Source organism: Hyla sarda, chromosome 2 (assembly GCF_029499605.1).
Source record: "Hyla sarda isolate aHylSar1 chromosome 2, aHylSar1.hap1, whole genome shotgun sequence".
In the NCBI taxonomy this organism is placed as follows: Eukaryota; Metazoa; Chordata; class Amphibia; order Anura; family Hylidae; genus Hyla; species Hyla sarda.
In genome coordinates this window covers 494969384-495083011 of record NC_079190.1, presented here as the reverse complement: position 1 = coordinate 495083011, position 113628 = coordinate 494969384, and the positions used below count along the sequence as shown (strand labels likewise).

The following is a 113628-nucleotide window of genomic DNA, read 5'->3' as shown; positions in this document are numbered from 1 at the left end:
GCTATTCTGGATATTTGAATTGGAATCTCTGCGTCCAAAAGGACTCAATGTGGATTTTGCCATTACACCCTCCATCTGCAGAGCCTAAACCTGTGTCTATAATTGGAGAATAGTACACAGGAATGTATAACAATCCAATCTATACATTGTATATATAAGAATTGATGATACCCAAGTATTCTGATACTATTCTCTTGTTTTTTATAGATTTCAAGCAATATGATACCGAAGAGACAGATCCAATAATCTTCCTGCCCGGTTATTTTTCATGACTTATGGATATGTTTTATGTTGGCGATAATAAATAAATTTTTACTTACCGTATTTTTCGCTGTATAAGACGCACTTTTTCTTCCCCAAAACTGGGGGAAAAAGTCGGTGCGTCTTATACGGCGAATACGCCCCTATCGCGGCGGTCCCTGCGGCCATCAACGGCCGGGACCCGCGGCTGATACAGGACATCACCGATCGCGGTAATGCCCTGTATTAACCCTTCAGACGCGGCGATCAAAGCTGACCGCCGCGTCTGAAGGGAAAGTGACACTAACCCGACTGTTCAGTCGGGCTGTTCGGGACCGACACGATTTCACCGCGGCGGTCCCGAACAGCCCGACTGAATAGCCGGGTTAGTGCTTACAGGACACCGGGAGGGACCTTACCTGCCTCCTCGGTGTCTTCTCCGTTCAGGGATCCCCTGTATGGCCGGCGCTCTCCTTCCTCGTCATCACGTCGTCGCGTACGTGCGTCGGCGTGCGTAACGACGTGATGACGGCGACGGAGAGCGAGGATACCTGCCGGCAGCAGAGATGTTCCGAAGCGACGGGGACATTGCGACAGCGATGGAGCGACATCCAGGGCAGCGGTGACGGGTCCGGAGCGGCGGGGACACGTGAGTATTACCTCCTATGCAGTGGTCTTCAATCTGCGGACCTCCAGATGTTGCAAAACTACAACTCCCAGCATGCCCGGACAGCCAACGGCTGTCCGGGCATGCTGGGAGTTGTAGTTTTGCAACATCTGGAGGTCCGCAGGTTGAAGACCACTATTGGGTTCAAAATCTTAATTTTTTAAGATTTTGCCCCTATAAATTGGGTGCGTCTTATACGCTGGTGCGTCCTATAGGACGAAAAATACGGTAACTTATGAATTTTCTGATGAACAGCTAATATGAGTTGTTCGTCTGTATTCGGTGGAGAAATTTTTACAATTTTTTATAATACACTTGAGACACATAATTATAGTTATGAGTACACATATATATACACTGTTATTATTAACACTATGGGGGAGATTTATCAAAACCTGTGCAGAGGAAAAGCTGTCCAGTTGCCCATAGCAACCAATCAGATCGCTTCTTTCATTTCTCACAGGCCTTCATGAAAATGAAAGAAGCGAGCTGATTGGTTGCTATGGGCAACTGGGCAAGTTTTCCTCTGCACAGGTTTTGATAAATCTCCCCATGGCATTTCTTTAGTATTTTTTACTTATAATTTAGTTAGCATTAACTCTTCACACACCACTATGGTGTAGCACATTTTTCTTTCTTTTTTTCCCCCTTTATTCTCATTTCGATTCCTTTTTAATTTGAGTTTTACACATTTTTTCACATTTAGTTTCCAGTGCTTTTCTCCTATATTTTATTGGTGAGACGCGGTGAGAATCTATTTCTGTATACACACTACCAAAGGGCTATAATATATCCCCAAATAACTATCTCTAGTTTCACTTACTCCTGTTTTCATTCAGAATAAATGTACACTGTTCACATACGGATGCGTTTTCAATGCGTTTTTCTAGATATCTGGTGGGACGCATTGAGAGGTCATCCTCATGCATTTCATAACAGAACTAAGGCTGGGTCCACACTACGTTTTCTCCCATACGGGAGCGCATACGGCAGGAGGGAGCTAAAACCTCGCGCTCCCGTATGTGACCGTATGCGCTCCCGTATGCCATTCACTTCAATGAGCCGACCGGAGTGAAACGTTCGGTCCGGTCGGCTCATTTTTGCGCCGTATGCGCTTTTACAACCGGACCTAAAACCGTGGTTGACCACAGTTTTAGGTCCGGTTGTAAAAGCGCATACGGCGCAAAAATGAGCCGACCGGACCGAACGTTTCACTCCGGTCGGCTCATTGAAGTGAATGGCATACGGGAGCGCATATGGTCACATACGGGAGCGCGAGGTTTTAGCTCCCTCCTGCCGTATGCGCTCCCGTATGGGACAAAACGTAGTGTGGACCCAGCCTAACTCACTTTTTTTTATACTTGATAGGAATTTTTGTTTTTTATTAGTTTGTTTTGAGATATTTTTTTATATCCTGTTCACACTGTGTTTTGCGATTCTGGTACGTTCTCCACGAGTGTTGGAAGACATACGCAAGCTCTTAAGTACCCAATACACTGTAATGAGAGATATCCGTATACATTGTAGATAGAGCTGTACACATATGGTAGTCATTGAAAATATTATATACAGAGTTCTTATATTTATTCATTGATAACGCGCTCGATATCGAGTCGGCTGGCCGGAGCCGGCGAGGCCCATGCGACTTGTTTGATCACGTGACGGTCATGTGATCGCTGGATGCCGATGCGGAAGTGAGGAACGCCGATATGGCGTCTACGGGCACACAGGAGCATGTGGATCTGTCTCAAGGTAGACTTCATGTTTTTAATTTGCTTTTAACTCACAGATGATATGACACACCTGTGATTCTGGTTAAGGGAAACTATTGTATATATATTTTTTTTTGAGTATTTTGTTTACCTTATTTGGATCTTATGACTGCATGAGTTTGTAATATATGCACTTTATATATTGTATACACTCAAATTTTATGATTGTAATTTTGATCACTTTTATGATAATGTTTACACTTGATTGTTTGTTAATTACACACCTGATAGACATAGATAGATAGATATGAGATAGATAGATAGATAGATAGATATGAGATAGATATGAGATAGATAGATATGAGATAGATAGATATGAGATAGATAGATATGAGATAGATAGATAGATAGATAGATATGAGATAGATATGAGATAGATAGATAGATAGATGGATATGAGATAGATACATAGATATGAGATAGATAGGTATGAGATAGATAGATATGAGATAGATAAATAGATAGATATGAGATAGATAGATATGAGATAGATAGATATGAGATAGATAAATATGAGATAGATAGATATGAGATAGATAGATATGAGATAGATAGATATGAGATGGATAGATATGAGATAGATAGATAGATATGAGTTAGGCTTTTTTCACACTGCCGTTAGCACATGGCAGTGTGTCAGCCTTCAGGGGAGCCCAGGGAAATATCGCAAAAAAAATGACTGCAAGCGCCGTCTTTTTCTCCCGCTATTCCCGTCAAAAAACAATGGTGCCCGGCAACCCTCATAATAGCTATTGGAGCCGCCAGGACCCGTTGTTGCCCGTTGCTCCTCCTCATGAGAACGGCCTTAAAAGTCACAAAAAAAAGACAGACTTTAACGGGCATTTTCGATGGGGAGCAACGGCAGTGTGAAAAGGGCCATAGATAGACAGATAGATAGATAGCAACAGGAGAATGCAGCAGCACACTGCTAGCACAAAGATATAGATAAAACATGAGTATACATGAGTATTTAGATAGAACATGAAAAGCTATACAGCTGTAATGCAGTAAATGAAAATATGAAATTATGAGGTACTTAGCTTGCAAATTTGGCGGCCAAATAGCGTGGACTGTCCCATCACGGTAAGGTGACCTCATTCTGGGAAAGACCCTACACTGTGAATATGCCTCTGTGTGAACAGTACAGCAGGCATTGCAAGACCTGAAATGTACAAGGCACCTCATATACACCTAATAGAGGTGGGTGGGGTGCAAGAGCCAACATGGAGGTAGCCACTCCCCCGTATGTGTAATACAACCAAAGAATAAGTTGGCCAGCACTATTGATTCCAAACTATTATATAGACCTGGCTTACAGGTGCAGGCTGCTGGGCTAAATATACAGCAACAGGAGAATACAGCAGCACACTGCTAGCACAAAGATATAGATGAAACATGAGTATACTACATGAGTATATAGATAGAACATGAAAAGCTAGACAGCAGTAATGCAATAAATGAAAATATGAAATTATGAGGTTCTTAGCTTGCAAATTTGGCGGCCAAATAGCTATATTTGTATATAGGGGACCTATATACAAAGGTACCGGATAGGATGCAGTACCGGGACACCACAGATAGATATGAGATAGATAGATAGATACAATCCAAATTGAAGCAGCACCTCCGAATTCCTGCTCTGAATGGGTGCCAGCCATTAGACCTTGGTGCTCCGGTCCGTTTTTCAATAGGATAAATGTGGGCAGCACACCAAGAATTGTGTTAAATCAAAGTGCTTTTATTCCAAGGAACAAGACAACGTTTCGGCGATCTCACACTTGAAAATGGCGGTGTGAGATCGCCGAAACGTCTTGTTCCTTGGAATAAAAGCACTTTGATTTAGCACAATTCTTGGTGTGCTGCCTACATTTATCCTAGATAGATAGATAGATAGATAGATAGGAGATAGATAGATAGATAGATAGGAGATAGATAGATAGATAGATAGATAGATAGGAGATAGATAGATAGATAGGAGATAGATAGATAGATAGATAGGAGATAGATAGATAGATAGATAGATAGATAGGAGATAGATGTGAGATAGATAGATAGATATGTGGTAGCCCTTGGGGCGTGTTGGTAGTGGGGGTATTATTTCGGTAAATGAGGGGTTAATGTTAACCCTATAGTTCGTGACGCCAGGCTGAGGGCTAGTATGCTGAGGTAATTCTCCGGCCCGTCGCCGCCCTTCCCAGTAATGATAGGTGCATGAAATAATATGACTGAAGATCCACAAAGTAGTTGAACTTTAACTTGAAGAACTTTACTTAGATGCTTGCGGTACATCCAATGAACAATAACAGTCTCAGGCAAACAGTCTCTATATATCTCAATGACTGACAATTGTTGCGGACCTTGAAAGAGATTAAAGTCTCTGAATTTAGGGTAATTATTGCAGATCCGTCCGGATTTAGGGGATAGATAAGGTCCGGTGATCCTGCAGAGTGCTTAGGGATTGATACACTCGCGATCCTAAATATATCAGCCGTTGCCGCAAGGCTCAGGCCTAACTCACTGCGATAGACAGCTGCGCAGATCCTGCTTGTTTGACAGCCCGGGAACAAGAGGGAAATCAATGGCCGCCACTCCCTTATATGGGCAGGGGCGGGGCGACTCTGATTGGTCCGAACATCCGTCATTCACTGTTACACAGTGTGATGGGATTGACTACATCACAGGGAACTCCAAAGGTCCTTAAGCAGAAATACCATAGAGTTCACCTGATCACGTGACCCGCAGGTTCTGTTACGCTATATGCAGGTAATCAACCATTTATAGACATTGATATCATATTTACATACTTCCTAAATAAACTATTAGCGCAATAACTATCTGGATGAGAGGTGACCAGGGGTGAACTAGTTAAGAAGAACCCCGACGTCCTAGGGACTCTGGCTATGGGGACCTATATACAAAGGTACCGGATAGGATGCTGTACCGGGATACCACAGATAGATGTGAGATAGATAGATAGAGAGATAGATAGATATGAGATAGATAGATAGATATGAGATAGATAGATATGAGATAGATAGATAGATATGAGATAGATAGATGTGAGATATATAGATATGAGATAGATAGATAGATAGATAAATAGATACAACGAATAAGTTGGCCAGCACTATTGATTCCAAACTATTGTAAAGGCCTGGCTCACAGGTGCAGGCTGCTGGGCTAAATATACAGCAACAGGAGAATACAGCAGCACACTGCTAGCACAAAGATATAGATGAAACATGAGTATATAGATAAGACATGAGTATATAGATAGAACATGAAAGGCTATACAGCTGTAGTGCAACAAATGGAAATATGAAACTATGAAATTATGAGGTACTTAGCTTGCAAATTTGGCGCCAAATAGCGTGGACCATCCCACTACGGTAAGGTGACCTCAGAGGTCCCACCTCTATTAGGTGTATATAAGGTGACTTGGATGTTTCAGACCTTGCAATGCCTGCTGTACTGTTCACACAGAGGCATATTCATAGTGTAGGGTCCGTCCCAGAATGAGGTCACCTTACCGTGGTGGGACGGTCCACGCTATTTGTCGCCAAATTTGCAAGCTAAGTACCTCATAATTTCATAGTTTCATATTTTCATTTGTTGCAATACAGCTGTATAGCCTTTCATGTTCTATCTAAATTCTCATGTTTTATCTATATACTCATGTTTCATCTATATCTTTGTGCTAGCAGTGTGCTGCTGTATTCTCCTGTTGCTAAATAAATAGATAGATAGATCGATATGAGATAGATAGATAGACAGATAGATATGAGATAGATAGATAGATATGTGATATATAGATATGAGATAGATAGATATGAGATAGATAGATAGATAGATAGATAGATAGATAGAAAGATAGATAGATAGATAGATAGGAGATAGATATCTGTGTATCAGTATGTGCTGGCAAACTAATCCTTTTTTTGTATTGTACATATGGGGGAGTGGCTACCTCCATTTTGGTTTGTGCACCCCACCCATTTTATAAAGTGCTGGATGTTCCAGACCTTACAAGCCTGGTAACTGACTGCTCAGAGGCACATTCATAGTGTAGGGTCCATCACAATGAGGTCACCTTATCGTAGTGGGATGGTACATGCTATTTGGCCAAATTGTAAGCTAAGAACCTCAATTTTTCACTATAGCAATATAGCATTTCATATATATCTTTGTGCTAGCAGTGTGCTGCTGTATTCTCCTGCTTGTAGATAGATACAATAGATAGATAGATACAGTAGATAGATAGATAGATAGATAGATACAGTAGATAGATATATGGTGAGGGTGTGATGAGGGCAGATGTTGTTACCCTAGGGGCAGATGGCATTAACCCCTAGTGTTCATGATGCCAGGGCGTGGTTTAACCTCTTCACCACCGGAAGGAATACCACTGGATCCTAGGCTAGGCACAGGGAAAATAATGACTCCGACGCCAAGTTACGGAACAACGGCAGCTTCACTGAGTCAGACAGATGGAATAGTCTATACAGCTTGGCTAGGCCCAAGGAGGTGACCAGTGACTTCAGAGACCACAGGGCTCGCTGGGATTTATAGTGGACTTGGACAATTTGATGTAGGGCCACGCTGACTTGATATAGACTTGACTTGGACTGACTTGACTGAGACTGACTAGAGGGAATTCACCCCATTTGTAGCTTACCAGGTTTTGACTTTCACCTGTGGGGTAGTGGACTTGTGGATTCGTCGCTGCGGGGTAGACATTGGGACTTCTTAGGACATCAGACACTCTCTCAGGACTTGACCTCACTGTAGCTCAGCAAAGACTTAAAGAGAAAGAGGAAGCTCCACCCAGGGCTTATATGGGGGAGACTCTGTCATGTGTTGTCATGATTGGTTACAATCACATGACAACAGTACTTAAAGGTATATGACAAATTATGTACAATATATAACATGGGTGTTTAATACTAGACAGGGAATATAGGTACAGGGGCGCATCAATCCGTTCTGGCTTCACGTGCCCACTATAGGCCACACCTTGGTAGCAGATATTGAAGCCTTCTTGACAATTAATCATGGCTCAGCTTCCATAAGGGTAGTGTGAGATTCTCTGAAGGCTTTTGTCTGGGAGTGTTCATTAGAGACATTAAGTGAGGTAAGTGCACTTAAGTGATTATTTTGAGGTACTATGTGTGTAGTACTATGTGAAAGGTCAGTCTTGATACCTTAGGGGTAGTTGTCCCTGAGTGGACCTTTGAGAAGGTGTTAGTGATGGGTGACAGAAATGTTATCCTCAGGGGAGCTGAGAAAGCCACCTACTAGCAACTACTAGCAACTATGTACACGTGTACAAGGCTAATTTTTCTGTGTACAATAACCATTTACATTGAGTTACCTTAGCACAAATATTTATTAAACACTCCAACAGGGTTCAGGTATATTCACCTGATAAGTGCAATTTTAGCAAAGAATGTCATGTTACTATTGAGGTATATACATGTAAACAGACGTGCAAGGATCAGAAGTCCACCTGCGCTAAGAGTCCAAATTTCACGGCTAGAGCTAGTAGCCGGGCACAAACTTACGAATCTCCTACCTCTAGGAGTCTCTTGGTCTAAGGACCAGGCACAAAAGCTTGACGGTTACGGTTTCAACTTGAACAGTCTTAGCATAGTCCTGCTAGGCACATTTCTTAAACGTTGCAGAAAGTCTGTGAAGACAAAAAAAAACCTTAAGACAAGAATAGTGTCACAGTTCAGACGAAACTCTGGCAATAACGTCCTGCTCCTCGTCTAGAGCCTCTACCCCTCTCAGGATCACGAGCAGGCAAAGAGTGAATGTGGCTCTCCCACACCACATTAGTAAGGGCAGAGTGTGACACAGTAGGGTTGAGACTAACAGTTGGTGCTGGTTGATTAGGCCCCACCTCCTCGTCGGGAGTGGGCACTTCTGTTGGTACCTGGTGGGCAGGCCAAACGTCCGTGTCGGGAGTAGGCCTAGGTACATTGGTTGGTACCCGCTGGGTAGGCCAAATCTCCTTAATAGGAGTAGGCCTGGGAACTTTGTTGAAGGTAGAAGGAAGTGGCTGCTGCTGTAGAAATTCCTCCTTGGGTTCCTAGGTGGAGGCATCAGTAGCAGGCCATTTCGGCCTCAGCTGGAAGGGGTCCGCCTCCCAATCATTAGAAGGAAAGTACTTGAAAGGAAGCTGGGTTGGAGCGGCTGGCCTGGTGACTGCGGCTGCCCACTCTCCTCGCAGGCCCCGGACGGGGGGGGGGGGGGGGGGGTATTCCACTATCTCACCCACCTCCAAGGAATGGAATTTTTTGTGGAGAAATGACCTCTGTACAGCTCGCCGGTTTATGAGGATGGTATAGCCGGTGTGGCAATCAATGTGGGTACCATAACCTCTGACCTTGTCAAACTTGGCCAAGTCGGCTGTTTCGGCCTCCTGACGGGTCCTTTCCCTCTGTGCCTTAGGGACCGGTGGAAGAGACTTCCCAGGCAGGGGTTGAAGAACATCATGCATGTACTGGATCAAATCAGGTTCATCCCCAAAGACCCATTGGGGCAATTTTGGTGAACACAGTCGTGCACTCTGCAAAGCGGACAGGGGTATTTCTGGCTCGGGGCTGGTGGAGGAAGAAAAGGCAGCCTCTGATGGTGTACTTACAGAGGATTCCTCTGTCGGGATCTCAGCTTACGAACCCCATGTCCGGTGGTGAGGGGACAATCTCACCGGTGTGGGTGCTCCAGATGTCCCAGTGACTTCCCCTGGAGGGGTATCCGGACAGTCGTCGTCATCATCGGGCAGTGGGCGAAGATTGCAGGCCCCCCTCTTCATCCAGTGATAACCGCTGCAGACGATCGGCAAGATCGTGGAACAGTTGGGCTGCGACCGCCGCAACTTTCCTTTGTTCTGGTGCCAACTTGGTGCGCAAGCCATGTGGAACACTGCTCCCCACCATGTCTGTACCTTCCGGCTCTCCTTTGTGCAGACTGAAGAGGTCGCTGTGCAGGGCTCCTTTTATACTGGGCTTCTCCAAAATGGCTGCTGGCCGGAAGGACGTCATCGGTGCAGCCCCGACTTACGGTACCCCAGGAAACAACAGCAGTGAATTTTAGTTCCCTTTTGGCTGTGACACATTTACATGGTTGCCACGCCCAGGAGCGGGTCGTGGCGCAGCGCGGGCTTTCATCACACGCTTTTCCGGCAGTGGGTTAACTCTTGCATCGCTGACCGAACAGGGGATCGTAGCATACATTCACTTCTCACTTTACACATTGTCGCAGCAAATACATTTTCGCCTCCCCCCTTACTTTTCGCGTGTGCTCTCTGCACGCGGCACCATACACAAAATTCCGTACTCTTGGATGGTGCTTTGTAACACATTGATACCGTCTTTTACATAGGGGAGTACACTTTACTTGGTGGCAACAGCTGTAGGCACACACCCGTATCCTGTTCGTAGGATACCAAAAAGCTATGTGTTAGCCTGGGGGAGTAGGGTATGGGGAGTGTAGCTGTGCGGTGACTAAAGAGTGCTTGTTAACCCTTGCTATTTGTGACGCCAGGGTGAGGACTCCTCAGTAATTCTTGTCCTACCGCCACTCTTCCCAAGAGCGATAGGGAGGTAGATAATAATGGAATGTCCACAACCGGAGAGTTTGCTGAAACAGTTGTAACTTATACTGAAGATTTTATGCAAGCTTCATAACCGGAACAGTTGCTATACATGCAAGCTTTCTTTGGAGATTGACAAAGGTTGGGACTTTAGCAGTTTAGAGTCTTTAGGATAATATGCGCTGTTCCACTGGATTTAGGGGATTTAGTTGCGGTCCAGTAGTCACACTAGCTTTAGCGGGGGAAGTTTAGAACTCACGGTTTAAGTTCCGCTGAGACCGGTAGGTTTTCTGGCCTAGCATGTCTTTGCAAGCTGCCCAGATCCGTCCTGCTAGTCCGGCATCCACGAGAGCAGCAACCCAAGAGAGCGATAATTGGCTACAGCTCCCTTGCATGGGCAGGGGCTAGACTAGTGCTAATTGGTCCAATACTTGTGTCAATCACAATTACAAATGGGCAACACGTGACCCAAGGACCTCCAAAGGTCCTCCAACAAACCATAGAGGATATTAACATGGTCACATGACCGAAGGTCCTGCGACGGTAAACAAGGTAAGTACTATACATTGTATTAAATATACGTTATTATTAAATATATACATATATTAAGACTGCAGAATTAGAGTAGAGAAGAGGCGACGAGGGGCTGTCCCACCTGGGGGACCCTACCTGAGCGTAGTTACTCTGACTTTGGGGACCACCACACTAGGTACGGTATGCAACATCAGTACAGCATCCGGAAAAAAACGCACCGATTTACTGGTTGCCAAACATTTTTCAGATGCTGGCAACACTTAAAGGGATCTGAGATTCCCCCTTGTGGACCAAATTCCCCCCTTGAAGAGAGAGGGAGATCACGTCAGTATCCTTGAGCGTAGAGAACTCAAATGGATCTATGATTTACAGTCCTTAAAGGGAACCAATCATCAGATTTTACCCTATATAACGCTTGGTAAAGCGTTATATAGGGTAAAATCTTTATTTTCACCATTCCCGGGGGATGCTCCTGCCCCCAGGGATGGTGAAGATATGAAGTTATAAAGTAGTCACCGCCGCCGCCGAAAGTAGTCACCTGGGCAGGGAGCTCTTCTCACCTACTCCCATTCTTCGGCCGGCAGCGACGCCCCCCCTTCGCTTGATTGTTCAGTGAGCGGAACGATGACGCGGCCCATCAATCAAGCGGAGGGGGCGTCGCTCCCGGCCGAAGAACGGGAGTAGATGAGAAGAGCTCCCCGCCCAGGTGACTACTTACGGCGGCGGCGGTGACTAGTTTATAACTTCATATCTTCACCATCCCTGGGGGCAGGAGCGTCCCCCGGGAATGGTGAAAATAAAGATTTTACCCTATATAACGCTTTACCAAGCGTTATATAGGGTAAAATCTGATGATTGGTTCCCTTTAAGTGCTAAAGGCTTTAATATCGATTTCACTGTGACTAAATAATGCATAAGCTGTTGTTCGGTAATTTCTATATTGCTCCGGTATGACTAAGATTTCTGCATTGTGATCCTAACACTCACCTACGACTAATTTATTCTTGTTTTTCTTTATTCTCGTAGGGAGAAAAAAGGACCAGTGGCGAAACTGAACAGCCTGAGAATTTTCCATTCATTATAACCCTTTCCTTCATGAAGATGGAAACGTTTTTTTCCCCATTGGTGCTTTTCTTATGTTATCGATAAACTCATTATCTTCCACTGTGTTTTTCAAGTGAGCCAAATGTCATATTTATATTCTGATCAATAGATTTTACTCCTCTAATATATTTCTATTTCCACTCTATTTTCTTCTTTATATTTAATTGGATATCTAACTTTAACTTTATATACGTATATTTTATTATATTACTTTTTTTAATATATATATATATATATATATTAATTTCTTATAGATTTTTCTGATCTTTTTATTCCCCCCCCCCCCTTTTTTTCTCAATTTTTGGGCATTTACGAATAACATACTGGCATTCGTTGATGCGATTATTGTATGATCAATCTATTTCCTTTAGTGCGTCTACCACAGCTCAGCTTTTACTTTACATCGACCAGCGACCAATCACAGCTCAGCTTTCACTTTACCACAGACAGCGACCAATCACAGCTCAGCTTTCACTTTACCACAGACAGCGATCAATCACAGCTCAGCTTTCACATTATCAAAGCCAGCGACCAATCACAGCTCAGCTTTCACTTTACCACAGCCAGCGACCAATCACAGCTCAGCTTTCACTTTACCGCAGCCGCTTAAGAGATATACGTTGAGCTGTGATTGGTCACTGAGGGCAAAATCCCTCCAGTTTTTCTCTTACACAGTTTGATAAATCTGGGCCCTGGTGTCCCTTTTTCCCCCAATTCTTCTTAAAAAAAAAAATAGGGGGGGGATTTATAAAAACCTGTGTAGAGGAAGAGCAGGACAGTTGCCCATAGCAACCAATCAGATAGCTTCTTGCAGGTTTTGATAAATCTCCGCCATCTAGTGTGAAAATGCTGAAAACATGTGTGATAGCCTGGGGGGTGTAGGGTATGGGGAGTGTAGCTGTGCAGTAATTAAAGGGTGCTTGTTAACCCTTGCTATTCGTGACACCAGGGCGAGGGCTCCTCAATAATGCTTTTCCTAACACCACCCTTCCCAAGAGCTATAGGGAGGTAGATAATAAGAATAGATTGTCCACAACTGGAGAGTTTCTGAAACAGTATTAACTTTTACTGAAGGTTTTCTGCAAGCTTCAGCAAGATAAAGATAACAGTCTCTAAGCATAACAACAGCTTTCCTTGGAGATTGACAAAGGTTGGGACTTTAGCATTTAGAGTCTTTTAGTAGTATGCGTTGTTCCACTGGATTTAGGGGTAAGTTTCGGTCCAGTAGTCACGCTAGCATTAGCGGGGATTTAGATTTGAACTCACGGTTTTGGTTCCGCTGAGGCCGGCAGGTTTTTGAGGCCTAGCGTGTCTTTGAAAGTTGCGCAGATCCGTCCTGCTAGTCCGGCATCTACGAGAGCAGCAACCCAAGAGAGCGATAATTGGACGCAGCTCCCTTATATGGGCAGGGGCTGGACTAATGCTAATTGGTCCATACTGATGTCAATCACCATTACAGAGATTTGTGGGTAACACGTGACCCAAGGACCTCCTAAGGTCCTACAACATACCATAGAGGTTATTAGCATGGTCACATGACCGAAGGTCCTGCGATGCTGAACAAGGTAAGTACTATACATTACTATAGTATATATATATAATTATTAAATATATACATTTATTATTATTAACCCCTTAAGGACCGGAGGTTTTTCCGTTTTTGCATTTTCGTTTTTTGCTCCTTGCCTTTAAAAAATCATAACTCTTTCAAATTTACACCTAAAAATCCATATGATGGCTTATTTTTTGCGCCACCAATTCTACTTTGTAATGACGTCAGTCATTTTGCCCAAAAATCTATGGTGAAGCGGGAAAAAAAATCATTGTGCGACAAAATTGAAAAAAAAACGCTGTTTTGTAACTTTTGGGGGCTTCCGTTTCTACGTAGTACATTTTTCGGTAAAAATGACACCTGATATGTATTCTGTAGGTCCATACGATTAAAATGATACCCTACTTATATAGGTTTGATTTTGTCGGACTTCTGGAAAAAATCATAACTACATGCAGGAAAATTAATACGTTTAAAATTGTCATCTTCTGACCCCTATAACTTTTTTATTTTTCCGTGTATGGGGCGGTATGAGGGCTCATTTTTTGCGCCGTGATCTGAAGTTTTTAACGGTACCATTTTTGCATTGATAGGACTTATTGATCACTTTTTATTCATTTTTAAATGATATAAAAAGTGACCAAAAATGCACTATTTTGGACTTTGGAATTTTTTTGCGCGCACGCCATTGACCGAGCGGTTTAATTAATGATATATTTTTATAATTCGGACATTTCCGCACGCGGTGATACCACATATGTTTATTTTAATTTTTATTTACACTGTGTTTTTTTTTTTATTGGAAAAGGGGGGTGATTCAAACTTTTAATAGGGGAGGAGTTAAATGATCTTTATTCACTTTTTTTTTTCACTTTTTTTTTGCAGTGTTATAGGTCCCATAGGGACCTATAACACTGCACACACTGATCATTGTTATCCCATAGGGACCTATAACACTGCACACACTGATCTTCTATGTTGATCACTGGTTTCTCATAAGAAACCAGTGATCAACGATTCTGCCGCATGACTGCTCATGCCTGGATCTCAGGCACTGAGCAGTCATTCGGCGATCGGACAGCGAGGAGGCAGGTAGGGGCCCTCCCGCTGTCCTGTCAGCTGTTCGGGATGCCGCGATTAGCCGCGGCTATCCCGAACAGCCCGACTGAGCTAGCCGGGAACTTTCACTTTCACTTTTAGCCGCGCGGCTCAGCTTTGAGCGCGCGGCTAAAGGGTTAATAGCGCGCGGCGCCGCGATCGGCGCTGCGCGCTATTAGAGGCGGGTCCCGGCTTCACTATGACGCCGGGCCCGCCATGATATGACGCGGGGTTACTGTGTAACCCCGCGTTATATCAGAAGAGCAGGACCAAGGACGTACCGGTACGTCCTTGGTCCTTAAGGGGTTAAAGATAGACTTGAGGAGAGGCGACTAGGGGCTGTGCCACCTGAGGGACCCTACCTGAACGTAGTTACTCTGACTTTGGGGACCTCTACACTAGGTACGGTATGTAATACGGTACCTGGACACCACACATGCTCAAAAATGGAGAGCAAGGTGCTAATAAATAAAAAATCCTGTGTAAAATATGTAAGAGTGCTATAAACACGTGCTACATTTTATGCAAATGGGACCTGGGTTACAGGAAAAAAGTGGCTCAAAATGTTTTGACCTTTCACCCAAATAACAATTGTTGGAGAAATATTCCCTAACCAGGATGCCTCCAGTTAACGCAAAACTACAACTCCCAGCATGCCCGGACAGCCTTCGGCTGTCCGGGCATGCTGGGAGTTGTAGTTTTGAAACAGCTGGATGCACCTTGGTTGGGAAACTGCATCGGAGTTTCGTTTGTAGAAGCCATTCCCCCGAACAACCATCTCCTCAGAGACTGTGAAAGAAGGAAAGACAAATATTTAACGATCATCTGTCAACGGCTCTAGATGACGCAGAGTCCGTGTTTTTTTTGTTTTTTATTTTTCAATTGTTTAAAAAAACTTGCTTATCAGGTACCTAAAACAACTTCTGGATTTGTGTTTTCGGATTTTCCACACTGTATTTCACTACCATTGATTTCAGCAGGTTAGCAGAAAATCTGCAATGGCAGCAGATCTGCGGATTTTCTGCCAACCAGGGCCGTCTTTCATTTTGATTGGACCCTGGGCAAGCAATTTTTTTTGGGGTACTCTGGTAGAAAACAATTCAACTGGTGCCCGAAGGTTAAACAGATTTGTAAATTACTTCTATTAAGATATCTTAATCCTTCCAGTACTTATCAACTGCAGTATACTCAACAGGAAGTTGTGTAGTTCCTTTCTGTCTGACCACACTGCTCTCTGCTGACACCTCTGTCCATGTCAGGAACTGTCCAGAGCAGGAGAGGTTTGCTATGGGGATTTGCTCCTGCTCTGGACAGTTCCTGACATGGACAGAGGTGTCAGCAGAGAGCACTGTGGTCAGACAGAAAAGAAATTTCAAAAAGAAAAGAACTTCCTCTGTAGCATACAGCAGCTGATAAGTACTGGAAGGATTAAAGGGGTATTGCTGGCAAAAACGTTTTATCCCCTATCCTTAAGATGTCTGATTGCGGGGGGCCCGCCACTGGGACAACCCGCGATCTCCATGCAGCACCCACATTCTATGCGGGAGCTGCGTCTCCAGTTTCGGAAACCTCCGGATTTCCGGGACTGTGGACGTGACGTTGCGCCACGCCCCCTTCCTTCATGTCTATAGGAGGGGGCCTGATGGCCATCACGCCCCCTCCCATAGACATGATTGGAGGGGGCGTGGCATCACGTCCCCAGTCCCACAAACCCGGAGGTTTCCCGGAGGTTTCTGAAACTGGAAACGCAGCTCCCGCATATAAAGTGGGTGCTGCAGGGAGATCGCGGGGGGTTAAGATCAGACATCTTATCCCCTATCCTTTGGATAGGGGATAACATTTTTTGCCTGGAATACCCCTTTAAGATTTTTAATAGAAGTAATTTACAAATCTGTTTAACTTTCTGGCACCAATTGATTTAAAAAAAATTATTGTTTTCCACCGAGTACTCCCTAAGGCTGGGTTCGCACCACGTTTTTCAAATACGGTAACCGTATACGGTTTTCCGCAAAAAAACGTATACGACCGTATCCAAAACCGTATGCATAGAGAATGCATTGTAAACCGTATTCCAAATGTTGTGTACGGTTGCATCCGTTTTGCCTCGGATACGGTTTTGCCGATTTTTCAACCGTAGGCAAAAATGCTGTCGACCACGTTTTTCCTCCGGTTGGAAAACCGTATGCGAACCGTATGCGGTTCTTTTAACATTGTTGTCTATGAGAACCGTACACAGAATTTCAGAATACGGTTGCACACGGTTTTTCTAATCCGTTTTTGGAGTTGACACATGCGCAGATTGGAATTTCAATAGAACAATAGTAACTTTATTAAATTGCTAGAAAACTAATTCCAACAAAATAGCAAAACCGTTGGCAAAAACTGATGCAAACGGATAGAACCGTACGGGGAAAAACCGTATACGTTTTAATTTGGAGGCATACGGTTGCCTACGGATGCATACGGTTTTTGCCATACGTTTTTTAGCGGAAAACCGTATACGGTAACCGTATTTGAAAAACGTAGTGTGAACCCAGCCTTAAGTACCAGGGCACCAGGATGTACATTTACGTCCTATTTCGTTAAAGGGGTACTCCACTGGAAAACATTTTTTTTTAAATCAACTGGTGCCAGAAAATTTGTAAATGATATATTAAACAGGAACCAACCCCTCAAGACTAGTATCAGTTACCTGATACATGAATAAACTTTAATAATGATGGACTGGATCGTGCTTCAATTAAAAGATACAATTTGTAAAAATATTTTATTTAAAATATAAAATAACGCAATTTGACCTCATAGCACAGGACCCTTGTGCCGAGGAAAACAAATAAACATGGTTATAACATAATAATAAATTAAGAACATACACCGATATCTAGTATTAGTGAAATAATAGCAAATTAATCCGGCAACTTTCGATAATCCGGCAACTGATAGTCCAGAAATGGTCTAAAATCCCGTGAATTATATGAGATTCGGTAGGTAGGTAAGTGATCACTTACCTACTGGAAGATTCCGATCCAGCCTAGAATATCTTGCGCTAAACCTGTACAGTGGTCCCTCAACATACGATGGTAATCCGTTCCAAATGGACCATCGTTTGTTGAAACCATCGTATGTAGAGGGATCCGTGCAATGTAAAGTATAGGACAGTGGTCTACAACCTGCGGACCTCTAGATGTTGCAAAACTACAACACCCAGCATGCCCGGACAGCCAACGGCTGTCCGGGCATGCTGGGAGTTGTAGTTTTACAACATCTGAAGGGCCGCAGGTTGAAGACCACTGGTATTGGAGGTTATACTCACCTGTCCCCGCCGCTCTGGACCGTCACCGCTCGTCACCGCTGCCCTGGATGTCGCCGTCCATCGCTGTCGCCGCGTCCCCGGGGTGTCCCCGCCGCTCCAGCAAGGCCTCTGCTTCCCCGGCATCCTCGCTCTCCGTCGCCGCCATCACGTGCGCCAGAGCCCCGAGGACAGGTAAGTGATCGTCAGCGGACCACACGGGGCACAGTAAAGGCTGTCCGGTGGCAGCTGAAGCAGTCTGCGCTGCCGGATAGCCGTTTATGCGATGGCCCCGACATACAAAAGCATCGTATGTTGATGCTGCCTCTGAGAGGCCATCGTATGTTGAAATGATCGTATGTCGGGGCCATCGTAGGTCGGGGGGTCACTGTACTATTTTGAATCCAGCTTCCAGGCAGCATTTCCGATCGCCTGAGACGTCACACGCCATCAGGATACCACAAGCTCTGCAATAGTTCATCGCTTGATAACATCCACAGCAAAAAGATCTTGGGAGCGGCTTCTATTCTATCCGGTCTGTGGCAGGCAGACCGCCGCGGTGACGCATGCCAGCGTCTTTTACCATCCAAGACTTGCGGACCTCACCATCTATCCTCAGGGGACGATTTGCTGGGACTTTCATCAGGCTGGTAATTATAATCCATTCCCCTACATCAATTATATTGGAATCTCATATAATTCACGGGATTTTAGACCATTTCTGGACTATCAGTTGCCGGATTATCGAAAGTTGCCGGATGAATTTGCTATTATTTCACTAATACTAGATATCGGTGTATGTTCTTAATTTATTATTATGTTATAACCATGTTTATTTGTTTTCCTCGGCACAAGGGTCCTGTGCTATGAGGTCAAATTGCATTATTTTATATTTTAAATAAAATATTTTTACAAATTGTATCTTATCATTGAAGCACGATCCAGTCCATCATTATTAAAGTTTATTCATGTATCAGGTAACTGATACTCAGGGCCGGCCTTAGGGGTGTGCGAGCTGTACGGCCGCACAGGGCGCCATAGCAACAGGGGCGCCGGGCGGCCGACACAGCTCGCACCAGGAAAATGTAATTTGTATTGCCCGACGTGCAGTTCCGGTGTGAGGTGCCGGGCAGGTAACTTCTTCAGACATTCAGCGCTGCTTCGCGCGAAAAGCACTAAATGCCAGTGTAATGAAGAGAACTGTGCCCTGTAGTGGAATGTGACCCTCCTCACAGGGACACAGTTTTCTGCTTTGCAGGCCGTTCCCTCTCATTACATTCCCACTACTCTCCCTCAACTGTGTCCCTATGCGAAGGGTCACATTACACTTCAGGGCACAGTTTTCTTCATTACACAGGGAGGTTTCACTTACCCGGCCCTCCTCCCCATCTCTGGTTGGTTGGTTGGCCGGCCCGAGCCTGAAGAGGGACGTCACACATGTGACATCTCTCCACAGACCCGCACAGGAGGACGTCAGTGACGTCACTCGTCAGGCCACCGTCGGAGAGAAGCGCAGCGCAGGACAGGTAAGTGTGTCTATGTGTGTGTGCATGATATGTGTCTGCATGTTTGTGTGCATGTGTGTGTGCATGATGTGTGCATGATGTGTGTGTGTGTGTGTGTGTGTGCATGATGTGTGTGTGTGTGTGTGCATGTGTGGGTCTCTGTCTGTCTGTCTGTGCTTGTGGGTGTCTGTCTGAGTGTGTGTGTGTGTGTGTTTGAGTCCGGGGGGGGGGGGAGGGGGTGGACCTGCTTCTACATAATGTGGGGAACCTGCTACTACCTAATGTGGGGAGCCTGCTACTACCTAATGTGGGGAGCCTGCTACTACCTAATGTGGGGAACCTGCTACTACCTAATGTGGGGAACCTGCTACTACCTAATGTGGGGAACCTGCTACTACCTAATGTGGGGAGCCTGCTACTACCTAATGTGGGGAACCTGCTACTACCTAATGTGGGGAACCTGCTACTACCTAATGTGGGGAACCTGCTACTACCTAATGTGGGGAACCTGCTACTACCTAATGTGGGGAACCTGCTACTACCTAATGTGGGGAACCTGCTACTACCTAATGTGGGGAACCTGCTACTACCTAATGTGGGGAACCTGCTACTACTTAATGTGGGGAACCTGCTTCTACATAATGTGGGGAGCCTGCTACTACTAAATGTGGGGAACCTGCTACTACCTAATGTGGGGAGCCTGCTACTACCTAATGTGGGGAACCTGCTACTACTTAATGTGGGGAACCTGCTACTACATAATGTGGGGAACCTGCTACTACTTAATGTGGGGAACCTGCTACTACATAATGTGGGGAACCTGCTACTACCTAATGTGGGGAACCTGCTACTACCTAATGTGGGGAACCTGCTACTACCTAATGTGGGGAACCTGCTACTACTTAATGTGGGGAACCTGCTACTACTTAATGTGGGGAGCCTGCTACTACCTAATGTGGGGAACCTGCTACTACCTAATGTGGGGAACCTGCTACTACCTAATGTGGGGAACCTGCTACTACCTAATGTGGGGAACCTGCTACTACCTAATGTGGGGAACCTGCTTCTACCTAATGTGGGGAACCTGGTACTACCTAATGTGGGGGAACTATACTGCACCTAATGTGGGGAACTATACGGCACCTAATGTGGGGGAACTATACTGCACTTAATGTGGGGGAACTATACTGCACCTAATGTGGGGAACTGTACTGCACCTAATGTGGGGGAACTATACTGCACTTAATGTGGGGAACTATACTGCACCTAATGTGGGGGAGCTATACTGCACCTAATGTGGGGGAACTATACTGCATCTGATTAAGGGGGGCAGGGGACTGGTGAAGGGGTACATGGGACTGATTAAGGACGGCCCTGCTGATACTAGTCTTGAGGGGTTGGTTGCTGTTTAATATATCATTTCAAATCCCTAACACCAGTTGTAGGTGTATAACCTCCTTACCTCGACTAGTTAATTGTGAGCTGCACAACCCTTTGTTTTGTATAGATTTGTAAATTACTTCTATTAAAAAAGCTTAATCCTTCCATTACTTATCAGCTGCTGTATGATCCACAGGAATTTCTTTTCTTTTTAAAGGGGTTATCCAGGAAAAAACTTTATTTTATATATCAAGTGGCTCCAGAAAGTTAAACAGATTTGTAAATGACTTCTATTAAAAAATCTTAATCCTTTCAGTACTTATGAGCTGCTGAAGTTGAGTGGTTCTTTTTGGTCTAAGTGCTCTCTGATGACACGTGTCTCAGGAGCTGTCCAGAGTAGAAGCAAATCCCCATAGCAAACCTCTTCTCCTCTGTTCAGTTCCCGAGACAAGCAGAGATGTCCGCAGAGAGCACTGTTGTCAGACAAAAAACAACAACTCAACTTCAGCAGCTGATAATTATTGAAAGGATTAAGATTTTTTAATAGAAGTAATTTACAAATCTGTTTAACTTTCTGGAGCCAGTTGATATATATATATATATACCAAAGAACAAAGAGAGCGGCACTCCAGATACGTGTAACCCAGTGAGGGTGTATTTATTCACACATCTGTAGGAAAGCGCAACGTTTCGGCTCCTAAATAGAGCCTTTCTCAAGCACTTGCTTGAGAAAGGCTCTATTGAGGAGCCGAAACGTTGCGCTTTCCTACAGATGTGTGAATAAATACACCCTCACTGGATTACACGTTTCTGAAGTGCCGCTCTCTTTGTTCTTTGGTGAATTTTTTGGGGGCCTGAGTCGGACCCTGGAGCTGAGCACCCGACGGGATCTGGAATCCTTGGCAACAGCCACACATGGTGCTTCTTCATCTGGATTGTTTCTCATATATATATATATATATATATATATATATATATATATACACATAAAAAGTTTTTTCCTGGAATACCCCTTTAAATTTCCTTCCAGTCTGACCACAGTGCTCTCTGCTGACACCTCTGTCCATTTTAGGAACTGTCCAGAGTAGGAGCAAATTCCCATAAAAAAACCTCTCCTGCTCTGGACAGTTCCTGACATGGACAGAGGTATCAGCAGAGTGGTCAGGCAGAGAGGTAATTCAAAAAGAAAATAACTTCCTGTGGATCATAAGAGCAGCTGATAAGTACTGGAAGGATTAAGTAAAAGTAATTTACAAATATGTTTCTGGCACCAGTTGATTTAAAACAAAAATGTTTTCCAGTGGAGTACCCCTTTAAGGGTGTGCATAGCACCTGAAATGCATCATGTGACACCACTTGTTCCCTGATAAATTGTGGGGGATTTATAAAAACCTGTGTAGAGGAAGAGCAGGACAGTTGCCCATAGCAACCAATCAGATCGCTTCTTGCAGGTTTTGATAAATTTCTGCCATCTAGTGTGAAAATGCTGGAAACATGTGCAGTGTCCCGGTACAGGACCTCATCACATTTTAAGCTAATGTGACCCGAGTGACAGGAAAAAAATGCCTCAAAATGTTTTGACCTTTTACCCAAATAACATTTGTTGGAGAAATGTTCCCTAACCAGGGTGCCTTGACTGGGAAACTGCATCAGAGTTTCTTTTGTAGAAGTTATAACTTCGAACAAACTGTGGTGTCCCGGTACCGTATTGCATACCATACCTTGTATAGTGGTCCCCAAAGTCAGAGTTACTACATTCAGGTAGGGTCCCACAGCTGGGATAGCCCCTAGTCGCCTCTTTTGTAATGTCTAAATGTATATATTTAATATAATGTATATTAGTACTTACCTTGGTAGCGTCACAGGACCTTCAGTCATGTGACTATGTTAATTCCTCTATGGTATGTTGGAGGACCTTTGGAGGTCCTTGGGTCACATGATTACCCATAACTCCTTGTACAGAAGATTGACAGTTGTATGGACCAGTGAGCTTTAGTCCAGCCCCTGCCCATATAAGGGAGCTGTAGCCAATGATCGCTCTCTTGGGTTGCTGCTCACGTGGATGCCGGACTATTAGGACGGATCTGCGCAACTTTCAAAGAATCGCTAGGCCAGAAACCTGCCGGCCTCAGCCTGAAACTAAACTGTGAGTTAAAATCTCAATCTCCGCTAAAGCTAGCGTGATTACTGGACCGAATCTAAACCCCTAAATCCAGTGGATCACCGCAACAATTACCTCCCTAAGCTCAATAGACTCACGAGGTCCCAACCACATGTCAAGTTCTAATAGACTTTGTTATATGGACTGTTCCTGTTCATTATTGCCTAAAATCTTCAGTAAAAGTTCCGACAAGTTTCTGCAAATCTCCGGTTGTGGACAATCAATTATTTCCTATCTCCCTATCGCTTTTGGGAAGGGTGGCGGTAGGACAAGCATACAGAGAATAGCCCTCACCTTGGCATCACGAATAGAAAGGGGCAATTATCAGCCAAACAGATTTCCTTCTTGGTTTCTGCAGCCAGAATTAAGTTCTCTACAGGATGGGGGGTTAAGTAGCTGATCGCGGGGGTTCGACTGCTGGGGCCCCCTGAGATCACCGGGACCGTACCCCGTCCTACTCACTCATGCACATGGAGTGCATGCCGTCTAGAGGTAGACATCACGCACTCCTGACTGAGTGGGATGGCGTCCCATTCAGGAGAACATGGGGGGGCCCCAGCGGTCAGACACCCTGCGATCAGCTACTTAAAGGGGTACTCCACTGGAAAACACTTTCTTTACAATCAACTGGTGCCAGAAAGTTTAACAGATTTGTAAATCACTTCTATTAAAAAATACCAATACTTATAATACACAGGAAGTACTCCAGTACTACAGTTGATAATACACAGGAAGTTCTCATCTTTTTGAATTTGTTTTCTGTCTGACCACAGTGCTCTCTGCTGACACCTCTGTCACTTTTAGAAGCATACAGAAAGCAGGTATCCCAGCTCAATCCCTGGTCTGGATGCTGGGCACGGAGTGGGTGTAGACCTCACCTGGAATAATCACGAGGCAACCGGTACAGGAAGGAAGTGACGCGTTTCGGCCAGGTGCTGGCCTTAGGCCAGCACCTGGCCGAAACGCATCACTTCCTCCCTGTACCTGTTGCCTCGTTGATGTGAATAAAGCCGTATCTTCCTGAGCTGAGCTGGAGTTCTTCTCTTTCTTTCTGTCACTTTTAGGAACGCAAACCACTCTTGCTCTGGACAGTTCCTGACATGGACAGAGGTGTCAGCAGAGAGCACTGTGGTCAGACAGAAAGGAAATTCAAGAAGAAAAGAACTTCCTGTGGAGCATACAGCTGCTGATTGGGAATTTTTAATAGAAGTAATTTACAAATATGTTTAACTTTCTGGCACCAGTTGATTTAAAAAAAAAAATAATAATTTCCAGTGGAGTACCCCTTTAACCCCCCATCCTGTAGATAGGGGATAACTTAAAGGGGTAGTCCAGTTAAGTAAAATATAATTTTTTAATTCCCTCATGTAATGATAAATATATGTGGTGTCCCGGTACTGGACATGGTCCTGTACCTTGTGTCGTAAGTCCCCATAGTCAGAGTTCCTCCGTGCTGTTAGGATTCTCTTAGCGGGATAACCCTCAGTCACCACATAAAAATGTAATTTATTGTATATAAATAAGGTTACTTACAGGACCTTAGGTCATGTGATTTATAGTAAATGTGTTATGCTAAAGTTAAGGACCTTTCAGGTCATGTGATTTAGTCATGTGATGTACCACAATCCTTTGTAATAGGACTGACAGGTTTGGGGAACCAAGAAGCTTTGAGCCTGCCCCTTCAGATATAAGGGCACTGTTACCCAATGATCGCTCTCTTAGTTCTTGGTTGCTCAGCAAGCAACAGTTCTTTCCCCCGGGATATGACAGCGAGCGGAGCTCTGTGCAAATCTACAAGACTAATTAGGCCTGAAGCCGATCTCTTCAACTTCTTGATAACCGTGAGTCTACCTAACTCCAATTCAGCTAATTCTACGTGACTACTGAACCTAAAGCAAACCCCTAAATTCAGTGGAACAGCGTAAATCAAGCCTCAAAGCTTATTCCCTACAAAGTCCCAACCAATCTGTGAGGAGCCTAAATACCGGTCCTCTTGTATAGACTGTTTGCTGATTTCCTCCTGCATAAAATCTGCAGTAAAGTTATTTCCAGTTTACTACAATCCTGGTTGTGGACAATCCTTTATTCCTCCCTATCGTTCCTGGGACGGGTGGCGGTAGGATATATATGCAAAGGAACCCGCACCCTGGCGTCACGACAGTTAAGGGTTAATGCTGCACCCTTTCATCACTGCACAGCTACACTCTATTCACCCTACACCCCCCAAGCTACCACATATATCTTCCCAAGCAAGGATTTATAAGTAATGCACCGTTGCAGAGCTTTATAAAGCACAAATCAGAGCAAAATGCAGCAAAAGGATCTATCCTGCGTCCACTCTGTCTCGGCTTGGTTCCCCTAACTGCCTCTGAGACGGAGATCATGTGACTTTTATGCTGTCTAGGGGGCGTGGCTTGTAAGTTCTGTCTCTGAGTCTGTGTAAGCCACGCCCCCTAGAAGCATCTGCACAGAAGAAAGATCTGATAACTCTGAGGGAATAACGGAGTTAAGAGGCTTGACTGCAGAAATCTTTAGCTGAGCGGAGGAGAGAAAGAAGACGACGCTGTGTCAAATGTGGGGGAAGCAGGAGAGATCTTGATGTGTGATGAGACAAACTGTGTCTCTTATGACTGTTGAGACTTATTAACTCTTCAACCCTCTATAACCCCCCCCCCCCCTTTGTTTAAATAACTATATACAAATAACTCACACTGACACCTTTTAACTTTTTAAATGGGTGGGAATCGGCCACAGCTTATTTATTATAAATATATAAATAACCAAAAATTATAAAAACACGAACAAGGCACTCTTTGGCTTCTTGCCAACCCGCGAGGTACTGCCGCACCGTCCTGTGCGGAGGTCTACCCCGGGTTGACCCGCTTCTTCTATCTTCCTTCCGCCACGGAGGAGAACAGTTATACCTACACTGGGCTCCGACCCCCACCCAATAGGTATAACCCATGTTCAATCCCATCATGAAGTCCCGCCAGAAAGATATCGAGCCCGATATCGGAGAGATGGACACCATCCGCCCTGAGGAGATCCCTGTTGTCCCCTTCCAGCTGCGTATGTCGGACTACCACGCCGGAACGGAGACGCGCAAAACGAGACATCCGCGCTTTCAGCGTCCGGCGTGCTCTCTCCACCGCCGCGGGTCCCGCGCACCATGCCACACTGCACGTGGAACGATCTCGGACCACACCAGGAGGAGCTCCGAGAAGAAAGTGGGGAACCTCACACAATCTGCCCACATCATGGTGAGGAGCTCCGCCAAAGGTGTGGAACAGAGATCGTTTCCGCCAACATGTAACACGTGCAGCACCGGACCCCGGGCAGCCCGACTGATAGAAACCACCGCGGCTAGCACTTGGGGCCACCTCAACCCTCCGATACCACGCCAACAAAGCTCCACATCCCGAAAACCAAGGAAAAAACCGCCAGGATGCACCAAAGCCCTCTGACTCGCCCGGAAGACATAAGAATGTCCTAACACCCACACCACCGGCCGAGGGCCGTCTGGAAAAGAAACATCACAAATCAACCATCAAGTCAGGGCGAATATAACACGCATAACATGCAGAACGCCAGCGCCAAACTCGCTGCTCCTCAGCCTCCGGCAATCCCGCCTTGGCCGCCTCCGTTGCCGCCCCAATCCGAAAAGAGTGAGTCCCAAACTCACGAAAATTCAAACCCACCAAAGAAAGACAAAGCCGGAAAACTGACAAAAACTGAAATTGCGTGAGCGCAGAACCATCCGCATGCATCAAAAAGGCCTGGCCCTGCGGGCAAGCTTTGCCAGCCACCGCATACAGCACCAGCCAAGAGCCCCTCCCCGTCTGATCCATCTTCGACCGCCGAATGTGCAACCGAACAAAAGAGTCGCCCAAAAACACATCCGCCTCCCCCAGACCTCCAGGGCGGAGACGGGAAGGAGGGAGCAGCTTGCCAATCCGCATCGCCCCGAAAAAAGCAAGCGCAAAAGAAGCGGAAAACAAAACCGACTCGAAAGCGGACGAACAAACGCTGCGTGTCGCCGCCACCAGCCGACCCAAAAGAGGGTATGAAACAGGGCGCCGAACATCAAGGCGGACCCACTCCCGGGCCCAATCCTTAAGGGCCTGACGGACTACAAAATACTTGGTAACATCCGCCCAACCCAGGAGCTGAAAATAAAACGCAATCCCAGCAATACGCCGCGCAGCAACCGTGCCAGACACACCCTTGTCACGCAGTGACAGCAAGTAATCCAATGTAACCTCCAACCTGGCCGGTCCCACAGTGGAGACATCACAGCCACCCACCAACTCCAGCAACTCAGCCCACGCCTTACCGTGTGAAGACCACATTGCTGGCGCCACAGAGGAACGCACCAGGGACATCAAACTCCACACGATGCCCCACAGGCTGTCCAGGCTCGGGAAGCCCTCCAAATAAGCCTGCGGAAGCAACATACGAAAGTCCTGCCAAAGGAAGCGAGAAAGAGCGTCAGCCACTTTATTCTCAACACCTGGAACATGTTGGGCCCTGAAATAAATGTTAAACTCTAAACAGCGGAGCACCAAGTGACGCAACAAATCCAGCACCAGGGGAGAACCAGAAGACAGGCAGTTAATCGCAGTGACCACCCCCATATTATCAGACCAAAAACAAATTTGCCTGTCACTGAAATCATGTCCCCAGAGCTCCACTGCCACAACAATCGGAAACAGCTCCAACAGCACCAGGTTACGGCAAAACCCAGAGGACCGCCACGACTCCAGCCACTCGCTGGCACACCACCGAGACCCGAAAACAGCCCCAAAACCAGCCGAGCCCACCGCATCCGTGGATAGAGAAAGCTCGGCGTTCGTCACAACAGGGGACTGAAAACAAGTACGCCCATTGTACAAATCCAATAAGCTCAACCAAACCGAGACATCAGCTTTCAGCGATCTCGGAACTAGGATGCGGTGACTCGGCAACTTCACCCCCTTGGTAGCCAAGGACAACCTGCGAGAGAAAACCCTGCCCAATGGCATCCCCCTGCATGCAAAATTCAACAGACCAAGCAACAACTGAAATTGTACCAAAGACACCTTCCGCGCCCCATGGAAACCCAACAACAGCGAGCGCAACCGCTCCACTTTATCCGAGGGAAGACGGAAAACCATTGCCTGCGTGTCAATCTCTATACCCAGAAAGGACAACACATTACAAGGACCCACCTTCTTTTCCTCGGACAAAGGGACACCAAAGCGACCCATGAAAAAACGGAAAGAGTCAAGCAAAAATTGGTACACATCAGAACCTGCAGGGCCTACAAACAAGAAGTCATCCAAATAATGCGTCACCGCCGACGACCCGCACTCATACCTCACCACCCACTCCAGGAAAGAGCCGAAAAGCTCAAAATAGTGGCAAGATATGGAGCAGCCCATCGGGAGGCACGCATGATAGTAGTACTCCCCATCCAAAAAACAGCCCAACAAATGATGACAATCAGGGTGAACGGGCAGAAGGCGCAATGCAGCCTCCACATCAGATTTAGCCAGCAAAGCTCCCTCACCAGCCTTTGGCACCAACTCAACCGCCCGATCAAACGACACATATTGCACAGAGGAATCCTCCTCCGTAATACCGTCATTGACCAACATGCCAACTGGGTAGGATAAATGATGAATCAACCTGAACTTCCCCGCCTCCTTCTTAGGAACCAAACCCAAGGGTGAAACCCTCAGATTCGGGAAAGGAGGGGACGGGAAAGGACCCTCCATCCTACCCTTGCACACTTCCTCCGACATCTTGGCCCTCAAAACATCCGGGTGATCCCTCGCAGATTTGAGGTTAGGAGCAAAATGGGGGGAACTGTCAGACAAAAAAGGGATGGGAAAAAAAAAACGAAAACCCAAACGCAATTGCCCGGCCGCCTCCTTATTAGGATAAAGGTCGAGCCACGGCCCCATCGCGACCACGCTCACCAGGATCCTTCTGGTCACTTGGGGCAGGGGGCCTGCCGGGCAATTTGGAACCTGGACGGGGGCATTTAACAGCTGCATGGGCTCCACCGCAGGAAAAGCACTCATGCTTGTATTTGCACAGCCTAAAGATCCTGCAATGGCCCTCGTTAAAGAACCCAGGCCTGGAGCCCTATCCAGCTGCAGCAGCCCCGGCCTGAAAGGGCGCCTGTCTGGGGGACAACATCAAGCGAAGCCACACATCAGTTACTTTAACCCCCTAACCCATCTCTGGTTGAAGGGACAGACGCCGCCTGAATTCCTCGTCGTACTGCCACCACGCGGATCCCACGTGTAACTTGTACGAGGAGTGAATCAAGTCTTGATAAACAAACAACTCAGCGCACCTTTCAGGATGCCTCTGGCCCATAACACACCCAAAAACACTAAATGCCTGCAACCAATTAGACATAGTTTTAGCCACCCAAAGGTCTACGTTCCTTATCCACGGTATGTTGTTCCGCGGACACGAGAGACCAAATATCCACGTACCCATTCACCCAGATGTTTTCCTATACCTCACTAGGACAAATGAGCCCCCAAAGGGCTGACACCACAAAAGAACGTGTCCTTCAAATCAACAGCCTTAGGGGAAGGGGAGGGGGAACAACCACGGCTGACCCAACAGGGCAGGAACCAGAAGCAGCACCCGCCCCCGTACCCCATGCCCCAGAATAGCTACACTCACCAAGTCCAGAAGAAGGTGGAAGAACGACTCCGGAAGAATCCACGGAAGGAGGTACCACGGCAGGAGGTACCACTGGAGAAAGTACCACAGCAGGTGACACAATGGCTGGAGGCACCATGGCAGGCAGTATCACAGCAGGCGGGTACCACGGTGGGGATCACCACTGCAGGGACAGAAACTTCACCACCACCGGTGGCGTGGGACGCATGCGCCATAAGGCCCCCCCCCCCTCCTGGCCCTAGCTGGGGAGGGAACGCGGGAGCCCCCCTGGGAGCACTCCCTGCATTCTCTAGGGGCAGAGTAAACAGCTGCAGCAAGAGGTGCTGCAGCAGCTGAAGCAGCAGTGCTGGCAGCAGGGGCAGGCAAGGGAGGAGGAGGGGGCAGGGGCTGTAAGAAAAAGCAGGGGCCTGAACACCAGAAGCCTCGGTAGAGGCGGCGCTGTCCCCAGCAGTGGGAAAAAGCAGGGGGGAGAGTGGAGGAGGCAAAGCCTGCGCAGCAGCAAGGCTACCAGGGTCCATAGTCAGGGCAGGAGTCGGGGGGACCACCGACTCTGTAGAGGAGCCGGAACTGACATGTGCTCCCATTGCAGCCGCAGCGGAGGAATGAGAGCTTCCCGGTAAGGCAGGAGACGCCGAGCTCATCTGCGGCTGCGCAGAAGCAGCGGCGGCCGGGATACGTGACCGGGAGTGAGGTGAGGGGGAAGGGGAGCTGGGGCTAAGACGAGCAGGGGGGCGGGACTGGCAAGAGGACCGCCGGCCTTCCGTCACAGTCACTACAGGCGCCGGCATAACAGGAGGGGAAGAAAGCTCTGCTAACAAGCGAGCCAGCCATCCCTCACCCTCCTGCGCCACCCGGGCCCGAATCTGGGCATTAATATCCATCCGACTGGCAGTCAGGGGATCCAAAACTCCGGGTCCTGGGCAGATTGGAGGGGGGAAGGGAGCGCAGGGCTTATAAACCCCCAGGGAGAAGCCATAAAAGCCCAGGAAAAGAGGGCTATCTGAGAGGGCTCCTTCTCCCCCCCTTTGGGACCTACCACCTGCTGTAACCAGGCAGACTCTAGGGGAGGGTGACCCACTCTCTTTCTCTGTTAACCTCTACCGGCTTTCCAGTCAGGGGGCAAGCTAGTTTTGCACAGCTTTCCCCTCCAGAAGCAAAGATGTGGGCCTTCCTGTGTCTTGTCTTGTCTGAAGCAGAACTGTGTGTATGTGTCTCATGAAGCAGTGCTGTGTGTGTGTCTCATGAAGCAGAACTGTGTGTGTGTCTCATGAAGCAGAAATGTGTGTGTCTTATGAAGCAGAACTGTGTCTGTGTCTCATGAAGCAGTGCCAGGGCCGGATCATCATTGGTGCTAGTGGAACACCTGCTCCGGGCCCCGTGCCCGCAGGGGCCCCGTCACATTTGGTACATCCCTGCGGGCTGCTCAGTAGCTGATCGGGGGGGGGGGGGGGACTGTTTTAAAGTGGCCGCAGAGTAGCCCGTGGCCACTTTAAAACAGTGACCAGCGGCGGCTCCTGTGGGCCCAGACTCCTCCTGCTTTTTCTATTTTTCATATTTCCTTACCTGGCCACGCTCGGCAGGCTCAGGTAATGCGTTGGGTCTTGTGGGCTGTGACGAATGACGTCTTCTGCGGCTCCTCTGCACGGCGTCAGGGACGTCACTCATCATTTTCTGCAGCCGCTACAGGGCACCGTTTTCTTCATTACACCTGCCGCCGTGCAGAGGAGCCGCAGGAGACGTCACTCGTCACAGCCCACAAGACCCGACGCATCACCCGAGCGCGGCCAGGTAAGGAAATATGAAAAATAGAAAAAGCAGGAGGAGGGGGGAGCAATGAGCAAGGGAGGATTATGAGTGAGGGAGGATGATGAGGCAGAGGGGGGTAATGATTGGCAGGGGGTAATGATGAGCAAGGGGGGGTAATGATGAGCAAGGGGGGGTAATGATGAGCAAGGGGAGGGTAATGATGAGAAGGGGGGGGGTAATGATGAGCAGGGGGGGTAATGATGAGCAGGGGGGGAATGATGAGCAGGGGGGGAATGATGAGCAGGGGGGGTGGAACGATGAGCAGGGGGAATGATGAGCAGTGGGGGGGGGGGGAATGATGAGCAGGGGTGGAATGATGAGCAGGGGGGAATGATGAGCAGTGGGGGGGGGGGGGAAATGATGAGCAGGGGGGAAATGATGAGCAGGGGGGAATGATGAGCGGGGGGGGAATGATGAGCGGAGGGGAATGATGAGCGGGGGAGGAATGATGAGCGGGGGTGGAATGATGAGCAGGGGGGAGAATGATGAGCAGTGGGGGGAATGATGAGCAGTGGGGGGGAATGATGAGCAGGGGGGGGATGATGAGCAGTTTGGGGGAATGATGAGCAGGGGAGAAATGATGAGCAGTGGGGGGGGGGGGGGGGGAAATGATGAGCAGGGGGGAAATGATGAGCAGGGGGGAATGATGAGCAGGGGCAGAATGATGAGCGGGGGGAATGATGAGCGGGGGGAATGATGAGCGGGGGGGAATGATGAGCAGGGGCAGAATGATGAGCGGGGAGAATGATGAGCGGGGGGGAATGATGAGCGGGGGGGAATGATGAGCGGGGGGGGGGGATGATGAGCTGGGGGGGAATGATGAGCGGGGGGGGGAATGATGAGTGGGGGTGGAATGATGAGCAGGGGGGGATGATGAGCAGGGGGATGATGAGCTGGGGGGGATGATGAGCAGGGGGGAATGATGAGCAGGGGGGAATGATAAGCAGGGGGGAGAATGATAAGCAGGGGGGAGAATGATGAGCAGTGGGGGGAATGATGAGCAGTGTGGGGGGGGAATGATGAGCAGGGGGGAATGATGAGCGGGGGGGAATGATGAGCAGGGGGGAATGATGAGCAGGGGGGAATGATGAGCAGGGGGGAATGATGAGCAGGGGGGAATGATGAGCAGGGGGGAATGATGAGCGGGGGGGAATGATGAGCGGGGGGGGGGGAATGATGAGCAGCGGGGGGGAATGATGAGCAGCGGGGGGGAATGATGAGCGGGAGGAGGAATGATGAGCGGGGGGAATGATGAGCGGGGGGGAATGATGAGCGGGGGGAATGATGAGCGGGGAGGAATGATGAGCAGGGGTGGAATGATGAGCGGGGGGTAATGATGAGCAGGGGGGGAATGATGAGCAGGGGGGGAATGATGAGCAGCGGGGGGAATGATGAGCGGGAGGAGGAATGATGAGCGGGGGGGGAATGATGAGCGGGGGGGAATGATGAGCGGTAGGAATGATGAGCAGGGGTGGAATGATGAGCGGGGGGGATGATGAGCAGGGGGGGATGATGAGCAGGGGGGGATGATGAGCAGGGGGGGAGGAATGATGAGCAGTGGGGGGGGGGATGATGAGCAGTGGGGGGGGGATGATGAGCAGGGGGAAATGATGAGCAGGGGGGAGAATGTTGAGCAGGGAGGAATGATGAGCAGGGGCGTTGATGAACAGGGGAAAACATGGGAAAGGAGGGGGGGTAAATATGGCACAGGGGCTGATAAAAGGGGGAGGAAGGGGGGGGGGGCAAATTGAGGTTCAAGGGAATCAAAGTTGGGGGGAATGATGAGCAGTGGGGGGGGAATGATGAGCAGTGGGGGGGGGGGATGATGATCAGTGGGGGGGGGGGGATGATGAGCAGGGGGGGGGGGGATGATGAGCAGGGTGAAATGATGAGCAGGGGGGAGAATGTTGAGCAGGGAGGAATGATGAGCAGGGGGGGATGATGAACAGGGGAAAACATGGGAAAGAAGGGGGGGTAAATATGGCACAGGGGCTGATAAAAGGGGGAGGAAGGGGGGGGGGCAAATTGAGGTTCAAGGGAATCAAAGTTGGGGGGATGATGAGGCATATAGTTCAGAGCTATAGTCATTTATTTTTTCCCCTCAAATTTTCCTGTGAAAATGAGGGTATGTGTTATATGCCAGTGCGTGTTATATGCAGATAAATACTGTAATTTCCCCCCCCCCCCCCCCCCCCCCCACCCCACCTCACATTCAGCAGGACATCCCTGTGTCCTGAAAGATCATTTCGGGACACAGGGATGTCCAGGTTAGGCTGGGTTCACACTACGTTTTGTCCCATACGGGAGCGCATACGGCAGGGGGGAGCTAAAAGCTCGCGCTCCCGTATGTGACCGTATGCGCTCCCGTATGTCATTCATTTCAATGAGCCGACCGGAGTGAAACGATTTTTTCAGGTTCTCCGGTGGGCTGGAAAAGGAGGATACAGTCCTAGGAAAGAGTCTCCAGCCCACCGGAGAACCTGAAAGCTGAACTAATTTATTCAGGCTGAAGTCATCAACTGCCGAGCCGTGAAGTTCGTGACGAATCGAAATACTGTAAATTCGCTCATCTCTACTTAGCTGCTGTATGTTCCACAGGAAGTAGCAGATATTACTGTGGTCAGACTGGAAAGAACTTCACAACTTCCTCTGGAGCATACAGCAGCTGTAAAGATATAGAAGTAATTTAGACATCTGGATAGCTTTCTGGCTATATGGACTAAGGTATAGTAGCACTACCACTGGTGGCCACTTGGTTCAGTAATAATTGATGATGGGCTATGCTGGCAATATTTCCAGGCAAACACAACAGACTCTCAGGATAGGCCATCCATCGCTGAGGGGGTGCTGACACCTGGCACCCCATTAGCTGTTCGGCACAGCTGCGACACCCACACTACACAGTAAACAGGGAGAAGCAGTACCAGAAGCACTTCACTCCATTTACTGTGTAGTAGCTGGGCCTGGTTACTGCAGCTCAGCTCCCATACCCCTATATCCCTTGATAAAGCTGCAGGCCTGGTGAAACCTGTTGGGGGATTTGTACTCTTGTTGTACTCTAACTACTACATTAGCAGGCTGCAGCTGCAATGAGGCATCTGTACTATGACTAAGGATAGACTAGGAGAATAAGGCGGTTTAACACTTTATTGAACATTTTATCACTGCTGAGGGATAGTCCCCTGTATGTTGTTGTTAAACACATTTAGAATTTATTTTTTTAAATATATATATGAGTTGAGGAGACTGGGATGAGTTTATTGTCCGTAATAATTCGCTATATAGGAGGGACCACACATAAGTATAAACTATGGCTAATGTTATCTGAGGTTACGCGAATTGAAGAACTCCACTTAAAGGGGTACTCCGCCCCTAGACATCTTATCCCCTATCCAGGGAGCCCCGCAAACTAGGCTGTGGCACCCCAGACATCCGATTCACAGTGCGAACTTTGCTCCGTGCCGGATGACTGGCAATGCGGGGTGAAGGCTCGTGACGTCACAGTCACGCCCCGATCTTGACGTCACGGCAACATCTCCTCAATGCAAGTCTATGGGAGGGGGTGTGACAGTCTATCGGAGGGGGCATGGGAGCACGAGCCTCCGGTGCTGCACCTGACACTCTAAACGAACGCCGGGTGCAGCAGGAAGATTGCAGGGGGCCCCAGCGGCAGGACCCCCGCGATCAGACATCTCATCCCTTATCCTTTGGATAGGGGATAAGATGTTTAGGGGCAGAGTATCCCTTTAATTCTAGGGGTATAAACCAACATCAAATTCTGGTCCATGGTGGTCCCTGGTGATCAGGTTAGGTTGTATGAGCCAAGGAATTATTGTACCACTGTGATAAGTATGGAATCGGTGCAGCACAAGAGAAGTCCTGGAGACAGGTTTGGGAGGATGTAATAAGGGAAAGATGAACGTTGCAGGTCATTGGCCATTGAAGTGTTGGATTTACTGGACCAAAACTTCACTACAGCTTGAGTATAAAAACCCTTAAAAGATATCCTTGGCTTTATTCTGTCCACAGGTGGTGCCAACATCTTTCACAAGCAACAAATACACTCGTGATTGAAATAGACCCCATTGCCTAAGCCAATACTTGTTTTACAGTGGGATCAAAAGTTTAGGCACCCCAGGTAAAAAATGTTAAAGAAGCCAAGGAAAGATGGAAAAATCTCCAAAAGGCATCAAATTAAAGGGGTTCTCCCTTGTTTATACTGTTTTTTGTTATTATGTTTGTGTGTTATGTGTGTATAAGTATGTATATATGTATTTTCTTACCTTTTGTGAAGATCTGGAAGCTGGACCCTTTTTCTCCCAGCGGCTTGCTGTGTAACCTCGGCCTCCGCCATGTTGTGTTCGGTAAGTGGGATATGGGGGGGTGTGTTCTTGCTTCTGTCCTTCCTATCTTCTGACGTCCGAGGCGAATCTTTTCTTCCTGTTTCTTTCGTGGCTCAGCGACGAATCTGTGGCCTCTTCCAGCGCATGCGCAGGTAGTTTTTTTTTTTTTTTACCAATAATTTTTTTTTGTCTAATTGATAAACTGTCTGCGCTTGCGCGAAGCTACACTATTAGCGTAAACTTAACATACGCTACGCTGTTAGCGTACCACTTGCGTAATCGCGTATGCGCAGACAGTTTGTCAATTAGACAAAAAAAAACGTTATTGGTAAAAAAAAAAAAAAGAAACTACCTGTGCATGCGCCGGAAGAGGCCGCAGATTCGTCGCTGAGCCACGGAGGAAACAGGAAGAAAACATTTGCCTCGGACGTCAGAAGATAGGAAGGACAGAAGCAAGAACACACCCCCCGACATCCCACTTACCGAACACAACATGGCGGAGGCCGAGGTACACAGCAAGCCACTGGAAGAAAAAGGGGCCAGCTTCCGGATCTTCACAAAAGGTAAGAAAATACATATATACATAATCACAACACACATAAAAAAACACATACTTATACACACATAACACGCAAACATAATAACAAAAAACAGTATAAACAAGGGAGAACCCCTTTAAAGATTAGACATTCTTATAATAATATGTCAACAAAAGTTAGATTTTATTTCCATCATTTACACTTTAAAAATAACAGAAAACAAAAAAATGGCATCTGCAAAAGTTTGGGCACCCTGCAGAGTTAATATCTTGTACTGCCCCCTTTGGCAAGTATCACAGCTTGTAAACGCATTTTGTAGTCAGCCAAGAGTCTTTCAATTCTTGTTTGAGGTATCTTTGCCCATTCTTCCTTACAAAAGTCTTCCAGTTCTTTGAGATTTCTGGGCTGTCTGTCACGCACTGCTCTTTTAAATCTATCCATAGATTTTCAATTATGTTGAGGTCAGGAGATTGTGAAGGCCATGGCAAAACCTACAGTTTACGCCTCTTGATGTAATCTCCTGTGGATTTCGAGGTGTGTTTAGGATCATTGTCCATTTGTAGAAGCCATCCTCTCTTTAACTTCAGCTTTTTCACAGATAGCATCAAGTTAGCATCCAAAATTTGCTGAAATTTTATTAAATCCATTATTCCTTCTACTCGTGAGATGTTCCCTGTGCCACTGGCTGCAATACAACCCCAAAGCATGATTGAATCCACCCCATGCTTAACAGTTGGACAGAGGTTCTTTTCATTAAATTCTGTTACCCTTCTTCTCCAAATGTACATTTGCTCATTCCGGCCAAAAAGTTCAATTTTAACCTAATCAGTTCACAGATCTTGTTTCCAAAATACACCAGGCTTGTCTATATATTAATTTTTGTGGTGAGGACATAGAAGAGCTTTTTTTCTGATGACTCTTCCATGAAGACCATATTTGTACAAGTATCTCTTTATAGTGGAATAGTGTACCACAACTCCAGTGTCTGCCAGATCTTTCTGGAGGGATTGTGCAGTCAAACGTGGGGTTTGAATTGTTTTTCTCACAATCCTGCGGGCTGTTCTGTCTGATATTTTTCTTGGTCTTCCAGATCTTGCTTTAACTTCCACTGTCCCTGATGACTGCCATTTCTTAATTACATTCCGAACAGAGGAAATTGATATCTGAAAACGTTTTGCCATCTTCTTCTAGCCCTCTCCAGCTTTGTGAGTATCAACTATTTTCAGTTTCAGATTTCTAGACAACTGCTTAGAAGAACCCATGGTGCTGATTGTTGGGGCAAGGTCAGATGAGTCTGGGCATTTAAAACCTTTGAGATTGACATCACCTTGTCTTCCCAGATGATGGTTGAGAACAATCCAGGACACTGGCAGGTCTCAGCTTTGCAAAGGGGGCAGTGCATGCTATACATTCTGCAGGGTGCCCAAACTTTTGCAGATGCCATTTTTTTGTTTTCTGTTATTTTGAAAGTGTAAATGATGGAAATAAAATCTAAATTTTGTTGACATATAAGAATGTCTTATCTGTAATTTGATGCCTTTTGGAGATTTTTCCATCTTTCCTTCTTTATGCACATGAATACAAATTTTTACCTGGGGTGCCCAAACTTTTGATCCCCACTGTATACAATTCAATGTGATGAAGCCAAAGATCATTCAGGAGAGAAGTGATAAGGGCTGGAGAGTGAGCCATCAGGCAGTTCTTCTGATGCAGAACAGAGAGGCCTGCAATATTTGTGAAAATGTGCAGGCTGTTCAATAAAAACAATGCAAAATTTGAAATAGATTTTTGAAACACCAAAATAAATCCAATACAGTACTAAAATATACACTCAAAGGTGTCCATGGTCTTTATTATATAATATTCTATGGGACTATCCTAAATTATTGCAGTATAAGCACTGGACACTACACAACATACAGGGCCGACATTTCCTATATTCAACTTTGCTGTGTAGACTGGGACAAAACCAGCAGAGTTATTTCATTATCACTAAAGAATGAAACATTTATCCGGTAAACTTTGATAAGGCAGAACAGTAACAGTATACACTATATACACACTTAACTCTCCATTAATTCTCGTTCAATGAATCTGCCATTAGTCACACACACCCTGCTTTACTGTCTGTACATTTTGGACCTCCAAAATATCCGCCCCGAGGCATAAAAAAAAAAATATATATATATATATACACAATTATATCCAACAAATGAAACTAAAATTTAATGAAAGACACTCCTGTAAAACACAAACCTACACAGAAAAATACTTATGTTAGTCAAATAATAAATATACAGTATTCAAGTACAAAGGATTCTGGGTATAGTGGCTAAATGATGACTTTTTTGGGGGATGATTTATGATGTGTGTTCCATAGGAGGAATGTATGTATAACTGGAAGTGATTTAATAATAAAAAATAAAAAAATATGCTACTTTTAATTTTTTTTACATGTTAATGTGATGCCAACAAAGGGATAAAATAATAATAATACAAAATAATAATAATCACGTATAACTTTTGAGAAGCATTTTTAGCCCTCTCGGTCACTGGCACATGTAGCAACACTTCAGACCTGATATCTACAACTGATCACCTGATGCCAAGATAACATATTTATCTATTCTCCAAATTGTTCTTTATATTATAAAAATAGCTGTGTTCAAAAAGTTGATTTCTTTTTGTTTTTTCATAAAAAAAAAAAATAATATTCTCTCTGTCTTTTCTAGGTCATTCTTTCCAGGAATATTTGCGAACCAGAAAGCTAAAGTCTTAAAAAGTCTCTGTCTTTCTCTTAAAGGTTCTAGATTTTTTTCTCTAAAAAAAAACATTCCCGATGGTTCTTTAACTTGTTTTCGGAAAGCATCCGTCAATCTGGATTTCTGCCGGCCAGCCACTATATCGGTTATTGCCATCGGAGTGGATGATCTGTAAAAGACAAAAAAAAAAAAAAAAACTTAAGTCACTGAAACTTTCAATGCAAAGCCTAGAAAAAAAAAAAGTATTCACACCCTTCAAAATACTTATGCTTTATCAACAGGAATCACCATGGATTTATTTTGGCTTTTTAGGCCGCGATCAACAGTAATTCACTGTTCAAATGTAAATGAGCCTTTGGCTGTCCGAGCATGTTGGAGGTTGTAGGTTTGTAGGTTGAACAGGGTCGCCCTTTTAGGAGCGAGTGCTCCGCCAAGACATAAGGCCATTATTTCAGCATCAACTATAGGGTGAGTTATATCATGTTATCGAGTTTCGTGCTCGGTATGCTGGGGGTTGTAGTTTTGCAACAGCTGGAGGCACACTGGTTGGGAAACAATGCTTTACAGGGTCGCCCTTTTAGAAGCGAGTGCTCCAAGACCTCAGGCCATTATTTCAGCATCAACTATAGGGAGAGTTACCGTATTTTTCGCCGTATAAGACGCACTTTTTCTTCCCCAAAACTGGGGGGAAAAAGTCGGTGCGTCTTATACGGCGAATACACCCCTATCGCGGCGGTCCCTGCGGCCATCAACGGCCGGGACCCGCGGCTAATACAGGACATCACCGATCGCGGTGATGTCCTGTATTAACCCTTCAGACGCGGCGATCAAAGCTGACTGCCGTGTCTGAAGGGAAAGTGACACTAACCCGGCTGTTCAGTTGGGCTGTTCGGGACCGCCGCGATTTCACCGCGGCGGTCCCGAACAGCCCGACTGAATAGCCGGGTTAGTGCTTACAGGACACCGGTAGGGACCTTACCTGCCTCCTCGGTGTCTTCTCCGTTCAGGGATCCCCTGTATGGCCGGCGCTCTCCTTCCTCGTCATCACGTCGTCGCGTACGTGCGTCGGCGTGCGTAACGTCGTGATGGCGGCGGCGGAGAGTGAGGATACCCGGCCGGCAGCAGAGACGTTCCGGAGCGACGGGGACACGGTGACAGTGATGGAGCGACATCCGGGGCAGCGGTATCGGGTCCGGAGCGGCGGGAACACGTGAGTAATACCTCCTATGCAGTGGTCTTCAATCTGCAGACCTCCAGATGTTGCAAAACTAAAACTCCCAGCATGCCCGGACAGCCAACGGCTGTCGGGGCATGCTGGGAGTTGTAGTTTTGCAACATCTGGAGGTCCGCAGGTTGAAGACCACTATTGGGTTCAAAATCTTTATTTTTTTAGATTATGCACCTATAAATTAGGTAAGTCTTATATGCCGGTGCGTCCTATAGGACGAAAAATACGGTATATCAGGTCTGCTCATTCGAGTCTCACCAGACATGATGGGGGTTGTAGTTTAGCAACAGCTGGAGAGCCATAGGTTGAGGAACACTGATCTTGACAAATTCCCGAGCCCATGGCGCAAAGTTCTATGTTAACGTATGTGTTGAAATAATTTTCTTTTTTCCAAGTTACCTTTTCTCTTTCGATATTTTCAGGGACTGTGCCACCTTTAACCGCCAGGAACACCCACTGTGAGCGGAATTTTAGATTTCTAATTTCTTTACTGCCGAGCCCCTCAAAAACCTTCTTGGCCTCCTCGCTTAACCTGCAAATACAGAGAAAATCTAATAAACTCCTTGCTGCAGATCATCCTTAACGTGCGACTGTGATAGCCTGGGGGAGTAGGGTATATGGGGTGTAGCTGTGCGGTGACTAAAGGGTGTCTGGTTAACCCTTTCTATTCGTGATGCCAGGGTGAGGGCTCCTCTGTAATGCTTGTCCTATTGCCACCCTTCCCAAGAGCGATAGGGAGGTATAGAATAATTGAATGTCCACAACCGGAGAGTTTGCTGAAAACAGTCGGAAACTTTACTGAAGATTTTATGCAAGCTTTATAACCGGAACAGTCTCTATACATGTAAAGTCTCTTAGAGATTGACAGTGGTTGGGACCTTAAGCGTTTTAGAGTCCGTAGACTGATATGCGCTGTTCCACTGGATTTAAAGGATTTAGTTGCGGTCCAGTAGTCACGCTAGCTTTTGCGGGGATTAGTTTAGAACTCACGGTTTAGTTTAGGCTGAGGCCGGTAGGTTTTCTGGCCTAGCGTGTCTTTGTAAGTTGCGCAGATCCGTCCTGCTAGTCCGGCATCCACAAGAGCAGCAACCCAAGAGAGCGATAATCGGCTACAGCTCCCTTATATGGGCAGGGGCTGGACTAGTGCTAATTGGTCCAATACTTCTGTCAATGACCTTTACATACAGTTATGGGTAAACATGTGACCCAAGGACCTCCAAAGGTCCTCTAACATTCCATAGAGGAATTAACATAGTCACATGACCGAAGGTCCTGCGACGCTAACAAGGTAAGCATACTATACATTATATTAAATATACACATTATTAAATATCTACATATAAACGTTATAAAATTAGAAAAGAAGAGAGGCGACTAGGGGCTGTCCCACCTGGGGGACCTTACCTGAGCGTAGTAACTCTGACTTTGGGGACCACCATCCAAGGTACGGTATGCAATACGGTACCGGGACACCACACGACCTAACGATAGTGTCTCATGTACCCCCAGCTACAGCATGTACCCACTTCCTGCTACAGAAACTTCTAGAGGAAGTTTGTCTAATAACGATAATATCACAGAGAGCCCAATGAGGGACATTTTTTTTGGGGGGGGTGAAGGACATGTTTTTTTTCCTCCCCTTAAAGGGGTACTCTGGCCCCAAGACATCTTATCCCCTATCCAAAAGGATAGGGCATAAGATGTCTGATCGCGGGGGTCCCGCCACTGGGGACCCCCACAATCTAGCATGCAGCACCCACCTGTAAGCACTGCACGAAGCGCTGGAGGCTCTCAGTGTTATGCCTCCCGACCACGGGGACAGAGTATGGCGATGTCACGACTCCGCCCCTGTGTGACGTCACGCCCCGCCCCCTCAATGCAAGTCTATGGGAGGGGGCGTGACGGCCGTCACGCCCCCTCCCATAGATTGCATTGAAAAATAATGTTATCTTTGTACAGACATTTTTTTTTCTAATTGTACTATTTTGGGGTACATGTGACCTTTGGGGTACATGTACACCCCCAGCCTTTATTTTTTTATAATTTTTTAGTTTTCTACCTTGATATTGCTCTGTATTTTCTGATCAGTCAGATTCACAGACCCCCAGCAGGCGAGACATCATCTGAAGCCATACAGGGGAGAACTTCTGCCCTTGCTCTGCTACACACAGCCCAGAGCGGTTCAGTGTGAGATGAGCTATGATTGGTTAAGGCTGCACACACACCCTCAACATTTCCTGATTTTGGACTTCTGCCAGGCCAGCAGGAGTCCAAAGTCTGTGCAAGAGATGGGGGGGGACAAGAAGTTGTTTTTTAAACAAAGTACATTAGAAAGATTTTTTTATTTACCATAAGGAGCGCAATAGCAAAAATTTGTTTTAAAGTCTACCAAGAATCTAACCACCTAGATGATGTGAAATTCTGCTCAGAAAATACATAGTGTGAACGGGCCCTTATTGCTTCTCCCCTACAGAATCCTGATACATGTTGCCTGCACTAATTCACTGCAACAAAAGAGATATTTGTGCCGCTGATCCCACAGGGTAAGATACCATCGTAACAAGCACCAAGCTTTGAGAAGTATTCAGCCTATAAAAATTTCTGCAGTTCCTGTAGGTATACAAGAATGTTCCCATTCACTGACAGCAAGCGGCGAATTGGATTATCCAGGTGGATTATCCGGGATTAAAAGAAACAGAGAGGATTTCTTTTTTAATTTTTTTAAACAGTGCCACCTCTGTCCTCAGGTTGTGTACAGTATGGCAGCTCAGTTCTATTGACGTGAATGGAGCCAAGTTGTAATACCACACACAACCTGAGGACAGGGGTGGTGCTGTTTTTGAAAAAAAACAAAACAAAAATAATAATAAAATAAAATACAGCTCTGTTTTTCAATTCCTAAATTGTCCTTTGTATTGATCCGCCTTCTAGGATGCTCTCTAGTTCTCCACAATTCTTTAAAAATAACAATGATTTTCCTTACTTAGTAACCGCGTCGTCAAAACTGGCAATAAGGATGATGGAGCCGCTGGGGATCTTATTGATAAACTCGACCATTGGCTTTGAGTGCTCTGAAAAAGAAGAAAAAATGCAATAATCCCTAAGAATTATGCATCATAGCAGTGTTCTGCAACCTGTGAATACCCAGCTGTTGCAAAACTACAACTCCCAGCATGCCCTCACAGCCTTCGGCTGTGAGGGCATGCTGGGAGTTGTAGTTTTGCAACAGCTGGAGAACCATAACTGGGCCAAGGTGGACGTCCCTTTTGTAAAATTCAAATTTTTTTGAATGGTTGTAGTAACGTCTTCTAACCACTAGGTGTCACTGTACAGACACTATATCTAATCTGTGGGAGCCCAAACATAAGTATAAATGACAGAATGACAGCACAATAGAAGGCGGAGGAGTGATTTACACCCAGAGGATGAAGCTCGTACCTCCCTCGTACATGTCAAAGGACTGGGTGTCCGTGACCTTCATGGTCTCACCTGTAAGGAAACAAAAGAATTCTTAAAGTAAGAAAGTAATGAAATACACCAGTATTATACGCATCAAGTCATAGCAATTTGCATCTGTAGTAAAGGCTCTGCCCCAGATACTCCTTTAAGTCTCTTCCCAAGGTGCCTCCTCACATTTTAGTCCAGGTGTCTCCTTTAGTCCCTGCCACAGGTGTCCCCCCCCCCCCCCCCGTTGGTCCCTACCCCAGGTGTCCCCCCTCCCCTGTAGGTCTCTGCCCCAGGTGTCCCCCCCCCCCCCCGTTGGTCCCTGCCCCAGGTGTGTCCCCCCCCCCCTGTTGGTCCCTGCCCCAGGTGTGTCCCCCCCCCCCCTGTTGGTCCCTGCCCCAGGTGTGTCCCCCCCCCTGTTGGTCCCTGCCCCAGGTGTGTCCCCCCCCCTGTTGGTCCCTGCCCCAGGTGTGTCCCCCCCCCTGTTGGTCCCTGCCCCAGGTGTGTCCCCCCCCCTGTTGGTCCCTGCCCCAGGTGTGTCCCCCCCCCCCTGTTGGTCCCTGCCCCAGGTGTCCCCCCCCCCCCTGTTGGTCCCTGCCCCAGGTGTGTCCCCCCCCCCCCCCCCCTGTTGGTCCCTGCCCCAGGTGTGTCCCCCCCCTGTTGGTCCCTGCCCCAGGTGTGTCCCCCCCCTGTTGGTCCCTGCCCCAGGTGTGTCCCCCCCCCTGTTGGTCCCTGCCCCAGGTGTACCCCCCCCCCCCCGTTAGCCCCTGCCCCAGGTGTCCCCCCCCCTGTTGGTCCCTGCCCCAGGTGTCGTCCCCCCCCCCCAAGGTGTCCCCCGTTAGTCCCTGTCCAAGGTGTCCCCCGTTAGTCCCTGTCCAAGGTGTCCCCCGTTAGTCCCTGTCCAAGGTGTCCCCTTTAAGTCACTGAACAAGATGTCCTCTTTAGTCTATGTCCAAGGTGTCCCTTTTAGTTCCTTTTCCAGTTGCCCCCTTTAGTCCCTGTACCGGTTTCCCCTTTAGTCCCTGCCCTGGGTCCCCTACCTTATTGCCTGCCTGGGTGCCCCATTTAGTCTCTGAACAAGGAGCTCCTTTAGTCCTTTGCTCAGCTGCAACTTAAAGCCCTTGCCCCAGGTTACTGCAACTTCTATTTAAAAATCTTAACACTTCCTGTACTTACCAGTTGCTGTATGCTCCACAGGAAGTTCTTTTCTTTTTGCATTTATTTTCTGTCTGACCACAGTGCTCTCTGCTGACACCTCTGTCCATGTCAGGAAAACTGTCCAGAGCAGGATAGGTTTGCTATGGGGATTTGCTCCTACTCTGGACAGTTCCTAAAATGGACAGAGGTGTCAGTAGAGAGCACTGTGGTCAGACAGAAAGGAAATTCAAAGAGAAAAGGACTTCCTGTGGAGCATACAGCAGCTGATAAGTACTGGAGGGGTTAAGATCGTTTCTATATCGTTTTTGCACTTTAGTTTTTAACTCCTCCCCTTCTAAAAATCATAACGCTTTCAATTTTGCACCTACAGACTGTAATGACATCAACCATTTAATAACAAAATCTACTGCAAGACCCCAAAAATATATTTGTGGGGTAAAATAAAAATAAACACCATTTTGTAACTTTGGGGGACTTCCTTTTCTACACAGTGCAATTTTCGGTAAAAATGACACCTTATTTTATTCTGTAGGTCCATACGGTTACAAGGATACTACATTTATTTTATTTTATGTAGATTTTATTTTATTTCACTACTTTAAAAAAAATTTTTAACTACATGCCCCAAAATTAGTATGTTTAAAATTAACTTTTTTACTTTTCTTTACTATGTGAGGGCTCATTTTTTACGCCATGGACTGTGTGGTTTCGCTAACCTTAAATTTTAATAGTTCATATGCGCGTGGCGGTACGACATATGATTATTTTGATTTTTTATTACATAATTTTATTTAAAATAATTGGAAAAAGGGATTCAAACCTTTAATAGGGAAGGGGTTAATTCACTTTTATTCACTCACTTTTACAATTTTACACTTTATTCTATCTTCTGATTGCATACATTGATCATTGCTATGCCATAGTATAGCATAAATCTGTGTTATCGGCACTCTGCTGCTCTAGCCTGCATAGCAGGCTAGGAGCAGTAGAAGACCAATCGTATGGCGAGGAGGAAGGTAAGGGCCCTCCCGCCATCCACTCAGCTGATTGGGACCCGCGATGTCGCCGCGGATGTCCCGATCAGCTCCACTGAGCTACTGGCACCGTTAACCCCGCATTTTAGACACTGCAATGAACTTTGATCGCGGTGTCTATAGGGTTAATGCCAGGCATCGGCCCGATCGCTGGTGACCTGCATTAGCCGTGGGTCCTGGCTGCCCGTAGCAACCAGGACCCACTGGATTTAACCCGTTCTCCACTCGTCAGAACGGTTTAAACTCCGTTACTGGGACCAGGGCGTACAGGTACGCCCTCGATCCTTCATTCCCAGGACGTACCTGTACGCCCTGTGTCCTGGACAGGTTAATACATGTGCAACATATATGTTTTTTTCTGAACTTTATTTAAATTGGGTCGGCAATGACGGGAGAACCAGAGTAGTTGCACTAAAGGGAAATTAAGGCAAAGGCTAGAGGGGCTATTAGAAGCACTAAAGGGGGCACTTGGTAAGAAAGGACCACCTGAATGTAAAAGTTCACAAAATATGGAGATGCTAAAAGCTCTGTGGGCTATGGTTTAGTGACTTTTCATTTTAGACTGTATTGCATGATGACATCTTTACACCAGCAGGACGACAACTTACGATTGACTACACCGATGTTCATTCCTCTTCTCCCGTTTTTCTTAGTTCCACCTAATAATCTGAAAGAAAATAAGAGTCATTAATCCCTATCCCGGTGGGGCTGGAATGACAATCACTATACACTCAGGTTATGGCATGGATAAGACTAAACAGGATACTGGTGAACCCCCAAAATGTTAGGATTATAAGGAGGATTGTACCCAGACTAAAACCCATAAAAGAAAAACGTTAAAGAGCAGAAGGAAGAGAAGGAAAATGAGGGGCGTTATTATTTAGGTAGCCTTTTTTGTGTCTGCTGTATATGGGAATGCACTTAAAGGGGTAAGTCGCTGCTCAGCTTTTGGAACAGACTGTTCTGGACGCTGGAGCCGGGAGCTCATGAGGACATAATCCCGCCCCCTCATGGCGTCACACCCCGCCCCCTCAATGCAAGTCTATGGGAGGGGGCGTGACAGATGTCACGCCCCCTCCCATAGACTTGCATTGAGGGGGCTGGGCGGGGCGTAATTTCGTGAGGGGGCGGGGCTATGACGTCACAAGGTCCCGGCGCCGGCTCCAGCGTTCGGAACAGTTTGTACCAAATACTGAGCAGCAGAGTACCCCTTTAAGTGTAATTCAGTGAGAATGGGTCATTGGAGTTCATGTTACACTATTTAGGGGGAGAATTCATGTTATGGTACCCCATATTGAAATATTTTGGTTAGTCTGAGGTTCCATTGGCATTTGGAACTGGCGCTCCTGGTGGTTGGAGGTAAAAGTTGCATGTACCTGTAGTCTCATTGCTGTATGGCTGGGGGTTTGGGTATAATGTTGTTGGTCATGGAGGTTTGGGAGGTGATCTGTGAAGGGGGGGGGGGGGGGGTTCGGTAGTACCCTACCGAACCATACAACTCTTCACCCCTTAAGGACCAGGGGTTTTCGGTTTTTGCACTTAAATTTTTTCCTCCTTATCTGTAAACAATCATAACTCTCAATTTTGCACCTAAAAATCCATATGATGGCTTATTTTTTGCACCACCAATTCTACTTTGTAATGAGTAGAATCAGTAATTATACCCAAAAATCTACGACGAAACGGAAAAAAAAAAAAAATCATCGTGCGACAAAATTGAAGAAAAAACACCATTTTGTTACTTTTGGGGGCTTCCGTTTCTACGCAGTACATTTTACGGTAAAAATGACACCTTCTCTTTATTCTGTAGGTCCATACGATTAAAATGATCCCCTACTTATATAGGTTTGATTTTGTCGTCCTTCTGGAAAAAATCTAAAAACTACATGCAGGAAACTTTTTACGTTTAAAATTGTCATCTGCTGACCCCTATAACTTTTTGATTAACGATAATTTTTTATAATTTGGACATTTCTGCACGAGGCGATACCACATATGATTATTTAAATTTTTATTTACACTTTTTTTTTATTATGGGAAAAGGGGGGAGATTCTTACTTCTATTAGGGGAGGGGTTAAATGATCTTTATTAACTTTTCTTTTTTTTTTTTTTTTGCAATGTTAAAACTCCCATAGGGGGCTATAACACTGCGAACACTGATCTTTTACATTGATCATTGTTATCCTATAGGATAACATTGATCGATGATTCTACCGCTTGACTGCTCATGCCTGGATCTCAGGCACTAAGCAGTTATTCGCCGATCGGAACACACAGGAGGAAGGTAGGGGACCTCCTTATGTTGGGACGCCGCGGCTGTTCGGGACGCCGCGGCCCACTGAGCAAGCCGGGGGTAGTTTACCTTCACTTTAGACGCAGTGATCAACTTTGCATCATAGAAAGGGAGCAGACTCGGTGTACAGGTTTGCCCAGTGTCCTTAACGGGTTAAGTCATGTATTACAACCTGTTTTGGATGGGCCCAGCTATTATATTAACTCCAAAGCCTACAGTCTGATCCTGATGTTAGTGCTGTCATATGATACTAGGATACAGAATCAATGGCCCTTATTTACTAAGGCTCCTTTCACACACCGTTTTCGTCCGGTAGGTGACGTCCGTTAGGAAGATAGAGGGAGAAAAATTTGTGCACAACACGTCTTTTTCTCCCGCTAACTTCGGCCGCATTAACAGGACCTATAAAGGACGTTAGAGGAATCCCATTCAAGTGAATGGGATCCTCTTTTCCCGTTATAACTCCCGTTATGCTCCATTACAATAAAAGACCTTAATGGCAGCTAGGGATAGACCGATATCGTTTTTTTAGGGCCGATACCGATAATCGGTGGAGGTTAGGGCCGATAGCCGATAACTTATACCGGAATATCGGTATAAGTTATCGGCTATTTATCCCCCCCGCGACAACACTGCAGATCATTGATTTAAAGCGGGCGCTTTAAATCAATGCACTGCAGTGGCTTTTGCGGTGCCATAGACCGCCGCCGCCACCCGCTACTCTCCCCCTGCCTGTCCGGGGGTCCTGAGTCCTATCACCGCCACCCCCGCACCGCTCCCCCCACCGCTGCACTGCTCCCCCCACCGATACGCGCCCCCTACTGCCGCGCCGCGTCGCACCCCCCACCGCTCCGGTTCCATTGCCTCCCCCATCCCCGGTTTTATAATTACCTGTGCCTGGGGTCCACTCTACATCTGGCTCCGGCGCCGTCCTCCTGAGCTGTCACTGTGCGCACTGTCTGTGAAGTCACGTCGCGCACGTCACTCGTCATTGCGCACAGCGTAACGCAGGACGCAGCAGGAGCCAGAAGTAGCGTGAACCCCAGGAACTGGTAATAATAAAACCGGGGATGGGGGAGGCAATGGGGCCGGGGCCGGGGCGGGGCGGTGCGGTGGGGGGGTGCAACGCGGTGCGGGGGGGCGGTCGCGGTGCGGTGGGGGTGGTGCGGGGGGCGGGGCATTATCGGCTTATCAGCAAGGTAATTGCCGATACCGATAATGCCCAAAGTCGTGATTATCGGCTGATAATATCGGCCAAACCGATAATCGGTCGATCCCTAATGGCAGCCAAAGTAGAAAAGAAAAAAAGAAAAAAAAAAGAGCCATTAACGTCCGTTTGTAATGGAGCAACTTTACTGGTGTGAAAGAAGGCTAAGAGTGGAGTGTAGTTTTCTTTGTGGGTTTTAACCCCTTAAGGACTCATGACGTACTGCTACGTCATGAGTCCGCTCCCGATCTATAACGCGGGGCCACGGCGTGGCCCTGCATCATAGCGGGTCGGGCCCGGCCTCTAACAACAGCTGAGACCCGTGGCTAATAGCATACGGCACTGATCGCAATGCGGCACGCTATTAACCCTTCAGACGCGGCGATCAAAGTTGAAAACGAAAGTAAACCGTTCCCGGCAGCTCAGTCGGGCTGATCGGGACATTGCGATAAAATCGCGATGTTCCGATCAGCTGGGACGCAGGCGGAGGTCTCCTTACCTCTCTCCGCGGCGTCCGATCGTCGATTGATTGCTCCAAGCCTGAGCTACAGGCTTGAGCAATCGACCGCCTATCTGATTGATCCCTGCAAAGCTATGGCTTTGCAGGGATCAGCATAGGAGATCAGTGTGTGCAGTGTTATAGGTCCCTATGGGAGCTATAACAATGCAAAAAAAAGTGGAAAAAAAAAAGTTAACAAAGGTCATTTAACCCCTTTCCTATTAAAAGTTTGAATCACCCCCCTCTTCCCATTTAAAAAAAAACTGTGTAAATAAAAATAAACATATGTGGTATCGCCGCGTGCGAAAATGTCCAAACTATAAAAATATATTGTTAATTAAATTGCACAATGGCGTGTGCGCAAAAAAATTCCAAAGTCCAAAATAGTGTATTTTTGGTCACTTTTTATATCATGAAAAAATTAATAAAAAGCGATCAAAAAGTCCGATCAATACAAAAATCATACCGATAAAAACTTCAGAACACGGCGCAAAAAATGAGTCCTCATACCGGCCCATACGCGGAAAAAAAATAGTTATAGGGGTTAGAAGATGAGAATTTTTAACATATAAATTTTCCTGCATGTAGTTATGATTTTTTTCCGAAGTACGACAAAATCCAACCTACATAAGTAGGGGATCATTTTAACCGTATGAACCTACAGAATAAAGATAAGGTGTCATTTTTACCGAAAAATGCACTGCGTAGAGACGGAAGCCCCCAAAAGTTACAAAATGAAATTTTTTCTTCAATTTTGTCGCACAATGATTTTTTTTTCCGTTTCGCTGTGGATTTTTTACTAATATCACTGCAAAGTAGAATTGGTGGCGCAAAAAATAAGCCATAATATGGATTTTTAGGTGCAAAATTGAAAGCGTTATGATTTTTGGAAGGTGATGAGGAAAAAATGAAAATGCAAAAACGGAAAAACGCTGAGTCCTTAAAGGAGTAGTCCAGTGGTGACTCAGTGGTTTACAACTTATCCCCTATCTTAAGGATAGGGGATAAGTTGCAGATCGCGGGGGGTCCGACCCCTGGGGCCCCCCGCGATCTCCTGTACGGAGCCCCGACAGCCCACGGGAAGGGGGCGTGTCGACCTCCGCATGAAGCGGCGGCCGACACGCCCCCTCCATACAACTCTATGGCAGAGCCGAAGCGCTGCCTTCGGCAATCTCCGGCTCTGCCATTGAGATGTATTGAGGGGCGTGTCGGCCGTCGCCTCGTGCGGGGGTCGACACCCGCTATCTCGGGGGAGAGCCGGGGCCCCGTACAGAGAGATCGTGGGGGGCCCCAGCGGTCAGACCCCCCGCGATCTCAAACTTATCCCCTATCCTTAGGATAGGGGATACATTTTTCACCACTGGACTACCCCTTTAAGGGGTCAACTCCCTACAAATTATTTTTCCACTTTTCCACTCTTCCCTAAATTTATTTATTTATTTTTTACACATGCTCTGATCTGTCGGGTTTTCCTAAGCTCAAATCCCCTACATCTTCTGTGGAAACCTTAGTTAATCTGATGGGTTTTTGTGAAAATGTCGGGGGCATGCCCCCTTTTCCGAATGGCCACGCCCCTTTTTCGGGTTTTCTAAGTAAAATTGAGAGTTGGTCAGTTTTTTTTCAATTCTGGCGCAGACAGAATTTCTGGTGCACAACCCGAAAATACATGACGGGTTTACATTAGTAAATCAGGGCCAATGTATCACAAGTATCATGTGAGAACAATAAACTATGTGGTGCTACAATAATAGGGCAAAGTGCAACTGTAGTGGGGAATGTACTATCTGCTACTATGAACAGAAGGAAATACAGGATGTGGCTCTAGGGGCTGACAGGGCAATATGAATGACCATAGTGAGGGTATGATATACTAAGGTACACATGTTCAATTACAATAGAGAAAAACACATCTTTATGGTACTGCCATGGGTACAATTTTACCTCAAAATTATAAATAAAAAAACATTACCATGAAACAACATACACACACGTGGCTAATTCTACGGGGAGATGATGGAGCAATATGACCAGTGTGATGGTCTGATATACTATGGCACACGTGGTCAGTTACGGTGAAGGAAACAATCTTTGTGGCACTGCCATGGGTACAGTAACTTTACCTACAGTGTAAAAACCATTTCCATGATGTCATATCCACACATGCAGATTAGGTTACTAAAAATCACACAGTAAAAAGGTAACATGGACTTACATTTCATCCTCCAGACAGATGTCAGGTTGGATACCATTTCCGCCACCACTCCGTACCCGATACACAACCTCAGAGGAAGAACAGGTTCTCCATGATGCACACTTCTGTGGCTTGGGAGGTGGAGCTGCCATACAAACAAATGTTTAGTTAATGTACATGTCAGGATACTATAATCATCACAACCCTCTATAGTGTGGCAGCAGATTATTATGGTCCTGGAAGGACAAGCCCTTTATCCAGTGGTCTCAAACTGTGGCCCCCTTCAGATGTTGCAAAACCTCAACTCCCAGTATGCCCGGACAGCCAACGGCTGTCCGGGCATGCTGCGAGTTGACGTTTTGCAACATCTGAGGGGACACATATTAGGACCACTGCCTTTATCAGTCCCTAAAAAAATTTCCCTTCCTAAGAATACTACATATAAAATGCATATTAGACTCTGTGGCACCAGTGATGTTCCACACACCCAAAAATCGTTGGAGACCATTGGCAGGATCACAACATAATAAAAAATGAAGGAAATTATTAGAGATGTCCCGATACCGGTATTGGCACCGATACTGGACATTTGCACGAGTACTTTTACTAGTGCAAATGTCCCCGATACCTAATCCGATATTCACCGGCGGGACCCCCGCCAGAAAGGTATTACGGAAGTGCTGAACTATGCAGTGCGCCCAGAAGCTGAGCGTGTGTCATAGCCGGGACCTGTGGCTAATGCTGAACATCACCGATCGGTGATGTCTGGCATTAACCTTTTAGACGCTGCGATCAAAGTTGATTGCTGCGTCTAAAAGTCCTGAACTTAACTGCCGGTTATCTCAGGGATGCTGATCGGGATCGCCGCAATGAAATCGCAGTGTCTCGCTCAGCTGTGAAGATGGCCTGAGGTCCCTTACCATGCTCCGTGCCATCCAATCATCGCTCCTTTACTGCTGCTAGCCATGGCAGGCAGAAGTAAAGGAGCGCCGATAAAACTGATCAATATGTTATGGCATAGCATTGATCATTGTATGCAATTTACAGATTGCATGTATAGTGCCCTATGGGGAATAAAAAAAAGTGGGGAAAATGTGTTAAAATAAATAACTAAATGTGAATTAACCCCTTCCCTAAAGTTTGAATCCCCCCCCCCTTTTAAATTAATATTTTTTTTAATATAAAAAAGCCCTTCCTCTAATAAAAACTAAAAAAAAAAAATACACCCCTTTTTCCCATAAAAAAAAAAATAAATAAAAAATTTAAGTACCCTGTCACATGGCATAGAAAAAAGTATCTGTAATTGGTATCGGTGAGTACTTAAAAAAAGTATCGGTACTCGTACTCGGTTTTGAAAAAATCGTATTGGGACATCACACCCAGCGCACCCATATATGTGTAGGATCAAGATCTACAGAGAAAGCAAGTCTAACAGGTTAACAGAGGCAGAGATAAGAAACAATAAAAAACAATGGGAAGTTGGCAAAAACAATAAACCACTGACTGATCTAAGGTCAGAGAAGATCCTAAATCACCTCCTGCCTGGCAACCATGTGAGCAAGTGTTTTATTATTGGAAGAAGTCATTTATTTAAACCACCTACCTCGGAATCTCCGTTCGAGGTCTTAAAAGGGGTACTCCAGTGGGAAAAATGTTCTCAAAATAACTGGTGGCAGAAAGTTAAACAGATTTGAAAATGACTTCTATTTAAAAATCTTAATCCGTCCAATACTTATCAGCTGCTGTGTGCTTCAGAGGAAGTTGTGTAGTTCTTTCCAGTCTGAGCACAGTGCTCTCTGCTGACACCTCTGTCCATGTCAGGAACTGTCCGGAGCAGGAGAGGTTTACTATGGGGATTTGCCTCTGCTCTGGACAGTTCCTGACATGGACAGAGGTGTCAGCAGAGAGCACTGGGGTCAGACAGGAAAGAACTACACAACTACCTCTGGAGCATACAGCAGCTGATAAGTACTGGAAGGATTGAGATTTTTTAGTTAATTTACTAATTTGTTTAACTTGATTTGAAAAAAAAAAAAAATTCACCGGAGTACCCCTTTAAAACACAACAGGTTCAAATAACCGGATGAAAAAAAGCATAGTTAGCACTATTCCTTTCTCTTACTAGAATCCATTAAAATGATGAACACCAGCCAGAAACTGGAAGGACCCCACTAAAGTCAACGGGGGCCATCGGGCTCCACATGGGGCAGATACACTGAAAAGCAAATGGAGTCTCCATGGTCAGTTTTTTTTTTGGCTAAAAAATGTCCTGCATAGACTACCGTACTGAACACTTCACATCACCATGAAAGGAAGATAAGAAGTGAACTGAATATTGTTATCCATTAAAACTAATGATGAGATAGATAGATATGAGATAGATAGATAGATATGAGATAGATAGATAGCTATGAGATAGATAGATAGATAGATATGAGATAGATAGATATGAGATAGATATGAGATAGATAGATAGCTATGAGATAGATAGATAGATATGAGATAGATAGATATGAGATAGATAGATAGATATGAGATAGATAGATAGATAGCTATGAGATAGATAGATAGATAGATAGATAGATAGATATGAGATAGATAGATATGAGATAGATAGCTATGAGATAGATAGCTATGAGATAGATAGCTATGAGATAGATAGCTATGAGATAGATAGCTATGAGATAGATAGATATGAGATAGATAGATATGAGATAGATAGATATGAGATAGATAGATATGAGATAGATAGATATGAGATAGATAGATAGATAGCTATGAGATAGATAGATAGATAGCTATGAGATAGATAGATAGATAGCTATGAGATAGATAGATAGATAGCTATGAGATAGATAGCTATGAGATAGATAGCTATGAGATAGATAGCTATGAGATAGATAGCTATGAAATAGATAGCTATGAGATAGATAGCTATGAGATAGATAGATAGATAGATAGCTATGAGATAGATAGATAGATAGATAGCTATGAGATAGATAGATAGATAGATAGCTATGAGATAGATAGCTATGAGATAGATAGATATGAGATAGATAGATATGAGATAGATAGATATGAGATAGATAGATATGAGATAGATAGATATGAGATAGATAGATATGAGATAGATAGATATGAGATAGATAGATATGAGATAGATAGATATGAGATAGATAGATATGAGATAGATAGATATGAGATAGATAGATATGAGATAGATAGATATGAGATAGATAGATATGAGATAGATAGATATGAGATAGATAGATATGAGATAGATAGATATGAGATAGATAGATATGAGATAGATAGATATGAGATAGATAGATATGAGATAGATAGATAGATATGAGATAGATAGATAGATAGATATGAGATAGATAGATAGATAGATATGAGATAGATAGATATGAGAGATAGATAGATAGAAAGATAGATATGAGATAGAAAGATAGATATGAGATAGAAAGATAGATATGAGATAGAAAGATAGATATGAGATAGAAAGATAGATATGAGATAGAAAGATAGATATGAGATAGAAAGATAGATATGAGATAGAAAGATAGATATGAGATAGATAGATAGATATGAGATAGATAGATAGATATGAGATAGATAGATAGATATGAGATAGATAGATAGATATGAGATAGATAGATAGATATGAGATAGATAGATAGCTATGAGATAGATAGATAGATAGATAGCTATGAGATAGATAGATAGATAGATAGATAGATAGATAGCTATGAGATAGATAGATAGATAGATAGATAGCTATGAGATAGATAGATAGATAGATATGAGATAGATAGATATGAGATAGATAGATATGAGATAGATAGATATGAGATAGATAGATATGAGATAGATAGATAGATAGCTATGAGATAGATAGATAGATAGATAGATAGATAGATAGCTATGAGATAGATAGATAGCTATGAGATAGATAGATAGCTATGAGATAGATAGATAGATAGATAGCTATGAGATAGATAGATATGAGATAGATAGATATGAGATAGATATGAGATAGATAGATAGATAGATAGAAGATAGATATGAGATGGATAGATATGAGATAGATATGAGATAGATAGATATGAGATAGATATGAGATAGATATGAGATAGATATGAGATAGATATGAGATAGATAGATATGAGATAGATATGAGATAGATATGAGATAGATAGATATGAGATAGATAGATATGAGATAGATAGATATGAGATAGATAGATATGAGATAGATAGATATGAGATAGATAGATATGAGATAGATAGATATGAGATAGATAGATATGAGATAGATAGATATGAGATAGATAGATATGAGATAGATAGATATGAGATAGATAGATATGAGATAGATAGATATGAGATAGATAGATATGAGATAGATATGAGATAGATATGAGATAGATATGAGATAGATATGAGATAGATAGATATGAGATAGATAGATATGAGATAGATATGAGATAGATATGAGATAGATAGATATGAGATAGATAGATATGAGAGATAGATAGATATGAGAGATAGATAGATATGAGATAGATATGAGATAGATATGAGATAGATAGATATGAGAGATAGATAGATAGAAAGATAGATAGATAGAAAGATAGATATGAGATAGATAGATATGTTTTCACAGATCACTATTTTGGGGTATAGATATTCTATGACACATGGACTTTTTCAGACTTTATTCATGTGTTTTGCGTATACAAAATAATTTTTGACAACAATGTATGGTCACCAGCGTCCCATCCTAGAAGGCTACAGAGTTTTCCTTTAAATGCTTTATCAATTAGACCAATAGTCAAATCTTTATAACCTTGATTTATATGAGATAAATATAAATATAGGACTCACCTCTGATAACTGGTTTGATGCCCAATTTCTGCATGCTCCCAATGGCCGTCTGTAAGGAGTCTTCCGGTAATATCTCAGCGAACAGATATCCCATATACCAGGCACATAGTGAAGCACATATCAGGCCCACCGCCTTCAATGTATCTGGAAAACAGCGGGGACAACAGGTTTAGATTCATACATTGTAGCCATTCCTGCACATTAGATAGCAGCCCCTTGAAGGGTAACTCCAATCCTACCCCGGCAGCAGGGTATCGGTTTGAACCTCCCGGCAACTTTGTAGCCCGAGACTAAAGCGATCAGGATACAGATTTTTTGGGAGACCCATAGAGGAAAATCCCATTCAGCAAATCACTGCAGTTTTAGGCTACTATGTTGCTGGGAAATTTAAAGGGGTACTCCGCTGCTCAGCGTTTGGAACAAACTGTTCCGAACGCTGGAGCCAGTGCCGGGAGCTCGTGACGTCATAGCCCCACCCCCTCAATGCAAGTCTATGGGAGGGGGCGTGACGACGTCACGCCCCCTCCCATAGACTTGCATTGAGGAGGTGGGCAGGGGCTATGACATCACGAGCTCCCGACGCTGGCTCCAGTGTTTACAACAGTTTGTTCAAAACGCTGAGCAGCGGAGTACCCCTTTAAACAGATATCCTGCTGCCGAAGCATTATGGAAGTTAAAAGAAAAAAAAAGACGCAAGTCAGCTCACCATCAGTCTGCATAGGGGTACTAGTAGCATCACCGGGGTAGTCAGGAAACACGGAGGGCCTTGGGGCCGTGTCCCACGTGAGTGATAGACAACAAAAGAGAAAAATCCAGCTCCCCAAAAAAATATGAAAAGGAAAAAAATTTAAAAACTACAAACTTTTAATGATTTGCATTAAAATCCCATAAAAAGCACAACATGTCAAGTGAAGAACATGGAAAAATGCTGACGCGTTTCGATGTGAGTATTAGCTCTTAATCATGGCAATTAAGGGCTAACTCAGCCCAAAACGCGTCAGCATTTTTTTACGTTCTTCATGTGACATATTGCGCTTTTTATGGGATTTTAATGCATAATGCATATCATTAAAAGTTTGTAGTTTTACATTTTTTCCTTTTCATGTTTTTTGACAGCTGGATTTTTCTCTTTTGTTGATTATCGGAGTTACTCTTTAAAAGGAGAACTGCAGCAATAGACAACTTATCCCCTCTCCGCAGGACTGCTGAGACCCCCTGCGATCTCCCGTATGGGGACCCGGCACTGCCACGGATGTGTGTGGCTAATGCTCATGTCGTCGACCTCACTGAGAGATCGACAGCCACGCCCCCTCCATTCAGTCCTATGGGAGGGATAAATGGAGGAGGAGCGTTGGCCGCAGCATGACGCAGCAGAGCCGAAGCCCCGTACAGACACTTATCCCCTATCCGCAGTTGTATGGAGGGGCAAGCTGTGCATAACTAGCTTGCCCCCTGACTGGTGAGCAGTTAAGGGGTTAAGAAATATACAGGCAATGTTTTTTAGCCCCCTCCCCCGCCTGTAAAAACTTGTTGCTAACTATAGTGGTATGTCCCATGGGTGGGGGGGAAGGAGTGCACCAATCAGGGGTCTAATAGTTTCCCGGGCTTTCAAAGGCCCTCCCCTGGGTATTTATAGCTGTGGTGCCTCCCTTCCCCCCTCAATCTGCCCAGGACCCGGAGTTTTGCCCTCCCTCCCTCCCTTTTTGTATCTCTGTTTATTGTAAGTCACAGCTTGGCGGTAAGAAGACGGTGAAAGCGGGGTCAACCCGGGGTAGACCTCCACACAGGACAGTGTGGCAGCACCTCTCGGGTTGGCAAGAAGCCAATCGGTGTCTTTGTTACAGTTAAATTGTTATTTATATAAGTAATTTTATAAATAAAGCTGTGGCCGATCCCCACCCACGGAAAAGTTGAATTGTTGTTGTGTCAGTTATTATTTAATTAATTATTGTAGTAAGGGGGAGGGGTAGTTATAGCCTGCTCGGAGCTAATTGGGTCTCAACAGTCTTAGGCTGCAGTACTCCTTTAAAGCGTACCCGTCAGACCCAACAAAATTTTTTTTATCATCATCTATCACTCAGTACCTAATCCTGACCATGTACATCTAATTTTTATGTGTCTAGCACCTTTATTTATTACACTTTTAATTTAGCTCACTAGTCTGAATTCCTCTCAAAGGGAGGGGGCGTGGCCTCACTGTGCAGGTCTCCGCCCCCTCCCTCAGTATGCTGTCTGCTCACATCTCCACTAGCATTAGCAACACTACAACTCCCAGCTTGTCCTCACTGACAGTAGCCGGACACAAGCTGATAGTGGGAGGATTTTTCCTCCAGCTCTGAGCCCTGCGCTCACAGCTGTCAATCAAGGAAGTGTGTCCATGACATAGGTGAAGATGCATGGACACAGCCGGACTAGTAGGTGTCCAAGCTGGCAGGGGGGACAGTTGTTTGACTGGCTTTTTCAGTATGAAATACTTAAAATTTTCTAATGAAAGCAATTGCAGAACTGATTGGTTATACATGCTTTACAACATATCAAAAGTTTTTGTATCTGACAGTGCCCATTTAAGCTCGTACATACCAGACTATACGGTATACGACTATACAACTGGTATAGGGGCCCTTGGGGAGAGAGGGCCCAGTACTGGATAGACTTATCCTCTTTGCTATTGGGCAGCAGGATTCCCATCGCCAAAAGAACTGCATTGTTAGCAAAGAAGGCTGTTGGAAAATTTGGCCCACTGGGTTACTGAAAAAGGGTGTAGAGGGGGGGAAAGATACCCCAGACCCTTCTGTCCTGGATGGTAAACTCAGCACTGTTTTAAAGGGGTACTCCGGTGCTCCAGCGCTCTGAACATTTTATTCAGAGCCCTCGGAGCCAGAGGCAGTGATTGTGACGTGACGACCACGCCCCCTCCATTCATGTCTGTGGGAGGGGACGTGTCTGCGACACGCCCCCTCCCATAGACATGAATGGAGGGGCCGTGATGTGACATCACGACCACTACCGCAGGAACCCCGTGTTTGTTTAGAACCCCAGATGCTGCGGGAGATCGCAGGGGCCCCAGCGGCGGGACCCCCGCGATCAGACATCTTATCTCCTATCCTTCGGATAGGGGACAAGATGTCTAGCAGCAGAGTACCCCTTTAAACATTGCTACTGGCAGCCTACTATTCTATGGGCACCTTAATAGTCAGTACTTTATATCTTACGACAGGGCCCTAAGTGCCCTATTACACATGGCGCATTATCAGCTGAATAGGATGACATCTCCATGTGTGATAGGGCGGGAGATCAGCCAAGAACGAGCTAATGCTTGTTTGTTCCCATGTGTAATAAGGAATAGGCAAACGACGACTGATTAAAGCGAAGGTCCATACACTTACTAAGCCCTTAAAGGGGTACTCCGGCACGAAGACATCTTATCCCCTATCCAAAGGATTGGGGATAAGATGCCTGATCGTGGGAGTCCCGCCGCTGGGGACCCCCGTGATCTTCCACGCCGCACCCCGGGTCTGATTACTGGCGATCACGGGCACGGAGCCGTGACATCACTATGCTCCGTCCCCGTGATCGCCAGTAATCAGACCCGGGGGCTGATTCTAACGGGGTGTGGCGTGGAAGATCACGGGGGTCCCCAGCGGCGGGACCCCCGTGATCAGGCATCTTATCCCCTATCCTTTGGATAAGGGATAAGATGTCTTAGCGCCAGGAGTACCCCTTTGAATGTAATGGGCTTGGTAAACAAGCTCTGATCAGTCCATTGTTCACTTTTAAAAGCCCTAAGGCTAGTCCGCCACAATAACTCAGTAGCACGATTCCTAGTTAAGCGCCATGCATGCAACTTTAGCACGACTTTCCAACAGGTCTTTATGTTCCCTATTTTTAATGGAAAAGTACTAGTAAGCCATGCAACAGAACAGTTGTTAAAGGGGTACTCCAGTGGAAAACTTTTTTATTTTTTTAATCAACTGGACGTCCCGTCTCTTCGCCCCCTCCTGACATGCTTATGTACCTCAAGCGGGAATAAATAATTTTAATTGCATCCAGATCGAGTGCCGTGATCTTCATTTCTTTCTTGACTTATTGACTTCTTCAGCGCTGAGCCCATTTTTGGACCTTATGCAAGGGAACTCTCCCTCACACCTACAGCTTTTTCAGTACTCCCAACTGCGGCATTTTTACTCTACAGCTAAACAAATACCTTGCATTTCTTCCATGCAAGGTATGCAACTTCGAGCTACGTTTATTATCACTGAGCACGGGAAGGATCAAAAAGTCAACTAGTATTGGCTAGTCGAAATCTAGTAATAGGATTGTGTCGTTGGGGAAGTAAGGCAGTGCCGACTGTACACTCTCTTTTGGACTCAAGAAAGGTCGCCCCCAATTCTTTGGTAAAGAGCAAGAAAGAGCGATTGGTGAGAGTGGGCGGGAAATCAGGGTTGCCAAACATAGGAGTAATGGGGCCATCAGGGTACAAAAGGGTAGAATGGGTCATATAGGAAGCCCGGGCTTTGGCTATGGAGAATAAGACTGGTGGTAAATCATTAGGTAAACTAGAAACCAATATAATTCACAGAATAGGTAATCCGTCTATCGACAAAAACTAGTCAGAGAATAATAGAGTTAATTAAAATATAACTTACATGCCCATAAAACCAAGGGTAACACAAAGTGCTCAAAGAGCTCGCTATGACAATTAGTGAAAGAGCGTACTGCTCATAACTCGTCTGATAAAGCACATAACACGGTACGCATCAATCCCCCAATAAATGTATGAAAACAATGCCAAGGATAAATCCCAAAATATATCCTCAATGGAAAGGTATACGTAATGATGTAGCTGTCATGCTCTAAACCCGGTGGATCAGGGATTGGGACAACTGGGAAGGCCGGGAGCCTGTGACTCCCTACAGGTAACGCTTAGGCGGAATGGTCATCCTAATAAGGACGGTCCCGCACCGGAACCTCACTCACACTTGCTGTCCTTACCCTGTGGTACACTAACTCACTTGCTAAAAATATACACTGACTTGCTAGCCGGGCCAATCCCTACGGCTATGTGTGCAAGATAATAGATGCAATTGATACTCTTGATGGTAGGTACCAGATGTCCTCAACTATTCCCAACACATACACAAGGGGTATATACACACGGGGCCGGAGTATCGCGACATCATGACTCCGCCCCCGTGTGACATCACGCCCCTCCCCCGCTATGCAAGTCTATGGGAGGGGGCGTGACAGCCGTCACGCCCCCTCCCATAGACATGCATAGCGGGGGAGGGGCGTGACATCACACGGGAGCGGAGTCGTGACGTCACGATACACCGGCCCCGTGGTCGACACACGGCAGATTCTGAGCTGGCAGCGCGGCATGCAGATTTGGGGGCTGAATGCCAGATTTGGGGGCATCCTCAGCGGTGGGACCCCCACGCTAAGACATCTTTTCCCCTATCCTTTGGATAGGGGATAAGATGTCTTAGGGCCGGAGTACCCCTTTAAAGGTACATGCTGAATACAAGATGTAGGAGTCATAAAAATCAGTAATAAATGCAGTGTAGACCACACATATATACCTCCAAGATGTATATAAAAGGGAAAGTGCTGCACAAGCAGGTGTCATTTAGAAAATATCAACACATACCTATATCCAAAAGTGTCGAGCAGTATGGGCTATGAAAGATTAAGAACGTATACTTATATCATATGATGTCATGGAGGCAAAAAAAAAAAAAGCCTCTCAACGCGTTTCTTCCATCACGGATCATCAGGAGAGAGATAGATTACATGATAGGGCTCAATCCCTCGGCGTTCCCATGTGCAGAGATCAAGCTCCGAGTGGCGGCGGTTCCGTTCTGCCTTGTGCATCATCCTTTTAACCGCCTCAGAGTTCCGGCGTGCCGGTTCAAGGCTCCGCCCCCACTCCGTGATAGGGTAGTGCTGGAACGCATCTCTCCTTCTACCTCAGCACCCGGAGGTGACGTACACACCTCACCTCCGGTGCATGAGAGTTGGCTATAGCGTCCTCGTATCCGTAGCAACCCGAAGGTGACGCAGCCTCTCACCTCCGGCGCTAAGAAGCCGACTATAGTGTCCTTGTATCTGTGGCAACAATCCGGAAGTGACGTATCGTGTCGCCTCCAAACTAAGCTCATACATTACAACTCCTGGTATCTGACAGGTGAACAGAAGTGACGAATGCGCCATCTTCATACTGATAGTTGTCCTTTACTTAAAAGGGGTATTCGTGGATTTTTTCTTATTTGACTATGCTACAGGGGCTGTAAAGTTAGTGTAGTTCATAATATAGTGTCTGTACCTGTGTGTGACGGTTTTCTCACAATTATTCTGTGATTTTCACCCCAATATTTATTTTTAACAGCATACAAAATGACTGTTGTCTCAGATTTTTCCCAGGTTGCAATGCGGTGTCTAAACTTTAGAATGGCTCTTCATCTCAATCCTTGTCTCATGCATGGTTTGCCATCTTATTTCTGGTCTAAAGCATGGGCTCCCCATCTCATTCCAAATCCCCAGCATCCATCCCCATTTAAGTCCTAGTCCCCAGCATGGCTCCCCATCTAAGTCCTAGTCCCCAGCATGGCTCCCCATCTAAGTCCTAGTCCCCAGCATGGCTCCCCATCTAAGTCCTAGTCCCCAGCATGGCTCCCCATCTAAGTCCTAGTCCCCAGCATGGCTCCCCATCTAAGTCCTAGTCCCCAGCATGGCTCCCCATCTAAGTCCTAGTCCCCAGCATGGCTCCCCATCTAAGTCCTAGTCCCCAGCATGGCTCCCCATCTAAGTCCTAGTCCCCAGCATGGCTCCCCATCTAAGTCCTAGTCCCCAGCATGGCTCCCCATCTAAGTCCTAGTCCCCAGCATGGCTCCCCATCTCAGTCCTAGTCCCCAGCATGGCTCCCCATCTCACTCCTAGTCCCCAGCATGGCTCCCCATCTCACTCCTAGTCCCCAGCATGGCTCCCCATCTCACTCCTAGTCCCCAGCATGGCTCCCCATCTCACTCCTAGTCCCCAGCATGGCTCCCCATCTCACTCCTAGTCCCCAGCATGGCTCCCCATCTCACTCCTAGTCCCCAGCATGGCTCCCCATCTCACTCCTAGTCCCCAGCATGGCTCCCCATCTCACTCCTAGTCCCCAGCATGGCTCCCCATCTCACTCCTAGTCCCCAGCATGGCTCCCCATCTCACTCCTAGTCCCCAGCATGGCTCCCCATCTCCCTCCTAGTCCCCAGCATGGCTCCCCATCTCCCTCCTAGTCCCCAGCATGGCTCCCCATCTCCCTCCTAGTCCCCAGCATGGCTCCCCATCTCCCTCCTAGTCCCCAGCATGGCTCCCCATCTCCCTCCTAGTCCCCAGCATGGCTCCCCATCTCCCTCCTAGTCCCCAGCATGGCTCCCCATCTCCCTCCTAGTCCCCAGCATGGCTCCCCATCTCCCTCCTAGTCCCCAGCATGGCTCCCCATCTCCCTCCTAGTCCCCAGCATGGCTCCCCATCTCCCTCCTAGTCCCCAGCATGGCTCCCCATCTCCCTCCTAGTCCCCAGCATGGCTCCCCATCTCCCTCCTAGTCCCCAGCATGGCTCCCCATCTCACTCCTAGTCCCCAGCATGGCTCCCCATCTCACTCCTAGTCCCCAGCATGGCTCCCCATCTCACTCCTAGTCCCCAGCATGGCTCCCCATCTCACTCCTAGTCCCCAGCATGGCTCCCCATCTCACTCCTAGTCCCCAGCATGGCTCCCCATCTCACTCCTAGTCCCCAGCATGGCTCCCCATCTCACTCCTAGTCCCCAGCATGGCTCCCCATCTCACTCCTAGTCCCCAGCATGGCTCCCCATCTCACTCCTAGTCCCCAGCATGGCTCCCCATCTCACTCCTAGTCCCCAGCATGGCTCCCCATCTCACTCCTAGTCCCCAGCATGGCTCCCCATCTCACTCCTAGTCCCCAGCATGGCTCCCCATCTCACTCCTAGTCCCCAGCATGGCTCCCCATCTCACTCCTAGTCCCCAGCATGGCTCCCCATCTCACTCCTAGTCCACAGAATGTCTGTCCTCTCATTCTCAGTCCTATACTCCTCCATCTCCGTCCTTGTCCCTGGCATTGCTCCCCAACTCATTCCTGGTCCCCTGGATGACAATGCCATAAGGTAACCCATCCATATCTAGTGCGATCTGTGACCTCTTCTGGGCCCCCATTGATGGGATTTAGAGCGGTCATTCAGCATGAGGAACCCATCAACTACAGCACCCGACAACGACTTATTATTAGTGTATATGATGTAGACCAAGAAAGAGAACTTTGTCTAAACCAAAGGCTCCATTTTGATAAATTTGCCATAATTTGCACCATTTTTGCTAGTTAGCTTGGAGGAGAGCTACAGAATTTCATGAGGTTCATTTAAAGGGGTCCTCCGCTGGAAAAAAATATTTTTAATCAACTGGTGCCAGAAAGTTCAACAGATTTGCAAATAACTTCTATTAAAAAATCTTAATCCTTACAGTACGTATCAGCAGCTGTATTCTCCACAGGAAGTTCTTTTCTTTTTAAATTTCCTTTCTGTCTGACCACAGTGCTCTCTGCTGACACCTCTGTCCGGAACTGTCCAGAGTAGGAGAAAATCCCCATAGCAAACCTCTCCTGCTCTGGACAGTTCCTGACATGGACAGAGGTGTCAGCAGAGAGCACTGTGGTCAGACAGATAAGAAATTCAAAAAGAAAAGAAACTTCCTGTGTAGCATACAGAAGCTTATAAGCAGGGCTCAAGTGCTGCAGGAACGAGTGGGAACTGAGTTCCTACACTTTTTCCACAGCATGAACACCTTTCCCAATAGCAGGAGTTCTGCAGGACCAGCCCTTGAGTGGAAATCTTGAGTTCCTGCACTTTTTTTTGCCCAGGACTTGATCCCTGCTTATAAGTACTGGAAGGTAGAAGTAATTTACAAATCTGTTTAACTTTCTGTCATTAGTTGATTTAAAAATGTTTTCCAGTGGAGTACCCCATTAAAGGGGTACTCCGCTGCTCAGCGTTTGGAACAAAATGATCCGAACGCTGGAGCCGGGAGCTCGTGACGTCATGCCCCGCCCCCTCAATGCAAGTCTATGGGAGGGGGCGTGACGGCGAGCCGTCACGCCCCCTCCCATAGACTTGCATTGAAGGGGTGGGGCATGACGTCATGAGGGGGCCGGGCTATGACGTCACGAGCTGCCGGCTCCAGCATTTGGAACAGTTTGCTCCTAACGCTGAGCAGCGGAGTACCCCTTTAAAGGGGTATTCCGCCCCTAGACATTTTATCCCCTATCCAAAAGGATAGGGGATAAGATGTCAGATCGCCGCGGTCCCGCTGCTGGGGACCCCCGGGATCCCCGCTGCGGCACCGCACTATCATTACAGCACAGAGCGAGTTCGCTCTGTGCGTAATGACGGGCGATACAGGGGCCGGAGCATCGTTACGTCACGGCGCCGCCCCTCGTGACATCACGGCCCGTCCTCTTAATGCAAGTCTATGGGAGGGGGCGTGACGACCGCCACGCCCCCTCCCATAGACTTATATTGAAAGGGGCGGGCCGTGACATCACGAGGGGCGGAGCCGTGACGTAACGATGCTCCGTCCCCTGTATCGCCCGTCATTACGCACAGAGCGAACTCGCTCTGTGCTGTAATGATAGTGCGGTGCCGCAGCGGGGATCCCGGGGGTCCCCAGCAGCGGGACCGCGGCGATCTGACATCTTATCCCCTATCATTTTGGATAGGGGATAAAATGTCTAGGGGCGGAATACCCCTTTAAGGCAATAGACTACCGATGGACCTTATCCTTATCTATCATTATGACGTGTGTCCCGTACATATAGTAGTAACTTATCAGTAGGCAGCGCCGCGCTGTTTGCAATCTCTATATATCAATTTTTCAGCAGGATGTGTGTGTGTCAGACAAAAGATATAACCTTTCTAAAGGAAAGGTCTCCATGGCTGGAAGCCTGAAGATAATATGTAGAATGGGCGGCTGACAGTCATTTACATAATGTCCGTCACCATAATCTCGCACATCGACCTGTTCTATATATCTTTCCCCAACAGGAACAGACTATAATAAGTAGATTACGTAATTCAACACATGTTCAGCTTCAATATTATCTACAGTGCCTAATGTCACTCACAACCGTATACTCAGGTGTGACCAGAGCAAATACTAGGTTGGAGGTAAGGTATGGAACTCTAAGCTATATTATACATTTTTAAGACAACCCCCAAATTCCCAAGGAACAGTTCTGCTATAAAAGCCTAAAGCTGGCCATACACAATATATTAAAGTTGGGGAAACCTGGTGATTTAAAGGGGTACTCCTATACGTTATAGTCCCACCCCATCATGACATCACATCCTGCCCCCTCAATGCAAGTCAATGGGAGGGGGCGTGACGGCTGTCATGCCCCCTACCATAGACTTGCATTGAGAGGGCGGGGCATGATGTCCTGAGGGGGCAGGGTTTTGACGTCACGAGCTCCCGGCGCCGACTCCAGCGTTCGGCACAGTTTGTTCCAAACGCTGAGCAGCGGAGTACCCCATTAAAGAGTACCTGTCATGATCTTGTTAAATGTTATGATCCTCCCAGTTCACTGCCCCCATCATGATAAACCACCCCCCCGGCCTTTATTTTTATTATTTTTAAGTTTTCTACCTTGATATTGCTCTGTATTTTCTGCTCAGTCAGATTCACAAAGTAGGAAGGGGAGGAGTTCCCCAACAGGCGTGATATCATCTGAAGCCATACAGGGGAGAACTTCCTCCCTCACTCTGCTACACACAACCCAGAGCAGTTCAGTGTGAAATGAGCTATCATTGGCTAAGGCTGCATTCCCCCCCCCCCCCAGCATTTTCTGATTGTGGACTTCTGCCAGGCCAGCAGGAGTCCAAAGTCTGTGCAAGAGAAAGGGGGGAAATGGGCTCTGGACAATTGGGGAGACACCTAGTTGCAGCTTTTTTAAATGCAAATAAAACATAGAAAACTATTTTTTTTTTTTTTTTTTAAACAAAGTACATTAGAAAGATTTTTTTTATATACCATAAGGAGTGCAATAGCAAAAAATTAGGTTTAATGACAGTGCCCATTCAAGCAGAATATGCTGACTATCCAATAGCCTCCCGACTCTTCTCAAGGATAGTTGTCAGGGATGTTGTAGGTGGGGTTATCGTGGGAGGGAGAAATAGTGGGCTGAATTCCCGGCTAGAGTGTCCTGCATACCGGAACAGGAGGTCTGTTACAGGATGTACACCAGACAGAATGTTAGGCTGAAGACAATGGAGCAGACAGTCTGCATCAAAAGCAAAAGGGAAACATGAGTGGAAAGGTGGTAAAATAACCTTAATTTACCAAAATATATTCATTTATAAGACATCTGAATATAGGTTTTATCTTTAGACAACCCCTTTATGTGAAAAGTATAAAAAATTTTATGCCAAAGGTTGGGGAGGCCAAAGGTGGCAGTCCTTAAAATGTGACCGATGAAAGTCTGAACCATACAACCACCTACAACATGAATAATCATACTTCTATAGCAGGGATGGACAATCTACTTAAAGGGGTACTCTGCCCCTAGACATCCTTTGGATAGGGGATAAGATGTCTGATCGCGGGGGTCCTGCCTCTGGGGGGCGCAGCGCCGGAGGCTTGTGACGTGACATTCACGCCCAATCGTGACATCATGTCCACACCCCCTCAATGCAAGTCTATGGGAGGGGGCGTGACAGACGTCACGCCCCCTCCCATAGACTTGCATTGAGGGGGCATGGCCATGACATGACGAGCGGGGCGTGACCGTGACGTCACGAGCCTCCACCCCACATCGCCAGTTCACTCCGCGCACCGGATGTCTGGCGTGCCACAGACAAGATTGATCAGACCCCCAAAGATTGATCAGACCCCCCCCCCCCCCCCATTGATCAGACATCTTATCCCCTATCATTTGGATAGGGGATAAGATGTCTAGGGGCAGAGTACCCCTTTAACAGATTGTTAGATGCCACCTGGGTTCTTGGACCCAGAAACACCACCAACCAATGAAATTGCGCTTTATAACTCACAGCATTTATAGGACCTGCCCACATTTTTTTCTATAGGTCGTTGCCTATTGATAGCATAAAATGTTTTGTCAATAAAATCTAAACCAGATAGAGCTCTCCGCAGCGAAAGATAGAGCCGACAATGTGGTTTCTAATATATTTTCGTACTTAGACTGAAGGTGAAGGCCTTTATGATGCGTCTTTATAGGATGACAAAGTTGACAGGTTCAAAGTCCAACACGTCATTTAACTCGTTTTTCAAAAGGCAAACATTAAGCGAGATCCATCTCCCGCCCAAGACTTATAATACACGCCCGGTGACACACACCGATAGTCAGTCAACCCAAGGAAGTATAGGGTATGCCTTTTTTTAGTAACATTTTCTGACCCAAATTTTTCAAAACAAACCATTTGAGCATTTTAAATTTTTTATTTTTTTTTATCCCAATCGCTTTCCATAATATAGATGTAATCCATAAAGGTTCTATGGGGCCCTTGAAGAGTGGGGCCCAGCCCTTGGTGGTTCTGTCTCCTAGGGGGGGCTTTTTTTTTTTTCTAAAGGAGTGGGGAACTGGTCAAGGATCATGGAAAAACATGGTGGGGAAACAAACCCCAAGACCTTCTGTCCTGGGTGGCAAAATAATAGGGGGGCATCCTCCGCGTCTAGAGGAAAGAAGGTTTAAAGGGGTTATCCAGGAAAAAAAAAATATATTATATATATATATATATATATCTCAACTGGCTCCAGAAAGTTAAACAGATTTGTAAATTACTACGATTAAAAAATCTTAATCCTTTCAGTACTTATGAGCTTCTGAAGTTAAGGTTGTTCTTTTCTGTCTAAGTGCTCTCTGATTACACGCGTCTCGGGAATCGCCCAGTTTAGAAGAGGTTTGCTATGGGGATTTGCTTCTAAACTGGGCGGTTCCCGAGACACACGTCATCAGAGAGCGCTTAGACAGAAAAGAACAACCTTAACTTCAGAAGGTCATAAGTATTGAAAGGATTAAGATTTTTTTATAGAAGTAATTTACAAATCTGTTTAACTTTCTGGAGCCAGTTGATGTATATATAAGTTTTTTCCTGGAATACCCCTTTAACCATCAACACAGTCTGAGATTCTTTACTGTAATCTTCTCCGGTATCTTCGCTCCGGGCACCCAGTTTGGGGCACGGGCGGAGCTTAGTGATGTCACTGCTACTGTTCTCTAGCAGCAGGACCCAGCAAGGAGCAGCTCCGCCCATGCCCCAAGCCGCAGCAGCGGCTTGGGGCATGGGCGGAGCTGCTCCTTGCTGGGTCACACTGCTAGAGAACAGCAGCAGTGACATCACTAAGCTCCGCCCGTGCCCCAAACCGGGTGCCCGAAGCAAAGATACCGGAGAAGATTAGAGGAGATCCCCCGCCACAGAACGGGACAAGGTAAGTACCATTGTCACCAGTGTCACCTGCACTACATATCGGTACCGACAGGTTAGTGCAGGTGACACTGGTGACAGATTTCCTTGAAATTTTGCCCAACAAATGTTTTTTTTCTCCTGGTTTCATAATACATTATATGGTAACAAAGGGTTTCACAAAAAAAGTTTCAGCTTGTCCCGCAAAAAAAAATAAAAAATAAAAAAAAGTCCTAATATAACTGTTAGCGGAAAAATTTAAAGTTTTGGGTCTTAGAAGGTGAGCATGAAGGAAGCGTAAGCTACAAATAAAAATTTGGCAGGTCAGGAAGGATTCAACCATTGAGTGGGAACCTGCAGCTGCACCCCCTCCTCCCTGTTTCCTATGTACTGTTTAAGGGTGCGTTCACACTTGTGTATTTTGCCTGCAGATCTGCTGCAGATTTTACTGCCCATTGACTGCAATGGGCAGCAAAATCTCCTGAAGCAAATCTGCAGCAGAAAATATGCAGGTTTGAATGCACCCTAAGGGTATGTTCACACAGATGGATCCGCAGTGTATTTTACGCTGAGGATCCGCCGGTGATGGACTCCTTAATTGTGTCTCCATCCGTGCCTGCTCATAACGGTAATCCACAGCTATGAGCAAACACGCTGCAATGTGCAAGTCGCCGCGCGCAAACGCAGTGTACTCACACACATTGCGGCTCCTCTCGGCCTAGCTCAGGGAGAAGGGGGAGCAGCCGCCATGTGTGCAAGTACATTGCGCATGAGCGTGGCAACTCGCACATCATAGCATGTCTGCGGATTGCTGCTATGAGCAGGCACAGCTTGAGGCACAATGTAGGGGTCCATTGTCGGCGGGTCCGCAGCATAAAATATGCTGAGGATCCGTCCGTGTAAACATACACTTAGGGTGCTTCAGACAGGCAGATCCACAGCGAATTTTACGCTGAAGATCCGCTGACACTGGACCGCTACAGGGTGCCTCAGATGTGCCTGCTCGGAGCGGCAATACGCTGCTATGAGCAGACACACTGCCACATGCAAGTCGCCACGCGCATGCGCAGTATACTCTCACACATCGCGGCTGCTCTCGGCCTAGCTCAGGGAGCATCCGCAATGTGTGCGAGTACACCGCACATGCGCGGCGACTCGCACATCGCAGCAGTGTGTCTGCTCGTAGCGGCGTATTGCTGCTTCGAGCAGGTACATCTGAGGCCCCAACTAGGGGTCCATCGTCGGCAGATCCACAGCGTAAAAGACACTGTGGATCCGCCTGTCTGAACATACCCTTAGATAACGTTCACACAGGCTGATTACCAGAGTAATTTCCGCAGCATGTTTGCTGGATCCGCAGAAAATCGTCGTCAATAGAGGCAGATTTGCAGATTTTCCTTCGGACCCATTGAAGTCAATGGTAGCAAACTCCGCTGCGGAATTTCCGCAGGTAATCCTCTTGTGTGAACGTACCCTTACACTAGATGGATTCGGGGACACAAGATGCCACATTTTTCTAAGCAAAAAAACGTTCAAAAATTTGGACCTTTCCTTAAAATTTTTTTTTATTTTCTGCCCTCTTTTTTAAAACTTTTCCAGATGTTTTTTAGCCATTTTTGGGGCCATAGCCCCCATTTTTTTCACTAGTGACATATTTTAGGCCACGTGCTAAAGGATGTCCTGAAAAACATGCCAAAATATGGTACATAGAAGGTTACAAAAAAAAATGTGCCGAACGCTTAATTTTATGGCCGTAACATTTACAGCCGTAATATTCATATGGATAAGCACTGAGGGATGTTTTCTTATTTAGTTCTATTGAAATTAAAGGGGTACTCCGCTGAAAAACATTTTTTTTAATCAACTGGTGGCAAAAAGTTAAACAGATTAGAAAATTACTTCTATTTAAAAATTTGAATCCATCCAGTACTTATCAGCTGCTGTATACTAAAGAGGAAGTTTTTCTTTTTCAACTTCCTTTCTGTCTGACCACAAGTGCTCTCTGCTGACACCTCTGTCCATGTCAGGAACTGTCAAGAGCAGGATAGGTTTGCTATAGGGATTTGCTCCTGCTCTAGACAGTTTTTGACATGGACAGAAGTGTCAACAGAGAGCACTGTGGTCAGGTAGAAAAAAAAATTCCTGTGGACCATACAGCAGCTGATAAGTAGTGGAAGGATTAAAATTTTAATAGAAGTAATTTACAAATCTGTTTAACTTTTTGCCACCAGTTGATTTAAAAACAAAAAAAATGTTTTCCAGCGGAGTACCCCTTTAAATAAGTCCTATAAATAAAACCATGTCCGCATTTCTATGTAATTTGTGCAGAATTTACTGTTCCATAAAGATGTCTTCAATATAAACCGGGATCAAACCCTCATAAACAACCGGAATGGAACTGGTCGAGCAGGAAGAGAGGAAAAGATGACAGGGAGAGATTATTGTTCTAGTCACAGGAAGATCAATATTACATTTGGCTGAATATGTGGTGTCCCAGCACCAGTGGCTGTCACATGGTTTTGGACTGTCTCGGGCAGCCTGGCAGCACAAGGTGTTGATGAAATAATTACCGTATATACTCGAGTATAAGCCGACCCGAATATAAGCCGAGGCCCCTACTTTCACCCCAAAAACCCAGGAAAAGTTATTGACTCGACTATAAGCCTAGGGTGCGAAATACATCATCCCCCCATGTCATCATCCAGATGCCCGTCATCATCCCCCCGTCATCATCCAGACTCCCGTCATCATCCCCCCCCCCTTCATCATCACCGCCTGTCAATCCCTTCAGCCATCGGCTGTCCGGGCATGCTGGGAGTTGTAGTTTTGAAACATCTGGAGGTCCGCAGGTTGAAGACCACTGCCTGGGCCTTCATCATCATCCAGACCCCCCTTTAGTTTTCTACTCACCTCCCCTCGGTGGGAAGGAAGGGTGAGCTGGTCCGGGCCATCTATGCTGCAGGGACCATCCGGTGGGGAGGGTTAGTCGTTCCGGGCTGTCCATTTTCACCGGGGGGGGGGGCCCTCTTCCGGCCCCGGACTAGTGACGTTGCGTATAAACGTTGCGCATAAACGTCCCTGTGCGTCGTCGTCAAGGCAGCGTCACTAGTCCGGGGCCGGCCCGGAGCGGAGAAGAGGCCCCCCCGGTGAAAATGGACAGCCCGGAACGACTAACCCTCCCCACCGGACGGTCCCTGCAGCATAGATGGCCCGGACCAGCTCACCCTAACTTCCCACCGAGGGGAGGTGAGTAGATAACTAAAGAGGGGGGGGGGGGTCTGGATGATGACGAAGACCACAGTGGTCTTCAACCTGCAGACCTCCAGAGGTTTCAAAACTACAACTCCCAGCATGCCCGGACAGCCGATGGCTGTCCGGGCATGCTGGGAGTTGTAGTTTTGCAACATCTGGAGGTCCGCAGGTTGAAGACCACTGAGAAGGGATTGACAGGCGGAGAGTTCACTCGAGTATAAGCCGAGGGGGGGCGTTTTCAGCACGAAAAATCCTGCTGAAAAACTCGGCTTATACTCGAGTATATACGGTATGTATTTATTGTAATATAGGAATATTATATTTTCCTAAATTAATTTCCTTATTGTTATATGTATATATGTTTAATATGTTATTGTTATTCACTATATTAGTCCAGGTAATCATGCGATCACATGGTTCACTGTATAGAATAGAGCTTCAGACCTAGATGGTCTTTTTATTAAAAAAAAACAAAAAAAAAACAAAGGCTGAAAAAACTTAAATAAATGAGTGATAAAATAAAAGGGGCCTCCAGTCTCTGGTGTACGGGCTGTAATATTCTGCCCTTCATGATAATATTTACAGCTAAACAAGCGGAAGAACAATCCAGATGGTGAGATTATGAGGAGCGGCCCATAGATCCTCACTATGTAGTGTCACTAGTCAGAGACTGGACTTTCAGGTTTTGCTGCACAACACGTCCTATATAGAGAGACATCACCTGGATTATACCATTTACTTCCTACTTCTTAGGAGTGGTTGACATTATAATGTGATCCGGGCATTATGGTGAGTGACTGGTGTAAGAATGGCGCTACAGATCGCAAAACACCTACACCAGTTAACAACCTATACTTACAACTGAAGGTAAACATCAAGCTATATTTTAGGACTTGACACACCTAGGTATGACCTATATGGTAGAATAGAACACCTTCTTAAACTGCAAAAGTATTCACACCCTAAAATGGGCAAAGGCAGAAGGTTTTTAATGTAACATAAAAAAATTCCCCTTTTTAAATTCCCCTTTTCTCCCTCTGCTCCGGTATTACTGACTTTGCCAACTTTCTTCATACAGTACACGGCATCACACGTGATCAATATGGTGGTTTAGAGGTTAATGAATCCTGTTATAAGGCCTGGATGTCAAGTGGCTTATCTAATATTTCTGGTATTCTAGGGTGATAATGGGTTAATAATTATGTAGCTTATACCTTGTGGTCTAGGATAGTTATAGGTTATCATATATTATCCCTGGTGGTCTAGGATAGTTATAGGTTATCATATATTATCCCTGGTGGTCTAGGATAGTTATAGGTTATCATATATTATCCCTGGTGGTCTAAGATAGTTATGGGTTATTATTTAACATCCCTTGTGGTCTAGGATAGTTAGTTATAGGTTATCATATATTATCCCTGGTGGTCTAGGATAGTTATAGGTTATTATTTAATATTCCCTGGTGGTCTAGGATAGTTATAGATTATCATTTATTATCCCTGGTGGTCTAGGATAGTTATAGGTTATCATTTATTATCCCTGGTGGTCTAGGATAGTTATAGGACAAGATTTTTTCATAGAAGTAATTTACAAATCTGTTTAACTTTCTGGCACCAGTTGATTTAAAATAAAATAAAAAAAAGTTTTCCACCGGAGTACCCCTTTAATACCGCTGGTGGTCTATAACAGTTATGGGTAATATCTAATATCCCTGGTGATCCAGGGTGGTTATGGCTGCTGGAATACGATTCTAGAACTGCAGCTTCACCAGGGTGACAACCACTATGGCAGCCATACTAGTTGTCACTAGGAAACATGAGCTAGGGGACAACACCAAAATTATCTACAGCAAGCCGCATGAATAATGGCAACAATAGACAGCAGCTGTCCCATTCACATGAATTGGAAAGTTACTGGGCATGATGATATGTGACCTTTTCAGGGGTCATTCTAGAGTGGGGGGGGAAGCTAATCTGTGAACATCATCTATTTATCTATATACTGGTGTCACCTATCACTGTGCTCCTGTCTGTGATAATAAGGAGAGAGAAGACTGCTGGGAATTGTTCTGCACGAAACAGGAAGTCTCAGCTTAGTTTTAGGCCTAGTGGCCAGAATGGGAACTGCAAGATTTAAGGATTTATTAAAAATATAGTAAAATGGGGGTGGGGGGGGGGGGGTGGGGGGTGGACTGGACGCTGAGCAGACGCATGCTGCTGTTCCTCCGCATTGAGTCCGTACTTTCACTTATCCTGTCATCATCCTGGACTCCTTGATCCTGCCTCAGAGGCTTCGGAACCGTGCTGGGTCACTGGGCTCCATTATGCCGCAACATAAAAATGCCTCGTCGGCAGTGGCGAAGCTGCAACAGTTCACGCGCCCGGACCCTCAAGATAGCACCGGCTTCTCACAGCCGCTGCACAGGCCCGACTCAGATGCTGCTGGACCATCGGCTGCTTTCTCCCCGACAACCCCGCCAGCTGAACTGACCCTTGGGGAGGTCTCCTCTCAATTGCTGTCTGCTATCACTGCCTGCAAAACCTCCCTCACAAGCAAGCTAGAGGAGGTGAGGATAGACCTAGGTCTGCTGCGCCAGGACCTCCATAATCTCCAGGGTGCGCCACGCCGAGGACCGCATCTCTGCTGTGGAGGACAACGTGGCTCCCTTACTTGCCACCATCGCCGCCCTTCAACGAATTGCATCCCAGTGATAGGAGAAGGGGGACGACCTCGAGTACAGGCTGCGGAGAAACAATCTCCGGATCGTAGGCCTCCCGGAGTGCTCAGAGGGCCAGGATCCAGGCTTGTTCGTGGAGAGATGGCTGAGAGAGCTCCTGCCCAACGTTCCCTTCTCCACGGCCTATGCGGCGGAGCGGGCTCACCGTGTGCCGACACGCCCTCTCCCACCTGGGGCCCCTCCACGCCCGCTCCTCGCTAGAATGCTGAACTGCAACGAGACCTAGCATTGCGACTGATTCGCCGCCTATCTGAAATCACCTACAATGGCTCCCCGGTATCCATCTTTCCGGACTTCTCCCCGGACCGCCAAAACAAGAGTGCAACATTCCAGTCTGTCAAACGGAAGCTGAGGGAGATGGCGGTCCCCTATTCCATGGTATACCCTGCACGACCGCAGATAGTGGACGGTGAACGCACCTTGTTTTTCCTCACTCCACAGGAGGCGGATGAGTGGGCCTCCCAACACCGCAACCACAGATAGGGCGCTCTTGCCAGAGCGCTCGACTTGTGTTCTACATCTCCGACGTGCACCTGACTACGCAGCATGTGCTGCCTTCTACCTCCGGATGAGATCCTCCTCTTTTGGAAGCGGACCTGGCTGTGAGTAATGTAACCATTTTGACCCTCATGCCCTGGATTCTCCCTCTTCCTCCTCAGCCCTCACCCTTCCCTGCGCCATACCCCCTCTCCCTGGACTCCTGTATCTTCTGCGCCTGGACCCGCTCGGACTACCTGGTCTCCCCCCCGGACTGCTCGCCCTGAGCGCTGGTGTGCTGCCCGTTGGCTGCTCCTTGACCCTCCCCCCCTGCTTCTCCATCCCCTGTGCTGGTCCCTTACTCCCCCCCTGGACTCTCCCCATCTCTACATTGCCCTGATCCTGCCACCGCATGGACACGCAGATGGACATCCACTAATGCTGCTCTTCCCCTCCCTGCTGGATGGACGTATTTTTGCCTGTTATTTCCCTGCTCCATATGTTCTCCCCTTTTCCGGGACTGGGCAACTGCTGCTTCCCTGTTTTGCCCCTGAGTTCTATTTCGATTAGCTAACTCTCTGGTTACAGTACAGTATGGGTTACCTTAACACAGTGCTGGACCCCGGGCTGGATAGGGCGGGTCCGACATCTGTTGACCACCCATCCGGCTCTCGCCCCGCTGACACTCCTTTATCAGCATTACTTGCTGAACTGGGATGGCTGGATATATACAGACACTTATACCCCTCTACACGCACTTTTTCTTGCCAGGCTGTGAGCTATGCCTCCCTTTCCCGTATTGAATACATGTTAGGTAACCCTCTGGTAGTCCCCCTAGTGAAGGACTTGCCCTATGTCACCAGAGGGGTGTCTTATCCCTCCCCTCTGTTATTGACCCTGGAGTTACCGGGCCCTGTGTCATTTAGGAGTTGGAGATTTAACCCATACTGGCTGGCCCTCCTGGGCCCCCATGATGGCATCCCGATACAATTACAGATGTTCCTGACTGATCACAGAGATGCGGGGGATGTGATGTTAGTGTGGGAATCTGCCAAGTTGTTTTTTTTCGCAGATGCCTCAAGTCCGCCATCTCCTATCTTAAACGGGAGTCGTGCGAGAGGAGACCGAGTTGGCGACTCGTTGCTCTGAGCTGGAGGAATGTTATTTGACTGACCCCACTGACGCTCGCAAGGATGACTGGTTGCAGGCGGGCCAACTTTACTTACACTGCTTACAGGAAAAGGCGGCACGGAAACTTTTCTTTAAACAGACAGGTGGCCTTTGAGTTGGGCAATCAATCTAGTAAACTTTTAGCCCACTTAATTCACCAAAACTCACTGGGGGATATTTATTAAAGCTGTCTATGTCCCGCATCAATATAGACCAAACTACAGGAGTGTTAGGCCGGTCTATTCTGCGCCTAATTTATCAAAAGGTGCACGGATCTTGATAAATTCTGCGCACAGACTTTGAGATCTATGCTTCAGTCTATATTTAAACCTGCTCCAACATTGTCTGACATTTCGGCGTACTTTCAACCGATGCGACTTGTCACTGAAAAGTCACTTTTGATAAATTCAGCACCAATGCATTTTCCAATGCATTTCCGTCTAAAATAGACTAGAATGCATCATGTTCAAAAAATATTGCACATATTTAGACTGCGACTTTCTGTGCGACAAATTTAGACAGGAAAAACCAGTCTAAATCCTTTGATAAATATCCCCCACTGTCTCCGACAGTGCTGCAAATTCGAGCCTCGGATGGCTCCCTGTCTGTTGTCCATGTATGGTGCGGCGTTTGCTGACGATCGACTACCTGACTCTCTTTATGATGCCTCAATAGTGGTCATTTTAAAGCCGGACAAAGATATCCTGGACTGTAGCTCATACCGACCCATCTCCCTACCAAATTTAGATTACAAACTGCCTACCAAAATGTTAGCTACTAGACTTAATTGTGTGATATTAGAGATAATTCATGCAGACCAGTCGGGCTTCATGCCTGGTCGCTCCACCTCGGATAATATTCGTAGAGTTCAGGTTCTGGCTCAGAAGGGTGGGACACGTAGCGAGGACTGGGCCATGGCTTCCTGCGATGCCGCTAAGGCCTTCGACTCCATAGAATGGCCTTTTCTCTTAGAGGTCCTGCGCAGGTTTGGATTTGGCCCTAATTTTATTAAGTGGATCTCGTTGCTGCACCGCTCCCCGAGAGCTAGGATGTCTGTGAATGGTGTTCTCTCCCCTTACTTTACCTTGGCCAGGGGCACGCGTCAGGGATACCCTATCTCTCCCCTGCTTTTCGCCATCGCCATTGAGCCCTTGGCCTTGCAAATCCGTCAATGCCCTGATTACCAGGGCATCTGTATCGGTTCACGGGAGGATAGGGTAGGCCTGTACGCTGATGACATGATACTTTTTATGTCCTGTCCGACAGTTACCTTTCCCATTGGAATTATGCTTATTGACAGGTTTGGAGACTTTTCTGGGATCAGAATAAATTGGGAAAAATCTGCCTTTCTGCCCCTGCGGGCTTCCGATTGGGGACTATACTTCCATGGCTTACGGGTTGTCTCCCACTTTAAATGTTCTGGCATTCACGTGAACAGGGCGTTTGGGGATGATCCTCTGATGAACATACAACCATTACTCCCCTTTGTTCATGACAAATTGCGGGTTTGGGCTACCTTCTGTGGCGGGTCACATCAACCTTGTGAAGATGGTGATCCTTCCCAAAATGTTTGTATGTTCTTGAGCATGCCTCTGCCCCACTTCCGTTCTCCTTTTTTAAACAACTTCATGCTCTGTTTCCCTCTTTTGTGTGGGGCGGGAATAGGTCCAAGCTTAAATTGTCTATTTTGTAGCGCTCGAAGGGTCGAGGGGGCATGTCACTCCCAGATGTCTATCTATACTACATAGCAGGACAGCTTAGATATCTCAGACATTGGGTGTCCCCCTTCTCCTTCCCTAATGGAGAACACCACCTCGCCCACTATCTTCACCTGATTCAGTTGTGGCCGGTCTTGGAGGGTAGGTCTGGAACGGGAGCCCCCTGGTTGCCCCTGCATAGGCTGGCTTCTCAGGTGTGGTCGGCCTCCAAGAGACTTCTAGCCTATACGGACGTCATGCTGGATAGGCACCTTTGGTTTGACCCTCTTCTCCCTCACTTCTCTGATGTTTTAGATCCTCCATTCTGGAGGTCTCACGGTGTCAACACTATAGACGATGTACACGACGGTGTTAGTTTTAGGGACTTCCAACACTTCCTGGACAATTGTGCAATCCCCTTGTCAGTCCTTCTATAAATACCTCCAGCTAAGACACGCATTCTCCATGCAGTTTCCTACCTCCTCCACACCGTTCTCCAGATTCCCGGTGATAGGGGTCTTTAAGTGACAGGGACCTTTAAGTGACTGGGGCCTCATCTCTGCACTATACACCACTTTACTGGGAGCAAAGATGGATAGGGAACCCCTCTTGGTTGAGTCACGATGGAAGGCTCTGCTGCCTGGGTTGACTGAGGAGGAGTGGGAGGAGGCTCTCTCCTCTCACATGTTTCTCCTCCTGTAAATAAACTCATTCAATTATACATGTTTCACCAATCCTATCTCACACCAAAATGGGTAGGCTTACCTCTACTAACCGTCACCGCTGCGGAGTTAGCGGGGCAGACTTTCTACACTTAATGTGGTCCTGCCCGGCAGTGCAGGGCTTTTGGGAGCAGACACTCAGGTTTTTGGGTACACTTATGCAGCGCCCTGTCCCTGCTGACATTAAGGACTTTTTTTGGGCCTCTTTGAGGAGGACCAATGGACCCCTTTTGAAATTGCATTCCTTAGGAAGATGCAGTTCTTAGCTCGCAAGTCCATAGCCTTGCGTTGGATGGATCCTAGGTCCCCACCTTGGCCGGCTGGAAGACCCTAGTGAATGTTGCTGTGAATTATGAATATTTAAATTTATAAACACCGTAAGAACCCTTCCAAATTCTATAAAATATGGTCAACGTTGGTGCGCTTCTCCACAGGCAAACTTTACCATCTCCAGATTCCTGGCCATTAGAGACCAGCTAAGCCCCACCCCTTAGTTTCTCACATCCCACTTGTCATGCCGTCACTGATGTCTGATGCTCTTAGCAAGCCCTTCCTAATCTCTCCCCCCCCCCCCTCCCCTTTTTTTTTCTCCTTTCTCTCCACTCCCGGGTGAGCGAGTCTGTCTCGTCCTTGGTTCTATGTTGGACATGCTCTTTCATGCTCCTCCGTTTGTTGTGTCCCGCCTGTTGTACTTGTCCCTGTTCGAGTTCTAACTTTACGTGGTTGGTTTTTGTACAGTTTTATTGCTCTTATTACTATGTATATGCCTCGTGAAACTGTGCACTTTATGACCTTACCTGACGTGCCGGTCAGGCCTATGGACTTTTTTATTGCTGCCTTATATTGTACTGTCACAGTTTTTTGCATATACTTTGTAATAAAGTCAGTTAAAAAAAATATATATATATTATATATATATATATATATATATATATATATATATATATAATATATATATATATATATATATATATATATATATATATATATATAAAATGGAAAATTTCATTAAAATATGCGGTTAACATAAAAACTTGATTTAAACAATAGGACATTAGGACATTAGGGCCGGGTGAACAACAACAGGAATATTTTTTTGCACTTAAAGTTGTCTACGGAAAGCAAAAACGCAACCATTTCTTGAAAAAAAAAAAATTAAAGACTGAAAACTGTAAAAAAATAAAAGAAAATTAAGAAAAAAAGGACAAATATAAAAAAATTTAAAAAAAAATGTAAAAAAAACACCACGTGGAAACAACATTTCATATTTCCCTATTGGGCCCCCAACTAACATCTGACTGACTTATCATTATTGGTGTAGGTTCAGTGCTTCCTAGGCACGCGGGCCTCCAGCTGTTGAAAAACTACAACTACCAGCATGCCGGGGCATGCTGGGAGTTGTAGTTTTGCAACAGCTGGAGACACACTATTTGGTATACACCGGTGTAGGTGAATGATTTTTAACCACCTTTTCTAAAAAATCCACGACCGCTGCAAAAAACGAAACGCGCCGCACTACGTTCAGGTTGAGTCTTAATGCGTTGCGCAAAAATTTGCGTTGTTTGACCTTGTGCGCAAAAACGTGCTTTTTTTTTTTTTTTTTTTTTTACCACGAGAATAACTGTATAAAACCAAAAATAAATTCCTAAATTCCCCCCCACATTGTCTGTAAACCTGGCACATAGACACAGGGAAGAGAAGATGCAGTGAAAAGCAATTGTTTGTAAAAAAAAAAAATAATAATAATAATTTTAAACTTAAACTAGATAAATAGTAAAAAATAAAACCATAAACTAAAAACTACAAATGAAAAAGAAACTAAAAAGTAGTAAAACGTAAGCTATATAAATTTGGTATCGCTGTAATGGTGCTTAGCCGCAGAATGAAGTTCACACGTAAATGCTGTGAAAAGAAAACCTAAAAATTGCAGAAGTGCCCTTTTTAACGTTTCATCCCACAATGTTTTTTTTTTTTTTCTGTTAGGTAAAAAACAAACCGAGCCATTAGAAAGTGCAGCCCTCAGACAGCTCAATGTAACAAAAAATGAATAAATAAAGTAAAAAAATAAAAATGAATAAATAAATAATAAAAATGAATAAATAAAATAAATAAATAAAAATGAATAAATAAATAATAATAAGCTGAACATTTAGGGATTACATTTATTACTCCTGCAGAAGTATTACAGCCATGATCGGCATATAGACCAGTGTTTTTCAATTAGAGTGCCTCCAGCTGTTGCAAAACTACAACCCCCAGCAAGCCCGGACAGCCTTCGGCTGTCCGGACATGCTGGGAGTTGTAGTTTTGCAACAGCTGGAGGGGACCTGGTTGGGAAACACTAATATGAACCCCCTGCAATATCCTGTGTGCTCACTACCTGCAGCCACCACTAGGGGGAGCTCAGAAGCGTAGAGTATACTGTTTTCTGATAGAGATCAATATAAAAACCATATCCAGCAAGCTATTGAGCTCCCCCTAATGGTGGCAGCAAGAAGTCATTTTATTAGAAATGAATTGGTATAGAATGCTGAACCTTCGGCTATCAAGGCACGCTGGGAGTTTTTGCTTTGCAACAGCTGGAGGCACCCTGGTTATGAAACACTGATACAGACCCTCTATTATCAGCTGTACATGATGGGGGTGAACTCTCTGCAATACACAGTGTTCTCACTACTTGCAGCCACGTTTAGAGGGAAACTTACCGCATACTGTTTTCTGATAGAGATCAATGTATAAACTGTATTCAGCAAGCTTTTGGGCTCCCCCTAATGGTGGCAGCACACAGTAATAATTTTATAAAGATAGTAGAAATGAATCAGTGCAGAATGCTGAACCTTCAGCTGTAAGGGCATGCTGGGAGTTGTTGTTTTGCAACAGCTGGGGGCATCCTGGTTATGAAACACAGATATAGACACTCTATTATTAGCTGTACATGATGGGGTGAACTCCCTGCAATATACAGTGTTTTCGCTACCTACAGCCACCTCTAGAGGGAGCTCAGAAGCTTACCGCATACTGCTTTCTGATAGAGATCAATGTATATAGAGTATTCAGCAAGCTCTTGAGCTCCCCCTAATGGTGGCAACACGTAGTAATAATTTTATAAAGATAGTAGAAATTAAAGGGGATACTGCCGTGGAAACTTTTTTTTTTTTTTTTTTATCAACTGGTGCCAGAAAGTTAAACAGATTTGTAAATTACTTCTATTAAAAAATCTTAATCCTTCCAGTACTTTTTAGGGTCTGTATACTACAGAGGAAATGCTTTAATTTTTGGATTTCTCTTCTGTCACGACCACAGTGCTCTCTGCTGACATCTGCTGTCCATTTTAGGAACTGTCCAGTGCAGCATATATTTGCTATGGGGATTTTCTCCTGCTCTGGACAGTTCCTAAAATGGACAGCAGAGGTCAGCAGAGAGCACTGTGGTCGTGACAGAAGAGAAATCCAAAAATTAAAGCATTTCCTCTGTAGTATACAGCCACTAAAAAGTACTGGAAGGATTAAGATTTTTTTTTTTAATAGAAGTGATTTACAAATCTGTTTAACTTTCTGGCACCAGTTGATTAAATAAAAAAAATTTCCACGAGAGTACCCCTTTAATAAGTGCAGAATGCTAAAGCTTTGGCTGTCCGGGCATGCTGGGATTTGTAGTTTTGCAACAGCTGGAGGCACCCTGGTTATGAAACACTGATAAAGACCCCCTATAATTAGCTGTACACGATGATGGCGAATCCTCTGCAATATACAGTGTTCTCACTACCTGGATGCTATCTGGTTAGAAGAAACTGATATAGACGCTCTATTATCAGCTGTACATGGTAAGGGTGAACTGCCTGCAATATACTGTTGTTCTTCCTACCTGCAGCCACCTCTAGGGGGAGCTCAGAGGCTTACCGCATACTGTTTTCTGATAGACATCAATGTATAAACCGTATCCAGCAAGCTCTTGAACTCTAATGGTGGCTGCAAGTAGTAATAACTTTTTATAAATATATAACAAATGAATTGGTGCAGAATGCTGAACCTTCAGCTGTCCGGGCATGCTGGGAGTTGTTGTTTTGCAACAGCTGGGGGCATATACACCAACAAAAGAACCAATAGGGTAAAAATATTAAATTTATTAAACATATATCAAATAGTATGCAACAGAATATAGGTTGGCCCGGCACTAGCAGGACTACGGTAACGATGTCAGTGATGAGAAGCTTCGGTGGAGTGCATGTTTAACCCCTAAGGCTAGGTTCAGACTACGGAATCTCCGGGCAGAAAATTTCCGCCCGGAGATTCCGAGTTCCGCCTGCGCCGACTGAATTAGTCGGCGCTAGGACCGCGCGGACACTGCAGTCTCCTGTAGACTGCTATGTGTTCCGCTAGGATTTCCGCCTGAAGAAAGAGCAACCCCTTTCTTCAGGCGGAAATTTTCTAGCGGATTTTTCATCCGGATTTTCCGCTTCACAAATTCCGAAGCGTGAATTTGTGAACGGAAAACCTTTCACTACACTATGCATTATAGTAAGCGGAATTTCTGCCGGAAATTTCAAAGCGAAAATTCCGTAGTCTGAACCTAGCCTTAGGAGTGCCAATAATAGGAGGTGCAAAGTACATATATAGAAGGAAGTATGCAATATCAAGAGAAAAAGACTGCACTCACCATAGGCAACGGAGCTTTATTGCAGCATGCCAGGTAGCAAACACAGGTGGATGGAGGGAGGCGGGGGACGTGCACCAGGACAGACTGTTTCACGCCGGAAACGGCGCTTCTTCAGCTTGAAGAAGCGCCGTTTCTGGCGTGAAACAGTCTGTCCTGGTGCACGTCCCCCCGCCACCCTCCATCCCCCTGTGTTTGTTACCTGGCATGCTGCAATAAAGCTCCGTTGCCTATGGTGAGTGCAGTCTTTTTCTCTTGATATTGCATATATCAAATAGTAAGACAGACATTTAAAAAATGAAATAAGAAAAATGCAGGCACTAATATGACAAGTCACATGGAAGCAGCATAAATGACACAATAAACGACTGAAACTCTATAGGACATCCTGCCATGTGTGTTGCCAACCTACCAGCTCCAACCCCGAAACGTACGTTTCGGGGTTGGAGCTGGTAGGTTGGCAACACACATGGCAGGATGTCCTATAGAGTTTCAGTCGTTTATTGTGTCATTTATGCTGCTTCCATGTGATTTCCTCTATTCCATAGCACTTACTCTATTATCTCCACTTTTCTGTACTTGTCATATCAGTGCCTGCATTTTTATTATGTCATTTTTTTAAATGTCTGTCTTACTATTTAATATATGTTTAATAAATGTAATATTTTTACACTATTGGTTCTTCTTTTGTTGGTGTATATCTTTCAAGTGAACCTATTGTGGCCTAATTACTATAGTAGTTTTTTGTTGGCTCAACATCTGGGGGCACCCTGATTATGAAACACAGATATATAGACCCCCTATTATTAGCTGTACATGATATGGCTGAACTCTCTGCAATATACAGTGTTATCGCTACCTGCAGCCACCTCTAGGGGGAGCTCAGAAGCTTACCGCATACTGTTTTCTGATAGAGATCAATGTAGAAAGAGTATTCAGCAAGCTCTTGAGCTCCCCCTGATGGTGGCTGCAAGCAGTATAATTTTTTTTTTTAAAGATATTAGAAATGAATCAGTGGAGAATGTTGAACCTTTGGCTGTCCGGGCATGTTGGGAGTTGTTGTTTTGCAACAGCTGGGGGTACCCTGGTTATGAAACACAGATATAGACACTCTATTATTAGCTGTACATGATGGGGTGAACTCTCTGCAATATACAATGTTATCGCTACCTGCAGCCGTCTCTAGAGGGAGCTCAGAAGCCCACCACATATAGTTTTCTGATAGAGATCAATGTATAAAGAGTATTCAGCAAGCTCTTGAGCTCCCCCTGATGGTGGCAACAAGTGATATATATATATGGCCTGACTCACTGACTCATCAACGCCCAGCCTAAACCCTTGGACCTAGAAAGCTGAATTTTTTCACAGGGGTTGTTTTTAAGACGTAGAAGAGGAATAAGAAAGGATTTTTCTAAATTCAACCCTTAAGGGGGTGAAAAAGGGGTTCAAAGTTTGTATGGAAGTCCGTAATTTTTGAAGCTAGAAGCATGAAACCTTGTTTTTAGGCTAACAATTAGAGATAAAGAAACACATGTTTCAACGTTTTCTAAAATTCCACTCATGAAGGGGTGAAACGGGGGTTCAAAGTTTGTATGAATTAACCCCTTGCAGCAGAATGCCGGGTATACCCGGCACTGCGGCACGGGAGGGTTATGAAGCGAGCTCAGGAGCTGAGCTTGCATCATACCTGCACGGTCCTGGCTGCTATCAGCAGCCAGGACCCGTGGCCAATGCCGGACATTGCCGTTCTGGCAGATGTCCGGCATTAACTCTTTAGATGCGGCGATCAAAGTTGAAAGAATTCAGGTTGTTTGGTAGGGATTGACCGATTATCGGAGTGGCCGATATTATCGGCCGATATTCACGATTTTGTTAGTTATCGGCATCTAACCTTACCGATAATGCATCTTGCCCGCGACACGCCCGCGAGAACGGTGCTGCTGAAGGCTTTTTTGCATCTCCCACACAGCCACGGCAGCCCTGTAAGAGAATGGGTGCGGCCCATAGACTGGTTTGAGTGGCATTGGGGCCGCTCTGCCGGTGGGTCGTTCCCCCCTGTGGGCATTGGTGTCGCGGCGGTGGTGGTCGCCGCTCGGTGCTGCGCCATTTTATGCTAGGGACGTTAGGGACCCACTCTAAATAGGTGGCCTTGACGTGGCGAGTGGGCTTGTACTTTTTGATCAAAAATGTATACTAACAACCTGTTAGTTTTTGATATTATGCTGAGAAGCAATCAGATCATTATACAAGATTGTAGATGTGCACCATGTCTGTTTTTCTACCCGAATTCAGCCCTGTAAGAGAATCGCAGTGGCTGCCTGGGAGAGGCGCTTTGAACTCCGGCGTGGCGCTGCTGCGCTTAGACGTTGAGGTCACCTCACCGTGGAGGTGACGTGAACTCACATCTAAGCGCAGCAGCGCCACATCAGAGTTCACTGTGCCACCGATCAGTGCGCCTGCCGCCCTGCTCTCTCTCTCTCTCTCTCGTACAGAGCCACCGCGCGTCCTCAGTCTACAGAGCCACCGCGCGTCCTCAGTCTACAGAGCCACCGCGCGTCCTCAGTCTACAGAGCCACCGCGCGTCCTCAGTCTACAGAGCCACCGCGCGTCCTCAGTCTACAGAGCCACCGCGCGTCCTCAGTCTACAGAGCCCCGCCTGAAAGTTCACAGGTTATCGGTATTGGTATCAGCTCTAAAAAAAAAAAAAATCAATATCGGTCTTCGATATAGACTTTACCCAGAGCGGCCTCATTACTATATGATTGTAAAAAGTAGATCTATGTTACCCCAAATTTAACATGAGCGAAGCTGCGGGCAAAAGCTGGTAATTTTATAAAGATAGTAAAAAAGAATCAGTGCAGAATGCTGAACCTAAGCAACAAAATGGATGAGGGTGAGGTCTCTATGAAGCCTCAGGCTGTGGGCCCATCTGATAGTACCTGGGTAGATTAGTACCTGCTGTAAGGTTTAGTAAGCACTTTCCTTATTTCCTCACCACAAACTGGGACATACAGGTCATAATCTACAACGACATTATTGCAATCAGATCAGATTGCAGGTCAAAGTATTTTTTTTCCATTATACTTATGTCTTGGCATCTTCTAGCCATAGCCAACATAGTAATAACCAGCCCGGCCCTCTCCCCACTCGTCCCCCATGCTTTACACTGCAGCCCGGCCCTCTCCCCACTCGTCCCCCATGCTTTACACTGCAGCCCTGCCCTCTCCCCACACGTCCCCCATGCTTTACACTGCAGCCCTGCCCTCTCCCCACACGTCCCCCATGCTTTACACTGCAGCCCGGCCCTCTCCCCACTCGTCCCCCATGCTTTACACTGCAGCCCGGCCCTCTCCCCACTCGTCCCCCATGCTTTACACTGCAGCCCGGCCCTCTCCCACTCGTCCCCCATGCTTTACACTGCAGCCCGGCCCTCTCCCCACTCGTCCCCCATGCTTTAAACTGCAGCCCGGCACTCTCCCCTCTCGTCCCCCATGCTTTACACTGCAGCCCGGCCCTCTCCCCACTCGTCCCCCATGCTTTACACTGCAGCCCGGCCCTCTCCCCACACGTCCCCCATGCTTTACACTGCAGCCCGGCCCTCTCCCCACTCGTCCCCCATGCTTTACACTGCAGCCCGGCCCTCTCCCCACTCGTCCCCCATGCTTTACACTGCAGCCCTGTCCTCTCCCCACTCGTCCCCCATGCTTTACACTGCAGCCCTGTCCTCTCCCCACTCGTCCCCCATGCTTTACACTGCAGCCCGGCCCTCTCCCCACTCGTCCCCCATGCTTTACACTGCAGCCCGGCCCTCTCCCACTCGTCCCCCATGCTTTACACTGCAGCCCGGCCCTCTCCCCACTCGTCCCCCATGCTTTACACTGCAGCCCGGCACTCTCCCCTCTCGTCCCCCATGCTGTACACTGCAGCCCGGCACTCTCCCCTCTCGTCCCCCATGCTTTACACTGCAGCCCGGCACTCTCCCCACACGTCCCCCATGCTTTACACTGCAGCCCGGCCCTCTCCCCACACGTCCCCCATGCTTTACACTGCAGCCCTGCCCTCTCCCCACTCGTCCCCCATGCTTTACACTGCAGCCCGGCCCTCTCCCCACTCGTCCCCCATGCTTTACACTGCAGCCCGGCCCTCTCCCCACTCGTCCCCCATGCTTTACACTGCAGCCCGGCCCTCTCCCCACTCGTCCCCCATGCTGTACACTGCAGCCCGGTCCTCTCCCCACTCGTCCCCCATGCTTTACACTGCAGCCCGGCCCTCTCCCCACTCGTCCCCCATGCTTTACACTGCAGCCCTGTCCTCTCCCCACTCGTCCCCCATGCTTTACACTGCAGCCCGGCCCTCTCCCCACTCGTCCCCCATGCTTTACACTGCAGCCCGGCCCTCTCCCCACTCGTCCCCCATGCTTTACACTGCAGCCCGGCCCTCTCCCACTCGTCCCCCATGCTTTACACTGCAGCCCGGCCCTCTCCCCACTCGTCCCCCATGCTTTACACTGCAGCCCGGCACTCTCCCCTCTCGTCCCCCATGCTGTACACTGCAGCCCGGCACTCTCCCCTCTCGTCCCCCATGCTTTACACTGCAGCCCGGCCCTCTCCCCACACGTCCCCCATGCTTTACACTGCAGCCCTGCCCTCTCCCCACTCGTCCCCCATGCTTTACACTGCAGCCCGGCCCTCTCCCCACTCGTCCCCCATGCTTTACACTGCAGCCCGGCCCTCTCCCCACTCGTCCCCCATGCTTTACACTGCAGCCCGGCCCTCTCCCCACTCGTCCCCCATGCTTTACACTGCAGCCCGGCCCTCTCCCCACTCGTCCCCCATGCTGTACACTGCAGCCCGGCCCTCTCCCCACTCGTCCCCCATGCTTTACACTGCAGCCCGGCCCTCTCCCCACTCGTCCCCCATGCTTTACACTGCAGCCCGGCCCTCTCCCCACTCGTCCCCCATGCTTTACACTGCAGCCCGGCCCTCTCCCCACTCGTCCCCCATGCTTTACACTGCAGCCCGGCCCTCTCCCCACTCGTCCCCCATGCTTTACACTGCAGCCCGGCCCTCTCCCCACTCGTCCCCCATGCTTTACACTGCAGCCCGGCCCTCTCCCCACTCGTCCCCCATGCTTTACACTGCAGCCCGGCCCTCTCCCCACTCGTCCCCCATGCTGTACACTGCAGCCCGGTCCTCTCCCCACTCGTCCCCCATGCTTTACACTGCAGCCCGGCCCTCTCCCCACTCGTCCCCCATGCTTTACACTGCAGCCCGGCCCTCTCCCCACTCGTCCCCCATGCTTTACACTGCAGCCCTGTCCTCTCCCCACTCGTCCCCCATGCTTTACACTGCAGCCCGGCCCTCTCCCCACTCGTCCCCCATGCTTTACACTGCAGCCCGGCCCTCTCCCCACTCGTCCCCCATGCTTTACACTGCAGCCCGGCCCTCTCCCCACTCGTCCCCCATGCTTTACACTGCAGCCCGGCCCTCTCCCCACTCGTCCCCCATGCTTTACACTGCAGCCCGGCCCTCTCCCCACTCGTCCCCCATGCTTTACACTGCAGCCCGGCCCTCTCCCCACACAACTATTGTTTGCTGCAGGATGTTAGATTTTCTAGGAAGAGCGGTCAGAACGCCACAAAAGCATCATGGTCCTAATTTTGGAAAACAATCATAGCATCCCTGTGCTGCCATGGAAGTATCCGAGTAAAACTATCATACTTCAGGAAGAGCAGTATAGGAACGATACAATGTAACATGACACAAAGATACAAAGACTATAGCAACAACATAGACCAAACGTGATACATCACATAGTATATACAGTATATAGATCACACATGACACATCACATAGTATATACAGTATATAGATCCCACATGATACATCACATAGTATATACAGTATATAGATAGCACATGATACATCACATAGTATATACAGTATATAGATAGCACATGATACATCACATAGTATATACAGTATATAGATCCTACATGACACATCACATAGTATATAGATCACACATGATACATCATATAGGATATACAGTATATAGATCACACATGACACATCATATAGTATATACATTATACAGATCACATGCATGATACACTATGTATGGTCCATATGGAGCACAGTGCAGTACATACAGAGCAGTATATAGATGGCAGCGCAGTACATACAGAGCAGTATATAGATGGCAGCGCAGTACATACAGAGCAGTATATAGATGGCAGCGCAGTACATACAGAGCAGTATATAGATGGCAGCGCAGTACATACAGAGCAGTAAATAGATGGCAGCGCAGTACATACAGAGCAGTATATAGATGGCAGCGCAGTACATACAGAGCAGTATATAGATGGCAGCGCAGTACATACAGAGCAGTATATAGATGGCAGCGCAGTACATACAGAGCAGTATATAGATGGCAGCGCAGTACATACAGAGCAGTATATAGATGGCAGCGCAGTACATACAGAGCAGTATATAGATGGCAGCGCAGTACATACAGAGCAGTATATAGATGGCAGCGCAGTACATACAGAGCAGTATATAGATGGCAGCGCAGTACATACAGAGCAGTATATAGATGGCAGCGCAGTACATACAGAGCAGTATATAGATGGCAGCGCAGTACATACAGAGCAGTATATAGATGGCAGCGCAGTACATACAGAGCAGTATATAGATGGCAGCGCAGTACATACAGAGCAGTATATAGATGGCAGCGCAGTACATACAGAGCAGTATATAGATGGCAGCGCAGTACGTACAGAGCAGTATATAGATGGCAGCGCAGTACGTACAGAGCAGTATATAGATGGCAGCGCAGTACATACAGAGCAGTATATAGATGGCAGCGCAGTACATACAGAGCAGTATATAGATGGCAGCGCAGTACATACAGAGCAGTATATAGATGGCAGCGCAGTACATACAGAGCAGTATATAGATGGCAGCGCAGTACATACAGAGCAGTATATAGATGGCAGCGCAGTACATACAGAGCAGTATATAGATGGCAGCGCAGTACATACAGAGCAGTATATAGATGGCAGCGCAGTACATACAGAGCAGTATATAGATGGCAGCGCAGTACATACAGAGCAGTATATAGATGGCAGCGCAGTACATACAGAGCAGTATATAGATGGCAGCGCAGTACATACAGAGCAGTATATAGATGGCAGCGCAGTACATACAGAGCAGTATATAGATGGCAGCGCAGTACATACAGAGCAGTATATAGATGGCAGCGCAGTACATACAGAGCAGTATATAGATGGCAGCGCAGTACATACAGAGCAGTATATAGATGGCAGCGCAGTACATACAGAGCAGTATATAGATGGCAGCGCAGTACATACAGAGCAGTATATAGATGGCAGCGCAGTACATACAGAGCAGTATATAGATGGCAGCGCAGTACATACAGAGCAGTATATAGATGGCAGCGCAGTACATACAGAGCAGTATATAGATGGCAGCGCAGTACATACAAAGCAGTATATAGATGGCAGCGCAGTACATACAGAGCAGTATATAGATGGCAGCGCAGTACATACAGAGCAGTATATAGATGGCAGCGCAGTACATACAGAGCAGTATATAGATGGCAGCGCAGTACATACAGAGCAGTATATAGATGGCAGCGCAGTACATACAGAGCAGTATATAGATGGCAGCGCAGTACATACAGAGCAGTATATAGATGGCAGTGCAGTACATACAGAGCAGTATATAGATGGCAGTGCAGTACACACAGAGCAGTATATAGATGGCAGTGCAGTACACACAGAGCAGTATATAGATGGCAGTGCTATACACACAGAGCAGTATATAGATGGCAGTGCTATACACACAGAGCAGTATATAGATGGCAGTGCAGTACATACAGAGCAGTATATAGATGGCAGTGCAGTACATACAGAGCAGTATATAGATGGCAGTACAGTACATACAGAGCAGTATATAGATGTCAGTGCAGTACATACAGAGTAGTATATAGATGGCAGTGCAGTACATACAGAGCAGTATATAGATGACAGTGCAGTACATACAGAGCAGTATATAGATGGCAGTGCTATACACACACAGAGCAGTATATAGATGGCAGTGCTATACACACAGAGCAGTATATAGATGGCAGTGCAGTACATACAGAGCAGTATATAGATGGCAGTGCAGTACATACAGAGCAGTATATAGATGGCAGTACAGTACATACAGAGCAGTATATAGATGGCAGTGCAGTACATACAGAGCAGTATATAGATGGCAGTGCTATACACACAGAGCAGTATATAGATGGCAGTGCTATACACACAGAGCAGTATATAGATGGCAGTGCAGTACATACAGAGCAGTATATAGATGGCAGTGCAGTACATACAGAGCAGTATATAGATGGCAGTACAGTACATACAGAGCAGTATATAGATGTCAGTGCAGTACATACAGAGTAGTATATAGATGGCAGTGCAGTACATACAGAGCAGTATATAGATGGCAGTGCTATACACACAGAGCAGTATATAGATGGCAGTGCTATACACACAGAGCAGTATATAGATGGCAGTGCAGTACATACAGAGCAGTATATAGATGGCAGTGCAGTACATACAGAGCAGTATATAGATGGCAGTACAGTACATACAGAGCAGTATATAGATGTCAGTGCAGTACATACAGAGTAGTATATAGATGGCAGTGCAGTACATACAGAGCAGTATATAGATGGCAGTGCAGTACACACAGAGCAGTATATAGATGGCAGTGCTATACACACAGAGCAGTATATAGATGGCAGTGCAGTACATACAGAGCAGTATATAGATGGCAGTGCAGTACATACAGAGCAGTATATAGATGGCAGTACAGTACATACAGAGCAGTATATAGATGTCAGTGCAGTACATACAGAGCAGTATATAGATGGCAGTGCAGTACATACAGAGCAGTATATAGATGGCAGTACAGTATATACAGAGCAGTATATAGATGGCAGTGCTATACACACAGAGCAGTATATAGATGGCAGTGCAGTACATACAGAGCAGTATATAGATGGCAGTGCAGTACATACAGAGCAGTATATAGATGGCAGTGCAGTACATACAGAGCAGTATATAGATGTCAGTGCAGTACATACAGAGCAGTATATAGATGGCAGTGCAGTACATACAGAGCAGTATATAGATGGCAGCGCAGTACATACAGAGCAGTATATAGATGGCAGTGCTATACACACACAGCAGTATATAGATGGCAGCGCAGTACATACAGAGCAGTATATAGATGGCAGTGCAGTACATACAGAGCAGTATATAGATGGCAGTGCAGTATATACAGAGCAGTATATAGATGGCAGTGCAGTACATACAGAGCAGTATATAGATGGCAGTGCAGTACATACAGAGCAGTATATAGATGGCAGTGCAGTATATACAGAGCAGTATATAGATGGCAGTGCAGTACATACAGAGCAGTATATAGATGGCAGTGCAGTATATACAGAGCAGTATATAGATGGCAGTGCAGTACATACAGAGCAGTATATAGATGGCAGTGCAGTACATACAGAGCAGTATATAGATGGCAGTGCTATACACACACAGCAGTATATAGATGGCAGTACAGTATATACACTCATATATAGGGGTCTCACTTACTTGCGGACAGGAACCTGCAGTTGACCATGTTCGGGAGCAGCACAGAGCACAGGTGATCCGTCAGCGAGTGCAGAGTCCGGGGCCGCGCATGCGCACCCCCCAGCTGACTCCACACCCTGGACTGACAGGTCTGACCGCTTGTACCGGTGACAATACAGGTGTCACCTCCATGAATAGGGAGGGGGGGGGGAGGGGCGTATACATAACGGCCTCCGGGAGTCTACACCCCCGTATACCTCCTCTGATGTAGCAGAGCTGAATGTGTCACCAAACAACACACTGGACTCTGCTACATCTGCTGATAGATAGGGGGGAGCACGTGTCATCCGGAAGTGGGGGGAGAGCTATCAAAACCCGTCCAGGGGGAAAAAAATGCTGAGTTGCCCATAGCAACCAATCAGATTGCTGCTTTCATTTTTCAGAGGCCTTTTCAAAAAAGTGAAAGCAGCGCTCTGATTGGTTGCTATGGGCAACTCAGCAACGTTTCCTCTGGACAGGTTTTGATAAATCTCCCCCTCTGTATCCATGTCCATTATTTCTGCGCCCTGTTCACACTGGGAAACGCAGCAGCTTTATGTTGACTCTATATAGGGGATGTATCATAGTAGTTCAAGTCTAAGGCATTCCAGATGTTGCAAAACTACAACTCCCAGCATGCCCAGACAGCCTTCGGCTGTCTGGGCATGCTGGGAGTTGTAGTTTTGCAAGCGTCGCAAGAGCCACGAAAAAAGGAACCAGGAATTGAGGAAGATATTGCACTAGGATAGAGGCCAGAAGATAAGGGAACTTTATCACAGGCTCCTTTGAGCAATGACATGGGGGTCAATTGGAAAATGCTAATTTGTGTGTGGGAAAAAAAAAACCCCAGCGCATCAGACCGCGTTCACACAATGTTTACACGGATTCTGACGTCAGGTGCCGCATGAAAATCGAATAGAATAAGTGGGAAGGTGCGCCAAAGTTCACACCGAGAACTATAACCGAGGAGTCTGGGCATGCTGTATATATATTTACAGCCTATTTCAGCGCCATCTTTTCTTATTCACCACCTGGATGGCCACTTGTATACACCTATACCTGGGCTACTTTATTCCGTACACGTTGCTAGTCCCGGATAGGACCCTCCTTTATACTATTTACAAGGGGATGGAAACGTTCCTCAGAGATTTCTTTAATCCGGACATGATGACATCACACGGTTCCTCCATATGGACATGATGGCATCACACAGTTCTTCCATATGGACATGATGACATCACACGGTTCTTCCATATGGACATGATGACATCACACAGTTCTTCTATATGGACATGATGACATCACACAGTTCCTCCATATGGACATGATGACATCACACAGTTCCTCCATATAGACATGATGACATCACACAGTTCCTCCATATGGACATGATGACATCACACAGTTCTTCTATATGGACATGATGACATCACAGAGTTCCTCCATATGGACATGATGACATCACACAGTTCCTCCATATGGACATGATGACATCACACGGTTCTTCTATATGGACATGATGACATCACAGAGTTCCCCCATATATACATGATGACATCACACAGTTCCTCTATATGGACATGATGACATCACACAGTTTCTCTATATAGACATGATGACATCACACAGTTCCTCTATATGGACATGATGACATCACACAGTTCTTCCATATGGACATGATGACATCACACAGTTCTTCCATATGGACATGATGACATCACACAGTTCCTCCATATGGACATGATGACATCACACAGTTCCTCCATATGGACATAATGACACCACACAGTTCTTCCATATGGACATGATGACATCACACAGTTCTTCCATATGGACATGATGACATCACACGGTTCCCCCATATGGACATGATGACATTACACAGTTCGAAGCCTCAGTTTCCTGTTCTTAGCTGACAGGAGTGGCCCCCAGTGTGGTCTTTGCTGTAGTGGCCCATCTGCTTCAAGGTTGGACGTGTTATGCATTCAGAGATGGTATTCTGCAGATCTTGGTTATAACCAGTGGTTATTTGAATTACTGTTACTTTTCTGTTTTCTCAAACCAGTCTGCCCATTCTCCTCTGACCTCAACAAGACATTTTCCTCCACACAACTGCCTCTCACTGGATACTTTCTCTTTTTCGGACCATTCTCTGTAAACCCCAGAGATGGTTGTGTGTGAAATCCTCCGACCGGCCCATCTAGCACCAACAACTAGTGTTGAGCGGCATAGGCCATATTCGAATTCGCGAATATTCGCGAATATATGGACGAATATTCGTCATATATTCGCGAATATTCGCATATTCGTTATATTCTTGTTTTATTTTCGCATATGCAAAATTTCGCGTATACGAAAATTAACATACGAGAATATTCGCGTATGCGAAAATTAGCATATACGAATATTCGCATATGTTAATTTTCGCATATGCGAATGTTTGCGCGCCAGTCTCACACAGTAGTATTACAGCCTTCTTTACACCACACAAGCTGGAAGCAGAGAGGGATGATCACTGTTATGTGTACTGTGAAAAAAAAACAAAAAAACGAATATTCGTAATTACGAATATATAGCGCTATATTCGCGAAATTCGCGAATTCGCGAATATGCGATATTCGCGAATAATATTCGAATTGCGAATATTCTTGAGCAACACTACCAACAACCATGAAACGTACAAAGTCACTCAAATCCCCTTTCTTCCCTATTTAGATCAGTTCAGCAAGTTGTCTGGGCCACGTCTACATGAAAATAAAAAAGTTATGCCTGGAATCCAGATGATTAACCCTATGTAGCCTTGGGCTTATTTACTCCCATCTTTCACTGCTGACAGTTCCGCTTTAGGGTGTATTTACACATACATTATCCTGCGTAGGATTTGAATCTGCAGCATAAAATGCCGTGCATCAAGTATCCACAGGATACTCTACATGTGACTATATTCTTAGGGTGCGGTCACACTTAGCGAATATGCAGTGTATTTCAGTGAATAGTTTGGTGTTTCCCAACCGGGGTGCCTCCAGCTGTTGCAAAACTACAACTCCCAGCATGCCCGGACAGCCTTTGGCTGTCCGGGCATGCTATGAGTTGTAGTTTTGCAACAGCTGGAGGCACCCAGGTTTAAAAAACACTGGAATATCCAGTCACTAGAGAGAGCTCCCTGCTGCGGCCGGGTAGCCCAGTGTGTCTGCTCGTAGCAACGGCGCACACGCAGTGCTACCTAGCCACAGCAGGGAGCTCGCTCTAGTGACTGGCATCAGCACATCCGCAGTGTGAAATACGGTGTGGCTGTGCTGAGTTTGACCCTACCATAAGGGTGTATTCACACATAGAGCTGCAGATCTGCTATGAGCAGACACACACAGGGCTACCGGGCCGCAGCAGGGAGCTCGCTCTAGTGACTGGCATCAGCACATCCGCAGTGTGAAATACGGTGTGGCTGTGCTGAGATTGACCCTACCATAAGGGTGTATTCACACATAGAGCTGCAGATCTGCTATGAGCAGACACACACAGGGCTACCGGGCCGCAGCAGGGAGCTCGCTCTAGTGACTGGCATCAGCACATCCGCAGTGTGAAATACGGTGTGGGTGTGCTGAGTTTGACCCTACCATAAGGGTGTATTCACACATAGAGCTGCAGATCTGCTATGAGCAGACACACACAGGGCTACCGGGCCGCAGCAGGGAGCTCGCTCTAGTGACTGGCATCAGCACATCCGCAGTGTGAAATACGGTGTGGATGTGCTGAGATTGACCCTACCATAAGGGTGTATTCACACATAGAGCTGCCGATCTGCTATGAGCAGACACACACAGGGCTACCGGACCACAGCAGGGAGCTCGCTCTAGTGACTGGCATCAGCACATCCGCAGTGTGAAATACGGTGTGGATGTGCTGAGTTTGACCCTACCATAAGGGTGTATTCACACATGGAGCTGCAGATCTGCTATGAGCAGACACACACAGGGCTACCGGACCACAGCAGGGAGCTCGCTCTAGTGACTGGCATCAGTACATCCGCAGTGTGAAATACGGTGTGGATGTGCTGAGATTGACCATACCATAAGGGTGTATTCACACATAGAGCTGCAGATCTGCTATGAGCAGACACACACTGGGCTACCGGGCCGCAGCAGGGAGCTCGCTCTAGTGACTGGCATCAGCACATCCGCAGTGTGAAATACGGTGTGGATGTGCTGAGATTGACCATACCATAAGGGTGTATTCACACATAGAGCTGCCGATCTGCTATGAGCAGACACACAGGGCTACCGAACCACAGCAGGGAGCTCGCTCTAGTGACTGGCATCAGCACATCCGCAGTGTGAAATACAGTGTGGATGTGCTGAGTTTGACCCTACCATAAGGGTGTATTCACACATGGAGCTGCAGATCTGCTATGAGCAGACACACACAGGGCTACCGGACCACAGCAGGGAGCTCGCTCTAGTGACTGGCATCAGCACATCCGCAGTGTGAAATACGGTGTGGATGTGTTGAGTTTGACCCTACCATAAGGGTGTATTCACACATAGAGCTGCAGATCTGCTATGAGCAGACACACAGGGCTACCGGACCACAGCAGGGAGCTCGCTCTAGTGACTGGTGTCGGCACATCCGCAGCGTGAAATATGTTGCGGATGCACTATATGCGACCCTACGCTTAAAGAAACGTTTTGTAGCAGAAATCTGAACGTATGGAAAAATCTGTCATGTGATCGGACTCTTAGGCTACGTTCAGCGGTGTAAAATCGCGACTTCTTGATTATTTGCAAACGATAAACTAGTGGTCGCTGCATCCAAAAATTGTCTTCTAAGACCTGTTTGGAAAAAGCACTTAGCTAGTAGAACAAAAACACACAAAAAAACAGGTCCTCTAGGTGCAGTTTAGTGTAGGGATGGGTTGTAGGACTAAAAGAAAAAAAGGAAAAAAGTAATAAAAATAAAACAAAAATAAAAATGCAAGCAAAAATAGGGTCAAATCAGAAAATATTTTTACTTTTTTTTTTTTTTTATTCCACCCCCCCTCCTACAATGTAGTTGTCAACAAGATTTTGAAGTACAATTCTAAGCATTTCATACGTTGTTAGTTACCATAGAAACATAAGACTAAAATATGCAAAAACATGGAAGCGGCAAACTTTGTGAAAACCGTAATTTTATATCAATCGTAGAACTTTTGGCCGCGCTTTCTACGGTGTTGTTTGGTGGGTATTTGTGTGTTTTGTTGTTTTTTTTTTCCTTTTATGTTGGATCAAAGAGGTAAAATACAGGTAAATCAGGTCATAGGAGACTGGGGGTGTAGTGACCGGACCAGCAATGGCGTCTCCAAGGAGGGGGCACGTGTCTTATTCATATGCGGAAACAGGAATCAGGTTACTAAGGGATAATGGAAAACGTAGATGGTGTCAGGTGTATCGTGTTTGCAGGGGAAATGCCCTTAGGACTCTTTCACACGGCACAGAAACCTCTCCATCTTGTATCCAACCTGGCTGCAGCTTTGTAGCAACAATTCACAGGCTCGAAACCTGTACTGCACCCCCTAGAGGAGTGGTCTCCAAACTGCAGTCCTCCGGATGATGCAAAACTACAACTCCCAGCATGCCCGGACAGCCGTTGGCTGTCCGGGCATGCTGGGAGTTGTAGTTTTGCAACAGCTGGAGGTCCACAGTTTAAAGACCACGACCCTGGAGCTCAGAACTACACCCCTGTTGCCGAATCCACCCGTGAAGAGTGACGAGCACAGGGCGCCAGTGGTGAATTTGCCAATCTTGGTGTTCTCTGGCAAATGCCAAACGTCCTGCACGGTGTTGGGCTGTAAGTACAACCCCCACCTGTGGATGTCGGGCCCTCATACCACCCTCATGGAGTCTGTTTCTGACTGTTTGAGTGGACACATGCACATTTGTGGCCTGCTGGAGGTCATTTTGCAGGCCTCTGGCAGTGCTCCTCCTTGCACAAAGGCGGAGGTAGCGGTCCTGCTGCTGGGTTGTTGCCCTCCTACGGCCTCCTCCATGTCTCCCGATGTACTGGCCTGTCTCCTGGTAGCGCCTCCATGCTCTGGACACTACGCTGACAGACACAGCAAACCTTCTTGCCACAGCTCGCATTGATGGGCCATCCTGGATGAGCTGCACTACCTGAGCCACTTGTGTGGGTTGTAGACTCCGTCTCATGCTACCACTAGAGTGAAAGCACCGCCAGCATTCAAAAGCGACCAAAACATCAGCCAGGAAGCATAAGAACTGAGAAGTGGTCTTTGGTCACCAACTGCAGAACCACTCCTTTATTGGGGGGTGTCTTGCTAATTACCTATAATTTACACCTGTTGTCTGTTCCATTTGCACAACAGCATGTGAAATTGATTGTCAATCAGTGTTCTTCCTGGGTGGACAGTGTGATTTCACAGAAGTGTGATTGGCTTGGAGTTACATTGTGTTGTATAAGTGTTCCTTTTATTTTTTTTGAGCCAGTGTATATATATATATATATATATATATATGTCTGTGTGTATGTATCTGTGTGCATATATATATATATATATATATATATATATGTATACACCGGTGTATATATACATATATATATATATATATATATATATATATATTAGGGATGTCCTGATACTGTTATCGGTATCGGGAACTATACTGGACATTAGCACGAGTATTTGTACTCGTGCAAGTGTCCCCGATACCTAATCTAATACCTGCCAGCGGGTATCACTGTGGTGCCCTGTGCTATGCAGCACGAACTACATTACATACACAGATATACATTGCATACACACATATACATTGCATACACAGATATACATTGCATACACAGATACATTGCATACACACATATACATTACATACATACACACACATACATTACATACACACATATACATTGCATACACACATATACATTACATACATATATATATACATTACATACATACACACATATACATTGCATACACACAAACATTACATACATACACACATATACATTGCATACACACATATACATTACATACACACATACACGTATATTACATACATACACATACATTACATACATACACATATATGACATACACACACATTACATACATACATACACACATATACATTACATACACACATATACATTACATACACACATACACACATATACATTACATACACACATATACATTGCATACACACATATACATTGCATACATACATACACACATATACATTACATACACACATATACATTACATACATACATATACATTGCATACACACATATACATTGCATACATACATACACACATATACATTACATACACACATATACATTACATACATACATATACATTGCATACACACATATACATTACATACACACATACACACATATACATTACATACACAGATATACATTGCATACACACATATACATTACATACATACATATACACACATACATTACATACACATATACATTACATACACACATATACATTACATACACACATACACACATATACATTACATACACACATATACATTGCATACACACATATACATTACATACACACATATACATTACATACATACATACACATTACATACACACATATACATTACATACACACATATACATTACATACACACATATACATTACATACACAGATATACATTGCATACACACATATACATTACATACATACATATACACACATACATTACATACACACATATACATTACATACATACATACACACATATACATTGCATACACAGATATACATTGCATACACACATATACATTACATACATACACACACATACATTACATACACACATATACATTACATACATACACACACATACATTACATACACACATACATTACATACACACACATACATTACATACACACATATACATTACATACATATATATACATTACATACATACATACACACATATACATTGCATACACACATATACATTACATACACACATACACACATATACATTACATACACACATACACACATATACATTACATACACACATATACATTGCATACACACATATACATTAAATAAACACATATACATTGCATACACACATATACATTACATACACACATATACATTACATACACACATACACACATATACATTACATACACAGATATACATTGCATACACACATATACATTACATACATACATATACACACATACATTACATACACACATATACATTACATACATACATACACACATATACATTGCATACACACATATACATTACATTCACACATACACACATAAACATTACATACATACACACATACACACATATACATTGCATACACACATATACATTACATACACACATATACATTACATACACACATATACATTACATACACACATATACATTACATTCACACATACACACATAAACATTACATACATACACACATACACACATATACATTGCATACACACATATACATTACATACACACATATACATTACATACACACATATACATTACATACATACACATTACATACACACATATACATTACATACACACATATACATTACATACACACATACACACATATACATTACATACACACATATACATTACATACACACATACACACATATACATTACATACACACATATACATTGCATACACACATATACATTGCATACACACATAAACATTACATACACACATACACACATATACATTACAAACACACATACACACATATACATTACATACACACATATACATTGCATACACACATATACATTACATACACACATATACATTACATACACACATATACATTACATACATATACACACATACACACATATACATTACATACACATATGACATACACACATACACACACATTACATATATACACATATGACATACACACATACACATTACATAAATACACATATATGACATACACACATACACACATAACATACATACACATATATGACATACACACACATTACATATACACATACACACATTACATACACACATACATTACATACACACATATACATTACATACACACACATTACATACACACATACACACACATTACATACACATACATTACATACACACATACACACATTACATACACACACATTACATACACACACATTACATACATACACATACATTACACACACATTACATACACACACACACACATTACATACATACACATACATTACATACACACTGAGTTTTATATACTGTATTTTCCGGTGTATAAGACGACTTTTTAACCCCATAAAATGTTCTCAAAAGTCGGGGGTCGTCTTGTGTGTCTGGGTATGCTGCAGTCGGCCGGGACACCTGGGGTATGGATTATCCATACCCCGGGCAAGATTAACTTCCCCCGTCACAATCGGGACATCCATGTGTCCCAAAAGATCTTTTCAGGAGACAAGGATGTCCCACGCTAACTTTAAAAACGCAGGGACTGCTGGGAGGTAGCAGGGAATGTCATGGACGTCCCGTGCATGCACCCATAGCAACAGCAGAGCGGAGCAGTGAGGATGCGCGGGCATGGAAAGTTACCAGCCCGTCATCTTCAGTGCTCCGACCACCGCTCCTCCGGTCCCGGGACCTACTGCTATGGCCTATAGGCCATAGCAGATGATCATGATCCCAGACCAGAGGAACGGTGTTCGGAACACTGAAGTGGGGCAGTACATAGACATACAGCCTCCAGCCATACACTATATATGGATGAAGGCTGTATGTCTGATGGGGAACTATGCTGCCAGCCTAATGTGGGGGGAACTATACTGCCAACCTAATGTGGGGGAACTACAACCTAGTGTGGGGGAACTACAACCTAATGTGGGGGAACTACAATCTAATGTGGGGAAACTATTCTGACAACCTAGTGTGGGGGATCTATGCTGACAACCTAATGTGGGGGAACTATGCTGACAACCTAATATGGGTAAACTATGCTGGTAACCTAATGTGGGGGAACTATGCTGACAACCTAGTGTGGGGGAACTATGCTAATAACCTAGTGCGGGGGAACTATGCTGACAACCTAGTGTGGGGGAACTATGCTGTCAACTTAGTGTGGGGGAACTATGCTAACAACCTAGTGTGGGGGAACTACAACCTACTGTGGGGGAACTACAACCTAATGTGGGGGAACTATGCTGACAACCTAGTGTGGGGGATCTATGCTGACAACCTAGTGTGGGGGAACTACAACCTACTCTGGGGGAACTACAACCTAGTGTGGGGGGAACTATGCTGACAACCTAGTGTGGGGGAACTATGCTGACAACCTAGTGTGGGGGGGGGAACTATGCTGACAACCTAATGTGAGGGAACTATGCTGACATCCTAATGTGAGGGAACTATGCTGACAACCTAATGTGAGGGAACTATGCTGACATCCTAATGTGAGGGAACTATGCTGACATCCTAATGTGAGGGAACTTTGCTGACAACCTAGTGTGGGGGAACTATGCTGACAACCTAGTGTGGGGGGGAACTATGCTGACAACCTAATGTGAGGGAACTATGCTGACATCCTAATGTGAGGGAACTATACTGACAACCTAATGTGGGGGGAACTATGCTGACAACCTAGTGTGGGGGGAACTATGCTGACAGCCTAATGTGGGGGAACTATGCTAATAACCTAGTGTGGGGGAACTATGCTGACAACCTAGTGTGGGGGGAACTATGCTGACAACCTAGTGTGGGGGAACTATGCTAACAACCTAGTGTGGGGGAACTATGCTGACAACCTAGTGTGGGAGAACTATGCTGACAACCTAATGTGAGGGAACTATGCTGACATCCTAATGTGAGGGAACTATGCGGACATCCTAATGTGAGGGAACTTTGCTAACAACCTAGTGTGGGGGAACTATGCTGACAACCTAGTGTGGGGGAACTATGCTGACAACCTAGTGTGGGGGAACTATACTGCCAATCCAGTGTGGGGGAACTATGCTGACAACCTAATGTGAGGGAACTATGCTGACATCCTAATGTGAGGGAAGTATACTGACAACCTAATGTGGGGGGAACTATGCTGACAACCTAGTGTGGGGGGAACTATGCTGACAACCTAATGTGGGGGAACTATACTGACAACCTAATGTGGGGGGAACTATGCTGACAACCTAGTGTGGGGGGAACTATGCTGACATCCTAATGTGGGGAGAACTATGCTGACAACCTAATGTGGGGGGAACTATACTGCCTACCTAATGTGGGGGGAACTATACTGCCAACCTAATGTGGGGGGAACTGACAACCTAATGTGGGGAGAACTATGCTGACAACCTAGTGTGGGGGAACAATAGTAAGGTACCGTATCACGGTAGAGGGGTAGTCTTATATGGCGAGTATATCCCAAACTCTATATTTTAACTGTAAAAGTTGGGTGTCGTCTTATACGCCGGAAAATACGGTATATATAGATTCCTAATTTAGATGTAATGATCAAATCATACCACTAGATGTCCTCACTATTATAAATATCAATCCCCCAGTACATTATAATTCATATGTAATCAATAAAAATGTATAATTTATATGGAAACCATTGTCCACTATTGCACATTAGGGTCTGTTCACACAGGAAGACATTATACAGGCTGCTCAACAAGCCGGCACTAGGATCGCTTGGAAATGCACTGTCTCTGTAAACGGCAATGCATTTCGGAGCAGATTCCGCAGAAAGAATTGACATGTCACTGACACAAGTTGAAAATCGAATTTTCTGCGGCAGATGTTTCCGCCGCGGAAATTCTACCATGTGCACGGGCAGCAGAATCCCGTTGAAAAACCTAGTGTGCAACAGAATTTTTTGCTTGGAAATTCCGTCGTGTGAACAAGGCCTTAAAGGGATCCTTTTTTTTTTTTAAGGGATACTATTTTTTTTTTTTAAGTTATACAGATTTGTAAATAACTTCTATATAAAAATGTTATCCAGTACTTATCAGCTGCTGTATGCTCCAGAGGAAGTTGTGTAGTTCTTTCCAGTCTGACCACAGTGCTCTCTGCTGACACCTCTGTCCATGTCAGGAACTGTCCAGAGCAGGAGAGGTTTGCTATGGGGATTTGCTCCTACTCTGGACAGTGTTACTTATAAGTCAACAACAAACATAGGATAGGTAATTTTTCGCCGTATAAGACGCACTTTTTCTTCCCCAAAACTGGGGGGAAAAAGTCGGTGCGTCTTATACGGCGAATACACCCCTATCGCGGCGGTCCCTGCGGCCATCAACGGCCGGGACCCGCGGCTAATACAGGACATCACCGATCGCGGTGATGCCCTGTATTAACCCTTCAGACGCGGCGATCAAAGCTGACCGCCGCGTCTGAAGGGAAAGTGACACTAACCCGGCTCTTCAGTTGGGCTGTTCGGGACCGCCACGATCTCACCGCGGCGGTCCCGAACAGCCCGACTGAATAGCCGGGTTAGTGCTTACAGGACACCGGGAGGGACCTAACCTGCCTCCTTGGTGTCTGCTCCGTGCCGGGATCCCCTGTATGGCCGGCGCTCTCCTTCCTCGTCATCACGTCGTCGCGTACGTAACGACGTGATGGCGGCAACGGAGAGCGAGGATACCCGGCCGGCAGCAGAGACGTTTCGGAACGACGGGGACACGGCGACAGCGATGGAGCGACATCCAGGGCAGCGGTGACGGGTCCTGGAGCGGCGGGGACACGTGAGTATTACCTCCTCCTGCAGTGGTCTTCAATCTGCGGACCTCCAGATGTTGTAAAACTACAACTCCCAGCATGCCCGGACAGCCAACGGCTGTCCGGGCATGCTGGGAGTTGAAGTTTTGCAACATCTGGAGGACCGCAGGTTGAAGACCACTATTGGGTTCAAAATCTTTATTTTTTAAGATTTTGCCCCTAAAAATTGGGTGCGTCTTATACGCCGGTGCGTCCTAAAGGACGAAAAATACGGTAACCCTTAACTACCCCCACTTGTGAGGGTCGGGGTTTTTGTTTAAAGTCCCATGCAAATCAATGGGAAATGAATGTTCTCACATAACATCCATATAGCTGGAGATATTTAAATACCTGGTACACATATTACAGGTCGGGATATGAGGACGGGATCGGGATATGAGGACGAGATAGGAGGTCAAGATAGGAGGACGGAATGGTCGGGATAGGAGGTCAAGATAGGAGGTCGGGATAGGAGGACGGGATAGGAGGACGGGATAGGAGGACGCGATAGGAGGTCGGGATATGAGGACGCGATAGGAGGTGGAGATAGGAGGTCGGGATAGGAGGTGGAGATAGGACGATGGGATAGGAGGTCGCGATAGGAGGTCGAGATAGGAGGGCGGGATAGGAGGGCAGGATAGGAGGTCGGGATAGGAGGAAAGGATATGAGGACAGGATAGGAGGTGGAGATAGGATGACGGGATAGGAGGTCGAGATAGGAGGACGGGATAGGAGGTCGGGATAGGATGACGGGATAGGAGGTTGGGATAGGTGGACTGGATAGGAGGTCGTGATTAGTCAGGATAGGAGGTCGGGATAGGAGGATGGGATAGGAGGTCGGGATCGGAGGTGGAGATAGGAGGACGAGATAGGAGGACGGGATAGGAGGTCGGGATCGGAGGCTGAGATAGGACGACGGGATAGGAGGTCGTGGTATGAGGACGGGATATGGGGATGGGATATTGGGTTGGGATATGACAACAATATATGGGGATGGGATATGAAGTCAAAAGCTTACTCCTCTGTTGATTTTCCTCCCCAACAAGGATTAGGAAGGAAAAACCGGGCAACGCCGGGTACTCAGCTAGTATATACATATATATATAAAATGTCTTTTGTTTTGTACTGAGGGATTAATATGTATAGTAGTGAGGACATCTAGTGGTGCAATCTGAGCATTACATATGAATTAGAAATAATATATAACTGGAATAATATGTCATATATATGAGGAATACTCTATAACTATATGCATATATAACTGATTGCACCTGCACTTTCTAACTCTATCCCCCATGTTTTTTTTATTTTTTTTAATAATGGAATATTTTTAACAACTTAATTGTTTACATTTTGGATTTACCCTAACGGATTTTATTAAAAGTTTGGGATTTTTTTTGGGTCCCTTCAGTTAAATTAGCTTGGGGTTACCTTTCTTATAGGTTATATTTATGGCCCTTCTAGCATACCTGTCATATTACAGAAAAGAAACAACTCACTCACTAGGTCATGCAGATGCTTTACATGTCTTTTTTATGCGTCTAGCTTCTGTATTTGGCTCACAAATCCCTCTGTTCTGCTACTCACTCATTCTGACATCCACTGCTCAGGAAGGGGTGTGTCCGAGGAGAGCACTCACCATGCAGTCACTTCCTTTCTGAGTTAGCTGTGCTGTGTCTCTTCATCCAATCACTGGCGGCTGTTTTCATGCTGCAGTCTGACAGGACAGGAGTGAGCACAGAGGAGTGCTAGTACCACCCTCACTCACCATGCATTCACCTCCTCCATGAGTCTGCTGTGCCTCTTCATCCAATCACTGCAGACTGCTCTGTAACCCCCTCCTCTCTGTTTTCATGCTGCAGTCTGACAGGACAGGAGTGAGCACAGAGGAGTGCTAGTCCCGCCCTCACTTCCTGGACTTTGTCCCTGCCTGTGCTTTAGCTGGGACAAAGAGGATGCTGCAGCTGGACAGAATTGCGTTCTGGATGATATGGGGACCCCTAGTGGTCTTTTTTTTAGGAGCCACGATTCATATGAATAGGTGGTTACATTTTTTTTTTTAAAGTATTTTAGAAAAGGTTAATGTTTTGCCAAGATGTACAATATATAAAAAATTTTTGAATCTGATAGCGGCCATTTTACCCTTGAAATGTATTGGGTCTGATATGGTCATTACTACTATGGGGGTCCTTTTGGTTGACACAGTCATAGGTCACGGTTATCCAAAAGGATTTTTTTTTTTTTTTTTTTTTTTATGAATTTTGTTCCAATTCTGCAGCGGAATCTGTGTGACATTTTCATCATGTGCACACCATAGGGTATTTTTTTTTTTAAACTGAAGCGAATAGGATTTCATTTTATAGGTTTAAATTAAGAAAAAAGGGTCCATAGCAAGGAAAAATAATCCTTATCCTATTTATTTATTTATTTATTATGTCCTGTATTTACCCCATTAGGGGTGTATTCACACGTACAGTATCCTGGACATATTTGATGTGCGGGATTTAACGCTGCAGATTTGAAGCAGTATCTAGTCAATTAGTTTACGTTAAAGTCTGCAGCTTTAAATCCCGCACATCAGATATGCTCAGGATACTGTACATGTAAATAGAGCCTAAGGGTACGTTCACACGTACGCAGATTTGATGCGCAGGATTTTCTGCTGCAGATTTCAATGTGAACTAAATGACTGAGCGCAGCTTCTAATCTGCAGTTACAAATCCTGCGCATCAAATCTGCACAGGATCCTGTATGTGAGAACATACCCTTAGGGTGCGTTCACACGGGCGTATTTGTCAGCGGATCCGCAGCTGCGGATCCGCTGACAAAGGCCCCTAAAGTGCTGCCCTCTTTGGGCCTGCTAATAGAGGCAATCCGCCGCTACCAACAGACACACTGTGATGTGCGAGTTACGGCCGCTCTCTGTGTAGCTCAGGGAGCCGGGGGAGCGGCAGCGATGTGCGGGATGTGCGGATACACTGCGACTCGCACTTCGCAGTGTGTCTTCTGGTAGCGGCGGATTGCTGCTATTAGCAGGCACAAAGAGGGCAGCACTTTAGGGGCCTTTGTCAGCTGCGGATCCGCTGACAAATACGCCCATGTGAACGCACCTTAAGGGTACGTTCACAAGAGCGGACCCACAGTGTATTTTACGCTGCAGATCCGCCACTGAAGGACCCCTGCATACCGCTGGCTTTACATGCGACTGCTCGGAGCGTGTCAGTGGCAGCAGGCATGCGCAGTATACTCGCACATCGCGGCAGCTCTGGACCTAAGCTTATGGAGCGATGTGTGCGAGTACACCGCGCATGTGTGCTTGTAGCAGTGTATTGCCGCTCCAAGCAGGCGCATGTGAAGCCACCATGCAGGGGTCCTTCAGCGGCGGATCTGCAGCGTAAAATACGCTGTGGGTGCGCTCATGTGAACGTACCCTAAAGCAGTTTTCCTGTCTTATAAAGCAATGACAGATCACCATCACTTTATGACTGGTGGGGATCGACCTTTGGGATTCCTGATGATCCTGAGAATGAGGGGGAATGGATTCAGAGGTGCACAGCATTGCTTCTAAATACCTACCTGTCTGCACTAAACTGCAGCCAACCCCTGTTTATATGGCGCCTGCATTGCATATGGTCGGAATGTACTGTCTGCATGATAAGAATGTAGTAATGCCGGGTGCCCATGTAAAAGTCTGGGGTCATTCCTTGTCCCAAACTAGCTTCCTCTCACTGGGCCAATACCCTAAAAATACTTCTATTGTAATAGATCCTGACTACAGTGATCCCTCAACTTACAATGGCCTCAACATACAATAGTTTAAACATACAATGGTCTTTTCTGGACCATTGTAACTTGAAACCAGACTCAACATAAAATGCTATGGAATCTGCAAAACGTGTCAGTGGCTGGAAGAACCGACCAAAGTGGATATTTCCCTGGTAAAACCCCCTGTATTCCTAAAGTGCATGCACTGACTGGTGTCTGGTAGCGCCCCCTACAGTACAGGGAGGTATTACATGTTCTGTACTACTCTTTACCTGTATTACTGAAGTGTATGCACTGACTGGTGTCTGGTAGTGCCCCCTACAGTACAGGGAGGTATTACATCTTCTGTACTCTTTACCTGTATTACTGAAGTGTATGCACTGACTGGTGTCTGGTAGCGCCCCCTACAGTACAGGGAGGTATTACATGTTCTGTACTACTCTTTACCTGTATTACTGAAGTGTATGCACTGGCTGGTGTCAGGTAGCGCCCCCTACAGTACAGGGAGGTATTACATGTTCTGTACTCTTTACCTGTATTACTGAAGTGTATGCACTGACTGGTGTCTGGTAGCGCCCCCTACAGTACAGGGAGGTATTACATGTTCGGTACTACTTTTTACCTGTATTACTGAAGTGTATGCACTGACTGGTGTCTGGTAGCACCCCCTACAGTACAGGGAGGTATTACATGTTCTGTACTCTTTACCTGTGCCAGGGTTAGCTGCTCCTTTGGACATCAGGTGAGGGCGGCTCCATTTTCCTTTTTTTTTTTTTAGGACATTGCGTGTTCTGTACAGGCCCATGAAGAAGCTCCTGTCCTCTACATAGATCAGTGTTTCCCAAAGAGGGTGCCTCCAGCTGCTGCAAAACTACAACTCTCAGCATGCCCGGACAGCCGAAGGCTGTCCGGGCATGCTGGGAGTTGTAGTTTTGCAACATCTGGAGGCACCCTGGTTGGGAAACACTGAAATAGACAGTGATTACAGCTCCCAGCAGATCTTTCTTACTTTTATATGTAAGGATTTGCTTTATCTATATTAGTTATCTACTTATTTATCTTTAATCCTCACTTTTTTCCTATTTTTGGATGACATTTTGGTGGCTTCAGAACCAATTACCAGGTTTCCATAGAGTTCTGGTCTCAACATACAATGGTTTCAACATACAATGGTCGTCCTGGAACTGATTAATATTGTAACTTGAGGGACCACTGTATTTAAGAGTCGGGTATGTGTTTGTGTATTAAGAGTTATCTCCAAAGCTGACGTTTGGTGCCTGCTGCAGTTAACCAGCACCTGCCGTATTTGGTCTCAAATCCTGAGTCCGTTTCATACACACAGATCTTACATTTGATATACATATACATGAAGGGGTTAATAAACTCATCCCTATTTTTTTTCTCTCTCTCAGGCAGTACATTGCTGATACCTAGGCTACTAGAGATGAGCGAACTTACAGTAAATTTGATTCGTCACGGACTTCTCGGCTCGGCAGTTGATGACTTTCCCTGCGTAAATTAGTTCAGCTTTCCGGTGCTCCGGTGGGATGGAAAAGGTGGATGCAGTCCTAGGAGACTCTTTCCTAGGACTGTATCCAACTTTTCCAGCCCACCGGAGCACCTGAAAGCTGAACTAATTTATGCAGGAAAAGTAATCAACTGCCGAGCCGAGAAGTTCGTGACAAATCAAATTTACTGTAAGTTCGCTCATCTCTATAGGCTACTATTCCTGACAGGACTAATGGAAGCCTGATAGAAAAAAAAAAGCACATCAAGTGTAAAATACAAAAAGTAAAGGTAGTATAAAATTAAAAGCAAAAAGAATAATAAGGCAGAGTTTCCATCAGCTTTGAGTCCATTCAAACTTAAAGGGGTACTCCGCTGGTGAACATTTTTTTGTTTTTTTTTATGTTTAACTTTCTGGCACCAGTTTATTTAAAAGAGTAGCTCCCACCATGTAACAAAAAATGTTTGTCCCTGCCTATTGCCCATCTATCCCTAACCCCATCCCTGCCTTTAAAAATGTTTTTACCCCCTTAGAAATATATTTTTGTCTGCCTGGTAGTGTGCTCACTTACCAGGCAGACTTCCCCAGCAGGCGCAACGTCACTGATGCCTGCTGGGGGGGGCAACTTCCGCCCTTAGCTCATCTATGCTGCACTCCCGTTCGGAGCGAGCATAGATGAGCGTTCAATAGCACGGCAGGCTGCTCAGGGGTCTCCTCCTC

At 46.0% G+C, this 113628-nt stretch overlaps 1 protein-coding gene across 1 annotated transcript; it reads right to left on the bottom strand.

The window, feature by feature from the left end:
* Window positions 1-38117: 38117 nt before the first annotated feature.
* On the bottom strand, window positions 38118-95186 carry FAM3B (FAM3 metabolism regulating signaling molecule B). Its single transcript, XM_056560910.1, has 8 exons — window positions 94836-95186; window positions 56981-57124; window positions 52110-52233; window positions 46506-46564; window positions 43700-43750; window positions 43245-43332; window positions 40661-40793; window positions 38118-39202 (listed from the first exon to the last, which is right to left on the bottom strand). The coding sequence occupies exons 1-8, from the start codon at window positions 94861-94863 to the stop codon at window positions 39119-39121; spliced, it is 711 nt and encodes a 236-aa protein (XP_056416885.1). The 5' UTR covers window positions 94864-95186; the 3' UTR covers window positions 38118-39118.
* Window positions 95187-113628: the final 18442 nt, after the last annotated feature.

Bases quoted from the DNA above. Each gene is read 5' to 3' on its own strand.
- FAM3B (XM_056560910.1), bottom strand. From the start codon at position 94,863: ATGGTCAACTGCAGGTTCCTGTCCGCAA. The intron at 43,751-46,505 runs GTAAGTTGTCGT...GTTTCCTTACAG, and splicing joins GAACATCGGTGTAGTCAATC to GTGAGACCATGAAGGTCACG. The intron at 43,333-43,699 runs GTACGAGCTTCA...CTTCTTTTTCAG, and splicing joins CTTTGACATGTACGAGGGAG to AGCACTCAAAGCCAATGGTC.